This window comes from Xiphophorus couchianus, chromosome 22 (genome assembly GCF_001444195.1).
Source record: "Xiphophorus couchianus chromosome 22, X_couchianus-1.0, whole genome shotgun sequence".
Classification (NCBI taxonomy): Eukaryota; Metazoa; Chordata; class Actinopteri; order Cyprinodontiformes; family Poeciliidae; genus Xiphophorus; species Xiphophorus couchianus.
In genome coordinates, this window is record NC_040249.1 from 21,183,306 (window position 1) to 21,307,558 (window position 124,253).

The window sequence follows — 124,253 nt, forward strand, 5'->3', positions numbered from 1 at the left end:
GGAATTAAATATAATGCTCTCACGTCAAGTCCACGATGCGAGCGAGGGAACGAAGAGGAAGGAATTTGTCAGAACCCCGTAAACACATCCATGGATTTGTCTCCTGGTGCCAGTTCCCTGAGCGATGAGGGGTGAGAGTACGCAGTCCGGGGTTTACCTAGAGGACAGCCAAGCAGCAATGATACACTGCTCTGGAAGAGGAGGAAAGAGCAAGGAGAGGAGAGAAACCATAAGATGTACAGCCTCACTGCAAAAACACAAAATCTCACCAAGTGTTTTTGGTCTAGGTTCTTAGTGCACTTAAAATAAGAAAGCAACTTACAAATAACTTTATAGATAGATATAAGAAGTTGTTTTATAAGTCTATGCAAAACATGTTCATTAAATTGTTTGCACAAAATCATTCTTAGATAATGAGATTTTAGTCTCCTCAGTTCTGCCTATTTTGAGCTTTAAATCCACATTAGCTGCTGCTGGCCACGCCCCCCTGACTCAACGTTTACACTCGCATGTGAAAATGGCTGGAAACAGATGTGCAGTTATACGGCCGTACATCTTTGAAAAGCAGAAGTGGAGCCTCCTGCATAACCAACAAGAATGCAGCAAGTGGTTTCTGGATGTTAAGTCAACAAGAAAACACTTGTCTTTTCCAGCAGTCATTGTACAGAGCATCTGGTGGTGAAACTCTGGACTCATGTAAAGATTTAGAGTCAAATATTTTTCACCCATCCACCCATCCATTTTTTTTATCAGGTCGCGGGGGTGGCAGCTTCAGAAGGGAGGCCCAGACCTCCCTCTCCCCAGCCACTTGTTCCAGCTCCTCTGGGGGAATCCTGAGGCGTTCCCAGGCCAGCCGAGAGACATAGTCCCTCCAGCGTGTCCTGGGTCTTCCCCGGGGCCTCCTCCCGGTGGGACGTGCCCGGAACACCTCACCAGGGAGGCGTCCAGGAGGCATCCTGACCAGATGCCCGAGCCACCTCAACTGGCTCCTCTCGATGTGAAGGAGCAGCGGCTCTACTCTAAGTCCTTCCCGGATCACTGAGCTTCTCACCCTATCTCTAAGGGAGAGCCCAGACACCCTACGGAGAAAATATTTTTCATGTATATACTTCTTTTTTTAACTTCATTTCATTTGTTTTCTATTTAGGTCATTTCCAGCAGCCATTGTGCAGACCATAAAGTGGTAAAACCAGTTGACCACACAACATGGAGCTCGCTGGGGTTGCTAGGTAACAGGCCAGGCTTCACTGGGGATTCTGGAAGTTTTTAAAACACATTTTCTAAACACCAAAAGCCTTAATTTATTGGCCAAAACCAGCTGAACATATTTTTAAGCGTTTATTTTTAAAAGCAGTATAGAACCAAATGGGAGTCTAAAAACATGCTAAATGAAAATTTCTGCATTATAGGTCTCCTTTAAGTAAAATATTCCTTAATATTGATGAAAAAGTACTAGTTCCACTGGCAGATTTTTTTTCTTATAAGTACTTTTTCATCAATATCAAGGAGAATTTATACTTAAAACAAGCTCCTATATCGTGCTAAAACGTTATTAGCAAGTTAGCTTTGTCTTATTTCAAAGCTAATATGTTTGAAGTAGAAACTAAGCAAAAACACTTGGAAAGAGTTTGTGTTTTTGTGGTGCTGAACTGGATCTGCTCAGAGCTGCTGTACCTTCCAATGAGACGGGAGCTGGGGGGAGTAAGAAAGAGAGCAGGAAAAGACAGAGGAATAAACAAGTCATGCCCTCTGAAATTTTCCACCGGCTCTGCCAAAGAACCCCAAAAAGGAAAAAGAAAACAGAACGTTCACATGTGGGCCAAGTTCTTCGGAGTCGGGGTCTCCAAAGCGGAGGGGAGTCGAAGAGAAACTGCGGTTTGGTTTTAATAAGATTAAACCTGGACATCATTTGGCCTGCAGATGTTGAGCAACTATCCAGGAGGTCTGGGAATGTACGGAGGGAAAAGGTCAGCAGCTAAAACTACTGATGAATACAACCTGCTCTCCAAGGCTCTGCAGTAAAAGTTTCCGTTCTGTCACACATGGAACAAAGTCGGTTATTCAGTAAAACTATTCAATAAATAGAAGGCAGAAACAGAGCTGGAGCTGCTGCATCTTCTCCACGCTGGATGACTGGGAGGGAGCTTGGCCTCGACTTGAAAGCTGCTGGAGCAGGCTGCGGGCCCGGTGCTCCTCGTGCCAGGTCAGCCCCTGGAAGGTGAGCCCCACAGTGGGTGTAAAATACCGCTGGGCAGATATGTTTCGCCTATGAAATATGGATGCAGGCCTCGTGTGAGGCTGTGCCTGTGTCTCAGTGGAAGGTTAACTGGAGGGCACGGCTTATTTTGCTACCACAGACTTGGTTGTGCTCCAGACCCGGGAAAGAAGCAGCAGTACAAGTGTCACTCTATATGGCAACCCATTTGTGCATTTAATTGATAGCATGGGCATCAGTCAGCATCCTTGTCAAACTGTATGTGACCATGCTGTACACAGAGTGATGACATGTTTAAGTTCTGATTCTTTACTTTTTTTTTTCTTTTCTATTTTTTACAAATAGTCAACATTTTGAGAATAATCCACTAATACCCATGTTTAAAGGGGCGGTATTATGTACTTTCCAGGCCCATAGTGGCATTTTACAGCACAATCAAGTAACTATGTGACCTTCAGTTGTTACGAAAATGCTGCATAGAACAAATATAACTTAAGTCGCCTTGAAATTGAGCCTATCTCTTTAAGAAGTGTCTGCTCTTTCTGAAACTTTGTCAGCCTGGCTCCGTTATTAACCCTTGAACAACATTTTTACCAAAGTTGCTTGTATAATAAGATGTGCAGTTCTACCAGGTGTTTGCTAATTGCTGCTGGCTAGTCTGAAGGAGCTGAGAGCAGCTCTGGAGCTTTGAAACTGCAGCTCCGAAGAGGAGCTTCGTTCCCTCAGGCGGTTTGCACAGCTGAATGGTTGCCATGGAGATTAAATTATTTCTCAAACATGCATGAAATAATCAAGGCAACACTCCATTTATGTTTTTAATGAGGGAATAACATAATAGCATGATGAAAAGCACAACAAAGTTAATTTTACATAATACTGCCCCTTTAAGAGTTGCTAAACTAGCTTACAAGCCTTTTGATGAATTATATCCCTGTTTGGTTAAACAATTAATGTGCAAAACAATTTTGTAGCTGTAAAGTTTGTGGTAGGGCTGGGGTTAGGTAAGTTACAAGACATTTTTTTGCCATTTTATAAGTGAAATAATCTGTAACCTTTTCATCAATATAAATGAATTATGCACATAAAACAAGTTGCTCAAAAGTTACTTGTAAGTTAGTTTTCTCTTATTGTAAGTGTACCAAGATATTTGCACTAGAACCTAGAGAAAAAATACTTTGTAATATTGTGTAATATTTCTTCAGATGTTTTCAGGTTGAATGTCTTTGACTAGCTGCATTTTTTTCTATTTCCACTAGTAAACTACTAGCATTGGTTTCGGTAAACTAGTAGCATTTAGAAAACTAGCTAGTAGAGGTTTGATGTCAAGGTTGTTGAATAAATACACAAACAGCCTTCCGTACCCCAAGCGGACATCCTGCTGCACCCTTGTGCCTCTGGTGTGGCTGCAGCTTGGTGCAGATAATTTGCGAACAGCCTTGTGGTGTGTATCTTTGTTGAGCTTTGGGCTTAGCAGCTTGTGTGGGCAGGAGACGTGAAGGAAATGAAAAGCCTGAGCGATTCACAACTGGACCAGGAAATCAGTCCAAGAGAGACACTGCAGATGATCCCATGAAACGGCAACGAAAACCAGGTTTCATAGCTAGTTAACCAAAAGCTAAACTCATCTTATAACCAAACCTGCTGAGACAGACTGTACTTCTGCACAAGCTGAAACATTTAAAGTCAATTCTGAACTGGTTTCCAGCATCTTTTCTGTTTTATTGCTTGAGACATTAGCAGCTGCCCAGAGGTTTCACTGCGAGTCGGAGGAAATGTTTCCCAACAGCGCAGCAGCAATCTCATGGCAACTTATGGCTTAAAAAGCTGATGCCAAACCAGGAAACATGAAACTGAGATACGGATTCATACAACGACATATTGGGGCCATTGTAGATAGAAAAAAAGGGAAAAACTCAGAAAGTTTGAGTTTTAATCTCAGAAATTTCTAGAACAAAATTGGTAAAATTGCATTTCAAGTCGAGTCAAACAATTTTAGACTTTTGAAAAGCTCAAATTTACAATATGTATGTAACTAGAGTATATATTGTACATATTGAGAACATTTTATCTATATTATTTGATTTAAAAGAAAATTTTAGCATAAATAGGATGGATTTTTTTTCTGTGGGATGGAAAATTATGTAAGAAAATAAATGCATAGATTCCACCTAATTTCCAACATAACAGATCTAAAAACATTTTGCTGGTAGCTTTTGTGTCAAATCGGCTAGAAACCTCACTCTATGGTGGTTCTTAGTCTTGGTTTTAGTCGTCATGTTGCTACTAACAACAGAGCAGATTAAACGTTAGTTAGAGCAGGGAGACAAAATCTGAAAGCGTCAACCTGCTGATAAACCTTGATTCTTCCCCTCATCAGTGACCCACATCCAGCTCTCCAGTCTAACTTCTTGCTGCCTGGTTTCTATTTCAGCCGTGCCCGAGGTTTGAACTGGGAGGAAGCGCTGAGGTTATTGAGCGGCGCTCGAGTTTAGGCGTTTTCTCCCTCTTTCCTTCCAGGGGCGAGTGTTAATTATTCATAAGCCCTGGTAGCAAACTTGAAACCGATAACCCACATGCTATTTATACTTCATTTCAAATAAACAAATAGTTAACAAGTTCCAGGCGGCTCGGCTGCGTCTGTCTGCATAGCTGCTGGTGGGCACAGTTTGGGGGGTGAGAGGTCAGGAAGGGTGAACCATCAGAGACGATGAGTCCACGCTGGAGAACCAAGAGGTTTTCAGAAATCCACCACTTTAAAAAAATTTTTTAAAGATGAAGTATGTGTTTTCCAGGCACATAGCGCCATTTTATAATACAATCAAGCCTTCAGGCGTTATAAACATACTACATATATCAAATATGACGATGTAATGCCTTGCAATTGGGTCTCTGTCTCTTTAAGAAGCTTCTGCTTTTTCTGAAACTCTGCCTACAGGAAGTCATCACAACATGGCTCCTCTATTAAGCCTTTTAGCAACATTTTTAAGAGCGATGCACTGAGAAGAAGCTCGTATAATGAGATGTGCAGTTCCACCAGATGTTTGGGAATTGCTGCTGCGTGGGGGAGGAGCTGCGTCTCGAAGGCGGGGCTAGGTCCACCCAGGTGTTTTGCACAGCTCAATGGTTGCCATGGAGATTAAAGGATTTCTCAAACATGCATGAAAGAATCAAATCAGCACTCCAGGTGTGTTTTTGATGATGGAATAGCATCATAACATGGTGTAAAGCTACAAAAAAGGTTGATTTTACATCATACTGCCCCTTTAAGACAATATTCTTTGAGGGTGTATCTGGTATGATAGGAAAATAAAGTTGCAACATTTGTTACATTTTCAGCTGCTGCGGTTTTCTTTCACTCTGGACTGTGTCAAATGAAGCAAACTAATTGAAAAACAACTTCCACTCGTCGCCTGTGGTGGCGCTGCACTAAAAACCACTGAAGGGAATGACAGAAAAACCTCTGAAGAAAACACTGAGCGCGAATGTAAACAAAAATGGAGTGGCGTCAGATTTTAGCGGTTGTAGGATTTCTTTTTTCTTTTTGGTAAAAATAAAAAACAAGTAATTTCTCCTGCTACTGCTAGTCTAGCATGTTAGTTTTTGTTGTATTTACCCAGAATGCCCTGTGTTGTATTTTTTCTAAAACAGAATAATTTTAGAAAAAACAGTGAGCTTTTCTCTGCCTTCAGTGCAGCTAAATAAAACTTTATAGCCAATGATCTGTTGGGGGGGGGGGAAAGAGCCATAATTTTCATAAACAGCCAGTACAGGAAATGTGTTGACATTCTTAAAAACAAGCATAAAACTTTTACAAGAGAATGAACAGATTTTTTTAAAATAGGATGTCGTAGATATTTTTAGGAAAAAGTTAGAAACCAGTTTCCAAACAAATTACACTAAAAAAAGCAACATGTTTTTAGTTATATTCTTCTTGTGTTTGTTGTATCTGAGATTCAAAGCAATTATTCCACTACAAAAACTACTAAAAGCTGCAATTGTTGCCTTTATATTTAAAAATATTAGCTTTTATTCATGTTATTAAGGGCCACGGGGAAGGTCCAAACAGCCACTTGTGGCTCCGGAGCCACAGGTTGAAAACCCCTAACATAGAAAATCTCTAAGTTATTTTTTTTTTTAAAAAGCAACATATTTTTTAGTAGGCTGTTTTAAAATGTATATTTTTGGTATTTTATGCAATTTAAAATTTATTAGAGACTTTAATTCTTTAAACATTTGCCTCATATGACGTAGGATTTACTTTTTGATTAAGATTAATAAACTTTAATGATTTATTTACTCCACTCAAGTTGCATTAAATTTATAAATGTCAGTTAATCCCAATCTAATAAATTGCGTTCAGTATCAGTTCAATCTGGACAGAAACTCAAAATTAAATAACCAAACTACTGAACAGATTCTTACCAGACAGATGTAAAAATTTCTAGTTAAATTATAATTAGGGCTGAAACTAATGATCATTTTAGTAATCGGTTATTTTGATTAATCAAGAAAAATTGGCACTTTCTTTTTTTTAAACCACTCAATACAGTATTAGAAATACATCAAAGCATACAAATAACTCAAATATTTTTTAAATAAGAAAATAAAACATTTTTTTGCCTTAAATGCAATATAATAGTAATCCTTTAGTGAACGCTTGTAGCAAAGGATGCATCTAAAAATAACCTTTTAAGATCAACTTGTCAACAATTTGATTAATACAGTGCGGAGCTAATCGGTTTATTATTTTTGTGACTAACCGATTCATAATTGGAAAGCAAAAAGTGCTTAATAGGAAAAAATATATATATATATATATATATATATATATATATATACTGTGTATATATAAAGAGATGAAACCAGGTGAACACTCGAGTTCTGGATAAAACATATCTAAAAAGGGTTCCCCCTCATCTTAAATGCAAAATGTATACATATTTTAAAATTTTTTGCTTAATATCTGCTCCAACTGTATTCTTTCAGCAAATGGTCTTTTGAGTCGATTAATCGATTACTAAATTAGTTGACGACTATTTTAATAATCGATTAATCAAGATTAATCATTCCACCCTTGTTATATTAATGCTATAAACACCAAAACCTCCTTTTAACTCACTTGTTAATCAACAATAAACGCGTTATGACACAAAAACACACAGAGATTTGTATCTCTTGGGCCAGTGTGGATTACACTTAACAGTTTTATTTGGAATATTAAGACAATGAAGCATAAGCCAAGCACCAAGAGTGACAGCTACAAGTGTCGCTTCGTACGGCTCTTATTAAAAATGAACAGATTAAAAGACTGGATTTTTTTTTTATTCTTTCTTAACTTGTCTTGAATGGTTAAACGGATAAACACAGAAAGGACACTGAAATGTGAAACTAATAATGCCATTTACACGCTCCACATCTTAGACAGCAGAAGAAGAAAAACTAGGAAACAAACAGTGAGGGGGAAAAAAAGCAGAAGAAACGAGAGCAGCGGTTTCCGTCTGCCTGCGGCGGCCCCCGGGTTTGAATGACCATTAGCTCCCATCATCGTCAAGTCCTGCATCCACATTGCAGCTACTGTGCATCTGCAGCATTAAAGTGACAGAGGATTGCAACCATTGTTAAACTACACTCCATAGCATATCAGGGAGAAGGAAAATAACTTTCATACATATTTTTTCTTTTTCTGTTTGCATATAACCAAGCTGTTTTTATTTATTTTTACAATATATCTTTGTGGAAAGATAAGAAACAAAAAACAAGACGTACTGTTGCTTTGTGGCTGGTGGGGGTATTGCTGTCGCTTTCAAGCTCAAATAGTTCGACATAACTGTGTCATAACAGCAAAGAGTGTGAAAAAAATAAACATACAATAGGACCTTTTATTTTATTTTTTTTGTGTTGCTGGTTCAACGTGTTTTATACGACCGGGTTGTGTGTAAGAAAAGCAGGCGAGGATAAACTCCTTTTCTGTAAAACTTTCTGCTAAATCTACAGGCTAAACGGCGAACGTGTGCTACGGTTAATGTCGGACATTTCCCATGGGGAAAACTGGGCCTGAGGGGGAAACGACGGGGAGCAGAGAGGTTCATAGGGGTCACGGAGGTCACCCCTCACTTCGCTGGCTCCGTCCACACACACCGTGAAATATTTCGGGGACCCCCTGCCTGTTTTATCCACACTGCAAAAACACCAAACTGTACCAACTCTGTTTAGTCTTGTTTCTAATGAAAATGTCTTATTAGACTTGAAACAAAACAAAACTAACTTACAAGCAACTATTCAGCAAGATATAGGAGCTTGTTTAAGGTAAATAGTTCCTTAATATTCATGAAAAAGTTCTAGTTCCCCTAGTACTTTGGCAGATAAATGTACTTAAGACAATTCCTGCATGTTATAAGTGAAATAATCTGCCAATGGAGCTAGCTCTTTTTCGTCAATATTAAAGATGAAACGGGCGTCAAACTCTTAAAGGCCAGAATGTATTGAAAATACCTGTTCACAAATTGTTAAAATATCAATGAATTCTGTAAATTAAATGATATTACTGATTATCTTTTCAGTCCCTCCAGGATTTCATGTTTCTTTTGGGGATTTTTTTGCAATAAAAATCCAAGTGTTTGTGGTGCTAATTTGGAAATATCTGCGATATTTCTGACAGTAAATGCAACTTCTTATTACTCTCTGTAAAGATCAAGGACTATAATCTGACATCAATTAAGGCTGAGGCAGCTGTTTAGTACAAATAAAGTTTTTGACAATTTTTGAGAAAAATCAGCAATAAACTCCCAATTATTAGTTCAGATATGCAGGGATTTGTTGATTTTGCATAAATTTCCACGATAATTCTCAGCAAACTGGAGGGACTGATTGATACAATTTGACAATAAACAGATAAAAACTGAATTGATTTGATTGGTAACATATTTAAACACACTTAGTGTTTAGTCTAGAATCTAGAGGGCCACATAAAAAGCTACGGTGGCCCGGATTTGGCCCACGAGCCTTGAGTTAGACACGTGTGACTTAAAACAAGCTTCCTGATAAGTTGCTTTCAAGCTAGTTTAGTCTTAATTCAAGTGTAATAAGATATTTGCACCAGAAATTAGATAAATACTTGGTAAGATTGTGTGTTTTTGCAGTGTTAACACTTGTAGGTTTCAGCTCACGAATCTGGTCAGCGCAACATTTTCGCCACTTTGTTTGCTCTCTGCAGAATATTGGATCCGTAAACTGAGAAATTATGGTAAAATTATAATTTTTCTTTCTTTTCCAGATGAGTTCAAGTAAAATATTCTGGGGATTAGGGCAAACAAACGACAAGCGTGGCTGACCGAACACTTTCAGACACAAATACATGATTAAAGTGCTATTTACTCAAAGGAATCTCTTGCCTTCTCTACGGCCCCATAAATCTATACAATACTACACACACTTTGTTGCTTTTTGACTGAGTTGTAGGACCTAACGGCATTTTAATTTTTGTATAAATAAACAAGTTCAGGTGAAACAATTTTAAGAACACGCCAAAGTACCAACAGGACGCAAAAACCTGCAGAACAAAAAGGCCTCAGGTTTCGACACTGCAGTCACACCTGCCTCCCTGCTGAACAACAACTAAGATTTCTTTTACATATGATTATAAAAATAAGTTGCAATATCAGAAGAATGTTGTAAGATTAGAAGAAAAAAGCTGTTTTATGAGAATAAAGCTTTGATCGTTATCAAGTCCATGCGTCTTTTTTAGAGTTTGGCCACTGATAATTTGAAGCTGATGTTTTAAAAGATTAAGCAAAAACTGATACCAAAGTACAACATCACAAAATGATCAGCATTCCTCATTTTAAAGTTTTTATTGTATAAGTTCCCGAAGTATTATTACTTTATTATGGCATTATTACGACTATTGTAATTTACAACTTTATCCTTGTGAGATTATTCTCATAATATTACAACTATTATTATTGTGATATTACATCTATTAGACTTTATTCTCATACGACTTCATTTTCGTACACTTTATTCTTGTAAATTTTCCGACTTTATTCCTGTAATATTACAATTTTACTCTTGCAAAAATGCAACTTATTTATTGTATAACTTTATTCTTATTCGACTTTATTCATGTAATATTACGACTTTATCCTCATGATTTCATAAACGGATCGGTGGACGTCAAAGTGTCAGACATTTAAAAAAGTCACAACAACTTTGAACACGAGGAAGTGTGAACATGCAGCATGAGGTTCAGATTTGCGTCTGAGGAAACAAAAAAGTCCTGCAGCTGAAAACTGGTTCTGTCCGGTCCAATCTTTGCATGACATATTATTTTATCTTTAATTAAAAACGTAATAAAATGTTACAAATCTGATGACTAATTTAATTCTATACAACTTTCTTATTTCCATTTATTTGGGTGTTCATCAGCCAACTGATTGGGATCAAGACAAACTTTGATCTGAATCTGTAATAAAATAACCGCTTGGATAACACTAAAGTTTGGTCACAGACATTTTCTTTAAACATAAGGAAAATATTAAAATGCATGTGTGATGTTGACTAAAAAAAGAAAGGCTGTGTTTTCCAGACTTGTTTTAAACGGATTGCATGTTCACACGTCCCAGGAAGTTTCACTTTTGCATTTTCTTGAACAGTTAGGGGAACCAACACGGTTTCCTCAGGCAGCTCAGTTTTTTACTGGGAAAACACAGTGAATTCAAACAACCCTGCTGCTGTATTTTCTTTAATACTTGTTGGGTTTTACATGATTCGGTTAAAAACACGCTCGCAGTAGAGGATAAACTGCGTTTGTTATTCCAGCTGCAGACCAGAAACTGTTGGACCGCGATGCCTACAGCAGAACAGCAACCTACTGACCCACTAACAACCTAACACTATGTGACAAAAGACTAATACATGCATTAGTGAGTAACAGTAACAAACTAACCTAATTTAACGATCAGCTCCTAATTAGACGTAGCACCACTAAACTGCAATCTTTAATGTGCAAGAAAGTTAGTGAGCTTAAAGCTCGTGCACCTCTTCACGGTTATTCGGCCGGTCTCATCTGAACGGACCGAGTTAAAGCACCTATTGCTCCAGGTTTAGACTATCAAGCAATGAGACCGATGGCTACTGAAAGGCACAAAGGTATAACTTATTTACAGAAGTGACAGGGCAGCCAGCGGTTGCCAAGTCACACCTGAAATGTTTGAGAATATGCTAAAAAAGAAAAAAAAGGAAAATGAAAATCTTTAGGTGCGAAAACAGTTTGGGCTCAGAGCTACACTTTGATTTGTAAAAATATGTTTTCCAACACTCTGCATGTAAAGACGAATGTAATAGAGCAGAACAAAAGGGATGTTTTCCAAATAGAAGTCTGAAAGGTGTGGCATGTATTTTTATTCTGATACCTCTAAATAAAAACCAGTTCTTCCACAGGAGTCAGAGAAGTTGTGTTGCACCTTTTTCTCGAATCAGTTTTTATCTATATTAAAATACAAGTATTCATTGACTACAGGAAGCTATTTAAATAATTCTTGAATTGAAAACTTGTTTCAAGATGTTTTTCAAAAGAGAAGTTATAATTTTAGATAATATCTACTATCCATATTTTTCTAATTTAAAGTAAAGATAAACATAAAATTTTGCAAAAAGATATTTTTTTGTGAGCGGTGGAAAGTGATATAAGAAATAAGTTCACATAATTTCCAAAAAATAAAATCATTACTGGTGCAAATTCAATGCAGACATTGAAGGAAAAACTTAAAACCCTGCATTTCTTATTACATGTATATTTAAATCATTAGTTAGGTCTTCATCATTTTTAACCAAAGTTATAAAGAGTCATTGTGGAAGGTCCAAAGAGCCACTCGCAGCTTTGAAATCACAGGTTGCTGACCTCTGGTCTAGTCAAAGTCCAGAGCTAGAACCTAACGAGAAGCTTTTATAGACATTCTCCATCTGATCTGCATGAAGAATGGGGAAAAATTCAGTCTGTAAAGTTGGTAAACGTACCATTAGATGCAATAAAGTATTCACTCAGGGGGGCAAATACATGCCACACTTTTCAGATTTGTATTGTTTAAAAAGACAACAAAAAAAAACAATCTAATAACTCTGAGCTGCTTTCTGCTTGCCTGTCATACAAAATCCTAAAAGAACACTGAGGTTTGTGGTCGTAAGGAGGCAAAATGAGGAAAAAGTTGAAGGCGTGTTCATGACGAGACGCCTGTTAGCCACAACGTTAAACGCTCTCGCAGAAATCTACAATAACGCGTGAATTGGATGATGTTACAACCCAAAGCTACAGCGGTTCACTTCCCAGAGCCACACGACAACCTCAGGGCGAAGCCTGCTTGGGGTCAAAGGTGGGATTTTCTCTTTGAATGATGGTGGGTCTGACAGAGGCGTTCCTAATATCATGGCCGACTGGCGTTGTGTAAACTTGGCAATGAGTGGACCAGATTTTTGGGTCAAGAAAGCGGGAATGAAGGCTACGCAACAGCTCAGGACAAATAACACTGCAGAGCTGACGACAGCAGAGTTCCTGACTGTTGGACGAACACTGATAGTGAAGATATGACTGTCATAATGAATAAATCAGTTTACCGATCTGAATCCATATCCCTAGGTTTTAAAGGGGACCTATTATGCAAAATTCAAATTTTGCAAGTTTTTTGTACTTCCATTTTTTAGCTGCTTCTGAAAACAACCAGCGCTTTAAAAAAAAAAAAGGTGTCTGGAAATTGAGCCATTTCAAAACCCTCCAGATTGTTCAGTCACATTCCACAAGCACTGTGCTGCTACCTAGCAACCCCATCCCCGTTACCTAGCAACCCAAGCAGCGCTGCAGCACATTTGGTCAGCTGGTTTTACTGCTGTATGTTTTGTTGTTGATTTACAATCACTTGCCCTGTTCTTTTTGACTTATGCTTTTTAAAGATGCATAGTTGTATAATTGTGCATCTGTCAGCAGCCATTTTCACGTAAGAGTGTAAAGATTGAGTTGGGGGGGCAAAGGGATGGTAGACAGCAGCTTATTTAGATTTAAAGTGACAAGACGCCCCAAATGAGCTCCACCTAAGCAGAACTGAACATGCTAACATCTCATTATCCAAAAATGGTTTTGTGGGAAAAAAAAAGAATGGAAATGTTTTGTATAGGCCAGGGGTGCCCAAAGTCAGTCCTCGAGGGCTGGCATCCTGCATGTTTTAGATCTCTCCCTGCTGGTAGTAACAAGCTTTTCAGCATGTCAAAAGGTTGTTACTTTTGGTATTACCAAAATACCAAAATCTTCTTAGGCCTTCTAATGAGCCATCCGTTAATCCAGGTGCGTTAAACCAAGTAGAGAACTAAAATATGCAGGATCCCGGCCCTCGAGGACCAACTTTGGACACCCCTGATACAGACCATAGATCTATCCTAACCTGTTGAAGGAAGCATAATAGGTCACCTTTAAAGTGGCTTAGCTGATCTCATGCATGCAAACAGGAGGCAACGAGTGCATCGTGAATAACAGGAGGCGCCTGCAGATGCCCTCTCCACTCTAGTAAGGTGCTCTACGAAGTGTTTCTGAAGGTAAATAGGGACGTACAAAGTGAACTGTACAGCTTGAAATAGTAATTTGGTATGAAGAGAGAGAGAGGGGGGGCATGCAGGCAGGTGTACGAGTGGGTTGGTGGTCGTGGTGGGGGTTCAGGACAGACGTTCAGCACAAAAATAGGAACCTGTTCAGCTTAAAAACGTGCTCAACAGACAGCATTACACTGAATATAATCATGTATTCTCAGTGATGTAAGTTAATACCAAAAACAGAGATTAGAATGAACTTTAGATTGTTATACTTGATTCTATTCTCCAACAGAAAGGAAGCCAAGTCAGTATGGCCTCTCAACGGGCGAAGTAGTTCTGTAATCGGCCCGTCTTATTTCACCTTGAGTGGCGGCTCCCTCTCTAGCCAGCGGACTCGTACTTTCTGTTTATAGTGATACTCCTTGAGGAAGTCCTGCAGGGCGGGAGGCAAAGGCAAGGAGCCTATCCCGTCGTAAGTGGTCCATCGGCAGATGGCGGCACGGGCCAGGTGCTGCAGGGTGAAGGGGAAGGTCCGGTTGAGAGGCACCGTAAGCAGCGGCTCGAAGAACATGCAGGCGCTGGGGTCCTTGTAGTGCTCCAGAAGTCCGGTGACGGTGGAAGAGTGGAAGACGCACGGGTCGTGGGCGTCGAAGCTGAAGTTGTGGTTCCACTGCTCGATGCGGGCGTGCAGCGATCGGTTGTAGCGGCGGAAGCTGACGGAGAAAAGGTAGTCCTCCTGGGCCGAGTCACGCAGCAGGAAGGTCCCCTCCGGCCGGCCGTCCAGCAGTGCCTCGGCCTCGTAGCGGTCCATCACGCCCCAGTAGCAGGGCAGGGCGGTGAGCTGCAGCAGGTCCGGCACCAGGCAGTGGATGTAGTCTATCTGGGTGTGGACCTTCCAGGGCCCGGGCTGCTGCCGGCTCTGGTGGCCGTCTCCGGAGGCGTGCCGCTGTTTCGGCCTGCGGGCTTGAAGACATAAGGTGGTGGAGTCCTCCTCAGAGTCGCAGTCTTGGGACGCCGCCGTAGCCCCCAATATCGATCCGCACGCCCCCAACGATGCAGCGCCCGCTGAGCCGGACACTCCGCCGGTGCGCGTCTCCCCGGAGACCTCGCCGATGCTGGGAGCCATCTTTGGTCCAAGTTTGTAAAGAGAAGGGCCCGGCACTGAAGCCTCCAGAGTGTGAATCTGTGCATTGGGAGGTGGGTCAACGCCTTCCTCGATGCTCAGCCTGCGGCGCTCGCGCAGGCGCTCTTCTTCGTCCTCCGGCGACGGGTGGGCCGGGTCGAAGGCGTCCAGCAATGCGGTGGAGGAATGAGGGCTGACTGGCGCCGTGTGCTGCTTGATCAAGTGCCACTTGTGTGCGAGGTCGGAGCCCGGCGGGAAGGGGCAAGTCTCCAGCATAAGCTCGGTCAGGTGGATTTTCCGTTTGGAGTTGATGGGGTTCTTAGGGTGCGAGCGCTGCCGAGCAGGTAGGGGCAAGCACAACCCGACCGTGTCGCTCAGCCGCTGGCGCAGCGAGCGAGTGTTCAGGCTCCGCCCTCCGGATCCAGAGTCGTTGATCTCCTGGATGGAGCTGATACCGTAACGCCGGTCACGGCGGTTCCCACAGCCTCTCAGCCGCCCAGAACGCCGGTCCGCTTCCAGAGAGCTCTGGGTTTTTGTTGAGCACGAGTGCTTCTTCTTGCCCCCCCAAGGAGCATGTCGGGAGTAAGAGTCCCTCCGTGCCATCGGGACACCACCAGATGTTCCTCTGGAATCCTCCGACTCCTTATCGATGGAGATCTCTACGATCTGAGGGATGTCTGACACGCAGTTATGATGGCGGCGTCCTGTGGCGACCACCGGCACTGGCATGAGGCGCCATGACGGGCTGGCGGTGGCAGCGGCAGGGCCCCGGGTCTCGACCGCGTTGTCTGTCTCACCCAGATCCACCACACATTGGACTGTTTCTACCTCTACTCTGCTTTCAGCCGATCCCGTGCTGTGGAAGAGAGTCTGGCATCTGCTCTTCAGGCTGCTCCACATGTTGCCCACTGTCGTCAGGAAAAGGAGCCCCTCGGACCTGAGAACGAAAAGAGATGAGGAGGATTAACTCAGAAATTTATCCAAAGCAACAGCATAGAGGTGCATTCACATCAACCCTGTTTTGTCCGCTTTAATCTGTTTGCCTAGAAAGTTTGGGAATTTGTTTGGGAATGCGCAATCGAAATCTGATGCAGACCACAAAAAGTGAACTCTGGTCTGCCACCAAATTTCTGTGTCAATTCGGTTCAAGTGAACTCTGGTATTTTTCGAATGCTTATGTGAATGCCAAACAGATCAAAGACCGCTCTAGAACCAGGAAGCGGCCCTAGTGTAGCTAGGGCCATCACAATAACAAATTTTGGTTGATGATAAATTGTCTCAAAGGTTACTGTGAGAATATTGTTGTTTTGAGACCATTTTCAAGTAATATAACGGTATTAAACTAGAAAAAGTCTTCATGGACCCACAATGGGAAAATTTCTGTGCAACAGCAGCAAAGTGAAAGGCAGCCAAAGCAAATAGAGGCACACAAAGATATAATTAGGCCTGTCACGATAGCAAATTTTGCTGAACGATTAATTGTCTCAAAAATTATTGCGATAAACGATAATATTGTTTGAAGACCTTTTTACACTGATTTAATGAAAATTACGTAATAATGCATGCAATTTCCTGCCAAAGATAGATACCCTTTATTTTCAAAAGAACACTTAACACTGGAACTGATAAACAAAATAAACAAAACAACCAAAAACAAAAATAAAATGGATTCTCAGTCTCCATTAACAAAAAACACACTTGGAAAAAAAACTAAACAACATGAAGCCAAAGTGGAAATAAATACTGCATTCAACCAAAAGAGTGCAGATTATGAAGTCTGTATATTATGTTGCCTTTCAGTAATAATTAGATTTAAATAGAGAAGATGGGCACATTGACTACCTGATGCAATAGTTCACACTACATGTTTTTTGCTCCTATTTTTCCCCATACAACAATCTTAGAACGTTGGTCTTCCTAAGATTGTGTGGTTTGTTACGGCAGATCCTCATTGCCACTCCGATCCAAATCAGGGGTTTTCCCGGACTGGGAGCTTTAACTACACCTGTTGAATGTAACAGGCAGCCAATCAGAAAGCACGGATTCTCAAACAGAGGAGAATCCCAAACAGCTGACACGGCGCAACCCGAAGTCCAGCGGACATTGGAGATGATATGTGGAAACAACATTAATGTTTATTCAACATGCAAAGAATATAGAAATGACAAGAGGAGGAGTTGGAGCGAAATTGCTACCGCAGATGATAAATCCATAACTTTTCAGCTGTTCTTCGTTAACGTGACATAAATAGGTTATAATGATTTTCATTCACGCTTTCATTTACGTTGACACTAGCCACATGCATTGCAGGTAGATTGTAGTAAAGCATTAATTAATGCCTGGTTTTAAAATTAGTTAACTGAACTTGTAGCCATTATTTGGTGCCCATTGCTGGACACCACACATCGAACCGTCATACCTAGGATTTCTGTCGGCTAATGTGTGATCTGTCAGGTTTTGAAAATGGGCGACAATCGGCCAACAGCTCTAAGATCGTGTAGTGTGCGCTGGGCTTTACACTAAGGAAATGAGGAAGGGAGGAGTCAGTGGAGAGCACCGGAGTTAAGCCTTTTTTCATTCAGTGTCATTAACAGAAAGAGAAAAAGGCCGGAAGAGACGATAATGCCGATAATTAAAATGACGTAGATAGTTTGAATTTATCGTACGATTAATTGATTTATTGTTTATCGTGACAGGCCTAGATATAATATATTAATTTTTAAAAACAGAATAAAAATACTGTATACTATTGGCATAATAATTCAAGTACACCCTCTTAAAGATAAACTTACAACTTAACAAACATTTAAAATTGGAACTGGAAGACATTTTAAACCAACTAAAACCACAAATAAAATGGATACTGAAGTCTTTATACAGAGCTGCCCTTCAAGAAAGGCTAACAAATGCACCAGACTAAAGACTTAACATGCTGTCAGTCATGCAAATGGAAGTTATTGGGCTTGTTTTAATTGATCAAGCCATTAATTTATTTATTCCTTAGTGCCACAGGTTTAACTGCCGGGCATTCTGGGTAAATACAACCAAAACAAACACAGGGGTCAATCGCTAGCGGGAGAAATGACTCATCGTCTTTTGCTAAAAACAATAAAGAGAAATTTTACAACGGCTAACATCTGATGTTACTCCATATTTATTTACATTTCCTGAAGCAGAAAGTTAAAGTGTCTTCTTCAGAAGCTTTTTTGCCGTTTCCTTCAGTGGTTCTTGGTGCAGTGCCCCCACAGGCGAGGAGGGGAACAGGTTTTTCAAAGGCTTTGGCAGTGTGAAAATGAACAGCAGCAGCTGAAAATGTGACAAATGTTGCAACTTTGGTCCCAATCAAATCAAGTCTACCAGGTGTGAAAACAGCCTTATTAAACTGCACAGAAGATCCATAGAGGAATCTCCTCCGTTTCATTCCTCAGGCTACTGTGTGTGCAGTAATTGGACATGGTTGAAGTGTAACAGGGCCAAAGCGTCTGAGAGGTGGGGGAGCGGTGGTGGTTTTAACAGCAGCAGATTTAGGAGTTGCCAGGCAGACGTGAAGAGACACAAGGCCACGGCTATAAATGAACCTGGGATCTGCTCACAGCTGATCTGCTGGTATGTACTGTATTACAGAGCCAGTCTAGACCTGACCCGAAACTTTCTCTGCAACAGCAGCAGCAGACAGACGGGGTACAATCGCATGCTTTCTCTCCGTCTACCCCCCCTCCCTTTCTCACACACTTGCTGCTGATTTATGACATTCAACGCCATTAAGTTTTGACAGGGATTTGGAGGGAATGAGACGAGACTTTTCTGGGAGCGGTACTTTTAACATTTTTTCCTCATGAAGTTAATTTAGTTCATAGGATTTCTTAGAAAGGCATTCAAAAACAGTGATTTATTTCATTGAAAATTAACATAAAGTACCAAACTTATAGAAAAACATATAGTTGCCAAAAAAATGGCAACTACTGAAATATTTTTTTTTTTTTGCATGAATCAAACAAATTAGTGCATGACTGTAAAGTGGACGGAAAATAATGCACAGACTTCAACATGTTACAGACTCTAAAGTGTTCATTTAAACCTTTTAACACAATTAATCACATTTTGTTTTCTTTTTATTTTCCAAACAAAAGTTCCAGTCGGAACTTTCATATTGCGTTTCTGGTACGCCAGTAAATCTGACGCACAAGCGACATCTGCAAAAACAGTAATGAACGACTAAGCCATTTCTTTTGGCTCACTGAAGTTTAATTTTTGCGTCCAAAAGCAATCTGACTGGTCGCTGGAAAAGATTTTTGCTGTGTTGAAGTTAGGCTAACTCCTTTTAGTACATCAGTGAAGCTATTCAAGACTGAAATATGTAAAAGAAAAATAAATAAATTAAGTACATAGTTTCCAATTAAATGACAAGACAAATGGATATAACCATTACTGATACTATTACAGGAGCCACTTTCTCCACTGTGAAGCACGGTGGTGGCAGAACCATAATGCGGAAACGCTTTTCTTTAATTTTTTTTGCAGTGACTGGTAAGCTAGTAGAACTTAGTGAGAAAAAGTGGAAGAAAATCTGTCAGGAGGTGGAAATGGAGACTGGATTTGAGTTGTCTTTCACATGCAACAGATCAGTTGCATGTGAGAAATATCTCCAGATATTAGAGGCAAAAAAAAAAGAAACATCCTTTCTTTCCACGTCACTGTTTTGTGGTAGTCTGTCAAATAAAACGCAAGAAATTTGTTGCGACCAAAGTGTGAAAAGGGCAACGTATTTTAGCAACGTTTTTGCAACCTTCAAATTAAGTTTGATAACCACTATTCATGTCAGGTACGTTGTGTTCACTAAAACATGCTTTAAATATAGAATAAATACAAGATGGCAGAATAGCAGAACTGAAAGCAACACACTTGTGTTTAATATAATTTAACTCTTTTTAAAATATATATAATTTATGAATAAAGGAAGATGGGAAAGATTGAATCTCTGCTGCAGTCGGTGGGAAAACCGCGGAAAAGATCTGAACATCTTTAATAACAGATATAAATGATAAAAAGGTTGGTTATGAATTAAAAACAGTGACATAGTGGAGCATACAAATACAGAAATTCAAAACTTGGAGTTTGACTCCAAAAGATTATTTGTTTTTATACAAGCGCTATAATGAAAAATTTAGAGTAGAACAAAATACGGATCTCCCAAAAAATTACATCAAGTCATGCAAGATTCTCACATAAATACAATTTCTCCAACTTATAGGGAGTATCTACCGCTAAAATATATGTTTATATATTTCAATATTGATTAAAGTTGACCAACTTATTTTTTGCACAGCAAAAAAAGCAACATGGATTATCCATCCATTTTCTCCCAGGTTGCATTGAGTTGGTGTTGTAGTTAAAGGACGTGAAACAGAGCTTTTCAGATGGAAAATAAATTTTTAACAAGGTATTTTCAATAATTAATAATAAAAGCAGTGTTTAGATTAATATTTGAGAGGGGGTGGGGGAATCTGCTTTTCTGCAGGGTTGAATTATGCAATAATCTTTTGGAATTGCACAATAAAGCTGCAGTGTTTTAGAAAAACAAGTAATTCCAGTAACGACGATGTTAACTCTCGTCACTAAAACCTCTGAGGTGTTTTCACCAATACATTAAAACCTTATCCAGCTGCCTCAATATATCTGCAAGCAGAAAATGAATGAATGATTCCTTTAAATCTAAACCTACTAAACCTAAAACTGGTATTATTAGACACTTTTTAAAATGGGAAACATAAAAGCAAAATATGGATTCAACGTAAATAGAAACTACTTTGAGTCAAGTTAAAACAGATTTTTTTTCTAATGTTGATGAGATAAAGTTTTAGTTCTATAAAATAGAACATTTTGGAAATTCTTTTAAACACCTTTTAAAAATGTTTAACGATCTCTTGAACCACTAATGACAGTAAATGTGAAACTCTGGCTACAATTCAGTCCCTAATTAAATAAGCTCTAGGTTGTAAAATATGGTTAGAATGGAAAATAAAGGGATGTGCTGTGGTGGCGCCGGGGTTAAGCACAACCCACATAAGGAGGCCTTAGTCCTCGACGCGGCTGTCGCAGGTTCGATTCCCTGCCTGGCGACCTTTGCCTCATGTCTTCCCCCTTTTCTCATTACCCACTTTCCTGTCAATCAACTATCAAATAAAGGCCACTAGAGCCAAAAAAAAAGAAAAAAAAAGAATGGAAAAGAAAAACAGAAAAAGTCAAATTTGGAAAATAATAAAGTGGATTTCATACAAATGAAGTGATGCAGATTTCTTCTCCAAATCATCCAAAAAAAAACTTCAGTGGGGTTGTAGGTGTGGGTTGATGCACGATCTCCTTGTAATTAGTGATGGCTCAGTCTGCTACACTAGCTATGATGCGAGCCCAGTAATCAGATTATGTAAGGGTCAGACATTATTGACAGAGGAATGTTGCTAACTAAACCGACTGAAATCCCCTCTGCTGCCACAGAACAGCGTTATTCTCAGGCCGTCAGCAAATCAGTTTGATCTTTGTCATGATTTTGTAATTTTTTTTACAATTGAATTAGCAAAATTAACTGGTGCCATCTCCAATAGAAATCAGACATAATCAAATTAAGAACAAAAAAATCAATGTCTGACCTAGACGCTGTAATAAACTGGTTGCTGAAACAACAGGATCCAATAATAAGTGCCAATAATCTATTGATATTAATGAACGTAGCCTAAAAAGCAATAGAAACCACACCAAAGTTATAGCTTCCAGGTACATTAGTTTCAAATTATAATAAATTGGAAATCAATTTAATGACGAGTCACTCACCTAGTCGCAGATTTTTCTGTAGAGGAAATCTAAAATATTAAAAATATCTAAAATATTTAAAATATCAAACATTTAAAAGAAAATGCAGAAATAGAACAAACATAAGACACTAGATGTTGGTTTTGACTGTTTTCACTCTGCGTATCGATGCATATTAAGGTATATTTGGTGTTTGACTCACTAACAGATAGCTATAAGTCCTATAGCAGATCTTCATGGTTTGAATCTGTGCCCTGTGCTCAATAAAGGTGTTTTTTTAAAACCCACCAGTCCTTAGCATTAGCGATGCACCAACTAATTTGTCAGACTGAATTCGACAACCTTTCCTCTCGATTGGTTCTTATCAATGATTAGCAAGTCAATCTGACTTTTTGCCTTGCATCAAACAATAATTACAATTTCAGAGTTTAATAAAAATAAGATAAGCAATGGACCTATGCTCTGATGGTTAAATTGGGATAATCTTGCAATTCCTTGAGATTCTGTTGGATACAGAGCTACCACTTCTAGCAAACAATCTGAAAAAGAGTTTTACTCTTTTGTGCTGTCTGGTGTTTGAAAAATATGAAATTAAAATCAAAATCCAAAAGGTCAGAGCTGAAAGAAAACCGGAAGTCTGTTTTTGCGATAAACAGCCTGATTGATGCAGGTTTACTCAAGAAAAAGAAAAAGGTGCTTTAGTGAGAAAAATGACCATAAAGCTTCAAAATCTTTTAAATAAACTAGAAATTATTTGATTATCTAAACAAGCAATAATGTAGAATAGGAAAAACATAAAAAGGAGGGATTAAATAAAATCTTCACACTAATCAAAATATTTGTAGTAAGTTGTTTTTTTTACTCCAGCTATGATACCAATAGATTTACTCCCATTAAAAACATACATTTCCATAAACTACAATATGAACTACAGATTTCTCCGACTGGTAGAAAAGGATGGTTTCAATTCTTTATAATTAGGGATGGTGATTAGTTTTAAGAGGCTTTGGCAGCAACAGACTGAGGTCAGCACGAAGTTGACTTGAAGAAGCAGGAAGGATTTGTGGCGGATTATCCATCCTGATCAAAGGTCAGAAAGAGACGATTTTTCAGCATCAAATCTCTTTCTGGGCGTTCAGATGTGAAGTGGATCTTCTAGTTGGATGTTTGAGCTCTAAAATGTGCAGATTATTCTCATCCAGGTGAAGGTGAAGAATCTCATCCAATAGACAGTCACTAATTAGACACAAATCAAATTGGTCCAAATCTCCCTTCTATTAACGATTGATCATTGATATGAAGGTCAAATAAAGTCAATTAGTTTTTCTTTCCTACCCAACCACAATTTTCTTAATTTTGGTAGATAAGTGATCGACCAATACTTACTTGTGAAGCCGATCTTATCTACCTGTGAGGTTGGTCATCCCACTGTTGCCAACTCAGCAACATTCTTGCTATATTTAGCAACATTTCAGACAAAAAGAAAAAGGGTATCAACAAAATTTGGAATTGGCAGGTCAGGCTTTTAAAAGTAATGTAATGGGCGATCGGCCAGAAAACTGCAACCGTTGCACCGCTAAGAATCATTAAATGCAACCAAAATGAAAATCAGATTTTTGAGTCTGTACAGAAGACAACAAATAATTGTCTGTTATCTCATTTTCTTTCTCTCTCTTGTTTTTTTGCAATGATACATTAATGCAGTGATGTCCAAACTTTTTGCCCCGGCTGCTAAAACTGGCAAATCTTAACTCCTGGAGGGCCACAAAGTTCATTAAACAAAGCAAAACTGAGTTTATTGGGGTTTTTTCTTCCTTTTTTTTTTTTAGTTTTGCCTGCTTAATAGGCCTGTCGTGACACATTTTATATTGTTTCAGAAGTTATTGAGATAAAAGATAAAGTTGTTGTGCAAATGGAAAACATTGAATTTGTTCTAATTTATTATGTGATTAATTGATTTATTGCTTATTGTGAGAGGCCTACTTAACTATAAGCAAACATATTTTAAATCTAGACATCATTGAAGATACAAAACATAAAGGCTTTGTCCTGTAGAAAGAAAAATAAACAATTTCCAAATTTTTTTTGTGTCATCAATTACTTTTTATTTTGTTGGCCAAATTTGTTGCCATCTTGACTTGTGTTCAGGGGGCAAACAAAATAATTTCAAGGGTCACACATTGGACACCCCTGCTTTAATGACCAATTATATAATGCTTTTAGTTTTTGCCAAATTCATGACTACAACTGAGGAACTTCGGCATCGTGGTCAACAATCTGTCGTCCTTTTGGCGTTTAAGACAACTTTATGAACTGAGTATGATCTACCACAACCATGAAATCGTTTCTGTAAACGTATATCTACGCTCAGAGAAAGCCATTGTTCGATTCCCCCTAAACAACCGTGACGGAGGCCAACAGCCACAGAACTCCTTGCCCGATCCGTTCCACATCCATTTTGAGCCATCCTGAAACTGAACCAGGCTACTTTTGTTCTCCAGCAGCCCAACACGCCCTTCCTCCTGGGAGCACAGCAATCTAAGAGAGGGCTGGTGAAAAGACAAGATTCAGGGAGAGAAAACGCCTTCCCCGCTCACGCTAGAGTTAATGAGAGCTCTGTGGATGCCTAACGTTTTTATTTTTAACAAATACGCGAGATGGAATAAAAACATCCGGAGTAAACCATCTAGTTTTTATTGTGTGTGTCATGGAAATCTCATCCAGCAATAGTCACTTTAATAAATTCACATTTTATTTAAACTATTTAAATTGATATAAATGTTGAGGATGTAATAGCAAAAGTTTTAATGCGTTTGATTGATAATAACCAAAACTCTTAAAACATGTTAAAACATTTTATTAAACTTAAAATACCTTCATATTAGTAGATTATCATCGTTCATTTGATCTAATGTCATTGGAGACAAGTAGTTAAATATTTTCTGAAAGAATCAGATCTTTCAGCCTGGAGGTGGAAACTTTCTACTTTAAGTTTAAAGTGTGCTTTATGCTGCAGGTGGACATATGAACTATTTTCTCTCCATCTGTGTATTAATGCGTTATTAGAAAATACTGTTAAACAACGTTCTGTATTTCTTTGTTAATCTTTCAAAAAAATACACCTGCGAAAGTAGGTACTCCATTTGCTTCTGCAGCATTTAATAAAATATAAATATGATATTTCTATAGTCTTTTTGTCAGCCAATGAGTTGAAATAATATATTAATATCAAAAAAAGCCCACTGCAGAGAAATAGCGTGTAATATTTCAAATGCATAGTTTTATTTTGGTTAGATTCCTAAAAATAAAACACAGTTTAATTGAAACTACAATGCAAATTTGAGCCTAAAACATGTCTTCATATAAATGATGGACATTCCTAATTTATTAGGTATAAACAGCAAATAATTTTGTTTGGAGATACTAGTTAGCTAGCTAGTCTGGTCATTGCCTTCCCATGTAAGTTCCCTGGATTCTCATCTCCCTTCAATGCTCCGTCTGGGATTTCTCCCATTAATTTCAATTTCTCCAGATGAATTTCATCCTGTGGCAATCAGTGAACAGAAGGAGAAGTTCTGAATGATGACGTCCATTTTCTGTGCCGTTTTTGAATTGTAGTTTACCGGTATAGAGTTGTGGTTTGGTGACGGCAGCGGAGAGAGTGAACAAAGCTGTTTACAGCGATGGCAAGATGACAGAGTTTATGTCCCTAAAATGTTTTTTTTTCCAGTTTTTTAGTAGTAAAAATGCTCTATAGGAAGGAATCTTTCTTTTTGCTTTAGTAAAAGGAAATATTACAGTTATTACACATATTACAGTTGGTGGATGCATTTAAACACACAAGAAAAATCAATAGAGTTCTTAGTTTTGATGTATTTTATCAACAAGAAAAAACAATTATTGACCTGCTGATCATCAGAGCTGATTAAAAAAATAATTGACTGGAATTCAAAGATTTTACACCCAATCTGCCCTGATCAATGATCAAAAACAAATAATCACTCTTAGGTGTGGAAGATGCAACGTTGGATTTAAAAAAATCCTCTCAATTGTCCATTTTCCATATCAGTTTCAATCAGAAAGTCAAAAGAAGCATAAAAGCGTGTCTGGCTTTTTGAGCGCAAATAGAGCTGCAGTGATTTGTTGACATAATCAGTGAAGTTGACTATAATAATACCCTGACACAAATGTTCTTAGTTCAATACATTAAACTATTTTTCTTTAAAGTTTTAACATTTTCATTGTGGCTTAGTAGCCATCTTGCAACACAAATGTTCTCCAAATTAAAAAGAAAATCATGAAAAGTTCAGAACAGAACAAAACTCCAGAGATTTTGTTTTTGGGGAGGATTTAGAAAACAAAAGGTACTTAGAAGATATTCTTTTCTCTAAGTCTTGTCAGCAAACGATTAACTAGATGCTTAAAAATAAGAGACGACCACTTAAGGTCAAAGAGTCGGATCAGAAACAGGGAGAAACGCAAGCTAGCCAGTCACTCATGCTAATCCTCAAACATTCAACGAAATCAGTAAAAAATTATTTACTTGGAAAGAAATTGCAGGTTTGTGTATGTTTATGAGATACATGTTGAGGTCGAGTTAAACTAATGGCATTAAAACATGTGAGATCATTTGATTTGCACACAAATAATCATGTTCTACAGCAAAAAATATATATATATATTTTGCAAAACCACAACACTTGTGGTTCAGTAATTTGTAAAAGTGGAATTCAGGCAAAATTAAACTGAAGGAAAAACAGCTGAATATGGGAAGAAAAAAAAACCTGTCCCTACATGTTTATGTTCACCTGGGCAAAGCAGGTGAACATACACTGGTAAGTACTTCACACTTGTAAAGTCCTTTGAGAGGCCAGTATGACTAGAAAAGTAGTACATAAAATCCAACTAATTTACATGTAACAAAAATTTGAGTTTACTCTAAATTGCTGTGTGTGAAGAGAGTCCACTGGTGTTTATACGAGTGTGTTTATAATTGCTTGTCCCAAAGTTTTCAAAGGAAAAAATTGGCCTTAAACATGGAAATACCTCAAATTAAGAGTGTGTGGATATCCTGTAAGGTTTTGTTATTAACTGCTATGTATGAGCAGCTAAACAATCACCAACTGGGGTAATGCAAGTTTTTTATTCGTGTGAGTTATGTGTTAACATGTAGTTTGGGCAGGAATCCAAATGGATTTTATGCAGTGAAAAGTATGTTGACTTCAAATTAAATCACATTTAAACCAGTCAAACACAAAATATACATATGGGTAATAAAAAGCGGGAACAGTCGATCTTTGAGGTTCTGTATTGATGGATTTTTATGTGGAACACAACTCCAAATTATTTACAGAAAATAAGCACAGTCATTTCTTTTCTCCGTAAAGTACATCTAAAATATTTTAAAGAAAATACAGTTTAGTAAGTAGAAATATCTTTCACACCATTGTTGACATTTGCAAAGCAGCCAATCCAGGAGTGCCATTAATTTTCATTGGCACTGATTGGCAGAAATAAGGAAGACTTTAGATGTTAGCTTCTGTGGTAGTGCCAAGACTGTTTCCACTGTGTATATTAATGAATATTAAGGCATATTTGTTGTTTGAACTGTTAAAATATTCAGTTACAGTTGTGTTTAAAGGTGAATCTTTACCATTTGTGAAGGATTGTGATCACAAACCCTTGGAAATATCATGTGACCATTATATTTTGATGTTGCAATTTCCAATATCACATTTCATGTAGAAGATGTAATTAAAACATTTTATGTTTTTACTTGGAATTGCACTCTCAACTGATATAAAGACATGTGATCACTCTGAATGTTAAAGATTTTTTTAAGTTGGAAGTGCAGAAATGATTAGGGCTTCATTTTATGTATATTAGTTCACATAATTTGAGGTTTAAAGCACAAAGCACAGATTTCTGGAATGCAAAATGAAATTTGCAAACAAAAGTAAAAATGCCCTTTTTTGAGCATTGAACTGGTCAAAAGACAACCTGTAAAAACTTGTAGATGCAGCAATTGGAGCATTTAAAAAACATCAACCTGCCCTGAGAGTAGGATTTAAAAAAGGAAAAATGCATTATCTGTTAAAATCTGCATTTGCAAGTCTGAGCTTTACAAAAAAAATGGTGCCTGGAAATCCCAGTTTCTTGCCAGATTAACTGCTGCACTCTACTTTTGCTAACTGAATGAAATAACTAAAATCACTGATGTAATATATATAATAATATAAATAGGATTGATTTGAATGTGAATCCAACCGTATTGCACTGGAATGATTTTAACTAAATCAAACACATTTAGACTAAATTGGACTGCATTGCATGCAACTAGATGTGTATTTAAGTTTGTCGCATAAAGTAACCCGATATCACTCACCTTGTGAATTGGTGCTTTATAAATAACCCGATTGTCAGTAAAAACATCTATAAAAGACATGATGCGATCATAGCGGGTGTACAGAAACCGTAGGGAGGCCTTCGGGTTTCTGGAGGCCCCATTTTCCCCTTGTCACTGGCAAATTAGCGGAGCTGCTAACCCGTTAACGACCGACAGCAGTCCCAGCACACCACTAAATGTAGCTACAGACCTAAGATAACATTATCGGCGCTCACCTTCGACAAACTAGCCTGATCGGTTCAGACAAACGCATAGAAACAGCCCCGTTCAAGGCCTAAACAGGCCTTAAACTTAGCAGCTAACAGTTAGCATTTCCAGAATAGAAATTTCCTAACATTTTAGTTAGCTTTAGCTAGCGAGGTTAGCATGCTAGCTTGTGACAATTATCGACAGAAAAATGTAGAAATAAAACAAGCAGGTGTAGAGTGGTTTTAGGTTGTCAAGGAAACAAAGGTGACACGTTAGACAGGTGAGTTGCTGCTTGAATTAGTGACTCACCCCTCTCTTTCTGGAAGCCCTACTCAACGTCTCTCTTTGTCTGTAAAAAATGGCTATGAAGAAAAATCGGGCATATATCCCCCCAGAGGACCACGGCGTCGGACGAAAGCGCAGAACGAACACTGATTCTTGATGGTATCATCCCGAATATTTAAAAAAATAAATAATAAATTCCTAAAAACACTGGTCAGAGCGACCTGAACGCTAAACTGATCTTTAACCGCCGTGACAGTCCGTTCCTCATCATGGTGGGACTCCTCTTCCCTGCCTGGAGCAACCAATATGACGGCTGTCTGAGCAGACACGCAGCCGGGGAAGAGGACGGGGCTCAACGTGAGGCAGCCTCGACTGACAGCGGCTCGGGCCAATGGAGGACCGCGCTGGGGTGACTACTTCCTCCAGAGCGGATAGGGAATGCCCCGGCACAGGCTGGACTCAGGCGTGCCCGGCCACCAATGGGTGTGAGGAGGGGGAGGAAGCTCTCCGCTGGCTGCTACTTGGAAACGTGGAGCCGCGAAGGGGATACTGGTTCCTGTATATCCAGGCCAGGCCGAGGATGATACCAACAGGGGCGGTCCTAAGGCACTTTTACCAGGGGCCCCAGGGTGCGCCCAGGTTTTTCTGTTCTGTTTTTATTTATTTATTTTTCAATAAATTTCATGGTGGGCACAAAACAAAACACTCAAATGCATTTCAAAAAGTCAATATTTAAAATGAGCATTTTGATATAATTCTCTTAAAACAGGTTTTCCAACTTTATACATCCTTTTTATTTGTTAGTTTTGTATGTTTCTTATTTTTATGTATGAAATTAGGGCCAGACAATTTATTGGCGCTGATTTCCTTAATTTGGGGGAATCGGTGATTGGCCAATCTGCCTGAATTTAATATTTTGTAATTATGTTATTTTATTATTGTAAATAATTTCTCCACAACAGCATTAATTTTGATAATGATTGTAACAAAATTATTTTATTAACAACCATTTTTTTAATGATGATAATGAGACAATGACAAAAATTACGGCGCGTGTCATTGATGACTAAGACATGATGACATGTCTTTGAGTTTTTGTTGACGAGACGAAACTGGATGAACATTTTATTGGATGCTCTGTTAGACAGATAAAATGTATAATATTTCAGGATAATATAATTATAATTTTCAGGCAGTCCAGGCTAAGTGGTTCTGTTATTGTTGAAAGCAAAGTCAGAAAAATAGACGATTGAGAAAAGTAAAATCTGTTTTTTTATGTATACATATTCAGACAATAATACTTGTCATAATTATACTCCTGTGAATGTGGCCACATCTAAAATAAATAAAAGTTGTATTTTGTTTGAATTACCTTCAATGTTTACAACATTTGCTTGTGAAACTAAAGGAGTAGTAGTATTATGTCTTTATTCTGCAAATATTATGACTTTATTGAAGTAATTTAGATAAAAATATCTTAGTCTGGCCTTTATTTCAAATCTGTATGTCAGGTCATACATCACTTCTGCAAAACCATCTTAAAGACCAGAAAATAAGTGACAATTGTTAATAAACTCGAAACATTTCAGTCTGCCCTGGTCCTCTAAACAAATGAGTAAATAAATTTAAAAAAAACATTCAATATGTTTTCTTATCAGATTTTTCTGAACTTTTTTGCAACATTTTGCTGCAATAAGAATTTGGTTAAAAAACTTGTGAGAAATACAAATAGGTGTCAAAAACTCTTATCAGTTACCTTGTGTGATGTCACTAGAGGCATAGAAAATGGTAGATCTTATCCATCTTATTTTGAGATTAATCTCAGAAATTTTCTAGAAAAATTGTGGACATTTCTGAGTTTTAAAAGTAAAAAATAACTCAAAAACATTCAGAATTCTTTTGATTAATCTCAGAAAATTTCAAGAAGAAACATGAAAATATCATAGTTAAAGAAGTTGAACATTTTCTAGAGGAAAGATGGAAATTCAAAAGTCTAAAATCTTCTACTATCGAAACTCAGAATATTTCTGAGATTAATCTGAAAAATTCAGAGTTTTTTGGCAGGAATTTACTCATTTTTTTCTATCTTTAATGGTCCTAATACACCATAATAAAAACAGTCCAAATCCATAAGGGTAGAAATACTTTAGTATTATTTAGTAGTTAAGTGGAGCTGAGGTGGAGAGCAGGAAAAACCTCCAGTGGTCAGAACAAATCAACTTCTACATCTCACTAATACTGATCTGATTTTGTGTGTATGAAAGAAAAGAAAAAGAAAATTGGATTAGCACTAATTTCTCCATCAGAAGTAATTATGGTCTCACATTGTATTTATTTTTAAACTTTAATTGAGAAATGCATCTCTAAATGTCCAATCATCAAACAACTTATGCTTCCAAGACACCTTAACTGACCCTCACAGTCAGACGGAGCAATCTAATAATCTTTAATCTATTGCAGCAAGCATCTAATCCACCTTCAAATGAATAAATGTAAAATAATTAGTGCTGTCAGCTAACATTTGTCCCTGTGTATTCACTTAGCACAGAAATACATCTGGATCCAGATCAGACGAGATTTGGATTAAAGGCCTAAAATACGCTTTAGGTTCTGTGTAACAGGGTTTTATTTTAACAATATTATAGATGTGAAGTTTGTCAGAATTGGTTTATTTATTCTTTTAATAAATTTTGTTCGGTCAAAAAGTTATTTTCTCACATTGCTGCTCTTGACGGATGATGGTTACCATAGCAACCAGTAACTTGACAGCTCGTCCCCATATTTCTGTCGATCGTAACTGCGTTTTCTTTACAAGTGTTATGTTTTAACACGTATCTTATTTATACACAGAATTTCGTGTGTAATTTTGCCATGTTTTGTATATGTTTTTAACTGTTAACGTCATTAATACTGTGAGTTTTAGCTGTGTTTAATTTTACAACCGTTAGCTGCTGTTAGCTGACGTCAACCAACTACTTGATTTTCCCTCTTGATGTAATATAAACAGTGAACCGAATATGTTAGTTGTGAAGTCAGCCTACTGGACCTGAGACGAACAAAGTCTCAGGTCTTTATATACAGCATATAGCTGTAAATATTGGAAATAAATCTAATTTAAGGAAAAACACCATAACTAACATTATTCTTTCACAAATACCATTAGAAACAACTTGAGTGAGTTAGCTTGTTGACGCAGAGCTCCCAGAGGTCTACGCTGTGGTAACAAAGCTCCTGTCGCCATCTTGTGGCTCTAGGATGGAAACATTTTAGGTCAATTTTAATAGGTAACATGAAATGCATTGTACCGCAAACAGTGTGCGAAACTGGTTTTTGGACTTTACAAATCCAAAATCAGGATAGTCTTTGGACAAAAATTAAGAAAATAATGGGGATACTTGAATAAATCAAAGTGAAGACGGATATCTGTTAAGTTATAAAGGATATTTAGTAAGGGTTCTAAAGTAGGGTGACCAGACGTCCCCGATTTCCGGGGACAGTCCCCGTTTTAGATGGCCTGTCTCCGGCTGAAGATGTCCCCGATTTTGCGTTTTATGAATGAATTGTTATTAAGGTAGCCGCAGAGTCCATATATCAAGGAGTAGAAAGCGCGAGTGAGCGTGTTGCGCGCAGCAGTTACGGTAGCTTCTCGTGCTACTGTCAGAGAAGAAGAGCAGCAGAGTCAACCGCCAATTAAAATCAAGAAGAGCAGCAGAGCCAACCGCCAATAAAAATGAAGAACAGCAGCGCGCGCTGCCAGGAAGGACAACAAGCTGGAAGAGGAGAGCTCGAGTTTTGACCAGCTTCGAAGGGGAGCTAGCTTGATAAGCTGAGTGAAGCTCAGGGTTAATTCAAAAGTGATGCGATGTAAAACTGCTATGGATTCTCTTCATATTGTACTCTACGACCTTATCTTCTGTCACAAGGGGTTTGAACATTTACAGTCCTCTTAGTGCAGCCGTCAGGGCTTATTACAAGAGGAAAGTCTCAAGGTGCTCCGTGGCAATATGTAGAAAAGTAGTGGCCCTCTAAATCAAATGACTTGTTGTGTTCCCCTTGGCAGCAACTGCCATTAATAATGCTATATACTGCCAATAAGTTTCTAACCTCACTGGGGAATTATAGTTCAGAGAAACGTTTTTTTTTTTTTTTTTTTTTACTTCAGTCACATTAGAGACTTCAAGCATGAAGGTTCAGCTTAAGGTCATGCCATGTAAACTCGATTTGATTTTAAGTTTACACTGCAAAATCTTATGAAAAAGTACTTGTTCCATAGGCAGATTATTTCACTTCTAACAAGACATTTTCCCCATCTTATTACTTAATGTATCTCCCAATGGAACAAGTTTTTTCATCAAAATTAAAAAATTATTGACTTTATATCTGCTCAAACGTTACTTTTAAGTTAGTTTGTCCTATTTCAAGTATATTAAGATATTTGTACTGGAAACTAGACCAAAATACTTGGTAAGATTTTGTGTTTTTGCAGTGTAGTCTTTGACTAGACCACTTCAAAAGATTTGTTAATCTTCCTGTGTAACAGGAAGCACTCAACTTTCCAAACGGTAAATTTTGACCATTTTGGTTTTGCAATAATCATTTGAATCATTTAAATTACTAAATTAATCTGAGGAGTTGACAATAACCCCCCTTTAAATAATAAAAAAAAGAAAGTGCAAATGCAGGATATGTTTTTGTTAGTTTTCTCTGTTGCTTTTCAACAACCATAAAACTGGCTCTTACGTCTGCATGATACATGCAGGAATGTGGTCTCTGAAATTATGTTCACAGATACTCTAACACGGTACATGAGAGAACTGAGGTCAAAGTAATTACTCTCCATCATCTGAGCTCCAATTATCTCATAAAGCCCACCTGTTGGGCTATAATTATCATTATTATGCTAAACATGTAAACCTATTTTAGAGATCCCGCAAAAGAGGAATAATAAACAGATCGCCATCAGAAATATTTGACTCAACCGAGCTGGTGATAAGGTCGTTTGAAATCTAAAAACAGGTGTGCAGTTTGAGTGTGTGAGTTGTAAAGACGGCTCCAGCACTGAAACATCATATGCACGGGGTGATACATGCACTCTGCCACAGCGTATCACTCTTACATATCAATGTAGGAAATGTTCAGTTTGAGGCAGATGGTGAAAGCAAGAATTTCGAAAGAGGAGGCAAAGCGCTAACTGCCCACTGTCAGAGAAATGATGAAACTGCACTTATCACATGAACCTCAAGAACATCCACTTTTAAATTTGAGCTGCATACACTGCAAAAACACAAACTCTTACCAAGTATTTCTGTCTGTTTTCTAGAGCAAATATCTTAAAACACTTGAAATAAGAGGATACTAACTTATAAGTAGCTCTTTAATACATAGGAGCTTGTTTTAAGTCAGTAATTCATTAATACTGATAAATAAAAGTACTAGTCCGACTGGCAGAGTTTTTTCACTTTAGTTTTAAGTGACAGTAATACTTTTGCTTTTATCTAAAGTTGCGTTTCCATTGACCATATCATCTCATTCCATATCAACTGAAATTTTGAAAAACAAATTCACTTTGTGAAAATACACCTATTTTGAAAAAGCTCACGTTTTTTGATCAAATGTTTTTGCAGCAGGATGAGGCGGGTTTATTGGCTAGTATTACACTATTTGTGAATTACACTAAATTAGTATAATTTCATGTAATAACACAAAATTCATGTAATTATGAAAATTGCAACGGAAAAACATTTTTGCATCACACATGATCAACGATCCGATGTTACCACTGGCGAAAACGACAAACAAGACGACAGATGGCGCTGGATGTTTTCTAATGACTTATTGTGTGAACAGAGTTGTTTACGTGTGATTTTAATTGTGTTTCTTATTTAATGGAAACACCGTAAATGCAAACTTGTGTTCTTTCAACATTAGCAGAAAATCATAAAACTTTTGTGCACATTTGTAATGGACATGCAAGTAATGTTAAGGAATTGTTGACTTAGAACAAACTTCTATATTTTACTAAAAAATTACTTGTAGCTTAGTTTTGTCTTATTTCAAATGTACTAAGATATTTGCACCATTAATTAGACAAAAGTACGTGATCAAATTTTATGTTTTTGCACAAAATTAGTGGCCAGTTAACTAAACCAAAACCAATGCACACATTGAAAAACATGCAAACTTCACCTATAAATATAGGAGCCCTTTTTAACATTTTTATCTGTAAGACACTAATTAACTGCTGCCCACTTTGCCTCTTTATGAACAAGAAAATCCGCACTTCCAGGAATCATCACAGCAAAAGGTATAATCACTCATTTCCTGCAGCTGATCGATCTTTTGCAGAATTAACCAAACCCAAAGCCAGACTGTTAACACAGGAAACATGTTTATTGAGAAAAGAGGACCATCAATGGGAGAATGCATTGCTGGCTGTGGCACTTCGGTCCTTGATCCTGAGGAGGAGAGGGGGGACCTTCACATGACAAAAGCGAGCAAAACTGTCCGAGAGGCTCGGCCACTCCTCGTGCAGTGATCAGCGCCGCTGACAGGACCGTTACGCAACACAGGCTGGGACAGAGAGAAGAAGCACCTTCAACGTTAAAGCTTTAATTAATCATATGAAACAAAACAACAGGGAGAATTGGCACCTTTGAGAAATGTCTTTAAAAATGCTAGAAAAATTAAATGCATTTTAAATAAAAAGGGATAAATGTCTTGATATTTCACTGGCTAAGAAAAAAAAAAACCTTTAAAGTTTCCACTAAAACTTCACAACTTGTTTCTGCCTAAATTCTGTTGAATTGACTTTCCTAAATTGGATAGCACCAATTTTAAAACATTTTAAAGCATTAATTTTTGATTACTATTTGAAACTTGTGACTTACAATTACACCAATAAAAAGCAAAAAACAAACAACAAAATGGGATTACTGCTGTTGGAGAATATTCAGTCTTTTCAAATCAAAAACATAAAAATCTTTCTGGTAACTTGAATTCATTGAGGTGTGGATTTTATTCTCCAATGTTCTTTCACAGCAGTTGATAAATCAGTTTTTCCCATTTAAAGCGTATGCTTCCATGGTTGGTGGACTGATGCATTATGACCCTGAACAATGAGTTTCTTTGCCACCAAGCCTACTTTAGATTGATGGAATGAGAAGTGTCTAAATTTATGGAAATGTGTGTTATTTTCTTTGTGCAGTTGTCTTTATAAGTTTTATGGTGATGGCACCAAACAAATAACGGTTTCCTCAAGATTTCTCACTGAAATCTACTTCTATTCGGTCTGATTCTTTTTAGACTACTGGAATACAGGGTTATTTTTGCCCAAAAGTCAGTTAATGGTTCCAGTTAGGTTCCTTCTCTATTTTGAGTTTTAAAACCAGAACCTTCTTGTATCCTTGTTGGTCGACAAGCTGAGCTTGACAAACTGCATCTGGACTCCTTTATGCCATTTCCAAAGGAAATTAAGACAGGATAGTGTCAATGAATGGTTGCAAATTTGTAAAATTTCATTTGTGTGAGAAGAATAACCTTACTCCTCATGTAATACTCAGAACAAGGCTTTCATGCCCATTCTATTTCTTAATTCTATTCTACCATTACAGAAACTCTAGCATTAGGAAGCATCCTCACAATTTGCTAATGTTTTCTAAATATTTGGGAGGTTTCTGCTCTTCCACCAACAGTTTCAATCTTGATGTGAAAGAAGAAACGTTTATATACGCAATTTGGAGGTGTGTGCGCATCTCCCCAACTTAGAAAGCATACCAATCTCCATGTCCAAAGGAGGACAACATGAGTTGTTTGTTTCAGTTGATTCATAAGGAGAGGTTTTTTGAGCAAGATCACCTATGACCATGATATTATGTGAAGAGGAGCTGTGGCTACTTGTTGCAATTTCGGACTGGTGTGGGTGTTATAAGGATATTGCCACTGCACAAGCCTATGACGGCCATTTCTTATTTATTCTAGTAGATCTGGTCAAGTTTGAGAACATTCCACAAAGTAAAACTAAAGACAGACAATCCAAGATTGATGTTTGTTTATCTTTTTGCCAGAAACAACTGTAACCTATAAAAACAAAGAAAGCGTTGTTTTTCCAAAGCAAAGTGCTAACCAGTACTTATGCTAACCCCTTATCTTTTAACTTATCTTGGTTATCATTGTTAATGTGATATTATGTGTTGAAATACAGTATATCTTCATTTTATAGAGCCTTTTGACATAACTTTGTCAGCTACATTTTAAAACATACGGTAAATTGAGCTGAGTTGGCATTGATTAGCTAGCTAATTATCATTTGGCGCTAACACAGCTAACATTAGCTTTGAAAGTTGTTCCAGTTAGCTAAGGCTAGGAGCTAAATACCACCAACTAAGTTTTTAGGTAAATACTAGTGAAGACCTGATATTCATCCAAAAGTGGTGATTGTTTATCTTTTTGCCAGAGGTAAAATATACATACAACTGTAATCTGCAAAAACAAGAAAAGTGTTTTTCAAGGCAAAGTGCTAACTTGTAGTAATGCTAAACCATACTTTTTAACATTTCTTGGTTAGTTTTTGTAATATTTTGTGTTTAAATATATTTTGATTTTATAAATGTGTTTTAGAATTATTTGACATCATAACTTTGAATGCTACATTTTAAAACATATGGTGAATTATGCCGAGTTTGCATTGGCTAGCTAGCTAACTAGCAACCGGCGCTAACATAGCTAACATTAGCTTTGTTAGTTGTTTCAGTTAACTAAGGCTAAACAAGACTAACTAATATTAACTAAATATTTTGGTAAATACCAATGAAGAACTGATGTCTGTAGCAAAAGCTAACTCAATAATATATTAAATGTTATTGTTTCTAGCATTTCTAAATGCTAGAAACCTAGCATTTAGAAAGCTAGGTTTCTAAATGTTTAAACTGCAACTTCTCAGCTTTTAAGGCAACCAAATTTCATTTTATTTGACATAGAACTGTTTTAATTAGTGTCTTTACTGTATTTGGTGACATTGGAGATTTACAAGAGAATCTTGTTGCAGAATTTGGGCATAGAGAACCTCTGCTTGTTCTTGCTGACATGGTGTGCTATTCCTGCTGTGCCTGACAGAACCGTGTGCATCTTGTGTGCTTCAGACAGCTGTTCCTGGGACAATGGGTATGTTGGAAAGCACAGGGAATGTGCATTGTTGTGCTGGGAAATGGAGCCGCAACAGCTGTGCTTCATTGTTGTGCCATAGACAGTATTGGGTCATAGTATCCAGATGATTTTAAAAGGCATATATCATCGAATTTTAGAGGCAGAAAACCTAAAAATTATGAAAGAATGAAACAGAAATAAATCACAATCAGCATTCTGATGATTTTTTAAAGTGGATTAGTGATTTTGAAACAATTTTCCCAAACAAAAATAATTTTTTGAGTAAACTAAAATTAGGAAATACTAAAACAGAGGATGACTTTAAGATTCAAGGTCACCTATGCAGTGGCGTGGAAGTAATTAGGCAAAGACCACAAAAACGGTTGTTCTGCCAGAAAACTTTTCACTCTGTGCTTCTAAAACCATTTAAATCTTAAATTTAAAGGATGATCCAGAATTTATGCTTTTGGCTAGGACAGCTAGCTATATTTATTCAATTTTATTCTATTTATTACAACTTTATTCTTGTTTTTTCACGTAATATTGACTTTGTTCTTGTACAAGTTTGTTGTCATAAATTTATTACTTTATTCTCGTGAAGTTTTAAAGCTTTTTCTTAGTATAGCCCTAATACTTTGTTGTAATACAAAACCTCTGCAAATATCTACAGACTGCGTAAATCAAAGATTTTTTTTTGATAATCAATCTTTCTGGATATTTAGAGGCAAAATTAGCTTTGTTAGCCATTAGTAATTGTTTTTTTTTATTTATTTTTGTCTGAGCCAAATGGAAAAGAATACCTCATTATAGGCTTAGTCTGATTATATGTCAGTATTTTACCTTTTATATTTTGATTGGTGTAGCATTAGCTTGAAGTGACATTTTAGGGCAAATAAATACAGTGTTGTAGAAAAACTTAACTACAGAAACGTCTATAGAGTCTGAGTGGCATGAGAGACCTCAGAGTAACATTTTGACAGAGTGATTATATGGAGAAAAGTGAGACTTTCCTTAACCATGGTCTCACACAGTTGTAGAATTGTACTTATGCTTGCCTGCGAACAATAACAATACAGGTCTGAAACAGAAATTTTGGCTTTCTAAATGCCGAGTTATTGGCACAAGCAGAAATTTGAAACAGGATAAAATTACAGGCAGACTCAGCCTCGGATCACCTTTAAATCTGTTTGTAGGGTGCCGGTTTGCTAATTACTTAAGTTACAGTTTCTCTAAATTCCTTCTTCTAACTGGATAAATCGGTTGATAAATCTGATGAATTCAAACTTGAGCTCAAGACCTTCCCATCCCAACTATCATATGATGACCTTTATTTTATGCTTCTAAACACAATTCTTGATCAAGAAATATGTCAAATGTTTTAAAAATATTTTTAAAAAACAATATGAAAAAATTATGATATATGCCCTTTAATGAAAGGTGTGCATTCTTTGGGAAATATACGAGTTAGTCTACAATTTCTCTCTTTAAATTGATAAAAACATAGCAAGTTACTGCGTGATAACAAAATGTTATTTATCAACTGATAAAATATGATCTCGATGATATTTGATTTAGTGATACAATCTTACAAACTCTAGATAATATAGTTTCTAAAAATGGATAATAAACATTTTCATTTTCTTGTGAACTCCTCAGTTTTGTTCTACCTTGGAGTATTTTGGCATGCCACACTACAAAACAACCTTAAAAATAACATAGCTGTAGGTCCACAATTCGTCCAAATTTAAAGTTTTGAAATTAAAAATGTAAAACTGTGTCTCCCATGACAAAATTTCAAAGCTAAATACTTATTCTCTTCCATCATTTTGGAGATAAACTTAAAAGTTATTTCCAAAAACAATAGAAATACTTATGAATTAAGCATTCATATTAAAGCTGAAATATGTTTTTGTCTTTCCTGTGACGGCATACAGCGACAGAAACAAACAAACAAAAAGATTAAAATGGTTATAAAAGAAGGTACTTTTGAGGCAAAAGTCTTGTAGAAGAAGAAAATGATGGGTTTTGAGCTCCTTTGGTAAAAACGGCATTCTCAGCTCAGGAGAGACTTCTGGTATTTCAAGATTCTTAGAGCTAGCTCTTGTTTTGTCCGTCAATCCTCCTGGTTTTTGTCTTTGCATTTTATCCATGTTTTGCCGTCAGTCCATGTTTTGTTTGGTCTTTCACTAGATGGATTCGGAGGAGCCGCCACATCACGTGATCAAGCAGCAGTTGATGCAGCGGGGTCCCAGTCTTCTCTTCATGGATCCCTTCTTCCTCTTGGGAGCCAGAATGGCGATGATAGCCTCGTCAAACACCGTCTTCAGGCCCTTCTGGGTCAGCGCCGAGCACTCCACGTAGCAACACGCCCCGATCTGGCATGGAAAACAGGAGAAACCGTCACAATTTCACCATTTCTTAACAAATAAGAGCCAACTCCACAGGTTAAACTGTAATAAAGGTAACACAAGGGTGTTCAAAGTGCGGCCCAGGGGCCATTTGTGGCCTTTGGACGGATTTTTTGTGGCATCCAATTGCAGATGGAAGCTTTTTAATTGTAATCAGGGTAAAATTATTACAAACATAATTTTTGGTATGGAAAACATTCAGTTCAACACGAAGTATTTGTGTTTTTAGAACCAAATAAAGGGTTTCTGATGGCTCCAACTTACATTTAAAACTTTTTAAGGCTCTTTAAGATGATTTTGAATGGAATTTAAGACCTATACCTCCACAGAAATGTACAAACTTCATTCAGCCAACTGTGATAAATTTGCTTTTACCCATTATCAACACAAAAAGCTAACTATCAAAGGTATATTGGCAGCTAGTTAGCGGTAGCCTCAGCCATCTTGAGTCACAAAATGCAATTCCAGCAGGCTTTTTTGTCTGACAGGAAAGCCCTGCAAGAGATAAACACACAAATAGTTCTATCAAGACACACAAATAGTTCTATCAAGACAAAATTTAAGACCAGTATTTAATGTATGTAAGGCCAATTTATGCTTTAAAAATTAAATGAATACATTTTAAGGCCTTCATTTTAGATACATGAATTTAATACTTTTTAAGGATTTGCCAGCACTGTGTAATATCCGGAGACTTTTACTGAAAAGCTGACTCTGCTGCATTCAAGTCAGCTTTTAATTTATTTTACTTGGCTAAATATAGCAATAGTTATGAAAGAAGGAAAGAAAGAAAAAAAGAGAGAAAGAAAGAAAGAAAGAAGGAAAGAACTAAATCCAATTTTTACAACCCAGATTTGATCTGATCAATCGAGCCTGAAATAATTTTAAAACTGGATGTCAATCTTTTCACACATCAAATGTCCTTTTAACGTTTTGGATCTATGATAAACAGAATCCCTTACATATAAAAAACTAACAAATCTGACAACATTATTTGGTTGATTTTCTTTGTTTTCTTGACTCAAGTACTTTTGACTTGATAAAAGTATTTGTTTTGATGCCTGTGACCTAAGGTATGCAGCAGTCAGAAATTATGTAGTTTTTCTCTGTGGCTTTTGAAGGGGAAATATTATACAAAATGTACATTTTGCATATTTTTATACTTCCATTTGGGTCTTAACTGCTGGGAAGATTACTATTATTGTATTTTAGGCAATAAAATGTAAATTTTCTTATTTAAAAAGGAAGTGAATTATTTGCATGTTTGCATCTTTTAATGTATTTTTAATATTGTTTAAGTAAGTGGTTAAATAGAAATATGAAGAGTGTGCCAAATTTTTCTAATTTTAAACTCCTGCTTTTATAAAACAAGTTATCAAGTCAAAGGTTGACTTAGTTTTCCTCACACAGTATTCTCCATTTTTAATGTTTAATAACAACATTATTGGAATCGGTTTTGTTGTTTTAAACACTTAAAGTTAATAGGTCAGATCAAAACACCTTATTTTGGCCTCAGTTTTCCAGAAATGCATGGCGTGGTGAAGGAAGCTTCATAACAATTTTTGTATTATTATTTTTAAGTGGGTAATTCTTTGCAGACCAGATTTAGGATTTATATCCTACAGCCCTGAGCTCTGCTGGACGTCCATATTGATCAGGAATGTTTTTCTGGACTCATTTTACAGCAAAGAATGCTCAAAAGTTACATTCCAGAAATTAAACTCTTGTGTAAACATTCCTGCACCAAATTCACACGCAGGAATCTATCAGAGGCCATCAGCTCCGTTCTGCGACAGTAAAACTAGACATAGTTGCTTCTCCCTCATCAGTTGATCAATACGAACCTCCTTGGCCAGTTTCTGTCCCTGCTCTGTGGCGATTGGCTTCTCCTTCATGTTGTTCAGTTTTGCAATCGTCTTAGGGTCATCTCGAAGGTCAATCTGGAAAATATTAGCAACCGTTTGTCTGAGCGAGCCAGTAAAACAAATATACACATGACTAATAGATTTAGCTTGACCTGAAACCAATTTATATGTTGTGCAAACAAAACACATCTGATTTCACCTTTTTACCTACAACAGATGGACGGGTTTTATTAAAGTGATTGCATTTTACTACTTTAGAATTAGAGAAATAATTTAAAGTCCTAACTTTAAATATTAATGATTGTTTTGAGTAGGCCTGTCACGATAACAAACTTTGCTGGACGATTAATCGTCCCACATGTTATTGCGATAAACAATAATATTGTTTTAAGACTAATTTCAATATAATGCACTTTCTCAAAGATCGATAAACTTCAAATTATAACAAACTTTTAACATTTGGACTGAAAGGCATTTTAAAAATCCTAAATAAATAAACAAAACAACAGAAACAACAAATTGAAGGAATTATGAAGTCTCTTTAAACAAAATTATCCTTCAAAAAACTGGCTAGTTGAGACCAAAGCAGCAAACCGAAGACTTTTGTCATCCAGTTTATAGCAGAAAAAGAGAGAAAAGAGAAATATAATAAATCCATCCATCCATCCATTTTCGGTTCACCCTTGTCCCTAACGGGGTCGGGAGGGTTGCTGGTGCCCATCTCCAGCTACGTTCCGGGCGAGAGGCGGGGTTCACCCTGGACAGGTCGCCAGTCTGTCGCAGGGCAATATAATAAATCATGCAAATTATTGAGTTTGTTTTAATCTATCATGTGATTAATTGATTTATTGCTTATTGCGAGAGGTCTAGTTTAGAGTCTAAAACATAAAATTGTCATTTATACAATAACATGAATGCATGCTTGGATCATCTACAGTGATTAGAGCTGAAATTATTAATCAGATTAATCAAAATTAGAAATATGAATATTTAAAAAAATAAAATAAAATTGCATAATTACTAATTGCAATAAGGATAAATGAAAACTGTGGTAAGAAAATCAATAAAAAGCAAATCTAAAAGTGCTAAAAAGCTGCTTAAAATTAGGGCTGCAACGATTAATCATGATTAATCAATTACTGAAATAATCGTCGTCGGAATTAGTAACCGATTAATTGTTAACTGCCAGACTCTAACAATTCTTTCTGTTTGGTGGAAGAATAATACATTAAGACCAGTAATTTAGTTAAAACTGTATAAAATATGCATACATTTTGCATTTAAGATAAAAATGAAAAACTTTTGTCTGTAAATATGTTCTACTCAGAAGTCCTCTAGTAGCATAGTTTAAGCTTCACTCGATTCTGTAAAAAACATTTTAAAAATATTTTTCAAAATCTCCTATTATTATAATCTCTAATTATGAATTTGTTAATCCAAAAATATTCAACAAAAAAATATTAGCGACCCTTTGAGTGCGTCAACAAAACAAGGCGTGATTCAGTTTTCAAATTCTGCAAAAAAACCAAAAAAACCCAAAATCTCTTATACAGTATTATTGGTGTCTAATTATTAATCTGTTAATTTTTGAAGATATTCAACAGATCGGGCTTGTGCTGTACGGATGTTAAATTAAGCAGAAACTGCTGAACTTTTCACATGTTGATGTTAGAAGCTGTATTGTTGTAACCAATAGAAAAATTCAACCGCAGTAGCCGCAGCTCAACCCAAAGAGGGCAGCACTGAGGCGGCTTAAGGCTAAAATTGGAGAATTAAACAAATTTATGCAAACATGTCACAGAAACATAAAGATATCACCTTTAATGGCGAATTTAGATATTTTATCTGCAAGAAAAAAAAGTTGATTTGGAGTTTACTCTTTAAGTCAATTATTAATATGCTTAATTATTGATTTTACCACTAATCCCTGTTTATTTTTCTAATAATCTTTAGCTGAAGTGCAATTATTTTTCAAATACAATAAAAGAATTACCAGATTATTCTTCTTAAATGGTGTACCAGACATCTGTCGATGCGAATTAAAATATTTGATCCTCCAGATTGATTCTGTCAGCTTGAGAGTGATTGGTTTATAATCTGAGCATAATTTTATGCAGCACACTCAGGTTTATGTACATTTTGCGGGGTCAAAAAGCTTAACTCTGCAGATGAAAACGGGATTTCTCAATTTCAAACATAATCATGCTCAGCTTCACTTCCTGATTTTGTGCAGCACTATTTCAGAGCCAGCCACGCGGTTCCTCTCTGTGTTTTAATCCACTGCAGCTGCCTTCACCTCCTCACCAGCGATAATAACCGTCTCCAATCAAACTTCCATCTGCTTTTCTTTTCTCCATCGTAAATGTCGTAGCAGCCTGCGCACACAGCCGCAGAGCAGCAAACGAGTCATGATGGGGACTGATAAAAGAGCGCACAACATCAGCTGACACCCATAAATCAGACACCCACTCCGTCCTCCTCATCACCGCTGCGCCGGCATTCGGTTGCCGGGGAACACTGACCAACACGCCAGCTAACGATAAAAGATGTCCGTCTGCTGTTCTACTTTATAGAAAAATAAATCAAACATTATGGTTTTGTAAAACGCCAAAAAAACAGATCAATAAAACCACATTGTTGTAATTTATAGCAAGAAAAAAACTGCAATGTTTGCATAATCTGCATTTCTACAACAAACACATGCACAACTATTGATGCACGCAAACACTCTTTATGCAATTTATGCAAACCCTCTTCGATGTGGGGGTTTGGAGTCAATCAATCTTTATAGAGGACTTCAACACAACAAAGGCAGAACAAAATGTTTTACATAAAAAACAAACACAGGAGGCGATGAAAATAACTTTAAAAAACAGAGGAAAGGGTAAAATAAACAGAAATTTAAGATTAACTTCAGTCTGAAAAACTGAATAAGCCTAACTGTGTTGATGACAGTGACAGAGAGACTAAAATTTAGAGATTAAAAACATGGATTATGAAATGCCAAAGAGTGTGTTAATGTAAAAATACAAATAGTAAAAACAAAAAATGAACAAAAATTGCATAAATTGCTAATTGCAATAATGATAAATGAAAACTATGGTACGAAAATCAATGAAAAATCAATCTAAAAGTGCTAAAAAAAATAGACTAAAAATTTTGTCTGAAACGATTAATCTGATAAATCGATTACTGAAATAATCGGAAACTAAATTAGTAATAGATGAATTGTTAAATGGAGTAGACAGACTCAAAAAATGCCATTTGCTGAATAACACAATAAGAGCAGTAATTAAGGCAAAACTGTACAAAAAACATACATGCATTTTTCATTTAAGATAAAAAACCTTCTTTGTTTACCAAGATATTCTACACAGACATCCTCAAGTGTCAGTTTTAGCTTCACCCAGTACAAATACAGTAAAAAATCTTCTATTATCCACCTTTTGCCATCAAATTATTGGTTAAAAAATATCAGACAGCATGTTTTTAGCTGCTGATTCATCGTTAGCTGCACCTGATCAATGTTCACTAAAGGACTGCTACGTTACTGCATGTTAGGCAATAACATTTTTATTTTCTCATTTAAAAAAGTTAGTTATTTGCATCCTTTCAATGCATTTCTAATATTGCGAAAAAGGCTTAAGTGGTTGAATTAAAAATCTGCAGAATGTGGCAATTTTTAAAAATCTGATTAATCGATTAATTATCAGAATGATCGATTACTGAAATAATCGTTAAATTAATTTATTTTAACAAAACTTGACTTCCTGGACAGGAAGTAAAACTCTGACCTGGGTGCCAATCAGCAGGTAAGGAACGCTGGGTGCGTACTCCTGCAGCTCTGGCACCCATTCCTCACGCACGTTTTGGAAACTGGCCGGGTTGACAACGGAGAAGCAGATGAGGAAGACATCTGTCATCGGATAGGACAAGGGCCGCAGGCGGTCGTAGTCCTCCTGCAAAGACACACAAACGCAACGTCACCCTTCAGGGACCAGGAACGTTTTGGTAGTTCATCAGTTCCTGAACATCAGAGGAATTAATAGTTATCAGATAGTAAACTATCTCAGCAGCACTGTGAGAAATTGACTAAAAGCCACAGTGACATCTTTGTGAATTTCCCATTTCCACCCTGAAAATGTCTGGGTGGAAACACAGATGTCAGATCAGATGCTCTGCTGTCCTCACTGAAAACTAAATGTTTTCACCCCTTTTAGTTCTATAGACTCAGTTCGTTTTGGGACCAAAATTGAAACATTTGTTACATTTTCAGATGCTGTGGTTCCCTTTCACACTGCACTGAGTCAAAGAAACCAAACTCTTTAAAAAACCTGTTCCCCTCCTCGTCTGTGGGGGCGCTGCACCCAGACTCAATGAAGGAAACGACACTGACGGCAACTTCCTTCCACCATTCTTACCTCCGACTTTGTATCCAAACAGAAGTTGCAGTCAATGCTCCTCAAAAGGCAATCAATATTAATTGTGCTTTCTTTTCTTTTCATTAGCTTCCTTTGTCTTGTTATGACCTTGTGACGGTACTGTTCCATTGCTGAATAACTTCAAATTGATCAATAGTCATCCATTATTACTTGCTACAACAGTGTGCTATTGTGTGACGTCGATGTTCTTCTGTGCAGGCCAGAGAAAGACTTGAGGCTGGACTTGGACTTACCATTCAGAGACTTTTTAAAGGGACTTGAATTGACTTGAGAGAGATGTTAGAATTAAGAATGTAACAATTCCTCGAATGATTTGAGGACCTTGATTATTAAATTAATTAATTAATTTAACTTGATTGTTAAATTATGTTTTATTATTTAGCACATCGTTTTCCAGCCAGGTGATTATTTATGTTGCGCAACGCTCTCACTTCTGCCTATGAGTTGTTGACAAAAGCTAAGTGCTAGCAGCATAACGTTCAATTTCCAAGTTTGGTCAGGGGGATTTCATTAATTGACGATAATGTCCGGGTTTTTATCATTTTTGGGGGGCCAATAAGCATCAGTGATTAAAATCAGTGATTTTAAGCACCCTTAAAATCACTGATGCAATGCCTGGAGTACGACAGCCTCTCCCCTCGGAGCTGCTGCTTGGTGGCCGGTCCAGAGTCAACGTGTGAAGTGTAGCTTTACAGACGAAAATAAATTTCATGTCATCTCGGTCACAACAAATGGGTGGCGGAGTGTGCTGTGGCGGTACATAGCTGTCAGATGATTTTCTGCTTGTGACGAAGGAACCACATCCTGTCGTACACATGGACACAAAAGTGAGAAAGTGAGTGAGAAAGACGTGAAACTGGAAGTAAACTTGTGGACAAAGATTTTAAACTGAACTTGGACTTGCCACTTAAGAGACTCGTGGATAAAGAAGTGATACTCAATTTCTCTTGTGGAGTGCTAGCATCTTTTGAAGACATGAGACTAGAAATTTACTTTTGGAGAAAACTGCTGGGCTTGATTGACATGGTGGAGAAAGACTTCAGACTTGACAGAAAAAATAGCCTTGTGAATGTCTCTGTCCTCAGCTAGAAAACTGAAAAAGGCCAAAAGTCATATGTCATGAAGGTTCTTCTGAGTCTGACCCAAGACAGTCCACTCCAAAGCAAGATTACAGACATTGTGTCTACCGTTTCCAAGGAAATGGACAGGATTTTTGTGGCCGATGTCCAATCCTGGTGCTTCTGGGTACCAAACTGTTGTATTGGCGTTGATGATGAATCTATGATAACACATGCTGTCCTGGCAGCCCAAACTGCAGATGAGTCAACTTTGCATCAGTGGATGTGGGATGATGAGGAGAAATGATTCACCAATGTAGAAGCTGCCTATCCAATTACCTCCCAATGAGAACAGCAGGAGTTTTTCCGGCTCAGCGAAGGCCTTCAGAGAGCTTTCAGGTGATGTGATGAGCATTCGCACGTCTCCGGTGACCGACGGGTCTCATGTGACGAGGATGAGAAAGACCTCTGTTTGGTATCCGAACCAAACGTAGCTACTTATTAAATCCAGATGTTTAACATCTACTTTGATGGATTGATGAGCCTAAAGATGCAGCATGGTTTGGATCCGATTCCGATTCTCTTAAACAGAGGCAAGAGAAGTGCAATAATACAATAGTGTACATTTTAAAATGTAGTGTAAAATAAGAGTGCTCAACTGTGAAGGCACATCTACATTTAAAAAAAAATTAATTAAAAAAATTAAATACTTTTGTGTCTACGTTGTTTTTAGAATAAAAATTTTTTTTACATTCCTTCACAGTTTGCACTCTTATTATAAGAAATATCGATACAAATATTTACCCTACATAATTTTCCCCCCACATTTCACAAGCATAATGTACTTCATTCAGGCTTTAGTCAGATTTTATCGAACACTTTATTTAAAAGATTTTGTCGTTTCTTCACAACTGTGTACTCTTATTTTACTTTTACACTTTTTTAAAATAGGAAAATGTAGTGCAAGATAAGAATTTACATTACTACACTTAAATATATTAAATAATTTGCACAACTGTTATAAAAAGTCCTACCCTTTGTCAAATAATTACTTTTAAATCAAGAAACAAGCTACAGATTGAATTGCAGAGCTGGTTATTAGTGTGGCAGCTCATTTCCACCGACTGGTTTGGATGGAATCAACCAGGCTACTTAAAGTGTAATTTTTCACATTAACAAACAGGAAGTAGAGGTTCCTACTAGCATGGACCTTCATCTCAGCAAAATGGAGAGAGGTTTCTAAGAATTTGTTGCTATCGAGTTGTAACTGTTCTGTCTTGTCAACTGGTATTGCAGAAGTTACATGATATGAAGAAAAATCTGTGTTTCCATTCAAAGAATATAACTAAAAATTAGAGAATAAATGTGCAAAATTGTTTTTTCAATATTATTGGAATATTGACAGAGTTAAGGAGATTTGGTGAAAGAAATGCATGGTAAATGTTTGCTACATCAGAACTTACGCAGGAAATGCATTTCTATTTCCACTTTAGAGTATCAACAAATTTTCAAAGAAGCCAAAAGCTACGTAAAAATGTAAAAATGTTTTGTGAAGTTGAGGAAGTTGTTTAAAATAAAGTTTCAAATGTACTTAAAAACAATGGATGGTTAATGTTCGCTACATCAAAACTTATTCAGCAAATGTGTTTCCATCTCCCTTTTAGCGCATTAACTCTTTCATGCTGTCGTATAAAATATCCTCCAATAAACGTTTGACAGCATCCAGTTTATTCAGAGTGATTCCATATAGACATTGTGACTACTGATTTTCTTAACCTTAACAGCAGCAACATTTGCTTACAGAAACAAAAAAAGTCTAGTTTTAGTCAAGCAATGTAGGGCAACATCAAAAACTCAACGTAAACAACCAAGGTAATTAAACTAATCTGAGAAAAACAGCCAAGATCAGTACTTTCCTAAAACCCAATCAGGTTTTTTCCTTCTTTGTGTCCAGTAATGTCAGATATCTGCTTCAAATCAAGCTCTTCCTGTCTCTCCATACATGGTACCTGCTACTCGGGATGATGAAGTGCACCGCGTCCTTTCTTCTTCTCATCCTTCTCTGAGCTGCAGACTCTGTAAGCCACTCAGCGGTTTACTGTAAACAGAACTGGAACTTGTCTGATTCGGCTCCGATTCCTCAGTAAACCTCCAACTCGTTACCAAACACAGTAAAGGCCTCCGTACCCTCCAGGCAGTCCTCAGTTTAATCGGCGCTTCCCACGCAGATATGTTTACACTCCTGCCAAGATGCTTAGGATGAAAGTTTCCACCAGAAATAAGTCACAGAGTTTTATTAGCTCAGTGCAAGAGTTCATGAACGAGACGTGGTGTGTCTGCTATAAGTGTACAAAACGGAGAAAAAATGGTCGACCAGCATAAATACGACATGGTTTTACATTATCGCAACAATTTGAAAGATTGAATGAATAAATGCTCCAATTTCTTTTTAAAACGTATAGGTGGCGCTACGTCAGGGTATTGTCACACCTGGTAGTCCTGTAGACTCGGTTTGATTGGGGACCAAAATTGCAAAATTCTTTCCATTTTCAACTGTGGTTGGTTTTCAAACTGCAAACTGAACTCTTTGGAAAACCTGTTCCCCTCCTCGCCTGTGGGGGCGCTGCACCAAGAACCACTGAAGGAAAAAACATGAAAACCTCTGAAGAAGACACCAAGCACAACTTACGTCTTCATGAAATGTAAACAAAAATGGAGCTGTTGTAAGATTTCTCTTTTGTCTTTGGGAAAAGGCCACAGACTATTTCTCCCACTAGCATTAGACTCTCATGTTTGTTTTGTTTCTATGTACCCAGGAAAGTCCCCTCTTTCAGCCAGCTGACTTGCAGCGTGTTACCTCATCATACAGCTAAAGAAAATGTCACTTTCTCCACCAACCTCTTTAAAAGGAGCTTAAATTGTAGGAGCGAGAGACCAGAGACAAACGGTTCAAATTGTTGGCTTATGATCAACTGACAATTATTTTACTTATCGATTAATCGGATAAAATAATTTATACACTCTGCAAATTTTTTATTTAAACCTCTTTTTAACACAAAATTAGAAGTACATTAATAAACAAATAATTACATAGATTTTAGAAATAAGAAGATAAACTTTTTATTGCATAAAATGCAGCAACATTACAGCATTACCTTCGCAAAAGCTTGATCATTTGCAGCAAACAATGAATCTGCAGCCAAAAAAATACTTCTGACATCAACAGGCCTTTCTGCTTGACTGAACATCAATACAGTGTGTTACAGTGGATTACTTTTAGATTAGCCTACCTGATTAATAAATGTACAGCAAAAGGTCCTTAATGGGAGATTTTATTATGAAATGTGAAAACCTTTTGAAGCTAAAAATACCACATATTTACCTTTTTTTTTATCTTAAATGGAAAATAATTATATTTTCTGTAAAAGTTTGGCTTAATTACTGCTCTGAATTGCCTTTTTTATTCTACATACTGCAGTTAATTAATCGGTTGCTAAGTTTGCTCGTGATTACTTCAATAATCACGATTAATCACAATTAATTCGATTAATCGTTTCAGTCCTATTTAATTCTAATGAGACATTACTCTCCACCCTTCTTTATAAATCTGAAAAATTTATTGCACTTGTAATAACAGAGGATTTAAAAAAAAAAAAGGTGGAATCCTTTAATTTCTAATTGTAAAACAAATACCTGCACAAGTCTGTGCTGTTGCTCTGTACGCTGGAGTCTCAGAAATTAGTTTGTAACCTTTTCCAGTTTCTCTGTTTCTCATTCGTTGTTGAATTTCTTTTGCTCTTTAGATATTCTAGCCTACTTCGTGTTGCCAGGCAGGTTTGTGTTTCCGGTCTGGCAGTAATCAGCGGATTCATTTGTCCGCAGTTTGAGCTTTGTGACGGTGGAATCGACTCGGTGGCACACAGTGCAATGATATCAGTGAGTCACTCCTCCCTCCTCCTCATCTCCTCCCTTTCCCGGCATCTCCCACTCTCTCCTCTTCGTCCTCGCCTCCTCGGGGCCCAGTAAACCGCCTACAGTAAATCAGCAGATTCAGACGCCTGCACCAACATGGCCGGCGGCTGAGAAGGCAAGCCCCGACAAAGACCCAGCTCCACTTCTGCTCCTCTGACATGCAAATCTGCACATTTTAGACAGTTGTGCCCAAATGCAAGAATAAAAGCGACGGTGATTAATGACGAATAATTACAATGCAGTCTGTCTGAGCATGCCTGCACAGTGAGAACTTCCCATCAGTTCAACACAAAAACACAATTTAACTTTTAAGAGCAAGAGAAAAGCCATACTCTTCCTGGGAAAACTGTTGGATTATTTTATTTGTGCCTCTGGAGGAGCTTCGCCAAATTTCTCACTACAAAAACACGAAATCCTACCAAGTAGTTTCTAGTGGAAATGCCAAGTACACTTAAAATGATCAAAAAGTAACTTTTCAGCAACAAAGAGGAGTTTGTTTTAGGCCAATAACTTCTTAACTAGTTCGACTGATTTTTTATACTCATAAAGACATTTTCCTCTTGCTATAAGTGAAATAATCTGCCAGTAGAACTAGAATTGGGTTGCTAAGCGACGGGCAGGGCTTGGCTGGCGTTGCTAGGTAACGACTGTGAAATAAATGAAATAATCTGCCAGTGGAACTAAGACCTTTTAGGATCAATATTAAGGAATTATTGACTTAAAACAACCAACTATATCTTGCTGAAAAGTTACTTAAGTTTTTGTTTAAATTTCAAGTGCACTAAGATGTTTGCACTACAAATACTTGGTAAGATTTTGTGTTTTTGCAGTGCAAGTTTACAAAGCAGAACACTTTTTTTCTGCTCTTTATGAACCTGAATGTCAAGAGCCATATCATCAAGGAGTCAAAAGAGAGGAGACATGCTAACATTAGCAATTTGGCTAACTAGCTTGTTTTAAATCAGTAATTCCTTACTACTAATAGAAAAGTACTTGTTCCACATGCAGATGTTTTTCATTTATAACAAGACATTTTTCCTATAAGTGAAATAATCTGCCAGTGACTCTAGAACTTTTTAATTAATATTAAGGAATTATTTGCTTAAAACAAGCTCCTATGTCTTGCTGAAACGTTACTTGTAAGTTAATTTAGTCTTACTTTAAGTCTGCTAAGATATTTGAACTAGAAACTAGACCAGAAATACTTAAGATTTTTGCGTTTTTGCAGTGCTGATGACTTCATTACACGTTTTGTCAAATTTACGATGAAGAGTTACAATTTATTTAAAAATGGAGCTTTGCAAACTCTCAGTTTTTTTAACACTAAGAACTATAAAACAGAAATAATCATAAGCTGCTAGCCTGCTGCCCAAACAGACGTTAAAAGCACAAAAACGTGGCATCATTACCGACGCACTGACCGGATCCAAATGTGAGAAATCCTGCAGCTGCAAAAAATTTCCTCCCCAAAAATCCGTGTGAACGGATTCAGGCCTGGAGAGCTGAGTAGAGAAAGAAAGGCAGAATGATACGACTGCAGCACAAAGTTTGGATTAATGCTGGAAAGACTGGAACCACCATGGAGGGTCGGCATGACGACTGCGCCAGCCGAAAGAGGATTCAGTGTTTCTGGATCTGGACCAACGCTGCGTAATAAATGGGGTCAAATTTTTGCTCTGACTTTCAGCCATCGGATGTTGCTTTGACTGGATGGAGACGTTAGTTTGTAAATGTGAGAATATTTTATATTCGGTCAAAATTTATGAAATGCCATCTAGTTGCAGATTCATTGCAGGCTCATTTAATGCCACAGTTTGACATTTTCTCTGGGTTTGCGCTGGGATTAAATGACGTTTTATGAACAGGACCAATAATCCCCTGGAGTACCAACTGGTTGCCAAGCAGCTGGCTGGTGGGAGGCTGGTTTGTCAATGTGACGGACAATGCGACAGTTTCCTCTGAGCAAATTATTCTACTCTTCAAAACGCACTTCATTTAAATCACTGATCATCTGTATAAAAGCAAAAAGCAGAAGGTTTTCAGCCCTGCAGAGTAAAGCTGCGTGTAAAAACATGATGCCAAGACGAAAAGACAGCAGCAAAGGTCAAAGGGCTCAATGCACAGGAAATGTCTCCATCTCTGCTACTACCGGTCGGTACTAATGTTATTATAGTTGACTAAAAGTAACAAAACTGAGATTGAGATAACATTTTAGTTAACTGAAATAAATAAAAATGAGAATTAATGGGGAAAAACTATAACTAACTGGGACTCTATAGGACAACTTGCACAACTTTTGCACTTTGGTGATAAAATAAATATTTTGCACAAAATGTTTTTGGTAACATTTAATTTGAAGGGCCGTGCATAAGACTGATAAACATGAAGGATACTCCAATGTTTATTGTCATGAAGTGTCATTCGGTAAATAATGACACTTTTAATGCAAAGATGCATTAAAATTTGCATTAAGTGTCAATTTTTCAGCATTTTTTACTTGCAAATTTTTGACTTTCAGAACTGTGAAATTTCCTTTTTGTTTCTGGAAAAATCCTGAGATGAATCTAATAGTTTCTGAGTTTTTTTTCTTGCAAATATTTTATTTTTAGGGCTCAGAAATTTACTTGTTTTTTCTTAAAAAATCTTTGAGATTAATCTAAAAAGTACTGACTTTTTTCTCAAAAATGTCTATGTTTTCCTAGAAAATGTAAAAATGTCTAAGTTAAATAATGTCATCTTAATGCAAACTTGCATTAAAAGTGTAAACTTTTCAATATTTTCTCAAAAACTTTGACTTTTGGAACCCTGAAACTTATGGACGAATTCTGAGCTTAATCTAATCATTTCTTGAGTTTTGTTTTCTTGCAAATATTTTATTTTAGGAGCTCAGGAATTTCCTTGATTTTTCCTCTAGAACATTTCTGAAATTAATCTCAAAATTTCTGAGTAGAGCAACGACATTTTAATGCAAAGTTGCATTAAGATGAACACCGAACGACACTTCATGACAACCGTTATAAACATTTATAGACTCCTTCACGTTTACATGTCATGTCCATTTTATGCAGCCCCTTCAAATAAAGTGTTATCCAATTTTCCAACCAGGAAATGTCTGTCATGTCCTAAATTGATAGGACATGATAGACCAATGCACACCAATGCAGTCGGGTGCTGCATTGGTGTGATTTGTCTCATCAGCAGAGACCGGCTCCAACCTTCACCTCCATCCTGACCTGCTACCCTGCAGGAGGATTGAGGCTCTCTAGGCCAGAAAAAAGCCTCCATCAGGCGGTGCAGAGGGGCTGTTTGGGGATTTGGATTAATGGGTGAAGTGAAGTGGCAAAGGTGATTACAGGATGTGCAGCTGAGTGTGAGGGTGTCTGACGGGCCGAGCAAATGAGGAACAGGCCAAAAACAAAGTGTGGGTTAATAGGGCAGCAAGATACGGGTCATGGCACCTGAGTTTCTGTCCCCGAGGCGTTTCCATGGGCACCGCAGCACTTAGCATCCACTTCCTGCTCCTCATCAGGCGGGACAGCGGAGCTAGACGCGGCTGAGTGCAGCAGCAGCAGCAGGAAGGGGAATGGATGAATAAGTAAAGACTCTCCCCTCTGCTCCCGCTCGTCGTGTTCAGTACGGATCGGGTCAATAAGCAGAGCGGGACTCTGGATCAGAACATCTCAACGAGTCCAGACACAATGACGGGACACGCAACAAAGCCCCATCATTCAGCCCATACCGTATGGGATGGCAAAGCATTGTGGGAAATCCGGCCGTCTGGGGAGTATAAATGTTACAGAGACTATGAGATGAAGATGAGGAGCATCGACTCAGACGTGGCGATGAAGACGTTTTACAACTTTTTAAATCGCTTTATAATACGAAACTCATCGTATGTCAACACAGTTCATTATGTTCACTTAGCATTCACTTCACAACAGTATGAATGGCCTAATTTAGACATTTTCACCCCAAAATAATAATAAAAAAATCTGATTTGAGCCACTTACATGTGTGGAATTAAATCAGATACGCATCTGATTATTTTCAAAGCGTCTGCAGTCATTTTATCCAGCTTTTACATCATAAACATGAGACCTGCGTCACATTTCTGCATCAAAAGAAGCCAACGTCTGGGGAAAATAACGCTCAGAAAGGACCCTATTTTTTGTAAAAAAAATAAAATAAAATCTGAGGTTTTATCTCACAATTGTTCAACTTTTCAAACTGAGAAATTTCCAAGATTTTTCTAGAAAAATTTTGAGATTAATCTAAGAATTGATAAGTTTCTCTTGCAAATTTTAGACTTTTGGAGCTGAAATTTTCTTGTTTATTTCTAGAAAAGTTCTGAGATTAATTTCAACATTTCTGAGGTTTTTTTCTTTGCAGATGTTTGATTTTTGGAGCTCAGAAATGTCTTTGCTTTTTCTAGAAGAATCTAAAAATATCTGAGTTTGTTTCCTGCTAATTTGTCATTGGAAACTCTAAAATATTTTTGATGAGTCTCAAAATTATTTTGTTTTTTATGCAAATTTGAAACTTTTCACACTCAAAACTTTTCTTATGTTTTGTAGTAAATTGCTGAGATTGCTCTAAAAATCTCTGAGATTATATCTAACAAATTTTCATCTTTTCAAACTGAGAAAGTTCCAAGTTGTTTCTTGAAAATTTATGTGATTATTCTAAGAAATTATGATTTTTTTCTTGCAAATTTGTGATTTTCGGAGCTCTGAAATCTCCTTGTTTTTGTAGAATATTTTGTAAATTTACTCCTCCATTTTCTTTCTATCTTTAATGGCCCTCGTGCGCCGTTGTAGTAATGTGACAAACTTAAAAGAGGTACAAATTCGTTTCAAAAAGCCTTCACAAAATTTATGAGCACAATTAAAAGGAAAATGAAATTGAAAGAGCTGAATTTAGCCACTTCAGAGCGATTCCTTCTCTTCTACCTCCTCCCGACCAAATCGGTCTCTCTCTCTTCCTCTTTCTGACTTCGTCTCGCTTTCTTCTCCTCCTCCTCCTCCTCCTCCTCCTCTCTTTGAGGCTCTGGGTCTTTGATCAGACTCTGAAGCTATAAACATTACCAGCTGGCCTTTCGCTCCACATGAGGAGGTCAGCGGAGGCGGAGGACGGAGGGTGGGGGAGGTAACTCTACTCTCTGCGAGCGGCGGCATCCGAAGCAGACATCTGGGAGAACTTCTCCATTTCAGAGACGCTCTGATTCAGCTAAACTCAAACCGTCCCCCAAACACACACTCACTATGAAACACGCCAGAGCTGACAAGAAGGTGGCGTTCTGCTTTTTCCCCCAGCCAGTTGTAACACTTCTGCCATCTGTTGTCGTCAGGAAAGCAGTAAAAACAAAGCTACAAGTTAGCATGCTAGCTAGCAATGTAGTTTCGCAATAACTGTTGCGTCTAAAACAAAGTTGAAGTTTTGAAGCTCGTCAGTTTTGAGATAAACAGATTGTCTTATGTGTAAACGGTTCACCGTTCGCCATATGCAGATTTAGGCTGCTGGGGGAGATAAAAGGGCAAAGGTCACACCGGCTGAGCTGCCTCCAGTAAATCCTGCCTGCATACATTTAATGTTTCTCACTAAAACTCGCACCGCCTTTCGGCCCAAAACTGCTGAGTCCACTTCCTTCCTCATGCACAGTCTCAAAGCTGATTTTTTTCCTCTTTTAAAAGAAAAAACCAAAAAGGAAGTGCTGGTCCTGCACCATTAACCAGAACTCTTCTTCTTCTGCACCGTTAACGGCGCAGTGCTAAGTTTTTATTTTAGCTCTCAAAAAAATTAAGCAAATGAAGCAGTGATTCGATGTTATTCATCGTAGATCCAAAGATTTACACAGGATTTTGGATGTTTGCTGTTTTTAAAGAAATGCATCGAGTTGCGTCACGTTCTGTCAAAATACTTGCTGTATTTACTCAGGTTTAATAAATTAGATTAAAGTTGACCTGGATGCAGAAAAGTCGCATTTTTAGTAGCAGACATGGTTCTATTTATTATAAAAGCTTGGTTACAAAAAGAAAAACTTTGGATTGTTGTAAGGAAATTATGTTGGTTATTATTTTACTTTTATCACCAATAAAAAGTCAAGTCATCCAGTCCCCGTGCTGGTGGGCCACACAAAATCAATTCAAGGGCCACAAATGGCCCCCGAGCCACACTTTGGACACCCCTGTCCTAAACAAAAGAGAAAAAGCTGCAAATCTTTGCATTTATTAATATAATAATGTAAGGGAAACATCCTTTATTGTGCTTCAGTGGGGAGGTTCAGGTGTACCAGCAGCAAACAGACATAAGAATATAAAAAGAGAAGCAAAATTATCAAACTGTCCAGGAAGAGCAACTTTACAGTGTTGGAAAATACTGTGCAGTTGTTAAAAATAGCAAAATTCAGTGGACCAAGATGTGCAACTGAGTAGAATAACTTAAAAACATGCGTATATTGGAGCATAAAACACAATAAGCTGTTTAGAAGAAGTGAAAAGAAATGTGCAAACAACAAGAATGTGCAAAAAATATTAAAATGTTATTTGAAATTAAATGAACTACAGGAAGGATTATAATAACGCTCCTTTGTCCACCAAGGATGCAGAAGTTTAAGAGTGCTAAGAAGGATCAAAATCTGTATTTTTTCACTTTTAAAAGTAACACCAGAACAGTGGTTTCTGTGTCTCAGTCAGTTTCTGTGCTTAGAAGTGTGACAGTACACATAAAATCAATCCAAAATCTAAACGCAAGGTTTCATTTCACATATTTTATAGAAAATCACACTTTAAAAGGAAGGTTGAAGGCCGCAGGCTCTGAACAGCAGCTTCAAATTTTACAAAAACAACAAAAAATGTAATCCAGTTTGAAGTAAGCAGTATCTTGTCGAGATCTGAAGAACAAAATCTCCCATCTCAAATATTTTCCACAGTAAACCTGGTTAGACTGTTTCCCCCATTTTTAAATCTGTTTACTTTTCCATATTAGGGCCACTGTAGATAGAAAAAAGGAGGAGTACATTTCTGTCCAAAAAGTTGTACGTTAGTGAGAAACAAAAATTTTTTGATTAATCTCAGAAATTTTCTAGGAAAAGCTCAGAAATTTCTGAACTCAAAAAGCCATACATTTGTGAGAAAAAAAAAACTCAGAACATCAAATTTAGGACATTTCTGAGCTTCAAAATTACTTGAAAAAAGTTTTCTATAGAACATTTTGTAAATTTCTAAAATTAATCTCAAAATTCCTGACATTTTTCTTCCAAATTCTTTGCAGAAATTTACTCCTTGTTTTTTTTAATTTTTTATCTACAATCTCCAAAACTAAGACGTGATGCAGAATTTTACACGCAAATGTTTTAAAATGTTCACCATACTAACACCATTCCTATTTACTCCATTGATTATTCATTCTTTATTGAAACACCAACACGAAGCAGCGACATGTTTGTGAAGAGACGGTAAACAGACTCATGTTGTTGTTGTTTTTTAAAAAAACTATTTTGCAATTAAACATCTGAAAATGTGGCAGGCATTTATACTCAGGCATTCTGAGTCAATATGTTGTAGTAACAGCTGCAAGTCGTTTGTGGTATGGCTCCACCAGCTTTGCACATGAACAGATTGAAACTTGATAATTTTCATTTGGATGATTGTTTCTCTTTCTACCAAAACCGGGTGACAAAGTCTTCAGTCTGGAGTTTCTAAACTCTTTTTTTAAAGGGAAGTTTTGTTTACAGAACCTTCAGGATCCATTTTATTTGCTGCTTGATTGCTTTGTTTATTTATTTTGGTTATTTAAAATGTCTTCCAGTCCCAGTGTTCAATGTTTGTTACAGATTAAAGTTTTTTTATTTTATTTATTTATTTATTTTCAACTCCTGCCACCAATTCTCAATCGGATTTGGGTTTATGACTTTGACTAGACCATTCCAACACCTGAATAAGCTACTTTTTGATGCTCTGACTGTTGGTGAAGGTCACAGTCCTGCTGGAAGGTCAACTTCATCCCCAGTCATTCATCTTCTGAGCGCCAAACTGCTGGACAGGATAATCAGCATGATGCTGCCACCACCATGTTTCACTGTATGAATGTGTTCAAGCTAACAATGTCAACCAAAAAGTTCAGTTTGGGTGTCATCTGACTCAAGCAGCTTTGTTGACTAGTCCTCATTTATACTGGCTTGTGAAAACCTTCAAATGAAACATCTACACTGCAAAAACACAAAATATTACCAAATATTCTTAGTCTAGTTTCTAGTCCAACTATCTTAATACACATTAAAGTGGATAAAACTAACTCAAAAGTAACTTCTCAGCAACATACAGCAGCTTGTTTTAAGTAAATAAATCCTTAATTTTGATTAAAAAGTTCTAGTTCAACTAATTATTTCACTTATGGGAAAAATGTCTTGTTATAAGTAAATATATATATTATATATATATATATATATATATATATAATATAATATATATTTGGTCTAGAAACTAGATCAAAAGTACTTGGTAAGATTTTGTGTTTTTGCAGTGTAATCAGTCAAATTCTCAACAATCCTGTTTTCATCGTAAAACTAAGTCAACGAATGTCTCAAACGTCTTGCAGCGAATAAACCAGCGCTTGTCTTCTTCCGTCTGTGTGTGGACTGGCTGCGCTGCTGAGGGGGAAACATTATTGTGTGTGTGTGTGTGTGTGTGTGTGTGTGTGTAGCAGTCTTCAGTACAGTCACAATTCTTGAACACCCACTGAATGACACATTGTGGAGAGAAAGCCCAAGCATTAGGCAGCAAAATCTGTGACATCACTACCGGACATAGGAGCCCTGTTCTGTGCATAATAGAACTATTGAAGCCCCTTGCTGCCATCGCTGTCCATGACACACCAGAGTCTGGCAGCAAACCCATGTGTGAAAACCATCACCTGTTGCAGCTTAGTGGCTGGGAGCCCCGTGGGCGTTTTGGAGGCCCTCTTGGATAGCTTTTGGCCCATGGAAGAGCACATGGGAAACGTGCTAGACAGACGGAAAACACGCAGCGCTGAGGAAAATCATTTACCCCCTTCTATACAACTCGGAAAAAAATTAAGACCACGTGAAATAATCAGTTTCCCTGATTTGACTCTTTATGGGTTTATGTTTAAGTAAAATGAATTTTGTTCTTTTATTCTATGACCTACTGACAACATGTCTCCTAAAATAGCAATCAAAAATCTATTATTTATTTGCAGAAAATGAGAAATGGTCAAAATAACGAAAAAGATGCCGTGCTTTCAGACCTCAAATAATGCAAAGAAAACAAGTCCATATTGATTTAGAAACAACAATACTGATGTTTTAACTCAGGAAGAGTTCAGAAATTAATATTTGATGGAATAACCAGCAGGTTCAGTGAAAAAAAACAAAATCTTACCAACTGTTTTTGGTTTAGTTTCTAGTTCAAATACCTTAAAACACTTGAAATAAGACAAAACTAACCTAAAAGTTACTTTTTAGCAAGGCATAGAGGCTTGAAATAAGTAAATAATTTCTTAATATTGATGGAAAAAGTACTGGCAGATTATTTGATTTATAACAAGACATTTCTTCCAAATTATGAGTTAATTTATCTGCCAAAGAACAAGCGCTTCATCAATATTAAGGAATTATTTACTTAAAACAAACCTCTATTTCTTGCTGAAAAGTTACTTGTAAGTTTGGTTTGTCTTATTTCAATAAGATATTTGTATTAGAAACTAAACCAAAATTACTTGGTAAGATTTTGAGTTTTTGCAGTGCTCTTAATTTTTCCAAAGTTTCAGGCAGTAAAACTTGTTTCCATACTTGTTAAGTTGTGAAGTAAAACTAGAAATTTTGGAAAGTATACCGGACCTGATTACAGCCACAACCAGGCGTCACTAAACCACGTTCACAAAGCAAGCAAATGCGACCCAAATCTGTTTTTATCCCCCAAATGTGACCTAGAGTGTTTTTACACCTGAAGGTCCGGTAGACCCGGTTCAACTGGGCACCAAAACTGCAACATTTGTTACATTTTCGGAGCAATTTCCTTCTTCACAGAATGTGAACAAAAATTTTCAGATTTTAGCCGTTGAAGGATTTCTGTTTTGTCTTTGGTCAAAGACCACAAGCCATTTCTCTACCTAGTGATAGCCGTGCGCGTTTGCTTTTGGTTATATTTACCCAGAATGCCTTGCACTGTAGTCCACTTCCTGCTTTAGGAGGGTCTCTGATCTACTTGGTGTTACCATATGCATTGAAACCGCTGCAGAGTTCGCTTCTACCGAACCGAAATTGAGATTTTTAGGCAGATTAGAGTTCAATTGAACAAATTCAAAGGTGGATTCACCACAAATGAATCCGACTTTCTAGACAAACGAACTGGAGTTGGATTAAAGTGGACTAAACACAGCTGCTGTGAATGCTCCCTTAGAGCACAGTTCGCCGTCGCTGTCTGAACGGCCCAATACTGAACTTTTCAACACCCCCAAAAATTCAATGTGTCCCCCTTGAAACAAGCAATAAACATCACATTTTATTAAATGCCATCATCAAAACCACCAAGCAAATACACATCAAATATGTCGATCTGTATTCCAGCTATTATGAATCACAAGCTGGGCTTTTGGTCTTGATTAAAGGAACTGGACTGGACCAGAACCAGAAGACCTGAGAGGTCTGGAAGGTTGATAAGGTGCAAAGTTGAGAAAGGAGAAAAGTGACATAACCACGCAAGCCTTTTTGTAGAACCTTAGCAATAAATTAAAAACACAAATAAACAATTTTTTTTTAAATATGAAAATAAACATTTTCTTGCTTAATATGCAGTAACAACATTTCTTTAGTGAACACTTGATCATTTGTAGCAAAGAACACATCCACAGCTAAAACAAACCAACATGCTAAAAACTTGACTTGACATCAATACACTGAAGGGCTGATCAGTTGATTATTACTTTGATTAACCGATTAATAACTGGATAGCAGAAGGAGTTGTGTTTATTTTTACAGTATTTCAACCAGATTAAACTAAAACTGCAACTAGACAGAAGGATTTTTAGCTTAAATTAAAAATGTATTTGTTTTTATACAGTTTTATCTTAATTACTGGTCTAATTTGAGTTTTTTAGTCTGTATACTGTAGTTAGTGATTAATCCATTACTAAATTAGTTGATGATTATTTCAGAAATTGATTGATCCGATTAATCGTTTCAGCCTGACGGCATTTTATATTTACTCAGAGTATCTTTAATGAGTTAAAATATTTAAAAACATGCCCACATCAGGCCTTCACACTAATAAATGTTGCTGGCCGATCTATTGTTCCAGGAGTTACTGCGATAAACGATAATATTGTTATTTTGAGACGGTAATGGCATAATAATGCAAGGACACATTCTGAAATATAAGTAAACTTTAAATCCTGATGAACATTAAACACTGGAACTGGAAAACATTTTAAATATTCAAGATAAATAAACAAAACAACAGAAACAACAAATAAAATGAATTATTTATTCTCTGTGAACAAGACTGTCCTTCAAAATATGGGATAGTTGAGACCAAAGCACCAAACCAAAGATTTTTATCATCCAGTTTTCGGTAGAAAGAGTGAAACAACAAATCACGCAAATGAACATCACAGAGTTTGTTTTAATTTTAATGTGATTAACTCATTTATTGCTTATTTTGACAGGCGTAGCCCACAAAACAAACAAAAAATTTTTGCAAAAACTGAAGGGAGTAAACACTTTTTTCTACAGCACTTCAAGTGACAGAGTGAAACTGAAAACATACCTGACCAGCTGTGTCATACAGTCCCAACAAGTACTGCTTCCCTCCAACGTTGACGCTCACTGCAAGACAAATGACAAGAGCAGTTGAAAGGTGAGGGTGGCGTCAGGGCTGCTGGTCTCAGGGACTTCCAGCCCCTCTGAGGCAACGCGAAGCCGAACAAGTGGTTCTGATTACAGCAACAGATGCGATGCAGTTGCAGAAAGAGTGGCAGAAAAGTCAGGGGGGAATCAATCGCGCCTCTCTTCCCCGCTTATTGCATTTCAAGTAGGGAAATTAACCCCAAACAAAGAGAAAGGAGCAGTTCAGTAAGTCGTGATGTCATGGTTAGGAGAAAGAAATGTGACCCCACCTGCATAATGATCAAACACCGTGGGCACATACTCCTCTGGAAAGGCGTCGTTGGCATAGCTCATCAGGAGACACGTTTTACCCACTGCGCCGTCTCCAACCACGACGCATTTCAGCATAATAGAACCGGTTCCGTTAGCCATGATCCCGGTCGAACCACCATCATTTCCCCGAAGCCCTGTTGTTCCGACCTGCTGCCGCTGCAGCTGGGTGGGGATCCCCGCACCGCGCCGGGCATCACCAGCCTCGGAGACGGACTGCGCGGTGCACCGTGTCGGGCTGGAGCAGCATCCCTCCTGCCCGCCACTGGCTAGGGATCCAACCCGGAGTTTGTTCCGATGTTTCCACCGGATCGCTCAGTCTGAGGAGATGTGTGGGGATATTTTCCCCTTGAAGGCGAGGAGGGATCCTGTTTTGTGATCCGGTGGGTCCGCTCCCGTCCGCGGCGTGTCCTGCTGCCTGACGCTCCCCGGCGCACTGAGCCGCCGCCGCCGCAGCTGCTGGGCAAGCTGGGTGGAGAGGCGGAGCCTGGCTCTAAAACCTAGAAACCAGCCTGCAGTCCTCCTGCTGGGGGATCCTGAGTTACAGGACTAGGAGAAATTACATCATTAGCAACACATCGGAGGGGAAAAAAAGAAGGAAAAGCAGGGCCGTTTCTGGAATTGTCGGGGCCCGAGGGGAAATGCTGTTTGGGCCCCCCTAGATTAACAAACTACAACAAATTCAAAAAACAGATTTCTGAAGAAAAACAGTCAGAAAAACCTGCTGTGTGAACTTAGCCTAACTCCTTTTAATTTTAGGGTCATATCAAGAATATGAATGTATTAATAAAATCCATTAACAAAAATTTAATATAGAAATAAATAAAATATTTATATTTAAATAAATCTTAAAATTAAATAATATTGAATAACATTGAATACCTCCAGAATTTTGTGATTTTCAAAAAAAGAATTTACTGATATTGTGGTGCTACTATATATATATATATATATATATATATATATATATATATATATATAACTACAATATTTGTGCTTATGTATGACGGTAAATATGACTGTTTTGTTACTAACCACATCGATCACAGTCTACAACTTGACATCAAGTAAGGCCAAGGCAGCAGTAAAGTAGAAGTAAGAAATACTGCCCCCTATGGGTGGGAGTTAGCATCACTTAAACCCAACGTTTTTGACCATCTTTGTGAAAAATCTGCAATAAACTAAGTTATGAATTGGCACAACAAAATCTATTGAGTTTGCATGAATGTTTGGAGCCTTGAGGGCTTATAAAAGTTTGTGAAATGAGACGTCAGAGTGTAAAAAACTCATTTGGGGATTGAACTTTAGTAACCTGTCTCCATTTTTTAATGACTTTGTGTTTTTGATGAGTAGATGAGTCATCCTCGCTGCGTTGGTCTTTGTTTCTGTGTGATAGATGGGATGTGTGGGATGGGAGCACAGAGCTGCAGATGGAGACGCCACAGGAGGAGGTGTGAGATCTTGAGACAAGGAGAAAGAGATCTGACCTCTGCAGCGCAGTGTGGGCTGTCATATTAGCCCTCATTACTGCCTTAATAAAGCACGTATGCTTACAGAGTAAAACAAAACTAAGAAAAAAAGGAAACAGCTTGCATGTGTAGATATGTGCGCATTTTAAGGCGAACGAAACCATAACCACAAAATAATCAACGGAGTTACAGGAAGCTTCATCTCGTCGCCGGTATCTGAGTGTTAGTCCGATAATGTGTTAAAATAAAACAACTCAGCTCAAAATGAGATCAAAATGAGACATTAAAACACCTCAAAGACGCATTTGTTAAGAAACCAAGCGGATTTCCTCATCCGCACGCCGCTAATTTCTTCACTCTTTGACAGCAACGCAGCAGTGGCTCATTGTGAGGCAAAAATAATATCACGTTTTCATATTCCATTACAAATAGACATCTGAAAAGTGTGGCGTGCATTTATACGTAACCCTGAATAAAAGTCAGTCAACAGAATGAGTAAATAGAGCCAACATGAGAACATCAGCAAACAAGAAATGTCGTGAAGACAGGAAGAAACATTTAGATGTAAACACCAGCTGGACAGGAATCAGAAAACAATGAAAGCAGGAGGATTTTTTATTTATTTTTTTTACCACAGAGACGAAAGCAAAGCTTTGGACACACTGCAGCAGGAAACCTTTACAGCAAAACAAATCTAAACATAAAGAATAAAATAAACTTAAACTTTAAAATAAACTTAACGAACTGAATTAAATGGAACTGAGAGTAACTGATTCAAATTTTACTGAACTGAACTAAATTTTACTGAACTGAACTAAACTACATAGAATTGAATTGAATTTAACTGAAATGAATTAAACTGAACTCAATTGATCTGAATGGAATTTAAGTAAATTGAAATGAACTGAATCAATCAATTGAATACATTTTTTTTACTGATTTTTAACTGAGCTAAATTCAGTTGGATTGAACTGAACTACACTGAATTGAATTGAACTGAAGTGACTTGAATTTAATCAAACTACATTCAGTCAAACCGATTTTTTCTTTATTTGAACTGAACTAAAATGAACTGAATGCAATTGAGTGTAACTGATTCAAAGTGTATTGAATTAAAAGGAACTAAATTCATTTGAATTGAACAGAACTACATAGAGTCGAAGTGAACTGAATTACATTGAACTGAGCTCAACTGAACTAAATGAATTGAATTCTATTTAATTGACCTGAACTGAAGTGACTCAGTTGAAGAAAAGCTAATCTGAACTAAGAACTAACCGAAGACATTAGCATGTTAGCATGTTAGCATGCTACCAAGCATCAGGACTTTACTGCTCATGAATGTTTCATTAACTTTGTCATATTTATTCTCTTGTCTGAGGAAATGAATATCAGCTTTCTATTTCTGTATGGAGTTACGTTCGTAGCATTAGCATTTCAAACAGAAGCATAAGAAGTTAAATGTACTCTGAATTAGATGCGAACTTAAAGTTCTATCATGATAAAACGATTTATTGCATCTTTTTAGGTAACTGTATGACTATGACTGTGTGTCACAGTGATTATATCCCCACAAACACAAATACTGCTCATGTTAATAACAATACAACTCTGAGCATCCTCTTCATGGCACTGTCCGGAGTGTCTTCAGTCAGAGGCTACCTCAATTTCACTGTAACACAGACTGCTACAGGAGATCTTTCCTGCCAACAGCCATCACTATGTATAATAACTAACAGCATTGAATTTCCCTTTGGGATCAATAAAGTATTTTTGAATATGAATTTAAATAACGCGTTTCTCTAGACCATCAGTCATGTGAAGAAGTGTGATTTGTATCACTAAATTGCAAATTAATTTGTATATTTCAAATGTATTGATATTCATTGAACAGAAAGTGGAGAAAGTAGTAAAATTGGAATTTATTGTGGCAACAATAAGTCAAAATTCTTATTGTGATGTGTAATTTATCACAATAAATGATACACGATGCAATAAATGCCCACTGTTACTCTGAATTGACATAATTATGATATTACGTTGATTATCTGTGATTTTCTAATGACATTTGTGTATTTACGGAGAACTGAAGTCCAGCCTGCTGAAACTTTGCTCTTCTATTTTAGGAAAGGCAAACAAATCCTAAGAGCCTTCCCTTTCACATTTCCTATCGGTTATCCAAATGCTATCTCCAAGATCGAAATGCATGAGCGCATGCAGGAACTCACACATAAATACACACTTCCTGTATGTCACAGGCCGAGATCAATCACGGCGTGGGAGTGCAAACTGAGGTTGAGGCCGAACACGCGGGGAAAGTGGCGCAGTGCAATCACGACCAGCGCCTGAATTAGAGCGGCGGCCGTGGGCTCCAAGGGAGGGTATGGTCAAATTACAGGCCGTATTTTTAGAGAGGCTTCGCCCCAGAAGCAGCTGAGGACCATCACTCACAGGCCGCGCTGGCGTATCTGGGGAACTTCCTTCTTCAAAACTCAAAGTCACCTCAGGATGGAACAGTATTGATTCAGTGCATCTCCTAGTAGGAAGCTGTTAAGCCAATCATGCTGTCTATCTTATAAACTGCACAGGAAACAATGAAATCAGATGTCAACAAGATAAAGCTCTGCCGGGGTCAGAGAGCCTGTCAGTCTTTGATCATACAGCAGTTGCTGACTTGGTTACAGTCCAAAACCTTTTTCAGGACTACAGCAGCAACAAGATCCCTGCGGCTTTTGGGAAAAAGGCAGAGAAACAAGTTGACAGCAGCCTGCAGTGTGGTTCCTGTTTCTGATGCTGCCTCTATGTGGCAGCAACACGCTATTGCTTTTTGTTATTTTTCTGCTGAGGCAGGTTTGCTAATCCAAACATGCACATTTTTCACGTTTTTGTGCTTCCATTTGGGTTTCAGCTGCTTCAAAAAAACAACCCAAGCGCTTTAATACCCCACCCAAACGTTTTCTGGCAACAAGTTAATGTTTTTTGGTGTCTGGAAAATAAGCCTTTCAAAAAAACTGCTTATAACATTTGAGGCGTTACACCATTACCTAGCAACCCCAGTCCAGAGCCCAGCCCTGTTACCTAGCAACCAAAGCAGAGTGCCGCCACATTTAGTCAGCTGGTTTTTCCTCTCAGTATGAGGAATTAAAATGGGGCCATAAAGTCTAAGAAAAAAAATTTAACTGATAAAAATATTTGAAACTGACAAAAAAAAGGTTTGAAACTAAAAAAAACTGAATCTGAAATGTAGTTTTTATTCCCCTCTCCCCCCCAATTCAGTTTCACGTCGAGTTTTAATTTCAGTTTGAAACGTTTTTCTTCATTTTCAATTTTTTTTTCAATTTAATTTTTTTTTTTTCCTTTTCAACAAACTTTAAGGCCCCAATTTAGCTCCATATGAGTTCACTGTGCAATGGCTGCTGGGAAAGACAAATGTTTTGTTGTTGACTTACCATTCAGACATTTATTTTACATAATGTTCAAAGATGTTGTATAATTGCACATCTGTTTGCTGCCAGTTTCACTTGCAAATGTAAATATTGAGTTGGGGGCGTGGCCAGCAGCAGCATTTGGATTTAAAGAGACATGACGCCTTAAATTCAAATTCAGATGAAACAATTTGCTTCTTTTGTTTTTGTATCTCTCAGTTTGTTGTTCTCAAAATTAATTTTTACCTTCTATCTTCAGCTGGAAGGATTTTTGGTCTTACTTTTTAATAATGTGTAACCATGGTAACAAAGTATTGGACCAGAAAATTAGCATCCCAAAAGCTCAACAGATCCCGTAACTATGACCACAAATCGAAGAGAAGTTGAAAAAGAGGCTTCATGGATGCAGAACGGAGTGAGAAGGAGGATGCTCGAAGCATCTCAAATCCCCTACTCCAACATCTCATTTAAAGACGAGCGGCTAAAGCAAAGAAGGTGGATTTGCCGTGTTCGCCAACAACTAAAAGTGTCATCCAGAACATTTTACTGTGTAATATTGTCTCAGTTTCCCAGATTTTTAGCTGTTAGCATGCCATGCTACATTCTTCAGCCAGAGGCCTCTTCAGATTTGTTGCAAGACTGACTGCTACTGGACATTCTTCCATCCCAAACAACAAAAACAGTTTGAAGACATTTGGATGATATGAGTTTCAACATTTAGTTGAAATAATCGTCTTATAGATTACCCAAAGTTACATTTCTAAGACATTTTTTACTTTTTTAAGCTCTAACTCTAAATGTGTCTTGGTTTACAGGTGGTTTTGTTTAAAAATGCAGATGTCATAACCCCTTTACGCCTCACGTTCTGGTCAACACCTGCTGGAGACAGTCTCCAGCGTTTCCTGCCCTGATCTATCTTTAGTGCGTCCAATAAGTCATGTTGCCTCTCGTGTCAAAGCCTATTGTATGTCTTCTGCATGCATTGAGAAAGGAACTTGCATCAAACACTGACATGAGGCCGACACCCTTCCTCCCAACGTGAGTATTCAGGCTAGAGGTCAGAACAAGCTTCAGGCCCAACATCCTGTTTATTGTATTTTCATGGTTCGTTGGGTGAGGAAGCATGCTTTATTATGTCAGGTAAAACAAGATGAAACAACTTTATGTCTTATTTTGTGGATAAAATAAAGAAGCATCAAGAAATGCCTGTATGGACAGATAAACACCTCACACAAGCTGAGGTTTGAACCAGATGAAACTACAGCAGGAAATGCAGGTTTTTACATTTATTTTTTATAACAAAAATGATTAGAAACTTATTTTGTTTGTTTAAAAGTTTAACACTAGTTAGTTTAAAATTGTGGCAGGCAGGATTAGATGAAGGGCTAACTGAGGACCTCTAGTGGTTTAAAGCGGAACACAAAAAACTAAGATATCATGCAAAAGAAAAATCTAACAAGCAGAAAAATATTAAATCACACAAATTAAATATAGCCAAAACCCCCCCAAAAACCTAGCAGCAGTTTATATTTAGCATTTTAGATAAAAACAGCTTGCGTGACTTTCAGACTTTCTTCCCCACCTCAGAGGTCAGTCTGCTGACGCAGCGCCGTCCCATCTCTGGGTTTCTGAAAGGCATTCGGTCAATTTCTCCACTGCTGACCGAGACAGATGAACTGCACACATGCAAAATCACCCCGATAAACATTTCTGACCCAGTTCGTTTTGGGTTCTTAAATAAAAAGAACTCTTCTGACAGACAGTGGGAATAACAGCGACCATGCAACTGCAAACTTAAAAGTAGGAACAAGAATCCTCAGGATTCTCATTATTTCATGTGATTACACAAAGTTAAGGATTTGACTCAAAGTCCTATTGGGAGAAATACAAATTGAACACATGATGTAACTTTACTTCAATGTAACCATTTCTGTCTTTTCTTGCCTGTAAAATGCATCATATTTGGAAATAATCATCATTGGTGTTGTATTTTTGTGTGTAGCCCACATTTTACTATTGTCATAACAGCCTTTTGTTGCACCCGTTGCAGAAACGACCTACTTCCCCCCCTGCGTGATAGCAGAGCTGTCAAATATCAATGACAGAGGAATTTTTTCTGATAACGTATCAGAGCCAACGCTGTGGTTACACGTTAACACAAAGAAAATTCTTAATGAAGAAGGAGAACCTAAGAGTTGTATAAATTTTACAAAGTGCATAAAATCATGGATGTGAAAAATACTCTAGAATATGTGACTAGAGTCAAAAAATATATTCAGCGTCACAGTTGTAGTGGATTTGTTTGCATTAAAACAAATAATGGATTTCTAACATAACAGGGTTGTGACTATGTGATACTGTATGTGTAATAAATTAAGTGTATCAATAAAAAAGGTTGTTAAAGTTGCAGCAATAAAATGTCTACTTGTGCTTTTTAGGGTTTGTATTTTCTTAAACAGTTCCATACAAGAAATACCATATTGGGACCGTTTTGCTCAAGAGTGTGGATGCCAGAATCGAATAAAAATACTCTCACATGTAATGTTAATTATAGCTACTTATCTTGGTCCCCGACCACATCAGTTAGAAAATCCCACTGATTTACTGTCTTTCAAATGGAGTCATAAGCATGTTCTGCTTTCTGATGTAAATTGGATGCATAAAAGTTTTAATAGTCATACCTAATAATGACTACGCAGAGAAAAGCTAACAGGATCACAAAACGTAAATGAAATCTCATACTCCAGCAAAGGGCCAAGCAGAATTGAGCTAACAGAAACTGAAATTTGAGCTAAAACTCAGCTTAAAGTTAAGAAAAACCTACATTATGCTACTGCTATTAGCTTGACTTTACTCAGATTGCAGCTAGCAGTTACTCCGAGTCAAACTAACAGATACTCAGAGTCTGCAAACAGCTAGTAGGGGATAAGCTGAGTCCTAATCAAGTTTAGCTAATAGCTACTCCTTGTCTGGCTATGTGCTACGCAGAGTTGAGCTAAAACTCCTGTTAGCTTATCAACAGGACTCAGAGTTGCTCAGAGTTTAGCAAAGTAGGACATTAAGACATGAGCAAGGCATTTCAAACTGCTTTACCTCATATCAAACACAGAAACACAATGCAACATAGAATCAACAATCAAAACACGACATTAAGTCAAGTTCCATCATTGATTACGTTTCAAATACAATTCTAAACAGGTGGGTTTTTAGTCTAGATTTAGAAGAAGTCAGTGTTTCAGCTGTTTTACAGTTTTCTGGAAGTTTGTTCCAGATTTGTGGTGCATAGATGCTGAAAGCTACTTCTCCTCGTTTGGTTCTGGTTCTGGGGATGCAGAGCAGACCAGAACCGGAAGACCTGAGAGGTTCTGGAAGGTTCATACAACAACAGCATATCTTTAATGTATTGTGGTGCTAAGCTGTTCAGTGATTTGTAAACTAACAACAGTATTTTAAAGTCTATTCTTTGAACTACAGGGAGCCAGTGGAGGGACTTTAAAACTGGTGTTATGTGCTCTATCTTCCTGGTTTTAGTGAGAACGCGAGCAGCAGCATTCTGGATCAGCTGCAGCTGTTTGATTGATTTGTTGCACAGACCTGTGAAGATGCTGTTGCAATAATCAATGCGCCTGAAGATGAACGCATGGATGAGTTTCTCTAGATCTGGCTGAGACATTAGTCCTTTAATTCTGGAAATGTTCTTCAGGTGATAGAAGGCCGACTTTGTAACTGTCTTTATGTGGCTCTGGAGGTTCAGGTCAGAGTCCATCACTACTCCCAGGTTTCGGGCTGATCGCTGGTCTTTAGTTGAAATAACTGAAGCTGCGCATTGACTCTAGATCTATAACTCTAGATCTATAACTCTAGATCTATAACTCTAGATCGTTCCTCTTTAGGTCCAAAAATAATAACTTCAGTTTTGTTTCTGTTCGGCTGGAGAACGTTTTGGCACATCCACACATTTATCTGTTCTAAGCATCTGTTCAGTGATTGGATGGGGTGAAAGGTCACCTGGTGACATCGTAATGTAGAGCTGTGTGTCATCTGCATAGTTATGGTAGCTAATATTATTTCCTGTTATAACCTGAGTTAGTGGGAACATATAAATATTGAATAAGAGGGGTCCTAGGATTTAACCTTGGGGTACCCCACATGTGACCTTTGACCCCTTTGATGAGAAGTTTCCAATTGAAACAAAGGAATCTCTGTTCTTTATGTAGGATTCAAACCAGTTAAGCACTGGACCAGAGAGTCCGACCCAACTCTCCAGTCGATTTAGTAATATGTCATGGCCAACAGTGTGGAAAGCTGCATTGAGGTCCAACAGAACCAGCACTGTGGTTCTCCCACAGTCCGTATTTATATTTACCAGCAAGTGCTACTCAAAATTAAGCTAAGTGCTACGCAAAGTTTAACAAATAGATACAAGTAGCTAACAGCTACACAGAGTCGAGCTAACAGCTACTCAGAGATAAGCTAAGTGCTACACAAGATCAAACAAACTGCAACTTAGGAACCAGCTAAGTGCAACGCAGAGTCAAACTAACAGATACTCAGAACCCGGCTAACAGCTAACAGAGGTAAGCTAAGTGCTATGGAAAGTCGAACCAACAGCTACTCTGAATCCAATTGACACTTTTTCGTAGCTCTGCTAGCAGCTACTCAGAACTAGCCAACAGCTACACCGAGTCAAGCCAACAGTGACTCAAAATCAAGCTAACTGCTACGCATAGCCGAGCTAACAGCTACTCACAGTTGAGCTGAGTGCTACATAGAGTCAACCTAACATCTACTCAGAATCCAGCAAATAGTGAAAATCTTCATTTCGAGACAAAAAAGTAGTCCATAAGACATATAAAAAATTAAAATAAGACTAAAAAATAAAATAATTCATCAAGTACTCAGAGCCAAGCTAAAATTTCCTCAAAATCAAGAAATTTGCTACTTAGAGTCATGTAAGCTATTCAGACTCAAACTTATGGTGACTCAAAGTCGAGCTAACAGCTATTCCAAATCTGGCTAGCAGCTAGCGTGAGTCTAGCTAACAGTGACCCAAAAATGAGCTAACAGCTACTCAGAGTTGAGCTAATAGAATCTAAAGAATCATCTAAAGCAGCGCTACGTCTACTCATAAAAGTTCAAACAAACACTATTTTGAATATTTATCCACACCATTACTTTTGCCTGAAACATTAAATATTTTTTCAGTTTCTGTGCTAACAGCGCGCATCTTAAATGTTTTGCTGTAGGTCCAAAAAAGTACCAGAGGCAACTGGTAAGTAAATTATTGGACGGTTACACTTAATAGATGTAACAGCACCTTTCCCTTGGAAAAACCAATATTGCACGATAATGAAACTACACAAAGTTTACTTTAGATTGCATATCAATTATATTCAATGACTCTGAATGCTGAATGACCTCTGACCCTGGCTTTCCCTGCATTGAACTACATTAACTGAAATAAAGATAGTTATTACTTACTTTAGAATCAAAACACCTAATTTTCAGTTTGTTTAGTTGATTTGCATTTTCTTCACTGCTCTATTGATTAGTTGTGTAAATGTCATTTAAACCAAGTTGTTGTTTTTCAGACTGATCAAAGCAAAGAAAACAATGTTAACTTTCAGAAATACAGATTTATTATTATTATTAGTAGTAGTATTATTATTATTAAATATAATCATGTAGAAATCATCAGTCATGTTATTTAAATATTGGGTAGATTAATAAATACATTAACTCAAAGGTGCAGTGATATCATGTTAAAAGACAAAACTTTAAATTAAAAAACATTTTCATTAATTTCCAACGTTACACCGGGATTCTTTAAACACAAAACGTAAATTTCTTTTAAAGCTGCACAAACTATAAAGCTGCAGTATGTGAATTTTATAAAGAGTATTTGTTAAAACTGTCACCAAGTGAAGAACTGCAGCGCTCTCAACCAATAACAACCAATCAGACCCGGAAGGCAGGTCTTAGTGCTATCAATCCATCTCATGTATGCAATGCTAAATGTGCTAATGGCGGAGAAACAGCTACCATTACAAAAAAACCGTCATCGGTGATCATGCTAACAAGCCTGAGCTTTATGACATTCTCTATTAGCTGCAGAAAGCAAGGGGTTGAGTGGGAAGGGTGATTGACAGCGCTAAGACCCGCCTCCTGGCTCTGATTGGTTGTTTCTAGTTAGCACTGGGAGAGAAGCTCGATTTATCCAAAGATTATCTGTCTCATATATAGTAACATTTTTAATAAGTATGTAAAAAAATATGTTTCATAAAGGTTACACACTGCAGCTATAAATAAATGTCCAAATGTCCAAAAATCTGAACTGATCCAGCATCAACAACCCTCCAGAGTTTCTCCTTCCAACCAGTTTTCGTCTAACTCCCCCAGGATGTCCTGCAGGGACAGAACAGGAAGCAAGGCCTGCTGGGCCGCCCTCTGGTGCTGCGGCTCGCTGCTCTCCTCCGGAACCGTCCCGGTCCAAAACCTCTCCAGCTGAGAGTACGGACCTCCCAGCTGAGGGTTGTTCCTGGCGCTGGCGTCCCAGTACCCAGAGTCCGGCGTGTTTGGAGTGGAGGACAGGGAGCTGGAGGAGGAGTTGCTGTACATCTGCTGCTCCGGGTACGAGACGTTTGACCCGTTGGCGGCGAAGCTCATCATCTCCAACGTTTTGCACCACACAGGGGGGACAGGAGAGGTTTGGGTGCCGGGCTGGGGCCGCATGCCCCACATGGGTGGACTGGACTCTCTGGTGCGGCTACTCTGAAGCCCAAATAAGGATCTGTATTGTTCAGGGGGAGAGTAACTAGGAGGACATTGACTGTAGTAGGTGGCTTTGTCCATTTCCTGTTTGACGGGTGCTGGGTAGGTGGGCGGTGGCCCCCAAGGCATCGGCGGTGCCGATGACCCGCTGCTGCCGACGCTTGGAGGTGAAGAGAAAGCATCATGATGGGGGCTGCTGGACAGCCACAGAGCCTTTTTTGCTTCTTTACATTTCAGGGTGCGGGCCCTACGGTTCTGGAACCAAACCTGGACAGGAAATAAACAAAAAACAAACCCCCCCCCCCGTCAGAGTTTAAATACGGAGTTGATTAAACACATGTTCAGTTAATCATTCACCGGACAAACAGGAACAGGAATCAGGAGAATCTCAAAAGAGATAAAAACAGGTTCAGATTTTAGATATATGGATTAGCAGGACCTGAAGTGTAGGACGCTTTTAAAAACTCTGATTTTCATAATAAAAGAATAAAAACAACAAACTGATTCAATATTATAAAGAACGCAGCAATTTCTGAAACCATAATCTGGCACTTAGATGAGAGAGAAATTATAAACAGACATGGATTAACCGTTTCCACAGAGTTGGATAAAATGTTCAATTTAATTCATCCAGTAATAATAACGGTATATATATATACAGTACAGACCAAAAGTTTGGACACACCTTTTAATTCAATGAGTTTCCTTTATTTTCATGACTATTGACATTGTAGATTCACACTGAAGGCATCAAAACTATGAATAACACATGTGGAAATATCCACTAAACAAAAAAGTGTAAAACAACTGAAAATAGCCCTTATATTCTAGTTTCTTCAAAGTAGCAACCTTTTGCTGTGATTACTGCTTTGCACACACTCTGCATTTTCTTGATGAGCTTCAAGAGGTCGTCACCTGAAATGGTTTTCACTTCATAGGTCAACCTGCCCTGTCAGGTTAATAAGTGGGATTTTTTGCCTTATAAATAGTCATGAAAATAAAGAAAACCCATTGAACTAGAAGGTGTGTCCAAACTTTTGGTCTGTACTGTATATGTGTGTATCAAACACTTTTTAAATTAATTTTCATAAAAACCTTATGCATAAATATATTACTTTACACTTTTTCATCAAATCTAATATTAATTCTAATATTAGAAACATACAGAAATATTGTTTATCTATTTCTGTATTAGTTTCATCTTGTTTTTTTATTTATTTATTTATTTCAGTCACTTTTAACCTTTCCGTACGCAAATAAAAAAAACAACAGAAAAACCACAACACAAACAAACCAAAAAGAGGGGAAAAGGATACATACAGGATAAATACAAATTTTTTTCATTTTGCAAAGTATATTTTTGGCTCTTATATTTTTTTCTCGTTCTCATGCATTTTCTCTTTGCTGCTCTGGTAATGGAAATTTCCCCTGTTGAAGTCAAACTTAGAGATATTTTATTTCTGCAGCTTCTTACCTGGATGCGTGACTCTGGTAAGCCAGTGGTCTGGGACAGGTTCTCCCGGAGGCTGATGCCGGGGTACGGGTCGGTTTCGAAGGTGGCGCGCAGAAGCTCGACATGTTCTTTGGAGAAGCTGGTCCTCTTCCTGCGGCTGGCGCTGCGAGACGAGCCGCCGCCAGAGGCCGCAGGCCGGACCTCATCTGGGGAAAGAGATGAGGTCCAACACACCAAGGCACTGAGATGTTGTTTATGTTCACATTTTCCACCAGAAACATCTGGCTTTAGAGGGTCATGCAGATTACACAAGACCAAATACGACCAATTTAATATGTTTTTCTATTGCTAAAACACATTTTATAAATGAAATGTCAATAAACTTAAAATAACAAAAGAGCAGTGATAAATAAATAGCAGTTTCTACTTAGCAAGATGTCAAGATGACTGTTTCAGCAAAACAGAAATCTGGAAAAAATCTACTTTTTCACAAAATAGTTGATTTTTAGCTTGATTTAAAATAAAAAGACACACAATGTTATTCTTAACATAGTTCATTTTTAGCTTGAAAAAACTCTACATCACTTTATTCTTAAAATAGTTGGTTTTTAGCTTACAAAAGCAACATGGTGTTATTCATAAAATAGCTCAGTTTCAGTTTAAAAAGTGACATCTTTCTTAAAATAGCTTTAAAAAATTACATTGAAAGAAAAGCTATTTCTTCTTTAAAATAGTTTATTTTTAGCTTAAGAAAATCTACTGTAATCATATAATAGACGACTTTTAAGCAAAGTAAGTTTATCCTGTAACTCTTACCATGACTGGAGTCCTTCCACATCACAGCTGAACTGGTTTCTTGGTGCCGCTGCTGGGACTGAGGTGAGTGTCTGTCTGCCGTATCAGAGCACCGTTTATATTGATCACCTGAGAACCCTGAAAAGTCTCACCAAAGCCGGCGCTCAGTGAGGGGGGCGGAGCTGGGTTTGTTTAATGCTTGACGGCAGGACTCTGACCCCACAGCATCCCCCGTCCCCTCACCAACCACCCAGTTCACATCATCAGCCATCCCACTGCAGATCTGAGACAAGGTCAATGAAAAATATGAAAACAAAAAGCAACGAGTCGCTAAGAGAAACTCGTTGAAACCACTTTAGCGTTTGTCACATGATGCTAAATATGCAAGACTAGGTACAAAGACAGAAAAACACTTTCTGCATATTTTAAGTTTTATCTTTCAGTGGATATTATTTAAACATTTTTATTGAAACTGTCACCTTGTTGTGATAATTTAGCCGTCTTCCAGTCCTAGAAACAACCAATCAGAACCAGGAGGCGGGACTTTGCGCTGTCAATCACAATCTTGTGTCACGCTACAGCTAGCATAGCCTCTGAATTGAATGTTAAGGCCAGTTAGATGTTAGCTGGATTAAAAGGTTCCTGTAACCGTAAGTTGTTTCTCTCCCATTAGCACATTTTACAGCGTACATGAGCCTGATGGACAGCACTAAGACCTGCCTCCAGGCTCTGATTGGTTGCTTTTGGTTCATTTCTGCAGACAGCAATAATAGCTAACCAAAAAAGAGGAGAAAATTGATATTTTCTCTGATTATCTGTCTCATATTACACTGTGGCAGTTTTAACAAATATATAAAAATAAACAACATACTTATAAAAATAAAAGTTACACACTTCAGTTTTAACCTTACAACAAATGTTTTCATTCTAGTTTTGCAATGAGGCCTCAGATTAACCATTACTAAGCCAAAGCAGAAGCAGGGATGCTAACAACTTCACATTAATCAACAAACAACAATCTTAGGGAATTATTTTAGAAAAGGTGCAAAGTGGAGCAGTGAGCTGAAACCAATCAGTGGCATTCATATGCAGAACAGCTCTGTGGGAAAACAAAGGATGACTCAAGCACTGAGTGATTGGACTTTTACCTGTTAGCTCAAAGCAGCTTCAGACTTTATCTTCTACTTAAACATGTCTAGACCTTCACCAGATCTCTGATTAATAAAAGCTTTTTGAAAGTTTGGCCTTTTCACATTAAGTCACATACTCATAAGTTCTGGACTTGGAGGTTTGAAATCTGAAACATAAAGGATGAAGCTGTTGGAGGACGAAGTTTGGACACTAGGGCCGGCAGAAGCCTTTTTGGGGCAGGTTTTCATTTGGGTCCCACTAATCCAACATGTCAACACCTGATGCTTTATCATCCCAAAGCTACTCTGTGTTTAAATACCTGATATCATTAGCATAATGTAAATCATACTGGTGTTATTATGGCAAATAAAAAAAATAAAAAAAGATTTTGAAATGCAGAGGGTTATTTAGGTGCTATATTATTCCTACTATTTGAAAGTAACATAATCTGATAAACATTAAATGTATAATAAACAAGTATGTTTATATGTTATATTTTCACAACAATGGCAGCAGCCAACAGCTGGAAGAGATTTGTCAACTATAAAAATAATAGAAATTGTTTTTTATGCAACATTATTTAGTTTCTATCATTCAACGTCATTTATACAGGAAATATATCTATATCTACTGTATATCTATATAGATATAGATATAGGAAATACAGGAAATCCTTCCTGCCACATGCCATCTCACTGTACAATAAAAGCTAAATCATTGTTCTGCACTAATCAGTCCGATTTTGCACAACTGCACTGTGGCACACTGCTGTACATATATTTACATATACATATCTGCATTTTTTTTATCTTTGCAAGGGCTGCTCTTAAGTTGCTTTTTATATTAACAGCATTTCATATTTTTACAATTTATAGACAACTACTACTCAGTGGTAGTTGTTATTGTGTCTTGTCTCTATGCTGTAACTGCGAAGTAATTTCCCTGCTGGGATGAATAAAGTACTTTTATTCTATTCTATTCTATTCTATTCTATTCTATTCTATAGATACGTATATAAAGCTTGTCTGAGCATTCTCAGTAATGGTGGCAATGTGCAGCATCAGTTTTATATTATATTATTTTTGTGGTTTTGATTGGAGAGAAAAATTAATTTTGGAAAAAATAAGGACTTTTGAATTAGGGATTTTGATGTTGCACCACTACAGTAAAACCTGTATGGTTTGAGGCTATAAACAGGAATTATTATATCTTTCTTTCAAACGTGAATTTCTCATCTCAGTTTTTGTTTCCAATTGGTTGCACTAAATTTTATTGAAGTGTTTAAGAGTTTATCCTTTTCTTTACAATTCTGTATTATTTGCCACTTTTTGTCATTCCATAATATCCCAATATGTTGAACTTTCTGTTTGTAACGTGAAAATGCATTAAAAACCATCTGGACCTTTTTGGTTGAATTTAGGGTTTCTGGGGAGCAGCTACATTTGACATTTAAACGTCAATACTGGGCAAAGTGCAGGAGCAGATTTACAGTTTTGCAAGTATAAAAGAAGACAATGCAGTCGTGAGTTATCAGAGACGAGCACAGCAAGCTCCGCTGTTTTATCTTTTATCTACAAAAGAATGAAAATCAATGTCTCCGCTGTGTGGACAGGCCAGCTTTCTCTCTTTGTGCTTCAGCTAAATCCTATCAGACAACCTCAGCATTTTTTTTTTTTTTTACAAACTTACGTAACTCATGCAAGACCTGCATATTTTAAATAACACATAAGACTCAAAATATGAATGAACTTTAAGTTGTGCAAATATGATCTAAGATATTTCAGATAAATTTCTGAAAAAGGGGAAAAGTCCTCTATCACTGAACCGTCCCATCAGATTACTTCTTATGCTCCAGGTTAACATACAATGATCGAGTGATTAAAGATAACCAAAAACGGCTGCAGCCAACAGGCTGTCCAGCTAATGCGAAATCACTACGAACAGCTACACTTGGCTCAGTCCTGCTTGCACAGAGATATGTGCATATTTTTTTCTTTTAAAAATGCAAACATCTAATCAACTTATCGCTGGCATATTGATTCAGTAGATGCTGTATCATTTAAAGATACATTTCATGAAAAATTTGTTTGATTATTTTTTAAATCTTAAAAATAATCAATGTAAGATTTAGCGTTTGCATTCTACCACTTCTCTCAAAAGTCAATTAGATGTGCTGTAAGCAACTAAACATGTATCTGTTATTCTAACCCATGCAATATTTTAAAAAATAAAATAAAATTCTTGGATTTTTAGAAAGATTTTTAATTAAAAATCTTAAAAAAGGGATTTTTTAACTTAAAAAGTATTTTTTAATAAAAGAGACGTTTTTAAATAAAATAAACTCTTTTTAATAAGAAATTAGTTTTTCTCTATTAAAAAATGTTTTAATAAAAAAGACTAACTTATTTATATAAACAAGGGGATTTTCATTAAAAAAACTTTTCATAAAAATTTTGTTTTTATTTAAAAAAACATTTTTTTTAAGAAAAGGAGTTAATAAAACTCATGTTTATTAAAAGTTTCTTCATGTCAACATGTAATGTGTTGATTTTAAACTATAAATTAATGAAATAAACAAACAAATAAATAAAATACAAGATGAAAGCTGTCAATATTCACAAGCCTGGACATTCTAGCAAATTCACCACAAAAGTAAGATCCTGCACTGGCTGCAAAAACTCACAAGCTCCATCTCAGATTATACAAGCCTCAGTTAGTATGCTAGCATGCTAACGTAGTAGAGACGTTTGGAGGGAACAAAACATAGCATATCAGCACAAACACAACACACAATGATTATGAATGATTTTGGCGTTGGATGAACTATGAACTCCTCTGTATACTAAATTATTCTAGAGTAAAATATGTAGTTTGATTTGCCCAAACTACATCACAAACAACTAAATGATCCCAAACGCAGCTTCAGATGTTCAAAAGAATGACAGAAAAACAAAAGTATCAAGGTGTAGCCATGACTGAAGCAACATGGAAAGGAAAGTGGGTTTAAACGTCTCTGCAAGAATGTGAGATTGATGCAGCTATTGGTGTTAAATGTGGTTCAGCAAGTTTTTGGGCTGTATTTAGGTTTTTCTTTGAAAATCTACATAAGTCAAACATGAGGGAGGCACCATCATGATATGGGTGCTGCATTTTTAGCCTGTTGTGTTGCAGAAATAAAACAAACAACAATCAGAACAACAACAAAAAACAACCTTTGACCAAACATCCAACACTCTGTCTAAGAGCTCCACTTTTTACATGAAGAAGATGACGACGCAGCCGCCAGTAAACTGCAGTAAATGCATGTACCCTGACAGATAAAAACACAATGAGACGCTATCTGTCATGGATTGGCCCCTCCAGATGTCAGCATTATTGGAGTGTGAATCATCTTGGCAAACAAAAACCTTTCCAAACAGGACAACCAGCCTCCAAAACAGAGATTCTAGAAGAAGGCTTGGGAACAGTTCAGCGTACTGCAAGAGAGAAAGCAGCTGTTCAAGCTAAAATGAAAATATCATGTAAATCATTGGTCTCACTGCTGTACTTGAAACAAATAAATCCTGTTTATTTCATGTTTTTAGTCGAGTTTGCATCCATAGAAGGTTTACCTGTTACACTCCTACTGTGTTATATGGAACAAAATACCTGTTGCTGGAGGTGTACGGAGCCTGGTGCCGGAAAAAAAAAGGTGAGTGACTGAGGATCACTGCGTATAACACAAAACCTATAAATTCTAGACACTAACAGGTACCATAGACTTGCACAAAAATCCGTGAGGGACGGCGGAGTCCCAGAGCGAAATCCCATGAAAGAGGTGTACGGAGCCTTGTGCCAGAAACCCATTAAAATGCGTCTACATCGTTTTAAACTGTGTGATTGTGAGCGTGAGTGGGAATAAAAATAGCAACAGGTATTTTGTTCCATATAACACAGTAGGAGTGTAACAGGTAAACCTTCTGTCGATGCAAACTCGACTAAAAACCCACCTGTTTAGGATTGTATTTGAAACGTAATCAATTACAAATTTATTGATGGAACTTGACTTAATGTCGTGTTTTGATTGTTGATTCTATATTACATTGTGTTTCTGTGTTTGATATGAGGTAAAGCACTTTGAAATGCCTTGCTGCTGAAATGTGCTATACAAATAACATTTGATTGATTGATTGATGTTGCTATTTTTATTCCCACTTACGCTCACAATCACACAGTTTAAAACGATGTAAACAGCCTTTCAATGTGCTTCCTGCACGGGGCTCCGTACACCTGTTTCACAGAATTTCGCTCTGGGATTCCGTCATCCCTCACAGATTTTTGTGCAATTTCAACATAGAATCAACAATCAAAACACGACATTAAGTCAAGTTCCATCATTAAATTTGTAATTGATTACGTTTCAAATACAATTCTAAACAGGTGGGTTTTTAGTCTAGATTTAGAAGAAGTCAGTGTTTCAGCTGTTTTACAGTTTTCTGGAAGTTTGTTCCAAATTTGTGGTGCATAGATGCTAAAAGCTGCTTCTCCTTGTTTGGTTCTGGTTCTGGGGATGCAGAGCAGACCAGAACCGGAAGACCTGAGAGGTTCTGGAAGGTTCATACAACAACAGCAGATCTTTAATGTATTGTGGTGCTAAGCTGTTCAGTGATTTGTAAACTAACAACAGTATTTTAAAGTCTATTCTTTGAGCTACAGGGACTTTAAAACTGGTGTTATGTGCTCTATCTTCCTGGTTTTAGTCAGAACGCCAGCAGCAGCATTCTGGATCAGCTGCAGCTGTTTGATTGATTTGTTGCACAGACCTGTGAAGACGCTGTTGCAATAATCAATACGACTGAAGATAAACGCACCATTTGTAGTGGTACAAATACCTTTAACACTGGGCGGCCATGTCTTGGTAGGTTTGTAGTTGTGTCATACTCTTCCTATTTTCAGGTCAGATATCCAAAACCTAGAATATTGTTTCATAACCTAACCCTAAACTCTTCCACAACTTTATCCTTGACACTGTGTTTCTTTGTCTTCACTCTGAAGCCTTCACAGAACATAATATTTACTCACAGTAAAACACACATGTCATATTATTACTACAGAATTATTGTTATTTTTATACGAGCTTTTGACTAAATTTTTTTAAAAAACAACAAAACCGCCTCCTCTGTGGTTGACGTGTGCGTGTTGTTTCGAGTCGGTCGTATTTGACGGCGGCACCACCACCGTAGAACAACGCTAAACAGCAGCAATGGCTTCAAACGGTTATTTTAGACGGACCACTCGATTTTGGATGGTTACTATAACGGTCTCATTTGGGTTCTTTACTGTAAGTAATTTAAACTTTTTCCGACTGAACATAACCAGGACAAATATTGAGTGATTCTAACAAACTTTTATTTAGTATTTTGCACAGTTGGGGTTACCCAATATATCCTCCCCCGGGTTTATTTAAATTATTTAAACGTCTGCTGCTGTAGTTCAGTTTAATGTTCTTCTCTGACCCCCATTTAATGTATCCTATTTAGTTAAAAACTGTCAATGCGGCTATCGTGTTGATAGCTAATCTTATCAGTGTTAATTATGTCTTCAGGTGGGTTAAACAGACTTTAGGTTAAAGTCCATTTTCTAAGTTAGCTTTCCATTGACTGGAGCTGCAGGACTGACACAGCAAACAGCAGCCAGTTCATGTTGAAACAACAAAAAGTTTCCTTATCCTCCGTCAAAATGTCCGAATTTATGAACGTTATTGTCATCTAATGTGTGCTGCCCTTGCAGATTAAGCAAAACATCATGGTGGGTCAGGTTGCCCTTCAGTGTAAGTTGTAGATTTGCTCTACAGCATTGGAAAATAAAAAAGTTCCCTATTGTGATCCCCTTAGAAGAGATTAAACATTTCCAAAATGCCAAACTGTATTTTTTTAAAGAATTTATCCTAACAATGCTGTTCAGTTTTGACCAGTGTCAGTTTTTTAGTTTGTTTTCTTTTAAATTAAACCTGATCTATTGCATTCACAACCACCTGCAAATAGCTAAAATACATAAGGCTCCCTATAAAAACACTGATAAGTGCCTACTTTAATATTTCAAACACCAAATATCCATTAATATCCATTAATACACAAAGTGGAAGCTATCTTAGCACTACAGCAGAAGCTAATATCTACAGTTTTCCTTTTTTCCGCTCTTCTGGGTACCAAGGAAAAGGTTTGATTTGTTTACATTTTCTGTTATGAAACATATGTAGAATAAATAAAATAAATCATGTATTACCTTTACTGAAATGCTGCCATCTTTGTTGAAAAGATAAGCTAAGTGATATAAAGCTAAGAAAGCAAACATTTTCCTTAAGTCTACAAAGATAAATCCTGGAAAAAGCAAAAATGTCAAATTTAACATGTTTATTTATTGATTGATATAAGAAGTTTGTGTTTCACATCGAGTTTCTGGTTAACCTTTGCTTTTTATTTACTATTTTTATTATTATTATTCCAGTTTTTCTTTTAAGGAAGAAGCTTGTTAGCTTTCCTGTATTTTTATTTTTATTAATTGAGAGATTGCAGATGGAAACTAGCCTTTTTAGCTAACTTTAGCATATTTTCTAATGTTCATTATCTCTTTTAAAATAAAAATAACAACCAATGCAGACACAAAGATCACAGAAAATTGAAGCAGAGTTTAATTCTGTGTTGTGCCGTTTTAAATGTCAAGGAATCGGACGATTCCTCGCTAACTTGTGATGAAATAATCCAAATCGGATTTTAAACCCACCCTGACTGTGAAATAATGAAAGAATATTCATTCAGATTCATTTCCTCCAGATATCTTCTGCTCATCCAACTTCATGTGACTCTGGTTGTGCAGAACCGACGAGTTAAAAGCCAAACCGATTTGGTTCGGACTCTTGAGAAGCAAAGACTTGTTTATTGGAGTTTCACACTTTGTTAGTGTCTCTCTGTAGCTTATTGTTGAACTGGACGCCAACGGCCTCCTGGACTTAACAGCATTCATAAATATGACTGCAGAGTTGAGTTTAAATGATGCAAAGCAACAAAAACCGCACTAGAAGAGAAACGTTTAAACTTAAGGACCTAAAAAGTCACATATAAAATTAATCTCGGGTCACACTTTTCTAACTAGTTTTTATTAATTTATTTAATAATAAATACTAAAATTATTTTAAAATATATACTTATTTTAATGTATTCATTTTATTGTAATTTTTTGTATGTTTTTTAAAAATATTTTAATCGTATTTTTATTTTTTATAACTTGTTTATAAAAAAAATAGGTACAAATCACTTCTATGGAAAAATGCAGCGTTCTTGGTAGCTTTGATTACATTTTGTCAAAATTTATAAACAAAAAATTGTCACAAATTGTATAAATTGTTTGTTTTGGGTGTTTTACATCTAAACTCTCCACTGTTATTTTGCAGCTGATCGCGTTTGCACCGGATGCAATCCCGTACGATTGCCTCGGTCCGTTTGGCAGCTTGTGCAGACACCTGGTGTATTACCATGCTGACCTGATGTACAAAGGGTAAGAGATTAGGAGCAGTGGCAACAACCACAGCGACTCCTGATGAATGACGGCTAAAAAATTAAAGTATGCAAATCTTCAGTTCTACTAGCCTGAAAATGGCTTTCTGTGATGTGTAAAAACATCAGCTGATCAGCTTGATTCATATGAAAACGCGGCTGTTTACACCTACTCTGATGAGATCTTAAATATAGTCGCTTCGAACGAGAGCTTGAATACCATCAACAACAGCCTTAATGGTTTGTTAATTAGCGCTTAAAGTCATATGACTGCTGCAGTTTCTGCAGAATATTTGGAGAAATTCAAGTCATGTGACAAGCAGGACAAGTGTTCCTGTTCTTCAAGGTAACTTTAGTGATTTATCTTTTATAAAATGGTGGAAGAAACATTCAGTCTCCATGTTGCGACTTGCTGCTTTTCCATTGGCAATTTTGGATGAGGTGGTTTTTCAGCCGTATTAAATTGGTTTATTTTTATCGCTCTTTTTTTGTTTTTGCATCACGAGTCACATGATCAACAACCGCATGTTTCCACTGGCAGAAGAGACGACAGGTAGTTGGAGGATAATGGTTTAATTAATTATTGCGTGAACAAACTAATTCATGTGTGATTTAATTGCGTTTTTCAATTAGTGGAAATACCAGAATTGCAAAGTAGTTTTTATTTTACATTAGTGGAACATTGACAAAGTTTTGCACACACTTGTAATAGAAACGCAGCTCCTGACTGATGGCTGTTGCTCCTTATTTCACCCCTTCATTATTTTGCATCTTCCTGATGTATACTTCCTGATTTCTAATCAATATTTTTGAAAGGATTTCTATATTCTGCCGATTATCTGCTGTAAGGAAATGAAACGTCAACTGGCTGCAGCAGTTTGTAGCTCTGTTGCCCTGCAGGAAGGTCTTTTTTGGGTTTTACTGCGTACAGTTTGCATGTTTTCCCTCTGTGTGTGTGGATTCTCTCCAGGGGCTGATTAATCATGCAAACTTTAGAGGACTTCATTTCCAAATCCTTCCATATCAGTCAATTTTTTTTGCAAAGTAAAGTAGTTTTGGTACATTTTGAAGTTAAATAGTCATAAAGATGCTCAAATTTCACTTGTATTTAATGTTTAATTGTTCATACTCATTTTAGTTTATTTATTGTAGTTTTGTTCATTGGCACAAAATGTAATTGTGGTGTTATCTGTCTTTAAAGAAAAAGTTAAAATGGAACACAAATTACAAATTTTATTCAGATACATACTTCAAAACAAATGTTTTTATGACACAAAATGTCCAAGTGTCTCAATCTCCAGCCAAAAAGGTGAGAAACATTGGAAAGAGGTGCTTAAGGTGACATCATTGGTTTTTAGTGGGCCGAGCCCCGTCCCAGAGGAGCACCGTTTTCCAGCCTCTCCAAATTTTATTAATAAAAAACCGGAGAAAATTAGTTTGACACTCATTTCAACTTTCTATTTTTCTTTTGGGATTTTCTCTGCTGTACTGAACAACTGTTTATCAGTTTTTATTCCTTTAGTTGTTAATTTTAAAAAAAAGGAAGCAACAAAGAGACAACTGAGCTTTCCATAAACAATAAAACTAAAACTACTCCTATCGGCTGTAAAACTAAACCTAAAGTGATTTTGTTTCAGAACCATCCATCATCTGAACCCGTTTGGTGTTGCAGGCTGTTTGCTTCACAACTGTTAGAAAAATAAACAAAATTTTATATTTAACATAATTGACTGATTTTAACTGATTTTCTGTATTACATTGTTTCTGCTTTTTGATGCTTGTTTAAAACCGTTCGTTTTGGAAAGTGAAACTTTTTGTTTCGATTCTCTAAAGTTGCTTTTGTTGCAACGTTTCTAAAGTTTTAAGAAGAACTTGAGTTCATGTTCTGGTTTGTCGCCAGGTTGACAGACTGCAGGTCAGAGAGAAACGCACTGCAAAAACACAAAATCTTACCAAGTATTTTTGGTCTAGTTTCTAGTGCAAATATTTTAGTAAAGTTGAAATAAGACAAAACTAATTTATAAGCAACTTTTCAGCAAAGTATAGAATCTTATTTTTAGTCAGTTATTTCTTAATATTGATGAAAATGTATTGGCAGATTATTTTACTTATAATATGAAAATAATATCTTATTATATGTGAAATAATCTGCCAGTGGAGCTAGTAATTATTATTATTATTATCAATATTAAGGAATTATTGGCATAAATCCAGCTCCTATATCTTGCTGATAATCTGGTTCCAAGTTAGTTTTGTCTTATTTCAAGGTAACTAAGATATTTGCACTAGAAAAAAGACTAGAAATAGTTGTTAAAGTTGAGTGTTTTTGCAGTGCGGCAGTCTGGACCGACCCGGAGCCGAAGTCAAGGCGTCTGTCTGCAGAGATAAAACAAATCCAGTGATTTGCGTAGATAAAAGTGTCTCCAAGCCTTGTGATCCTCTCCAGAAACTCAGACTGCAGCAGGAGGGTCAAACATTTACTGGAAGATTTGTTTCAGTAAGAACGTGGCTCTCTGGCTGCCTCTGATTTCACAGAACTGGGTAAAAACGGACTCAAACTCCAGTCCTGGTGCCCCAGTTTGTCGTGATACAATTAATATAATTGTGTAAAAGCAGGATAAAGAATTTTTAGAGGGACAAACAAGACAAATTGATGTTCTCTTTAGGTGATTAAATGGGTTTTTCTGTCTGTTTCAGGTGGTGGGCAGCCGTTGCTGTTCATGTCTTAGAAGCCCTTTACGCTTACAAGCTGTGCTGGTAAGACTGCAGGGAGCCTAACTGTCCACTAGGTGGTGGTAGAGCTCAGGCTGATCTTATTTAAACTCATTTGACTATTGCATATAATCATTATGAGCATGAATACAACAGAAAAAACATGTTTTAAAATCATTTTATGAACAAGAGTTTGGTGTTCAAGTTTGAATTTGTTGTGGAGTTTCTCTAAACTACACAAAAACTTAAATAAATATGTATCTTAATGTTTGGATACACATTTCAAAGTTTGCTTGATTTCTGTATCAAGTCCTTGATATTCAAGCTGCACAGTTTTGTAATAAAATATAATCTAACGTTTAATTAAAAGCCTAAATGTGGAAAACATGATTTTTTTTTAAATTTAATACATCTGTTAATAAGAAACGTAAACTTTTTTTTTTGCTCTGCCTGAAGCTAAATCAGACTAAAATTTTCTTGTTTTAGCTCAGTTAGAATTACGAAAATTATTTCCATTTTCTAAATACCAGAAAATTTCTAGAGATATTTTGTTTTGGTAATATTTATTATTTCTAGTGGCTCAATTACTTATTGATGTGTTATTTCTTATATTTTATCCTTTAAACAATGATATTGAAATTGTTAAATTGGGGTTTTGTTCTCGGACAGACATAAAATTTATTTATATTTTAGTTTGCCTTGTCCCTACTGTAGAATGTAGAAAATTATCACAAGACAGTAATAATTTGTCATATAGTAGTCTTTTTAAGTAGAGATGCACCGATCCGATAATATCTGTATGAGTCCTGAAATAAATAAAAAAATCTAGATAGGGAATCGGTGACAATGTGTCTGATCAATGAGTGCAGATCTATTCAGTCCAACTCTATGCTTTAAATATGTATTTATATGCTTGATAAGTGTTTAAATTTAGCCTCAAGAAGTAAAAATAAACAGCATTCGCAGATTTACAGCGACGTCATGCTTTAACATTTATTTTACATTCCATCTAGAATCCAAACTGCAATTTCTGAACAATTAAAATTTTTTGTTGCAGTTTATTTTTTACATGTTTAATAAAAGTAGTCAACCTATTATTTTTGTCAATTTTAGATTCATTATTATTTATTTTTACATTGTCTAATTGCACTGACTGAACAAATTAAAGTTGTTTCTACATGTCTAATCAAGCTTGTGAAGTTATTTGTGTATTTGATGTGCAGTTATTAAATAAAACTATAATTCAGCACATTAATATTTATTTTTAAAAGAGAGGTTTTAAGTTGATTTAGTTTTTCTGTTTAGGATCAGTATCGGCAGATAAACCGGCAGATATCGAAAAGAGCTTTTTTCCAGTGTTGGGCTGGAAGAGTTTGAAAACTTACATTGAAATTACTTGAAAAGTGCTTGAATTTCAAGCATACGAGCACCAAAAGAACAGGATCAGATCTAAAAACCGTCACTAACGCTTTTATATTCATTTATTTTTGTTTCCTCCCAGCGACAAAGGCATCAACCACCCGGCCATTCGCAGGCAGTGGGTCTTCCAGACGTTCCTGTTCGGCTACGCCTCGCTCGGCATGCTCGTTAAGTACAATCCGAAGCGCCACAAAAAGTACTGAACGCAACCGGCGGAGCCTCCAGAGTGAAACAGCTGGACATTCCTGGTGCCTTTTCCCCCTAGGATGAGGGAAAACTGATGATATAAACACTAGAAATTGAATTAGTGTCTTTGTTGTAACCTTTAATTCACTGGTGCATACATTTGAACTACATTCCATTTATTTTCTATGAAGAAAAGCTGGAGAAAATGTTAGAATTGATGTTAAATTAATAATATTGTTGATAGTTGTTTAATTAATTAATCTGCCTTCAGATAGATTTTATGTGCAATACAACAGGAGTCCTGAATCAATTACTTTGTGCTCTAATGATGTTTACAATAAGCCTGCAAGGTTGCAATAGAGATTCCTCAACTGCTGCTGAGTCGTAACGTCAGGCACAGGTATGCTGCTGCCGGCTCGAGAGAAGATTTTTAAAAATGGGAGATATTTTCATATTTACCTCTGTCACTCTACGGCGCTTTCGCTTCCTGTTGAGGATGCTGAAAGTCTTCAATAAAGAGAATAATTTGCAAACTGGTTTCCGTTTCATTTACGTTGTTTATCTGGGTTTTCTCTGGAAAAATACACACATTAAATTTGTGGCTCTGGATATAATTACAAAAACATTTATTTACACCCTCTAAAAGTTTAAATTTAGCCTCAAAAAGTAAAATTAAATGGCATTCACAAAGGTGTATAGATATTCACAGCTTTCTTAAAGTCCAGCTGCAGACCTTTAGGTCAAATTGGTCTTTGGATATAAAACTACAGAACCTTAAAGAGACAGAATCATGTATTTTCCAGGCACATGCTACCTTTTTACATCACAATTAAGTAACTATGTTAGCTTCAGCTGTTATAAAAATTATATATGTTTATCAAATATGACTTAAAATAAATTTCTCTCTAATATTTGGAAAGCAATAAATGTACAACAGATGACCATACTAATAAAGGATAAAAAAAATAAAATAAAAATAGTCAATATTAAGAGGATGAAATCCTATGAGAATCAAGTTAAAATAATACATGAATAAAATCAATCTTAGAGTCAAAATAATAGATGAATAAAGTCATAATATTGTAAAGTTTCAATAACATGCCTTCATTCTTGTAATTATTAAAATAGTATTTTCATGGTCGTATAAATGCAATGTTTTATGTAGGAATAAATTTTTCTTTAATGCTAAAAAAATTTACATTTAATTTTTCTTTATTTTTTTAAATTAAGTGATGGATGTCATACCTCTGGTAGTTTTACTACAGTAACTAATAATGGAGTAAATATGTGTTTTTTTAATGTTTCTACCTGTCATAAAATCCCAGATTCAGTCACTTTTTAAAAATAAACATCAGAAAACCAAACAAAGAATCCTTTTGAAATTGTTTGAATATTCACCAGTTTTATTTGAGCTTCTTTAGCAGGACAGTGCATTGCTCAACCTCAGGTTTTACGTCTCAAAGCAACAGCAGCACAGGTTTTCACATTGCCCTCTGCTTAAAGAACTGTAGCTGGTCTTAAGCAGCCCAGGCACCGTCAGAACCAACTCACCAAGCCATTCTCACTCACTTTTTCTCTTAAGAAATTACACAGCAAACACATTTCTGTCCTTTCTTCCTTTCATAAAATCTGCACAGAAACAAAACAAAATCATTTGTTCGCTTTTGTTGTCTCTCTCGGACACTTCTACAGTAGGATGTATAAATACAGAAGTATGTACAGCTTCTTAAAAATATATATACTCTGAAAATATTTACTTTTATTTAGGGGGTGCACCAATTTATCTGCGCCGATGTCTTTAATTTTGGGAGACCGGCCGATACTTACACATGAAGATGATCTTATACCTCAGCAAAGGCCTAAAATCCTGACCGTTTGTCACTACGTCACTTAATCATTCGGCGCCATGATGGACGTCGGAAATGAGGGAGGGGAGTGTTGAACAGAGTGACAGAAAATGTTTTTGCCAGTTTATTCATGATTTCTACTTGTTCGAGTCGAGCTAATTTGTCTGTGAACGTAACACAGCTGGTTGGGGCTCACAGACGGCGGTATTTACAACAGTTGTTAGCTTAGAAACCGACCCATTCCTCCTCCCTCCCGACGTGCTGATCGACTTTGCCTGAATTCACACCACATGATTTGTTACATTATGTCATAAAAAACGTTTCCCCTTACACCTGAGCAATTCAATTTCAATTTCAATTTTCAAAGATTTTTATTGGTTCTTTACATAAATCACCTTGTCCAATAGGACAATAGTCCAAAGTTTACATTGTCACAACATACCATTGTTAACTCAAAAAGGAACACACCAAGACAATACATACATAAAGATTTATAAAACAGAATAAGTTAAACCGATTAAAGGAAACAAAGGGGGAAAACAAGAAACGGAGGTTCGAGTTTGTGTTATTCAAGGTTGTTTCACTATTTTTAATAATTCAGTAGGCACTTCCCACTCGAAAATCTCCTCATCATTCTTTTCTCCTTGACTCCATTTAAAAATGTAATCTTTAACTGATGCACCCACCATCTTTATAACATTTGTTTCAATTATTTTGTATTTTCTGTAAATCAAAATGTTTCTTGTTTTCCAAATTGCCTCCTTGACACAATTAATTACAATCCACCACCTGATTTCATTTCTTTCCCAGTCCTCTTTAAATAACCCGTACGCTATATTTTCATAAGTTAAAATCACATTATGCAACTTGCTCAACCATGGCAGCATTAACGTCCAAACTCTTTTTGCAAAAGGACATGTCCAGAACAGATGTTTGATCGTCTCCTCGTCCCCACATCTAGCTCTAGGACATCTCGGCCTTTTGGTGCAATTTCTCTTGTATAAAAAGTCTCTTGTAGGTAAACATTTATTCACAATTTGCCAAGCCAAGTCTTTGTGGATGTTCAATAAGTTTTTATTATTCACATTTTTCCATGTTTTTATAACTTCCTCCTCGTTCAGTTTTTCTATTGGTGTCAATTTATTGTAGGATACCAATTTATTCTCTATTTCTTTCCTCTTAATTCTTTCCGGTGGGATTTCTTGTAGGCCACATCTCAGTGCTTGTATTACCGTCTGAAATATAGCAGGGTATCTATCTGCAAAGGGCTTATGCAAAATTATTCTTTTATTCCAATTTTTCAAAACTTTCCTCCCCAACCAGAATCTTGCGAATGGAGCCCATGACGGTTCTGGAGGTAAATTCAAGCACACGCTCAAGATTGGAGTGATGAACAACGCTTTAAATTTTATTCCTATATCTGGTACCTCTCTCCCCCCTTTTTCTAATTGTCTATACATAATTTCTCTTTTCAGTCTCTCCTGTCTGCTTCCCCAAAGGAAACTAAACATCATTTTTCTAATTGCCGTCATTGTTCTATGGGGCATCGGGAAAGTTGATGCAAGAAAGGCCAGAGTGGATATAATTTCTGCTTTTATTACTAATACTTTACCTATAAAAGATAATTCTCTGTCTCTCCATTGCATCAACTTCCCCTGGATTTTTTGTAATTTAAGTTTCCAATTCTCTGTTTTCATGTCTTTCCCTATTAGTATTCCTAACACCTTTATTGTATCCTTTTTTTCTATTAAACCCCAATTTTCTCTTATTTCCCTCCAATTTATATATAAAATCTCACTCTTTTGTTTGTTAACTTTCATTCCTGAAGCTTTTGTAAATTTCTCGCTTATCTTTAAACTCTCACATATAGAAGCATTATCTGCTAACAGAAGCGTTAGGTCGTCCATGTATATCATGTATATTTTATGTCTTTACCTTCGTTACCAGGTGGTGTTATTCCCTTGATCATTTTATTTTCCCTAATAGCGCATGCCAATGGTTCTATTGCTATTATAAATAACAGCGGGGACAGTGGGCAGCCCTGTCTCACTCCTGCTTTAATAGCCAAAGGGGGAGTTAAAGTCCCGTTCACTACTACTACACTACTACACTCATTATATAAGGTTTTTATCCATCTTTTAAATGTTTCTCCAAAATTAAAATGATCTAAAATTCTTTCTAAAAATGTATGGTTTACTCTGTCAAATGCTTTTTCTAAGTCAATCCCTAAAATAGCTGTAGAAAGTTGCCTTTCCTGACTATATAGGTAACCATCTCTAATCAAAGCCAAACTGTCAGTCATTTTCCGTCCTTTCACTCCACAAGTTTGCTCCTTCCCTATTATAGTGGTAATCACCGTCTGTAGCCGAAAGAATAAAACTTTCGCTATTATTTTTACATCTACACCTAGCAATGTCAATGGTCTCCAATTTTTCAGATCCGTTTTTTCCCCTTTTTTATATAACAATGAAATCATACCTTGATTCATTGAGTTGGGCAATTTTCCTTCACTTAGTGCTTCTCTGTAGACTTGTAGTAAGGGGGCTTTTAAGGATTCCCAAAATATTGTATAAAATTCCTTTGGCAGCCCGTCTAGTCCTGGGGTTTTATTATTTTTCATACTTATCAAGGCTTCCGTAATTTCATTAATTGTTATTTCTTGGTCTAGTCTACTTTTTTCCGTATGAGTTAATTTGTCAGTCAGCTTCCTTAACAATTCAACCATCTCGTCTTCTTGGGCCGCCTGGTACCTATATAGGTTCTTATAATAATCGTAAATTTCAGTTAAAATCTGCTGCTCTTCACATTTCTCTTCACCTTTTTCATTAATTAACTTATTTATTGTCGTTTTTGATCGAAATAGTTTTCTAAAAAAATATCTTGTGCATTTTTCATTCTCCTCAAAATGTTGTATTCTACTTCGTATCACCGCTCCTCTGCTTCTTTCATTCATTACTGTCATTAACTCTTTTTTTAGTCTCATTATTTCCTCATTTACTTGAAAACCCGCATGAAGTAGCTTGTAGTATCTTTGAAGTTTAGCTTCTTTTCTTTTTTGCCATTTTCTCTTTTCTTTTGCTAGTCTTCTTCCTTCTCGACAAAAAAATGTTTTTGTTCTATTTTTAATCTCTTCCCACCACTCACCTACTGAGTCATATAAAGGACACAAAGAAGTCCATTGATTAAATTTAACTTTATATTTTTCAACTACTTTTTTATTGTTTAATATACTTATGTTTAATTTCCATATTCCAAAATTAGATTTTTGGGTGCTGGGAATTTCTATGACACATGTAAGTTGGTGGTGGTCCGAGAAAGGGACTGGCTCAACTTTACATGACACAGGTGTAACTGTGCTAGATATTAAAATATAATCAATCCTTGAAAAAATTTTCCCGTTGGACCAGGTAAACCCTGCGTCCTCTGAATGTAAAGATCTATAGACGTCCGTAAGTTTACAATCCTTTATAAGGTTGTTTAACGCCTGTGAACTTAGGTCTACTCTATTTGTCAAACAGGCACTTGTATTTCCAATTCTTTTCTCCAAATTACAATTAAAGTCCCCACCTATAATTACGTGTCTCCCATTGCATATATAATATTGCAAAGTTTGCAATAGAAGTACTCTTTCTTGCATATCCGTTGAACCATATACATTAATTATTCTCATTTTACATCCATTTTTTTCCATATCTATTAACAATACTCTTCCGTCCATAATGATTTCCATCCATCCATCCATCCATTTTCTGTTCACCCTTGTCCCTAATGGGGTCGGGAGGGTTGCTGGTGCCTATCTCCAGCTACGTTCCAGGCGGGAGGCGGGGTACACCCTGGACAGGTCGCCAGTCTGTCGCAGGGCACCATAATGATTTCAACTTTTTCTATATTAATAGTTCTATTATTCAACAATACTGCTACTCCAGTCGCTCTGTTTAAATTATCCCCTGACCAAACGGACAATCCATATTGCCACCGCTTTTGAAATTTCATATAATTATCCCTAAAAGGTAAGGAACATTCTTGTAATAAAAAAAGGTCACCACCATTATTATGTAAGAAATCAAATACTGTCTGACATTTCACTGGGTCATTTAAGCCCCTCGTGTTTATTGTAGTTATGTATAACGAAACTATATTTACTTAAAGAAAAAAGGAATCTTATTCTCATATAAGGTAAAATAACCCAAAATAGAAAATTCCAAACAAAACACCAATCTCCATTAGTCTTTACCTTTTTTCTTCTTTTTCTTTTGTGTTCGCCAAGTCTCCTTCGGTTCTTCCTCTCGTTCCACGCTAGATATTTGGGTAATGTCTGAAAAAGTTACTAATCCTTTCTCATCTAAGAATGGAGTAGGGTTCTGTAGGATCGCCGGCCAATGTTCAAGTTCTGGTCCTCCTGACGAGTCAATTGAGGGTCCTTGAGGTCTTTTCCGTGAACTCGCTTGGTCCCCCATTCCTGGCTCGAAAAGTAGGTGCAGGTCGTCCAATGTCCCTTCGTCCTCCGGGAAAAGGGAGGCACTACCTTCCTCTGGAGTCTTGTCCTGTAGTTGTTCTTGTTGAGGAAGAAATAAATTACTCGTTGCTTGTTCCAACAATTCTCCGCATTCTCCAATTGTTATGACTCGAGTTGGTTTCTTCATCCCTTCTCCCTCCAACGATGGCGTCTCTATTAACGATCCTGGCTGTTGAAGTGTTTCCGTTGTAATTGGGATCAGCTGATCCCTTTCAGGCTCTTGTGTCACTCGAGGAGGGATCATGGGTGTGGTTCCTCCATTCTCTTTTCTTTGTTCCTCTGCGCTTTCCAGCTGTTTTTCTTCATCTGGTTCCGTATTTGTCTCCATTTGTAGTAACTGGTCTCCCAAGTCTGCTCTCCCACTTGTTTCTTGTGAAGCAAAAGTCTTGACTCTGTTAGCATATGACTTGGGGCAACTTTTGAAGGTATGCCCCCTCTCTCCACAAAGATTACAATTTACCGGTTCCTGGCAGTCTTTAGTTAAATGTCCCTCCGTTCCACAGTTTTTGCAATATGTAATCCGGCATTCCGCCGAAAGATGTTGCTGGGAACCGCGTCTACGGCAGGTCTTAGGCTGGCCCGGGTAGAAAACATGGCCTCTTATGGCTCCCAACTGGATCACAGGCGGTAGATGATAGGTCTCACCTGTTGCCAATTTTCTCTTCAATTGTACGAAGAAGCGTCTGCCGCCAGTCCTGACCCCATCCTCGTCCTTTAACTCGTATCCGTGTTTCACTGTACACCTTTGCTGTAGCCAAGTTCTAATGTCCTCCATTCGAACTTGTTCAGAGAACATGAGTACTGTGATTGACTTAGGCTCCGTTTGCGATAAAGAAGTCATTTCTATATTAGCTAATTGGGGTCTCGTCTCTTTCAATCTTCCAAACGATCCCAAGCATTTTTCAAAAAAGGTATTAGTGGTAAATATTACTTCAAAAATCCTTCTTCCCGGCATAGCAAAGATATAGTCCATCTGTGCTGGTGAAATTCCGAGTTCTTTTTGCAGGATAAGGCGACTAAACTGAAGTCTGTCCATTTCCATATCATTTCTTAGATCAAATCTCACTGCGTTCCTACGGGAACCAGACATGGCCAGGGATGAAGCCATTTTTCTCACGCATGGTATCTCCCCTGCCAGGTACACCTGAGCAGCCTTAAAAACGTACAACAGACGAGATGCTAACTAGATTTTCCCCCATACATGCTAGGCTACGTGACTGTGCGGTATTGCCTCCATGGTTACGGTTGAACGCGCACCTTCTCCATAAAACAATATTTGATATCTTTCTAATTATACATACAAAGTATATGAACGTTGATGTAATTACCTTGTAAAACGTAATTTGCAGCAGATTTGTTCTGCTGCAAATCAGCGGTTACACCGAGGGCTGACAATCATTAACAGCTGACAGTCGTTTCCTCGTTAAAAGTTATTTAATAAAATGACAAATTTAGTTTCTATCCTTGTCTGTTTGTGCAGCACCCTTTAAGATGAAATCAACTAAATAGGAGAGATATTAAGCTACCACATGTTTGTTATTTTGACTAGCTTTAAAGGAGCGCATTGGTTGTTTTGACGCCCATCATGGCGGAGCGAGTGGAGCGCTGAACAGCGTGACGTCACGTGCAAAGGGTCAACAGTTGGCGACATTTCAGACAAAAAAATAAAAAGCCAGGTATCGGCCAAAATTAGAATCGGCAGGTCTGGCTTTTTAAAGAGACTGCAATCTGTGCACCCCTACTTTTAGTCTTGTATAATGTTAACGGGAAATGATCTTGAAACTAACCACACCATCCAACCTGCAGCTAATTCAGAGTGTTTTATTCTGATAAGAGCTAGATCCAGAGATTGGTTATTGGTTGGTTACTGAAGGATGTGTTGGGAATCCCTTCCAAATTTATTTCCACTCCACCTTCCTTCCTCTTGTCTCGTTTTGTTTCGATCACCGGTCCAGCCAGCATATCGAAGGGTAGCGCTCGTTCAGTGTCTTGCGCAGCTGAGTGCTTTGCGTCTTATCCCTGGTTTCCACCACGCACTCCACCTGTCAACACAACAAACACGCACGCTTCAGAGCTATGGGGTCGCCTGCTAATCAGCCCAGACCTTTCACCTTTTGACACAGCCAGTTGGCAAACAACGCAACAATTAGTCCGGGCCGAAGAAGCAACAATGACGAGGCCAGAGATTAAGAGACTTTTCAGCTTGTTTCTAATCAGAATTAGGGAGATTAGAAACCGAGTCCAGGAAAAAGTGTTATGTGTGGCCTGAGGATTTGAACATGGCTAGATCCTGGGAAATTAGTGAATTTGGTAAAACTTTATTTCAGGGGTGTCCAAAGTGTGGCCCGCAGGCCATTTGTGCCCTTAAAGTTATTTTGTGTGCAATTCAAAACAGCAGTTGGAAAACTAATACAAATTTGGCCAATAGATGCAGACAGAGTTTTAAAATGATCAGTAACATAATTTTCTTACGAATTATTTATCTTTTCGAAATGAATTCTCTTAATGGAAACAAACCAATTTAAAAAAAGAACAACTCACATTTTTCGCCAAAAAAGTTTTTGCGATAGCATCAGGTGGTTTTTCTGCTGTATCAAAATTTGTTTATTTCACAAAACTGCAATGGAAACACTTTTTTCACATCACACGAGTCACATGACCAACAACCGGACGTTACTACTGGCAAGAACCATGAAGAAGACGAGGACAGGAAGTGGTATATACATATTGACTTATCACATGAACAGAAATATTCACAAGATTTTTATTTATTTATTTATTTATTTTTTTCTCCGAAGAGTTTTTGCGGCACTAGTGGCTTGTATTTTTTCTACAGTAGGCAGACAGGAAGGAGGGTGGAAGACATGCGGCAAAGGTCGTCAGGACCGGGAGTCAAACCCGCAAAGTCCGCGTCGAGGACTAAGGCCTCCAAACGTGGGGAGTGCTAACCCCCTGCGCCACCACAGCACGCACCGATATTCACAAGATTTTAATTGCATTTCTTATTTAATCAAAACACCTCAATTGCCAAATTGAGTGTTTTTTTGCCAATAGAGGAATATTGATAAAGTTTTACGCATATTTATAATGGAAACAGTAAAAACACATTTATCCAGAGACTTTTCCTGAAAAGCAACATTTGCTGCACTCAAATCAGCTTTTATTTATTTTTTATTAAACTTTGGTAAATCTAGCAAGCGTTTTTAAAGAAAGTGATTTAAATTCTATCCTTATTACTGAAAATAAAGTTATTAAATGTATTGTTGTCAAATAATAATGTTTAAACCGCCCAAAACTATCCACATTTGTTGTTCTTTTTACTATTTTCTCCACTGTTTGTTCAATTTAAGTACTAATAAAAAGTAATTTAAATGTCACAGACACTGTGAGCAGTTCAATGATAGAAATCACACTTCACATTACAAATGGGAATGTTTTTCTAGAAATGTATTTCTGTTTGCTGTGAAAGTCATACAGTTACCTAAAAAAGAACTAATAAGAAGTTTTTGTTATCATATTAGCACCACAAAATACTGTGATAAAACTTGAAGTCTGTATCGCCAACCTCTACAAATTGGTGAAAAAATCAAATTTGTTAAGATTGTTTGGTTTTATGGTTTGTAAAATAATGGATGAATGTTTCCTCATTATTCGCAACTCAATTCTGAAATACTTGGGAAATTAAATGGAGTTGTAGATGCTGATGGATCCCCTGTAGTGATCAGTGTTAAAGTTATGCCTTTGCAATAACTAATAATTCAATTAATTACATTAATTAAAACAAGCTCAATCATTTCCATTTGCAGGATTTTTTGTTTTTCTCTTTTTTTTTTTTTTTTTTCTTTTTTTTTTACCAAAAACTGGATGATAAAAGTCTTCAGTCTGGTGCTTTGGTCTCAACTATCCTCTTTTTTAAGGACTTCATAATTAATTTGATTTGTTGTTTTGGTTTTGTTTATTTATTTTGGATATTTAAAACATCCTGGTGTTAAATGTTTGTTAGAATTTGAGGTTTGTTGATCTTTGAGAGTGTGTCCTCAACTATTATATTACTTGAAAATGGTTTTCTAAACAACAATATTATTGTTTATCGCAATGACTTCAATTTATCATCTAGCAAAATTTGCCCTATCTGCAGTATCTCTGAAGAAACTTCTGACTGAAGAATCTATGACTAATGAAATCATGAAAAAGGACAGAAAAGGACAAATCACCCGCCTACCTTTGCTTTGAAGACGTCTGACTTGTCACTGTGTCTGCGATGGCAGACATCCACCAGTCTGGGAGGAGAACGAAAACACGCAGAGTTAAAGAAAGCGTCTGGCACCAAAATGGGAACAGATTAAGTCTGAACCTGTCTTTACCTGACGTCCTCTCTGGACAGGACGTCCAGCAGTTTGGCCATGTCTCCTGGCCATTCTCCCAGCTGCACAGAGAATTTACTGACCCGGTCGTCCAGCACCAGAGCCCGGTCCACGCACTGCCTCACCAGGTCCGGCTCCATGTTGGCGCTGCTCACCACAACAACCACCCTGCAGCAGAAACGGTTAGCATGAGCCAAAATGGTGGCCAGTGATGTCTATACATGAGCAGAGTACACAAAAACTGTACTCAAGTGGCAGTAGCTCTACTTCAACATATTTTTACTCTAGAAGTAAAAAGTCGCAAGAAATTACTCAAGTAAGAGTAAAAAGTATTTGGTAGAAAGTCTACTCAAGTACTGAGTAACCGATCGAACTATCAATGATTTAATATTTAAAAATTACATCATCAGACAGAACAAAATATACAGTTAAGTGGAAATTTTGGTATTTTAATTTATTGTCATAAATTAAATGGCAGTAATTTATATAAATAACAAAAGAATAATAAAAATCAGGCAAAAGAAAATTTTCCAAATCAGTTTCTCTCAACAAAAAACTTTAACAGAAACTGCAGCTGTGTGTGTGTCTGGTGAATTTTTGGTTAAAACGTGTTTATTTTTCATTCAGTGGATAGAAAATCCAGAAATTTTACTCAAGTAAGAGTAGAAATACGTCATAATAAAATTACTGAAGTAAAAGTAAAAAGGACAAATACTCCTAAAAGTAAATATATGAAGAAAAAAAGTTACTTAAGTAAATGTAACTAGTTACTACCCAGCTGTGATAATGTCAACCCCCCAGGGTGGCAACTGGGTTAGACCTCAGAGTTTAGACTGAAACCAGCTGCTGAACTACGACAACTTTAAAATATCTGACCCACTTTTTCCCTCTTAGTTCTGGAAGCTGCCCTGCCAATATGGCAGCCAGTCCCATGGCTCCCACTGTGTCCACTGTGGAGTGCTCCACCTCCTGAAATCGCAGCATCGCCACCAGAGAGTCTTCCTCACTGACAACAAAACAGAAATCAAAATTCACACACTCAATTCACTAAGGATTAAAGATCACACTGGTGAGATTATTCTGGAGATACAACGTTGTTCGTCTCACTTCTGCAATAATAAGAGGGTTTTTTTGGTATCATGGTGTGGATTTGTTGTGGAGTTGCAGTACCTGACAGGAATAACTTTGTTTATCAGTTTCTTGGACAGATGGAAGGTATTTGCACCAAGCGAACCCTCGTTAAAATCTGAAAAGAGAAATAAAACCATAAAAACTAGCAAGAAAAGACATTTATTTATTGTGTTCTACCAACATGTGAACAGAAAGTTAACCGATTTCATCATTATCAGCGTGACTACCTGCATAGATAACGGTTTAGGGTACAGCTTGTAAAGTTACACTGTCACAAATTATCAGAAATATTTTACTATTTAGACAATAATAAAAATTTCTTTTTCAAAGTCATTATTTTCACCATAAAATTTATAAATATCTAAATTTTAAACTAAATATTTAACTCAGAGGTAAATATTTAGCCAATATGCAAATTTACTTGAAGCTTGAAGCTAAATAATTAGATTGGTAATTAATGTTTTGTTTGGAGGTAAATATGTAACTTGCCATCTTAATATTTTGTTTAATGCCAAATATTAAGTTTTAGTGCCTGAAATATTTTGTTTAAAGTTAAATATTTATCTTGCTAACTAAATATTTACTTTGGAACTAAACATTCAGTTTGAAACTAAATATTTATTGTGCTAACTAAATATATAATTTTGAGCGAAATATTTAATTTGGTAACTAAATATTTATTTTACTGCTAACTATTTAGCAGTAAAATAAATATTTAGTTGTAAATAAACGAATAAACGACATGGTGAATTGTGACTTTGGAAAATGAACCCATTTTTTCTCTCATGACAGGCTAAAAAACCCAAATTAATACTGTTAGTTTTTGAATGTGTAACTTTATAAACGGCACTTCAAAGTTTGACGGGTTTTGCATCAAAGCACATCAGCAAAGAACCATTTGCTCCTCACCTCCATACAGCTTCTTATTCGGGTTGTTGTGCAGGTTTTTGATCGGGCCGTCTGTTTTCAGAGATTGTAGCAGCAGAGGGAAACCTTCTGGTTCAACTCCCTGTTAAAGAAAGTTCAACTTTTAATATTTAAATGTACATAAGTATTTAAAGATAATGATATCTAGTGTGGTTAGAAAACAATACTTTCTAATTCATATCAACCCAGAATCTTCTGGGGATGTGTTTGATTTAATAAGTGGTTTTCACATTAATGTTCCCATTGAAGGCACTGTGAAAGCTTTCCTATTTACAATAGGAAATTGAGTTTTCTTTTCTATTTTAGAGCTTTGCATTGTGAATAACTGGCTACTTTTTCTAAAAGTTAGTTTTTTTATTTTGTTTATGTTCACAGAAAGTGACATGTAAAAGTTACTGAAGGTAAAGTTTCACTTGTGCGAAAATAAACTGTATTTTTTATCAAAGAAACCTGCAAAAGTTAAATCTGGAAACAAATTTTCATGCTCTGGAAAGCAAACTGTACACTGCAAAAACACAAAATCTTACCTTATTTTTGTCTAGTTTCTAGTGCAAATATCTCATTACACTTAAAATAGGACAAAACTAACTTGAAAGTAATGTTTTAGCAAGATATATGAGCTTGTTTTAAGTCAATAATTTTGATGAAAAAGTTCTAGTTCCACTTGCAGATTATTTCACTTATAACAAGGAAAAATGTCTTGTTACAATTGAAATAATCTTCCAGTTTAATTAATCAATACTCAATAATTACTGACTTAAAACAAGCTCCTATATCTTACTGAAATGTTACTGTCCCATTTCAAGTACACTGAGATATTTGCACTAAAAACTAAACAAAAATACTTATTAATATTTTGGTTTGATAAAGTAAACTGTACAGGAAAAGTGCAAAATATCCTTTTTAAATTTGGCATATGTGATGAAAAACATCCATTTTGCTAATTATGTTGTTTGTTAATTATTTTGTTGACAAAATTCACTACCTTCTTTGCTTGATTTTATTTTATTTCTGGCCCACAAATATGTTTGACTTGACAATTTTGGCCCATGTGACCAAAAGTTTGGACGTCCCTGATCTGGAAAGTAACCCGCAGCTTCTAGAAAATGTTTGTCACATTATGAACTATTGATAACGTCTCCATGTAACATAAATCAGTGCGTAATCAGCACAAGAAAAACCTTTATTATCATCATTTAGTACCGTTTATGTGTACTTACTATGACGAGAATCTGCGAGTTGAGGTATTTGAGGGCTGCGGCGGTGCTGGCCAGAAGTCCATACTGTCCCGCTGCAGGAATAACCACTGCATCCACTTTGGGAATCTGGTCAAAGATCTCCATGCCCACAGTTCCCAGTCCTGCTAGGTACGCTGCACTCTCATCTCTGGAAACAAGAAAAGGCTTAGATGTGCTCATAAGGCTGCAACTAGCGATTATATTAGTAATCAATTATTCTGATGATTAAGCCAGAAATCGGACTTCAGAATATTGGCACATTCTGCATATTTTTCATTTAAACACTAAAGTTATTTTGTTCAATATTATAAATACACATAAACAAATAATTACATTTTGTTCTAAAATAAGAAACATTTATTTTATTGCCTATAGCATGGCATTCTTTTTATTTGTAGCAAAGGATGTAGAAAGTTCAGCCATTTCTGCCTAACTTAACATTATTACAGTTTAGGATTTATTTGTTGATGTTTATTCAACAAATAAAAATATTCTATTTTTAGAATATTTGAACAGCAAAAGTTGCTTAATATGAGATTATTTATTTTTATTACAGAGTTGGAACCAATTGAAGCTAAAGCTGCCACTTGAGGAGTTCTTGGTAAAACATGTTTAAAGATAAAGTTTTTAAAAAAAATCTTAAATACAAAATGCATATATTTTTTGCACATTTTTAACCTATTTATTGTTCTAAGTGTATTGTTCTTTTACAAAGTGGCATTTTTTAGACCATATCCTCCAGTTAATGATTAATCTATTACTATTTTTGATGTGCATTGATGATTTTGATTATATTTCACAAAATGTAATGTTTAATGTTTGTTTCATAATTATCATATTTTTATGATGTAAAGCACTTTGAACTGCCTTGCTGCTGAAATGTGCTGTTATACAAAGAAACTAGAATTTAATTAATTTAGTTAATGATTGTTTCAGTAATCGATTAATCACTGTTAATCACAATTAATTCGATGAATCGTCCATCCATCCATCCATCCATCCATCCATCCATCCATCTTCTTCCGCTTATCCGAGGTCGGGTCGTGGGGGTAGCAGCTTCAGAAGGGAGGCCCAGACTTCCCTCTCCCCAGCCACTTCTTCTAGCTCCTCCGGGGGAATCCCGAGGCGTTCCCAGGCCAGCCGAGAGACATAGTCCCTCCAGCGTGTCCTGGGTCTTCCTCGGGGCCTCCTCCCGGTGGGACGTGCCCGGAACACCTCACCAGGGAGGCGTCCAGGAGGCATCCTGACCAGATGCCCAAGCCACCTCAACTGGCTCCTCTCGATGTGAAGGAGCAGCGGCTCTACTCTGAGTCCCTCCCGGATGACTGAGCTTCTCACCCTATCTCTAAGGGAGAGCCCAGCCACCCTACGGAGAAAACCCATTTCGGCCGCTTGTATCCGCGATCTCGTTCTTTCGGTCATGACCCAAAGCTCATGACCATAGATGAGGGTGGAAACGTAGATCGACCGGTAAATCGAGAGCTTCGCTTTTTGGCTCAGCTCTCTCTTCACCACGACGGACCGGTACAGCGCCCGCTTGACAGCAGACGCTGCGCCAATCCGCCTGTCGATCTCCCGCTCCCTTCTTCCCCCATTCGTGAACAAGATCCCGAGATACTTAAACTCCTCCACTTGGGGCAGGACACCCCCCCTGACCCGGAGAAGGCACTCTACCCTTTTCCGGCTCAAGACCATGGCCTCGGATTTGGAGGCACTGATCCCCATCCCGGCCGCTTCACACTCGGCTGCGAACCGCTCCAGCGAGAGCTGCAGATCACGATCTGATGAAGCCAAAAGGACCATATCGTCTGCGAAAAGCAGAGATGAGATCCTAAGGCCACCAAATCGGATCCGCCTTCTCCAAGTCCACAAAACACATGTAGACTGGTTGGGCGAACTCCCATGCACCCTCCAGGACCCTGCCGATGAATCGTTTCAGCCCTAATATCTGAATAGATCAAAACAGCCACACAGCATGGTGCTGCCATCACCATGCTGTGCAGTTTGTTACACTGTTTACTCCATTTAACAATTAATCGATTACTAAATTAGTTGACCATTATTTCAGTCATCGATTAATCTGATTAATTGTTTCAGTCTCGTCCTCATGCTTTACCAGCATATCTGATATCTGACATTACAAGTCTTAAAATGAGACTGACTCTTCCAGGTAGAGGTATCCGTTCTCTTTGGCCAGATGGCGGGCGTGGTTCTGGGAGTCGTGGCTGGTGCCGCCGTACGAGATGACCATGGCGCCGTAGTCTCTGTAGGTACGCAGGCGTGGAGAAGAGCAGCTTGATGGCATGATGGCAAACACCGGTATCTTCAGCTCGGCCGCATGGTGAGCCACGGCCATGGAGAAGTTACAGTCGGTGGCCACGATCACACCTTTCCTCTGCTGCTCCTGGGAGGAGACAAACTCACGGTTATCATCGTCACCCTGATTCACAAATGATCAGAACAGAAAGAGGTCTTGTATTTACCTGTGTGAGGGAGGTGAGCAGGTACAGCACTCCTCTCTCCTTCACAGAGCCGGTGTAGTGAAGATGCTCCTTCTTCAGGAAGATCTCCATCCCGTACTGCTTGGACAGTCTGGAATACTGCGCATAAACAAGCAGCATCATCTGTTAAATGCTCACTGGCTGCTGTTTTCTGTTCAAACTAGATATGAAAGGGGACCTATTATGGAAAATTCACATCTTTCTTCTTCCATTTGCTTCTAAAATAAAGACCAAGCATAAAAACAAAAAAGACACAGAGACATTTTTGGGCAAAAACTTCATGTTTTTTGGCGTCTGGAAAATAAGCCACTTTAAAAACCTTCCAAATGTAACGTCACAAATTAGCACCTGTTACCTAGCAACCCCAGCAGAGTTCCATACGTTACCTAGCAACCCAGCCAGCTGGTTTTACTGCGGTACAATGGCTGCAGGAAAAGACAAATGTTTTGTTCTTGACTTACCATCCACAAACAACTTGCTTACATCATAGTGGATGAACCTTGACCCACTCTTCAGTCCAACAATGTAATTCATTGCAAGTTGCTCAATTCTCATATCCCTATTCTGCTCTGTCTCAAATTTCTCCCATTGACATGGATTTCTCTGGCAGAATGTCAACTGAATTAGCTGCCTAAAAGCTAAATACACAACACTCTCTGCTTCCCTCTTAAATTCACACAACCAGCATACCGTGCAAGGTGTCTTCTGTATCGCTGACTGGATCGTGAAGGCTGCCGCGCTGATGTCCTCAAATCGTAGGAACTGAGCCGGAGGTTTGGGGATGATCCTGAACTCACTCACTCTTCTGGTTTTGGGGGGATCCATGAGCTTCATCTCAGGGGTTCCAGCCACGCTGGTTTGGTGGTACTTGACATCTCCATTGAGAAGTTCCTCCTCACCAAAGTCCTTGAGACGCTCCGGTTCAATGAGAGTCGGCCGGCGGCCCACGGCGCCATTACAGACGGGTTTGTAGGAGCCTCCTGGTAGACTGGGGCCAAGACGCAGTTCCTCCCTGAAATTATACACAAATGAAGGATAGAGAATAACTTTCAGGTGCTAATGTCCTTGTCTGAAGATACAAACCCATTGGAACCTCTACTGGAGATCTGTAACCAAAGGCTTGACAAATCTAAATATCTTAAGATTGTTCAAAGACCATCTCCAGACCTCTGGTTTGGTCAAACGTTTTGGTTCCTTAGCCTTCTGAAAGACCAAATTTCAACCAATTTCAACTTAGTAATAGGTGGTATCAGGGTTGGGCAATAAATTAATTTGATCATTTAATTGATTTTTTTTTATTCTTTAGATTTCATTTTTGGAAAATATGGATAATTTTCCACTAATGCACTCCTTGGGTATCCATAGTTCAGAGTGATGTCAGCACACCCACGGCGGCCATTTTGTTTCACAAGCGTTTTTTACAGCATCTATTTCTTGGACTTTGAATTCACGTCAATTCTATGACTGAACTAAGCTATAAATATTTTTTTCAGTTATGAGAATAACAAGAATACAATCATAGTAATAGTATAATCGTTATATGACAACAAAGTCAAAATAAAACGAGAATAAAGTTTTAATATAATAAAGTTGTAGTATTAGAGGAATGTAGAAGTAATTTTATAAAAACCCCCAACACAAAAAATAACAGAAAATTAATTATTCAAGTTTTTTTTTCCTTAAAGCAAATTTTTTCTCATATTTTTAAGATATTCTTCTGGTAAAATTACATCTTTGTTCTGCTAATAAGATGATTTTTCTCTGAGAATTAAAGCTTGCAACTTTTTTAGAATAGAAACCAAGAGGGGGGAAAAAAATTGATTAAAGATATTTAATTGCCGTGCCGCTTCCTGTTGTGTTTTTTGTCTTTTCTGCCTGTAGTAACATCCGTTTATTGATCACATGACTCGTGTGATGCAATTTTGTGAGTAATTTTGATGCAACGAGACAAAACCACCTCATCCTAGCTTAAATCTAGGATGATTTAAGCTAGGATTTAATCATCCTTTATCTGAAAACGTTACGAGACGTTTCCCTTACATTTCATCTCTAAACTGACAACATCCAAGATGGCCACATATTTACTTCTGTTTGATGCTTGTACCTTCTTAATAAAGCACTTTTATCACAATAAACACTTTTAAAATGACAGTTTCTGGTATTTCCAGGGTTATAAGAAACATAACTGACCTCAGTAAAAGTGTAGACAGAATAATAAATCCTTCAAGTCTGAACTGAACTGATTCAACCTTCACATCTATCCAGCTTTAAGTGGCTGTGACTGATTACATCAATAAGTCTACTTATGATTTATTGGTTAGTTCGGTTGCTCTTTTAAGGGATTTGTAAATTAAGTGGCAATTTAGAGCAGAAGGGAAGATAGTTTGATTTATAACAGCTTGGTAAATGGACACAATTAATCTGAATTGCTTAATTTTGCTCCATATATACTCTCATTTATCAAAAGACACCAAACAAACCTGGTATTTACTTTTTTTTAATGCATACTCTGAAGCGTAATTTATAGAGCAGGCCTTCTGCAACATAAAGGATTACCCATAATGCATTAAGTAATGTGTTTAGGCACTAAAACAAATCAAAATGGATTTAGCGGATGTGGTTTTATTTTGCAAGATGGCCACCAGGTGGAGCTGCTCTCTCGGATAAATCTCGCTCTGCAGACAAACACCCTGCTCTATTTCTTTCACCGTGATCTATTATAAGCAGCACATTCACCTTTCACCTGGTCTCACGAATCCATTACACTCTCTGCCCCATTTCATCCGTTATATTTAGTCCACTGAAAACTGAGTGCCCTCATAATATTGAATGAGAATAAGAGAAAAGTCCAAAGCTGCACCTGCGTTAGATGAGCTTTGAATCAAGGGCAGCGTTCAATAATAGTAATTAAAAAAAGCATCAAAGGAAGGAAAAGAAAAGCATGGCAACCTTGAAGAACCTCTTCAAAGGAGAAGTAGAGGGGATGAAGTGGTAAGCAGGAGCTTATTCTGCTTCAAATGGTCCAAAAAATAACGACTGAGGATGAAAGCGGGTCAAGGAGGCATTTAACCCAGCAGGCTTTTATCATTTTAACAGGTCTTCCTCAAAGAGTTCATTTGGATGAATGACGAAGCTTTTTCTGGAGACCTTGACTGCTGACGGTGCTTTATTTAATGTTCAGTATTCTTTGGTCTAGTTTCTCATGCTAATATCTTAGTTCACTTGAAAAAAGACAAAACTAACTTAAAAGTCATGTTTAGATAGATACAGACATTTGTTTTAAGTAAATAATTTTTTAAAACAATTTAATTTTGATGAAAAAGAACTAGTTCATTGGCAGATTATTTAACTTATAAGAAGATATTTTTTCCATGTTATAAGTTAATTTATCTGCCCAGTATTTTTTTAAATCAATATTAAGGAATTATTTACTTAAAACAAGCCTCCATATCTTGCTGAATAGTAACTTTAAGTTAGTTTTGTCTTATTTAAAGTGTAATAAGATATTTACTCTAGAAATAAGTAAGACTTTGTGTTTTTGAAGTGTACCAAGCAGTTTTTGGTCTAGTTTTTTATGTAAATGTCTTTTACACTTGGAATAAGACAACACTATCTTACAAATAACTTTTCAGCAAGATAAAGGAGCTTGCTTTAAGTCAATGATACCTTAATATTTCACTTATAAAATGGGGAAAATGCCATAATCTACCAGTAGAACTAGAACTTCTTCATAAATGCTATGAAATTTACTTAAAACAAGCTCCTATATCTTGCTGAAAAGTTACTTTATCTCTGATTTCAAGTGTAGTAAGATATTTACACTGAAAACTAGACAAAAATACTTGGTCAGATTTTGTGTTTTTGCAGTGTGGAGGTTTGGCATCAATTGAATTTCTTGACTGGTTGGCTTTAGCCTGCATGAGTGCAGAACTAAAAGTATAACCAAATGACTCTTAGGAGGCTCTTCTTCCGTTTTTGTCTGCCTTTCGTAGTTTTTGCCAGTAGTAACATCCGGTTATTGATCACGTGACTAGTTTGACGGAAAAAATGTTTCTGTATGGCTAACAAACCACTTTGTCTTAGCAAAAACGTTTCAAACGTGAACTTTTTCGAAATTGGCATGTTTCTATTACACAAATTTATTGTCATACTTTTAATTTCATGGCCAATAAAAACGCAGCTACAAAGATTTGCACGCATTTGTGATAGAAATGCAGCTAATACTGCAGTTGGAGCAGGTCAGGGGTCTGGGTCTCTACTGGTTGCTACGTCCCACCTCGCCCAGAACGGGTCATTCTCCTCGCTGTCTTTAATTGCAGGCCTCGATGAAAACAAACGCTCCAGTCGCTCGCTCAGGTAGCCGGAGTAGAATAACTGGGCCGCAAAGTTCATCCTGACCGAGGAAACTCCGAGCGCTGGAAACCGAATCCCCCTCCTGCTTGGGCTGCTGCGTGTCCGAGGGATAACAGGACACTGACTGGAGCTTCTGCCCAACCCGAGCTGCCTGCCCCGGAGGTATTTAAGACCGGATTACCTGCAGACACATGGCGGCTGTGGAGAGCTGTGGCTCTATTCCTGGGCGCGGATTACTTCCCCTTTCTGTGACGCGATGCTAATCAGACGGTCTAAGGAGATAGATGGAGAATTAGAGTTTATCTGCAGGCAGGTGAACTGGAAGCTACACCACACACAAGAAACAACCATGGAGTGAGAATGAAAAGTGAAAATGAAAAAGATTTTAGGGGGAAAACCTTTTTCTTGGCTTTCTGCATCGAAGGGAAAGAGCTAATATCAGTTTGGGAAACTTTAACAAAGAGTTTAGTTTATTTGGTGGATTTCAGGAGATGTACACTGCAAAACCACAAAATTTTACTAAGTATTTTTGGTCTAGTTTCTAGTGTAAATATCTTGGAATATTTGAAATAATGCAAAATTAACTTAGAAGTAACTTTTCAGAAATATACAGGAGCTTTTTTTATGTAAATATTTTTTTAATGTAGAACAAAATGTCTTGTTATAAGTGAAGTAATCTGCCAGTGGAAATAATACTTTTTCATTAACTCCTATAGTTTTGCTGAAAAGTTACTTGCAAGTTAATTTGTCTTATTTCTAGTGTAGTAAGATATTTGCAGTAGAAATTGGACCAAAAATACTTTGTAAAATTTTGTGTTTTTGCAGTGTAAAACATAGGGAAAATGTCTTGTTCTAAGTTAAATAATCTACCAGAGGAACTAGTATTATTTCATGAATTATAATGAGTTATTTGCATCCACCAACCTGGTATTTATTGCTGAAAAGTTACTTGCAAGTAAGTTTTTTATTCAAGTCTATTTGTACTAGAAACTAGACCAAAATTAGTTGGTAAGAGTTTGTGTTTTTGCAGTGTAACCAGGACAGAATAAAATAGATGAAACTGGCTCTAGCTAAGTCACAGCAGGCAGTTCAGATCCTGTTTAACTCTGATCAGGTGTCCAATGTGATCCTCAAATCTGTATTTAGCAGCAACTGTAGATGCCAAGAATTACTGGAAAGAGCTCCTGAAGGTAACATGAGTGTTCCCAAAATGTAGGATGGCACAAATAAACTAAAATAAAAACAATCTGGCTGAGGCGTCTTGTTGGCTCACTAAGTTTCTGAACTCAGTGCGTCAGCATCGAGGCAAACTTTTAACTATTTACAGCTAGAATTTTTCCTTTTTCATCATAGGTTTTGGTTCTCCTCCTAACGATGTTAGAAAAACATACAAAATGCATTCTTGGGCATCTCTTATGCTTTATTTTAAAGAAGTTAAGTTATCTGTTATCTCAAATAATCTGCTAGTGGAACTAGTACTTTTTCATTTTTAGCAGTGAAACTCAAAATGATGAGTTAATCACAGTAACTACACTTTATAGCATATTTAGTCACTACAAACTCCACAGAAAACAAAGTACCAAATTTTAAGGTTTTTTTTTGGATTTTTCAGGTGAGACCAAATGAGGATAGATAAAACTCCAGTCAGGATTACAGCATCCATATATTTTTGATCACTTCACAGCACTTACACTGTAAAACTGTATTATAATCACTTCAAAATCAGAGGAAGTTTGTAACATTCACAGATAGTTAATAAAAAATGCTTAAACCACCGACTAAAAGCAGCAACAATCCCTAAACAGTAAACAGACATGGATTTAAAATCTTGAGCTTTAGCGGCTTATAAACTGATATTACTGAACTATAAATATATTTAGCTCATAGCTAACTAAATATTTAGCTTGCTTTGGGGCTTGCTCATTAGACATTTATGGCGCTAAAATATTTAGCTAAATATTTAGTGTGGAGCTAAATATTCAGTTCATAAGCTAAATAAACATTTAACTTTCTAGCTAAATATTTAGCTTCAAACTGAACATTTAGCATGTGGAGCCAAATATTTAATTGGTAAATAGAATATTTAGCTTGATAATTAAATATTTAGTTTATAGTGAAATGAATGAATAATATTTATGAAAGGGACTAAACCCCCATTTTTTCTCTTATAAAAAGAAAACAGATTGTTGCTGTTAATTTTGACTATAATTTTGTCCAAATCACCCCATATTCTCCATGATTGAATAAAGACTTGTGCTGCTCAATAAAAAAACCAACAACAGTTTTAGACAGGAGTAAACTGATCTGCGCTCCATTTTCTCAGGATTTTCCACTGGCCGGCGGCCATTTTGGGCCCTCTGCCCTTTTAGTAAACACATCAAAACAGCTGAAGCACTGAGTGATGACGCACCCCCAGGAGCATCCAGGTAAATCCAAAGATAAAGGAGCTCCCATTCGGACGTAGGGATCGTCTTGATCCCCACTGGCTTTAATACGGACTCAACATAGAGCATTATAGAGCTTACCTGGCAAGCTTTGAGGTCTAATAATTCAGTTTTATTATTTTTATTCCAGCATAACAAAATACACAATCTGTTTATAATAATATGATTTTTATGCATAAAACTGTTTCTGGGGTCTATGTTTTAAGGGATCTACAGAATAAGCAGTAAATGACCAAGAGGAGTAATAATTTACTAGCTTCCCCCCTTTATCTCTTTAGTCAAGCTGTTGATAGCCTCCGTAAGTACAGAAAAGCCACAATAGGATTAGAAGAGGACAAAGTCAAGGAAAATCAAGTGCAAGTAATGACTTCACACGCCCCACCGTGCACCCCATTCAGATTAGATTCAACATCTCTCAAATGGCAGGAAGGCGGTGCTCTGCCAGGCCTTAGGTTGAATAAAAATAAGAGATACATGAACGGCAGGAAGAGGAGGGGAGGACAGGAATAGACAGAGAAAAGGTGACCCTGCCTCCAGGAATCCGTCACACCACGGATCAGCGTGGCACCGGCCAGCGGTCATGTGATCCTTTGGTTTTGTGTGCTCTGAAGATCTTTTATTCTTTACATTGTGTCTGCTGGCTGATCCTGAGCCGACACTCGCAAGATGGCTGAAGAATCAGAAAGACAAACTAAAATCTACAACTCACTTACATCTCTGGATGAAATCTCCATTTTAGTTCTTTCACATCAGTTCCTCAGCTGTGTTTGTTTGGTGAACAGTTGCTCTAAAGTCTAAAACTTCTGCGGCGTACTGCAGGGGTCTATACTTGGACCTGTCTTTTTTGACACAGAGAGAGTTTGCATACTGCTATAAATTTTTCAAAATGAAAGGAACAAGTAAAAAATATATATATTTTAAAGGTTAGACAATTGTTACTGACTAGAAAACCTAAAGTGCTTTTACACTGAAACACCTGAAAGAGGGTTTTGGCCATAAAAACTTAAAATTTTAAAATATTTTCCTCACTTTCATTCAATATTTAATAATTATTACATTTATTTAGTATAAATACTGAATTATACCTTCTGATTTTAGTCGCCCAGGAGCTATTTTACTTTTTCTTTCGTCAAAAACATTTTCAGTTTGCTCTTGCTATGCTAGCTTAAGGACATACGTATTTTTTCATATGTAGCAAGATATTTATGCCATCAGTGAAATAATCTGCAAGTAAAACTAGTACCTTTTTGTCAATATTAAGGAATTTTTGACTAAAATAACATCCTGTATCCTGCTGAAAAGTGACTTGTTAGTTTTGTCTTATTTCAAGTGTGATAAGATACTTGGACTACAAACTAGACCAAAAATACTTGGTAATATTTTATGTTTTCTTTCGCTCTCGCCACAGACTCTATCCAATTCGAAACATTAATAGTACTCACCAGTAAAAGATTACTTTAAACCTAAATCTGCTGTGTGTATTAACAATTTGGTTCATATCTGTATTTCATAGAGAAAACGACATTTTGATTTGCTGAATTTCCACAATTAAAATATTCATAACACCCACACAAAGTTCAAAAACAAATTACATCCCATGTTTTAAAATCTGGGAGCTTTCTCTTTCACGCAACTCTTCTCCGTTGGAGGGGTTTGGAGGATGACACTGGAAACGTGACATTGAGCCGTTTCTTATCTCGACATGTCTTTGACCTTTTTCCCTACAGTCAGACATGCCTCCCAACCCCGTCCTGTCATAAACCGCCCCCTGATCCCTTCACTCGTTTGCCCCCCAGTTTTGTTCGCCGCCGTGCTTAAACCGTAGATCTACTTAAGCGGCCAGACAAGTGCGCCAGAGGAGGAGGCTGAGGACGGTCTGGCTTAACGAAGATAGCCGTGTTTACGACGCAACAGTCGTATCAGTATGTGTGTGGGGAGGCGTGTGTGTCAGAGAGACAGGGCGAGCGAGACGGGTCAGTTCAGTGGGAGGTACAGGAACTAATCAATGCAATTATATATATAAAAGGCGGTCAGATTTTCCCAGGAGGAGGAAAGCAGCTTTAATCCTGGTGTGTTTTTACCATGAGGCATTTCAAATGTTAAATCAAGAATAATTAGAAGGTTGTTCTGGTTTGAAATGAGAAATATTTGATGCACTGCAGTCTAGTGATGCAAGTCGGTGTAAGACAGAACTGATTTATTTCAAGTGCTGTGTTTCCAAGACGTGCACTGCAAAAACGGCAAATCTTACAAAGTATTTTGGTCTATTCTAGTGCAAATATCCTAGGACAAAACTAACTTTCAGCCAGATTTAGGAGCTTTTTTATGTCAACAATTCCTTAGCAGTGACGAAAAAGTACTACAGATTATTTCACTTCCAACATTTTATCAGAGAAATAATATATCAATGGAACTACTACTTCTACTTCAATATTAAAGGCAGTACTAGGTATTTTTCACCCGCATTGTGTCATCTTGTAGCACAATCAAGTAACTATGTCACCTTCAATTGGTATAAAAATCATATTTACAGCTTTCAGACCTCAAATAATGCAAAGGAAACAAGTTCATATTAATTTAGAACAATACCAATGTTTTAACTCAGGACGAGTTCAGAAATCAATGTTTGGTGGAATAAACATGAGGTTTTCAGTGGGGCTCAGTGTAGTGGGTTCTTAATTTTTTTCCAGAGTTGTATATAAAACATTACTTAAAACAAAATTATTTTGTAATTTAATTATTTGAAATTGGGCCTAGGTCTCTTTCTGAAACTCCGCCTTCAGGATATCAATACAACATTGCTCCTTTATTGACTTTTTTACTATGTTTTTTCCAGCGTTTCAAAGACAAGTAGCTCACATAATTGTCATGAATTATGACAATTATGTCATGAGGCAGACGCTGAGGACCCAGGTAGGTGTTTGAAAATGATGATATTTAATGAAATCCGAAGTACAAGGTCCAAAAACCAGGCAGCACAGCCGAGCGGAAGGCTAAAGCTCAACACTGGTAGCAACTGGCACACGAATGGACGAGAAGGCAGACTGGGGCAACACATACGACAAGGACCCGACAGAGACACAGGTGACATTAAATACACAGGAGGTAATCAGGGAATGAGACACACCTGGGAACAATCAAGGGGCAGACAGGACACGGGCCCTTGACGTGTTTGTTGTGAACGCACCATGAGTGTTTCTGAGCTAACTAAGGTTTTTATGATCCAGGAAGCTACTCAAAAAGTTTTGGTTATTTCTCTCATAATTTACATCATAACAATGAAGCATCCTAAATCACATTTTCCTTCTCTTTAATTATAATCATTCTGCCTCCAGATGTAAGAAAATGCACCGTAAGCTTTTATTTTATGGTAGAAGTCTGCAAATCTTTTTTGGAAAGAAATTTTAGTTTAGCATTTTTATTTTCTGTCAGTTTCAAAGTATATATAAGTGGACTTGTTATTTGTGAATGTGTCAATAAAATACTCATTATTCTTGCTTTTTATTGGACAAGTCACTGTAACTCCTCAGTGCTTCAACATACAGTTATCATTGGGGAATCTAATGAAAGGTAACCACCACAGGAATCGTCTACTAGGCACAGAGTTATTGATAGTGTGAATTACTTGTAATTGTAGATATATAAAAACAGCATGAAAGTTTTGAAACTGCAGCTGTGAGGAGGAGCTGTGCCACAAAGGCGGAGCTAAGTCCCCCCCGGGCGTTTTAAACAGCTGAATGGTTGCCATGGAGATTAAAGGATTTCTCAAACATGCATGAAAGAATCAGGGAAACACTCCAGGTATGTTTTGATGAGGGAATAACATTATAATATTATATGTAAAAGAGTCAATTTTACATATAACACTCTGTGGGGCTGTTATTCACATTATTTAATTTATTTAGGGGGAGATAGAAATAAACTTCTTTAAACAGACATTGCATGACCTGACAGTTTTAAGTCTTAGTCTGGTGTTTGACATATTTTTCAGTCTGGAAGCTACCAAGAGAAACCTCATCATGTCATGTTTTCCTTTGGGTAAAGATGATTTGCATGAATATCGTAAAGAAAAACACAAACAGGATAATAAATATAATCCAGATTTCCTGCAGCTGAACTAAGACTGAGTCCCTCCCCTGAACATCCCACCCACCCCTTCCCACAAACTGAGACTTTTTGTTCTGCATTTAATGTTTTCATTAGCAAACTGGGAGCAACAGAGTCGAGCAGGAAAGGATTTGTAAGCGCTTACTGGAAGTTACTTAGTGCTTCTGAAAATTCTGCTTCTGGATTTTTTATTTTTAAAATCTCCACGCTTTGTTCTTTCTGTTTATTTTTGTTCACACACTCTTCAGTTTTTATCACCAGCTGCATCCAGGTTTGCCTCCACACCATGACCCGTCCCTCCTGCTCATCTGCTGGACTCCTGCTTCTCCTGATTGGTTACGCAGCAGCAGGTAAGGGATGGGAGCAACATGCAGTGGGAAACAGATTCTCCACAGATTTCTGTGGATTCAGATCCAGCCTGAATCTGAACCCAGACACAGGAATCTGAGTTTTGCCAGCACATCTGTTTTTGATTTAGCTGCAGTTGTTGCTTCACTTCTTCTGATTCACTGGCAGCAAGTTTCTAACAAATACTTCAACAATCCCTTTTGTTTCTTACTGATATTTAATGGAAATGTACAGAAACGAAGACAAATCCTGAAGAGAATTACAGTCAGGTTACCCCGCTAAAGCTAAACAACCAAGTAATACTAACACAGAATTTTTTAAATCTCATTAACTATATTTTTAACTTACTAAATCATGAGTCAAACTGGTCAAAACAACATAATTTCAAGCTGACATCACGTTGAAAACAGGAAAACAGTGAATGCTGACAGCAGCTGAACGGCTTCCAGCTGCTGGAGGTTTAGTTTCAGCCTGAAAAAGTACAACTGCTGCATGATGTGTAACTGCCTGCAGCAAACCTACACCAGTGTTTTATTACTCCTGATTAACGCAGCAAATTATGTTGTCATATTGCAAAAGCAAAATCCATCAAAATCTTCTTTTACCACCGTAAACTTTTAAGGTTTTTTATTGTGGTTTTGTGAGAAAGGCCCATCATAAGTTATACAGATTTGTAATTTGGAAGAAAAAAAGATTGTTTTTCACATAAATATCTGAAAAGTGTGGTGTGTAATTTATATTAAGCCCCGCTGAGTCAGTGCACATTTTACTTTAAATCCAGCGGTGCATCTTTTGGAGTTTGTCTCTACCAGTTTTGACTGAAATATTTGCTTATTCCTCACGTGTTCATACAGATTGAATGGAAAGCATTTGTTTTCTCAGTCGGACTTTGACTGGGCCGTTCTAACACACAAATACTCTTCGATCTGAAGCATTTTAGATTTGGTTGCGTTTGTGGTCATTGTCCTGCTGCAGTGTGAGCCTTTTTCATCAATATGCAAGAATTATTGACTTAAAACAAGATTCTGTATCTTACCGAAAAACTACTTCTAAGATAGTTTTGTGAAGTAATATATTTGCACTAGAAACTAGACAAAAAATACTTGGTAAAAGTTTGTGTTTTTGCAGTGTAGGAAACTCTTGAAGTGTTTTGGTGTAATTCTTTTCCATTCTGCTGACGCTATTTTATGTGTAAGGAAAAGGAAAAAAATGCTTGCATGAGCTGGAAGAGGGGAAAACTCTTCCCAACTGAGCCACATGTAGCTTTCTTCTCGATGCGCCACTTTCTCTCCACATGCAGTTTTATGGAACACACAGTCCTGGTATGAGCCATTCATCATGACGCTCTCGGCTAGAAACTCTGCGCCGGCTCTGGCTCTCAGATGGGGGGCACAGCTGTGGTTTGGAAGGATTTAAGAACCTCTTCTCCATTTTATTTATCTCCTTCCTGATTGGAAAACCAGCCTAGCGCTGTGGCTCTCGTGAATTGCACAGGAAATAACGCAGAGACGCGTTTACATCCAGCTGTTTTTACCATCTTTCGTGATTAATCTGTCACCTTTGAATGAAAAGAGGAAACATGGGATGCCAAGTTATCACACGCCTGAGCGAGTTCAACAAAACCTCCCACTGTGGAGCACAGGTTAGGGCAGACAGCTGCTGTGTGTCCACGCTCACAGAGAGTCCATCCTGCTGTTTACACTGCAAAAACACTAAATCACACCAAGTATTTTTAGTCTGTATTCCTACACTAATATCTTTGTACACTTGAATTAAGACAAATCTAGCTTCCAAGTAACTCTTCAGCAAGGTATAGGAGTTTGTTTTGAAGGTGATCTATTATGCTTCGTTGAACTTGTTAGATTAGGTCAATACAAAACATGTTCATGACATTTTTTGGGCAAAATATTTTTAGATAAGAATCTAAAACAGCTCATCTTTTAAGAACGAACTGTTTTAGGGCCTCCTATCACTTTAAATCCAAATAAGCTGCTGCTGGTAAGAACCTCCTAATTCAACATTTATCTCATGAAAATGGCTGCAACCCGATGCGAAATTATACAATTATACATCTTTGAAAAGCACTCGAAGAGCCTCCTGTACAACTAAAAATGTGGCAGCAAGTGGTTTCTGGATGGTAATTCAACAACTAACACTTTATTTTACAGCACATACAACTGTAAAACCAGCTGAACAAATTTGCTGGAACTCAGCTCTGGTTGCCAGGTAACAGGTGGAACTCTGCTGGGGTTGCTAAGCAACAGGGTATTGCAGGGGTTGCGATTCGGGAGCTTTTTGAAACGACTAATTTTCCAGACACCAAACTATACCACCAAACTAGAAAATAGACCAAAAATAGTTGGTAATATTTGGGGGGTTTTTCAGTGTATTGGCCTCCAGACTGCATGTCGTAAACTTGGCATCCCACCGGCCAACATCATGGAGTCTGGAAAATGTTTCCAAAGGAAGTTATTGTGAAATAAAGGCAGTCTTCTCCTTTGGGGAGTGAGTTTTGATGGACTAGATCACTTCTGGTGTATAACTAAAATCAAGGCAGCTGCAAAGAATAACAACTGTGTGTACTTTCAGGAGGTTTTCCAATACATATCTCCAAAGAGCAACTAGGAGGTCTGAGATCATGGAACAAATGACATCACTGTAGTTTAAAACTGAAAATCTATCTGAATCTAAACATCAAAAAAACAAACAAACAAAAAAAAAAGATATCCAGCTGCAAGGAGTAAACAGAGGAAGCTTTATCTGATTGAATGAGAACAGTTTCTGTACAAACACTTTGTCTCAACAATTATGTAATTCCCAAATTACTTTGAGACCACAGCGAAGCGGAGTCGGTTAAAACGGTGTCTCTCAATGCTGAAAGAAACACTCAATCCAATCACAAACTAGACAATGCTGTCCACATTCATAAAATAGACATATTCCAGCTCAGATCAAACTTTCAGCAGCTCAACATACGACAGTTTTACTAAAAACACATAAAAAATAAAATATTACAAGATGCAACAAAATCATGAGGAAAAACATATTACGAGAAAGTCGATATATTTCAACGATAAAGTCATAATGATAGAAAATAAATAGAACAGAATAGAAATAGTCCTGCTTATTCTGCTATAATTGAACTCTAGTTTGTTTGCCGAGAAAGTCCGATTCGTTTGGGGAGGTGTGAACAGGGAATCGAACCAAAAAAGAGAACTCTGGTCCGCCTACAAATCTGGGTCTCGGTTCAGTTTAAGTGAACTCTGCAGCAGTTCGAATACACATGTAAACGGCGAGCAGACCAGAGATCGCTCCAAAAGCAGGAAGCGGACTACAACACAGGGCCTTCTGGGTAAATACAATCAAACACAAATGCTTGCATCTATCACGAGCAGAGAGAAACCCGCCAAAATCCGACACTACTCCATCTTTATTTACATTTCATGAAGAAGGAACTTGTGCTCAGTGTCTTAGAGGTTTTCTTTTGTTGCATTTTTCCCAAGGAGAAGAATCAGCTGACAGCTTTTTGTCCCTAAAAGAAGTTCGTTTGTATCCATGACAACCAGATCTTTCTGCTTTAACTGCTGTTGAATAATACATTTAAAAAAGAAAGAAGAGTCATTATTGGGTTTTCTTTTTTTATTAAATTACACATGAAAGCATCAAAGCAGCCAACCAGGAGAGAGTTGATGAGAGCAACGGCTGCGGTAGAAGGTGAAATAATCTGAAGTTCAGATGTTTAAAATGTTCACATGCAGTTTCACATTTCAGTTGAAGATGTTGGAAAACAGAAGCGATTTCCTCTGAATGAAGACAGACTTCCTCTAGCATCTTGGCTTCAAAGAGAACTGGATAATTGGGAGCAGAGCAGAGGAGGAAACAGCTGGAACAATGCATGAAGCCCTCCGCACCCTGCAGGAGAGAGATCACACTTCACACCGCAGAGGCTGAAAAAAGTTTAAGACGAGGATTTGAGGACACACTGCAAAAATCATAAAACCTTACCAAGTATTTTTGGGCTGATTTCTGGTGCAAATATCTTAGAACACATGAAAGAAGGAAAACTAACTTACAAGTAACTTTTCACCAAGATATTGACTCTTTGCAACTACATCACTTAATCCTTCGAGGCGCCATGATGGAGGTGAGAGACGGTAGTATTGAACAGAGCGACTGAAATCGTTTCTGCCAGTTTATTCATGGCTTCTACTTGCTCAAGTCGAGCTAATTTGTCTGTGAAGGTAACACACCTGGTTGGGCTCACAGACGTTGGTATTTACAGAAGCTGGAAGCAGCTAGCTTAGAAACCGACCCGTAATACACCTCATGTGGTGTATCTGAATTCACACCACATGATTTATGTCACTGTGTCATAAACAGAGTTTTCCTTTTACACCGGAGCAGGTTTAAAAATGTACAAAAGATAAGATGCTAACCAGTTTTTTCCGTACATGCTAGGCTACATGATGGTGTGGCATTGTCTCCATGGTTACTAATGGTTAGACACCTACCTTCTCCATAATGCGATATTTGATATTTTCTAATCATACTTGCTTATAAAGTATATGAACGTTAATCTTCTTACCTTTTAAGAAGAGTTCGCTGCAAATCCGCCATTACACCAGTCATTATGATTGACGGCTGATATCCATCACCACGGTATCGTTCCTCATTAAAAGTTATAAAATAAAATAACTTTGGTTTCTATTCTTGTCAGTCTGTGCAGCTGACTGTGCAGCACCCTATGACCATTTTCAAAGTGAAATCAACTAAACAAAGGCGATATTAGGTTACAGTTGTTTTTAGACTAGCTTTAAAGGAAACTGGTTGTTTTGGCCTCTCTCATGGCGGAGTGGGCGGAGTGACGTCACCTGCTAAAGGTCAATAGGAGCTTGTTAGATGAATAATTCCTGAACATTGATGAAAAAATATTTGTTCCATCAACAGATCTTTTCACTTACAACATGACATTTTCTACATGTTATACGTCAAATAATCTGCCATTGGAACTAGAACTTGTTCATAAATATTAAGGAATTATTGACCCTAAAAAAAGCTCCTATGTCTTGTTGAAAAGTTACTTGCAAGTTAGTTTTGTCTTACTTCAAGCATACTGAGATATTTGCACTAGAAACAAAATTACTTTTTAAGATTTTCTGTTTTTGTGGTGAATTTAAGTGTGTCATTATTTAACTGTTTATTACTGTATATTATTTAGTTTGTATTATTTAATAGAATTTTGAGTATATATTTATGTTTTAATATGTAGCTTGGTGCTCTTGGGGTGCCCCTGGTGGTGTGGGGGACTTAAGCAACCACTTAACTCGCATTAATGTTGACCGTACGAAAATCCACAATGACTCCAAACCAGTTGCAGGTTTTCTTTTAATTGCAGTTCTTTGTTAACGTCTCAGGAATGTTTGCAGGACTGGAGTCCGACCGGCGACCTCGGGCGGCGCAGTCAAGCATCTGTCGGGAACACACCAACCTTCACAACCGGCTGGACGCGGTGGAGAAGGTGCTACACCCTAAAATAACATCACCTTTAGCCAACAGTAGTGGAATCCAACATATTTTCTTGGTTACACCAGTTTTCAGTCTGTGAGAACAGACAGATCACAATGCTCTCCCTTTTTTAGGTCTGTTTGCGTTATTCATGAGTGACGTTTAAATTATATATAGTAGAACATAATAATGTATTATTCACTTGTCAGGCACACTCATATAAGATATGCCTTCTGTTTCCTGCAGAGGGTGGAGAACACAGTCATGAAGTTGGAGGGGGAGCTGGCTGCTCTAATGGAGGCCATCGAAGCGCCGCAGTGGCGCCCTCTGCTGGACACAACTGGAAAGACAGTTGTGGACATCCTGGAGGATCCAGCCCAAAGGCGCCAGTCGTGAATGGAGAATAAACCCCACGTGATGATGAC

General features: G+C 37.3%; 5 protein-coding genes and 2 long non-coding RNA genes across 7 annotated transcripts; 2 read left to right on the top strand and 5 right to left on the bottom strand.

The window, feature by feature from the left end:
• Positions 1 to 7,405: 7,405 nt before the first annotated feature.
• Positions 7,406 to 28,856, bottom strand: socs5b (suppressor of cytokine signaling 5b). Its single transcript, XM_028006671.1, has 2 exons — positions 28,621 to 28,856; positions 7,406 to 15,846 (listed from the first exon to the last, which is right to left on the bottom strand). The coding sequence occupies exon 2, from the start codon at positions 15,807 to 15,809 to the stop codon at positions 14,139 to 14,141; it is 1,671 nt and encodes a 556-aa protein (XP_027862472.1). The 5' UTR covers positions 15,810 to 15,846; positions 28,621 to 28,856; the 3' UTR covers positions 7,406 to 14,138.
• LOC114137842 (uncharacterized) lies at positions 28,623 to 29,299 on the top strand. The gene is made up of 2 exons (XR_003594117.1): positions 28,623 to 28,755; positions 28,853 to 29,299. It is a non-coding gene; the product is annotated as an uncharacterized LOC114137842 (long non-coding RNA).
• Positions 29,300 to 34,965: 5,666 nt separating this feature from the next.
• Positions 34,966 to 64,118, bottom strand: rhoq (ras homolog family member Q). The gene is made up of 5 exons (XM_028006829.1): positions 63,615 to 64,118; positions 63,266 to 63,324; positions 45,805 to 45,969; positions 41,990 to 42,085; positions 34,966 to 40,112 (listed from the first exon to the last, which is right to left on the bottom strand). Exons 1-5 carry the CDS (start codon positions 63,754 to 63,756, stop codon positions 39,951 to 39,953), a joined length of 624 nt encoding a protein of 207 aa, XP_027862630.1. The 5' UTR covers positions 63,757 to 64,118; the 3' UTR covers positions 34,966 to 39,950.
• Positions 50,542 to 61,559, bottom strand: LOC114137956 (uncharacterized). The gene is made up of 3 exons (XR_003594140.1): positions 61,428 to 61,559; positions 51,616 to 51,619; positions 50,542 to 50,553 (listed from the first exon to the last, which is right to left on the bottom strand). It is a non-coding gene; the product is annotated as an uncharacterized LOC114137956 (long non-coding RNA).
• Positions 64,119 to 74,821: 10,703 nt separating the features above from the next.
• Positions 74,822 to 77,838, bottom strand: LOC114137863 (paired box protein Pax-6-like). The gene is made up of 3 exons (XM_028006697.1): positions 77,791 to 77,838; positions 76,794 to 77,114; positions 74,822 to 75,586 (listed from the first exon to the last, which is right to left on the bottom strand). The coding sequence occupies exons 1-3, from the start codon at positions 77,836 to 77,838 to the stop codon at positions 74,894 to 74,896; spliced, it is 1,062 nt and encodes a 353-aa protein (XP_027862498.1). The 3' UTR covers positions 74,822 to 74,893.
• A 6,023-nt stretch (positions 77,839 to 83,861) lies between these two features.
• tmem254 (transmembrane protein 254) lies at positions 83,862 to 91,080 on the top strand. The gene is made up of 4 exons (XM_028007998.1): positions 83,862 to 84,018; positions 86,128 to 86,231; positions 88,928 to 88,987; positions 90,444 to 91,080. The coding sequence occupies exons 1-4, from the start codon at positions 83,941 to 83,943 to the stop codon at positions 90,562 to 90,564; spliced, it is 363 nt and encodes a 120-aa protein (XP_027863799.1). The 5' UTR covers positions 83,862 to 83,940; the 3' UTR covers positions 90,565 to 91,080.
• Positions 91,081 to 91,921: 841 nt separating this feature from the next.
• Positions 91,922 to 111,492, bottom strand: LOC114137659 (L-threonine ammonia-lyase). Its single transcript, XM_028006415.1, has 12 exons — positions 111,348 to 111,492; positions 107,762 to 108,083; positions 107,054 to 107,170; positions 106,733 to 106,974; positions 104,553 to 104,718; positions 103,315 to 103,414; positions 102,445 to 102,520; positions 102,155 to 102,280; positions 101,275 to 101,442; positions 101,133 to 101,190; positions 98,055 to 98,952; positions 91,922 to 92,727 (listed from the first exon to the last, which is right to left on the bottom strand). The coding sequence occupies exons 1-11, from the start codon at positions 111,461 to 111,463 to the stop codon at positions 98,854 to 98,856; spliced, it is 1,590 nt and encodes a 529-aa protein (XP_027862216.1). The 5' UTR covers positions 111,464 to 111,492; the 3' UTR covers positions 91,922 to 92,727; positions 98,055 to 98,853.
• Between the last annotated feature and the right edge of the window lie 12,761 nt (positions 111,493 to 124,253).

Coding starts and splice junctions, on each gene's coding strand:
- tmem254 (XM_028007998.1), top strand. CDS start 83,941: ATGGCTTCAAACGGTTATTTTAGACGGACCACTCGATTTTGGATGGTT. Junction 84,019..86,127: donor TCTCATTTGGGTTCTTTACT/GTAAGTAATTTA, acceptor GTTATTTTGCAG/CTGATCGCGTTTGCACCGGA. Junction 88,988..90,443: donor TACGCTTACAAGCTGTGCTG/GTAAGACTGCAG, acceptor GTTTCCTCCCAG/CGACAAAGGCATCAACCACC.
- socs5b (XM_028006671.1), bottom strand. CDS start 15,809: ATGTGGAGCAGCCTGAAGAGCAGATGCCAGACTCTCTTCCACAGCACG.
- rhoq (XM_028006829.1), bottom strand. CDS start 63,756: ATGGCTAACGGAACCGGTTCTATTATGCTGAAATGCGTCGTGGTTGGA. Junction 45,970..63,265: donor TGTATGACACAGCTGGTCAG/GTATGTTTTCAG, acceptor GTGTCTTTGCAG/GAGGACTACGACCGCCTGCG. Junction 42,086..45,804: donor ACCTGCTGATTGGCACCCAG/GTCAGAGTTTTA, acceptor AATATTTTCCAG/ATTGACCTTCGAGATGACCC.
- LOC114137659 (XM_028006415.1), bottom strand. CDS start 111,463: ATGAACTTTGCGGCCCAGTTATTCTACTCCGGCTACCTGAGCGAGCGA. Junction 106,975..107,053: donor TGCTCACCTCCCTCACACAG/GTAAATACAAGA, acceptor GTCTCCTCCCAG/GAGCAGCAGAGGAAAGGTGT. Junction 102,521..103,314: donor GAATAAGAAGCTGTATGGAG/GTGAGGAGCAAA, acceptor TTCTCTTTTCAG/ATTTTAACGAGGGTTCGCTT.
- LOC114137863 (XM_028006697.1), bottom strand. CDS start 77,838: ATGGCTGATGATGTGAACTGGGTGGTTGGTGAGGGGACGGGGGATGCT. Junction 77,115..77,790: donor GTGAGGGGACGGGGGATGCT/GTGGGGTCAGAG, acceptor TTTTAGCAATAG/AAAAACATATTAAATTGGTC. Junction 75,587..76,793: donor TACCAGAGTCACGCATCCAG/GTAAGAAGCTGC, acceptor TTTCCTGTCCAG/GTTTGGTTCCAGAACCGTAG.